At 48.5% G+C, this 143,876-nt stretch overlaps 2 protein-coding genes across 4 annotated transcripts; both read right to left on the bottom strand.

Annotated features, from left to right (window-relative positions):
• Positions 1 to 1,196: 1,196 nt before the first annotated feature.
• Positions 1,197 to 67,158, bottom strand: C2CD2 (C2 calcium dependent domain containing 2). The gene is made up of 14 exons (XM_019962952.2): positions 66,487 to 67,158; positions 54,163 to 54,261; positions 40,640 to 40,759; positions 36,118 to 36,222; positions 34,359 to 34,481; positions 31,431 to 31,551; positions 29,487 to 29,595; positions 25,731 to 25,795; positions 23,019 to 23,143; positions 21,451 to 21,625; positions 20,165 to 20,278; positions 17,211 to 17,338; positions 14,527 to 14,842; positions 1,197 to 5,469 (listed from the first exon to the last, which is right to left on the bottom strand). The coding sequence occupies exons 1-14, from the start codon at positions 66,757 to 66,759 to the stop codon at positions 5,249 to 5,251; spliced, it is 2,094 nt and encodes a 697-aa protein (XP_019818511.2). The 5' UTR covers positions 66,760 to 67,158; the 3' UTR covers positions 1,197 to 5,248.
• Positions 67,159 to 95,650: 28,492 nt separating this feature from the next.
• Positions 95,651 to 115,891, bottom strand: ZBTB21 (zinc finger and BTB domain containing 21). 3 transcript variants are annotated; one of them, XM_019962967.2, is made up of 3 exons: positions 115,761 to 115,891; positions 101,276 to 102,860; positions 95,651 to 100,675 (listed from the first exon to the last, which is right to left on the bottom strand). In XM_019962967.2, the coding sequence occupies exons 1-3, from the start codon at positions 115,869 to 115,871 to the stop codon at positions 99,705 to 99,707; spliced, it is 2,667 nt and encodes an 888-aa protein (XP_019818526.2). In that variant the 5' UTR covers positions 115,872 to 115,891; the 3' UTR covers positions 95,651 to 99,704. The 3 variants fall into 3 exon arrangements, with proteins under 3 accessions (XP_019818526.2, XP_070651378.1, XP_070651381.1); XM_070795277.1 differs by having other exon boundaries at positions 95,651 to 102,860; XM_070795280.1 differs by lacking the exon at positions 115,761 to 115,891 and adding an exon at positions 113,547 to 114,116 and having other exon boundaries at positions 95,651 to 102,860.
• Between the last annotated feature and the right edge of the window lie 27,985 nt (positions 115,892 to 143,876).

Raw genomic sequence — 143,876 nt, forward strand, 5'->3', positions numbered from 1 at the left:
GGACAGGGTGAGAAGGGGCCGAGTGGCAGGGCTGAAGGATGCTGACAGAATTGCTCTGGGGCAGGCACTTCACATAGAATGCAGGACTTGTTTGGTTAGACGGTAAGAACGGGAGAGGTGTGTCCTGCAGCTGACAGGTGCGCACGCCACGATGAATGTGCTGAAGTGGCTGAACTGGATCCATCTATGCTGTGTAGACGGGATCGGCAAGAACACAGTGTGCACCTGCAAGTGACCGCCAGGAGGTCAGGTTAGGACAGCTGGTCGTCCAGCACCTCCATCAGACTCCTCCCGAGTGTCAGAGCAGAACAGACTGCTGGCCACACAGGAAGCAGCTGTTCAACAGAGGGCCTGAGACACCTTGATCCCAAGCCAGACTTGGCGCCATCGCCACCTGCCATGTCCAGAGCAGAGAACCCAGAGCCGAGCCTGCAATGCTGGGGCTTTATGTAGGCGGACTCCTCCTCTGAAATGCAGGGCTGTGAGTCAGTCTTGGCCCTCGAGTGACCACTCCATACCTAGAGGACGTTCAGGGTTAGGACAGCTGAGAGGAAGGATGGGGGATGGGGATGGGGGTTGGACTGGGGACCAGTTTTCTTAGGGCTTGGGCAGAGCAGGGGGACAGGAAACTGACACACAGGAGGCTGATAAGCAGCAAAGATGCGAGGCCTGGAGGGCTGGCACAGGATACTCTGTCTGCGCGCCCCTCCCGGCCCCTGCCCCACCCCTACCCCCTGAACCTGCAGCCTGGATCCCAGCCATCCTGGGGCCCCACCTGGCATCTACCCCTCCAGCTCTCAGGCAGCTGGGGCAGGGTGATGATGGCGGCATGGTGGATAGATAGCGGTTTCACCCCAAGGGAACAGTGCTCCTCAAAAAGTCCCTGGGGATCACACGGGGTCACATAACCACTGGGGGACCCAGGCCAAGAGACCCCGAGTGGCAGGCAGCACCTACAATTCACCGGGGCCCTAAAGTTCACTGGAGACACTGTCATTCCAATAAATGATTTTAGCCCCAGGCTTAAAGCAGGTGCTTAGTGACATATGAATCATTTATGAAGAATGTTAGGACAGTTCCTCTTCCAACCACCTGACCAGGGTCACACCTGATGAGAGAAAAACCAGGATTCCCAGACCCTCGGAGAAGTTGAGGGACACGGGGGCAGCGCAGGACTCAGCAAAGACAACTCAGTGTTTAGTGTTCTGTGGGCCCGTTTATTTCCTTCCAAGACCATTTGCGTTCCAGCCACATCTTCCCGGAATGAACCCAACCACACAAGGTCAGTACGAGACCGCAGTCTGTTTTTAAAGTGCTACCCAGGAATACAATCACGGTCGGGTTAAATTCATCACCACGCTTGATCATCAAGCCAAACCTCTCCGCATACCTGGAAACCCTTTTGTTTTCTTCTTAAAAAAAAAAAAAAAAAAAAAAATTGTAGCTTTGATATAACACTGGGGAGGGGGGAACTATAAGCCTAAATCATAAATGGCACATTACTGGTCGTTTGGAAGCTGGGGGAATGGGGCTGTGCTGTGCTCAGTCATGTTCAACCCCTCGCAACCCCATGGACTGTAGCCTGCCAGGCTCCTCTGTCCATGGGATTTCCCAGGTGAGAACACTGGAGTGGGTTGCCATTTCCTCCTCCAGGGTGAATGCGGCAGTTTGTTGCATTTTGACTGCTTCCTCATCTGGAAGGAAGGAATGCCAAAAAAAAAAGGAGGAAGCAGAGAGGTGTAACCTGAGTTCGCTTTGTAGGACTAGCAGTGCTGATGTCCCTGGGCTGCCTGCTTTGGTCATCACGCCTTCACAGGCTTGGGGTGGTGGTGGCAGGACCTGGCAACAAGGTCTAGGCTGGTGCTGAGACCTGTTTTTCATCTGATGGAGTTAAATGTTCTGGCTTCCAACAGCCACCAATTTATATTTCAAGTTTCAAGACTGAGGGCCATGAGAACATTACTCAGAAAACATTTGAATTGAGTGGCAGCAGTGTAAATTAACCTTTCCCTTTCTGTTCAAGAAGAAAAGGTATAGCATTCTTCTATACATGTGACCAGTAAGACCAATCAAACATCTGGACAGGCACCCAGCTTGTCATTGGCTGGCAGCGGCAGGCCAGGTAGTTATCTCTAGAAATCCAGGGATGCTTGTGGACTTAAACTTGAGACCTGGCTGAAATAAAGTGCTTGGTCTAAACCTTCTTCCTCACAGCAGGTTTTCAGCCAGAATGATGAGGTGGGTACTTCTGTTGATGCTACATGAAAACAGACACACACCTGAAGGTCCATTTCATTCCTCAGGAAATAACACAGGCTCATCCTTAAACAAATCCAATAGAAGTACTGGCAACTTATTAAAACCGACATGAGCAGCTGGTTCCAGACATACAGATACACATTACCATTAGTGTTCATGAGAAATTGCTTTCAAAGCACCACTCTGCAAGAAATTTCATCAAAACAATATCAAAAGCCCCCAAACCACTCTCACGTGTGGAAAAGGTAAAGGGAATGAAGTGATTTACAATAAGTAGGTTTTGCATTTGGTGTATAATCTTAATTGATGTTTGGTGTCAATGACATTTAACATAAATATCCTACACTATTAAAAAATACACCTGGATAAACAGCTTGGAAATGAAACATTCACAGTATCAATACAGCCCACGTTCTCACGGCACTACCCTGACCCTACCTTTCATTTTTCCTGTCTTATTCCTATGTCAGTGTCCTCTGTCACTTCAGAAAAATGCATTTGCGGGAGACTAATGTATGTGCATCTGGAAGGTAGGCTCCTGGAGTGACTTAAATGTTCAGGGTTCTTGAAGTGCATCTAGCAGACACCAGCAGACATGCATCTCGCCAGCACACACTCCCTCTTGTGTTAATCCATGTGCTTCTCCCTCACAGGTTGGACGGAAAGCCCCTGACACTTCCCCAGGACCCTGAAAAGGAGTCAGGTCTTGAGAAAGTTGAGAAGCAGAGCCCTGGATGAAGGTATGGAGCAGTGAGCAGGATGCTTGTGGGGTTGTTCAGGAATGGGAATGGCTATGACTTCTTTTAGAGTGAGAAAGTTGAAAGTAAGACTGTGACACCTTCACACTCAAGTAAGTCGAGTTCAAATCAAATAAAAAATTGCACTGACAACTTCTGATCAGTGTCTGACATTCTGACACACACAATACCCTCTTAGAATTAATTCTGAAATGTCACAGGTTCTGCCGAGCACATGAGAAAGGACAAGAATCCCTCAAGTGAAACAGAACATTAATGAGACCATTGGTTCCAAAAGACTAGTAGTGATTTCTAGTCTGTGGTGACTAACTTGGTATGAACATACTAGATTTTGGAATGTCAGGTGCTAATTTACAGTGATAACAATTGGAGTATAATCTTTAAAAGCAATGTATGCTAAAAAAGTCATTTTACAGTCAGTTGATAATTATTGGGACACCTAAGGATTTTGAATAGTGCGTTTTAAAACAAAATTCCTGGTTTTTAAGTTTTTTTGATGTGGACCATTTTTAAAGCCTTTATTGAACCCGTTTCAATATTGGTTCTGTTGTTTATACTCTAGATTTTGGCCACGAGGCATGTGGGATCTTAGCTCTCTGGCCAGGGATTGAACCCATACCCCCTATACTGGGAGGTGAAGCCTTAACCACTGGACCACGAGGGAAGTCCCTATAATAAAATTCTTAATGTTATTTTCTAACCTCATCCTCAAAATGAAAAAGAGTAGGAAAGGAAAGAAGTCTATAAACTTGATTTTTATAAAGGTTTCTGCTCATCCCTGGCTCTCTTCCATGAAGTATATGTTGAAGGAGTCACAAAGGCACCTCTAGAAAGGGGCTCACCCAATTTCCTATCTGTGACAGAAGCTGAGTTTTCATAATTGCCTTTGAGTCTTACGAAGAAAAATGGATCTTATGCAAAACCTGTCATCAGGATGACAGGTGCTCCTTAATAAGCATTTCTCCTAAAAGTGCCTCATCCAGAGGAGTGAAAACCTGTGACTGGACCCCAGGGGAAGGGCTCACGGATGAGGAACATGGTTTCCCCCTGGGAAAAGGCGAATTGATGAGGAAGGTGGTTTGGAAGATCCATAGGATACTAACATCGTGTGCCAAGCTCACTGTTTTTCCCACTGGAAATTAAAACAAGGGCCTCCCAAGAGTGGCTGAGCAGCGTTCACAGTAGCATTCTGAAGAGCTCATAAAAGAAATCTGATGTGTGTTTGGCTCATTTGTTATTAAACTTCCATTCCTAAGACTCACACCTGAGACATAAAATGATTTCCTCCTTTGCCCTGATAGTACTTTGTTTCAGCTGTTGGCAATATTTGGCAAAACCTTGAACTAAAGAAAAACCACGTATGTATGGTGAACACAGCCTTGTGTTTGTGGCTTATTGCTCCTGACTTCATCTGACGGGCTGGCTGCTCTCCTGCGAGCCCGGACGGCAGACGGCAGGGAAAACATTCCGTGTGTTGACTGCTCTGTTGGTATTATTATAGCTTCTGACGCTATTCAGAAAAATGTAAAACCACCTAAGGCTTTACATATCTCCTACTTGCAAATAGGCTCAAAGTAAACTTAGAAAAGTGTTCAGCATAATATGCATAGGATATATTTAGTATTTGCATAATTTTTCAAATTATATGGCTAATATCAAAGGCAAGTGTCTTCCTATATTTGTCAGTGTTTCCATTACTGCAGTGATTGCTCTGTTTGCCCGCGTCCCTCCTCTCACTCCGCAGGGGCAGCCGCACTTTTTATTCTGAGTAGCCAATCAGGAGAGGTGACCCATCCATTCCATTCACAGTGACAGCACGGAGGAGCCGTCCCCTTTGCTATGTGGTCCAGGCACCAACCAAGGTTAGAGCATGGAGGACCGAGCTCGTTTCCCCAGCTGCCCGTCCACAGCCCCTTACAGTGAGTTCCACAGCTCGCACGGGAAGTATCCTCCCATCTAACTTCAGTCCTCAGCTGTGAGCACAGACAAACGGTGGAGTCTTCGGGTCCCCTGGCTTCTGGTGGCAAATTGGGCTTTGCAGATTCTCTTCAGGGAAGCCTCCTGGATGGAGACTTTTTTTTTTTCCCTTTAAAAGACAAAATGGTTGGAAAAACCCCAGCTAGACGGTGGACAGGGCAGCCGTCCAGCAGCTCGCTGGCCCTCTGGCTGTATCCCGGCGGGTGGCGATGGTGGGTCCGCACCTGCAGCTTCCCTGGGGAGGGGGCACCGGCCTACGGGCAGGGGTCCGAGGGGGCGCCATTCAGGGTGCTCTGGCCCCGGTGCCTGGAGAGCAGCTTCTTGTTCAGGATCCGGGAGAGCGTCACCCCCTTCCTCCGTGCCCCATCAGGCTGCTGCAGGAACACGAGGTCGTTGTGTGACTGGCTCAGGCCGGGGTCTTTCTGCTGGTGCCGCCGGCGGAAGAAGAGCTTGGCACCCTTCCTTAAAATTCCTCCTGAAAGAACAAGGCACGGGGTCAGAGGGCTGCGGTGAGAGGCTGGGACGTGTCCGGGAGGGAAGGAGAGAAGGCAGCTCCAGTGACTAACACAGGCAGCCTGTGACTGCAAGCGCAGAAAGGCAGCTGGGTCAGGCCTGTGCGCAACACAAGAGCTCCCAAGGCGTAGTGAGCACAGCAGCTTAAAAAAGGAGAGTAGGGGCAGTGGGCTGGACTGTCCCTTGGAATCCATTCCCAGGGAAGGCACTCAGATCCCTGACTTTTAGGGGTCCCCTAGCCCTACCCACTCCTTGTCATGAGGAACAGTATAAGTAGCAGAGCAGGGCTCTAATGACCCAGAAAGGATGCTCCGATATCAAAACCAAATTAAGGACTCTGACAGAAACGATTTTCACCTTCTTAGGAAAGTTGTTGTTTAGTTCGAGTCGTGTCCGACTCTTTGTGACCCTGTCGACTGTAGCCCGACAGGCTCCTCTGTCCATGGGATTTCCCAGGCAAGAATACTGGAGTGGGTTGCCATTTCCTTCTCCAGGGGAGCTTCCCGACCCAGGGATCAAACCCACAACTCCTGCACTGGCAGGTGGATTCTTTACCACTGAGCCACCTGGGAAGCCCCTTAGGAAAGTTAAATGACACTTATTCTTTTGGGGAGGAAGAGCTTTTATAACTCCAGATCCAGCATGTGTCTATTAAGCTAAGTCACATGACATGTCTGTTACTTGATCACTTTTGATCTACAAAACCTCAATTTTGCTTGTTCGGATCTATGCAAATTCGATGTAAAATGATGGAACATGAACTAGAAAAATATAGCAGCAGCAATGATTTCAACGGCGATGGTTCCTTAAAGGTTAAAGGCCAGTTACCATAGCAACGGGACAGAGCCCACTAACCTGCTTTCACTTCCACAAACTAGTTTAACATCCTGTGAATAAGGCCCCACCAGGGTCCTTTCCAGTCAGGCTGTGAAACCCATGACCATTTTGCATGCAGGAGTTAAGGACTTTGAAAGAAGAATGGCTTGACCTTCCCAATAAGGAGCTTTATAGCTAATCTGGCAATTCATTCTTTTCATGACAGATCCAGCAAGTACTTCAAAAGCTGTGACATATGCAAAACCATCCGGCTTAATCCAAACAGGAGGCCTGAGGGCAACACTTTGCTCTTCTAGCTGAGACAGATAATTGTGGAATCTGACCGAGCCCTGTCCACAGACCTTTGCAGGATCAGCACTGACTGTGGGGAAGGCAGCAATCCCGTGAATTTCAGAGGCCACACCCTAGACCTGAACTTAAGGATGCCCGTCCTACTTGCTCTGCCCAGAATGGATGGGTCTCCTCTCCTGATTGGCTGCTCAAATAAAACCCCTGAGGACTGAGAGGTGGGACAGAGAAACAGAGAAACCACCGCGGGAACGAAAACACCATGACAAGTGTAGGAAGACCTCTGCCTTTGATATTAGCCATATGCCTTGAAAACTCAGAAGCTTCTGTGCGGAAGCGCAAGAGAAACGGGCTGAGTTTCATTGGGTCAAAGCTGCCCCCAAAGAATTGTTTTGGTTCTCTCTTTGGATACAATCACCTTTCAAGAAGGCTGAATAGGATATACATATATACATCAGTCAGTTCAGTTCAGTCGCTCACTTGTATCTCTTTGCGACCCCATGGATTGTAGCACGCCAGGCCTCCCTGTCCATCACCAACTCCTGGAGTTCACTCAAACTCATGTCCATTGAGTTGGTGATGCCATCCAACCATCTCATCTTCTGTGTGTGTGCATATATATATATATATTTACAATTATATATATTTATAGTTATATATATGTATATGTCGGAGAAGGCACTGGCAACCCACTCCAGTACTCTTCTTGCCTGGAGAATCCCATGGCTGGAGAGGCCTGGTAGGCTGCAGTCCATGGGGTCGCTACGAGTTGGACACGACTGAGCGACTTCATTTTCACTTTTCACTTTCATGCATTGGAGAAGGAAATGGCAACCCACTCTAGTGTTCTTGCCTGGAGAATCCCAGGGATGGGGGAGCCTGGTGGGCTGCCATCTATGGGGTCGCACAGAGTCGGACACGACTGACGCGACTTAGCAGCAGCAGCAGCAGCAGCATATGTATATGTACATGTATTATATGTATATATTTACAATTATTAAAATATATATAATTGCAAATATATAAAAATATCTATATAATTGTAAATATATATATATATACACAGAGGATGAGATGGTTGGATGGCATCACCGACTCAATGGACATGAGTTTGAGAAATGGCAATGCATTCCAGTATTCTTGCCTGGAAAATCCCATGGACAGAGGAGCCTGGCGGGCTACAGTCCATGGGTCACAAGAGTCAGACACGACTTAGTGACTAAACCACCACCACCACCAGAGTTGGGAGGTGGTGTGCGGGGGCTTGAGGAAGGCTGGAAGAGGGACAAAGCAGAAAGGTGAATGTAAGTCTCCGTGGCTTTACTTCAAGTCAACGGGCCTGAATGGCTGCTCCCTGGACCTCAGAGGTCCATTCCTGGATCCATTCTAATCCCGGGAAGATGCAGCGTATCTCAAAAAAAAACAGCAGGCAGGGTGCATGATGGCAGGGGTCACCACAACCCATGGGGCCTGACTCTGGAGTCTGGCCAATGGGGTGGATACAGTGATGCCTGATGGTTAATGACCTAGGGACTCAAATGTCCCAGAGGCTCCCAACCTGGCCAGGTTCCCTTAGGTTCGGGTAGGCGGGGGATGGGAAGTGCTTAGGAGGTGTTTCTGGTCTACAGGTAGCTGCTCTGGGTTAAGCTCACAGTCACTCAGTCATGTCTGACTCTTTGCGACCCCATGGACCTCAGCACACAGGCTTCAGCCCCTCAAATAGCATGTAAATGTGGGGCTGTCACATCAGAACAGAGGAGAGGGAGGGAGGTCCGAGGGACCCATCTGGTTAATCTAGACTCTAATCCCACTTCCCATTCCCATCTCCCTGGGGTGGGGGACAGGGAATGGAAGTGTGGGGAGGGGAGCAGACCAGTCTGTCCCCCAGGCCAGCTGCAGACCTAGGGATGTGTAAGCCAGCAGTAAGAGAACCTCCCCTTGAACACTCCATCCACAAAGCCCATTTCACACGTGTCCCTGTGCTGAAATCCCATCCGGGGTTTGGAGCCAAGATCTAAGGTGTGAGTGGGGGCGGTGTCACAGTTTGAATCTTGTCCATCCAGAATTCTTATGTTGGGGTCCTAACCCCAGGTCCTCAGAATGTGACCTTACTTAGAGATATGGTCATGACATTGGCGATTCAGTTATAGCAAGGTCATTAGGACAGGTGCTAATCAAGTATGACTGGGGTCCTTATAAAAAGGGGAAGTTTGAACAGAGGCGCACTGGGAAACGCCATGTGAAGATGAAGGCAGAGCTCAAGGTGATGCACCTACAAGCCAAGAGGCAACGTGCTATGTTGTTAGCAATCCCCCCCAAACCCCAAAGCTGGGGGAACGGCTGGGACTGACCCTCCCTCCCAGCCTCAGGAGCAGCCAGCCCTGCCCACACCTTGATCTTGGACTTCCAGCCTCTGGAACTCAGAGACGAGATCTCTGTTGTTTAAAGCACCTCACCTATGGAGCTCTGTTTCAGCCACCCCCAGGGTCTAACACAGACGAGACAGGGAAGGGGAAGATCTGACTTAGGATGAGGATCCTGGAACGGCAGCCGTGTCCTTTTGTATCCCTGAACCCTGGATACCGTGTGGAAGATTGCGCTGCCCTCCCTGCCAGGCACACGCGTGGTTTCTGTCCTTCGTCCTCCACCCTCTGGAGCAGGGGTGCTGTGTTGTTAACTGCCTGCTCAGCATCAGTCCAGAACCAGATGCTGCCACATGTGCTCTGGTTCAGATTGACCCCTAACTTGCCACAACTTGCCACACTCTGGGGACGTCGGCTTTTTGGACAGAGGATGGTCACGTGAGGGGCGAGACTGAGGTTTGCACCTCTACAAGCTGCAGCCCAGGTTACGTTTCCCAGCCACCTCCAAGGGTGCTCTCATCTCTTGCTTACAAATAAGGAAGTAGAGACTCAGAGAGGGACATGCTTTGTCCTTCAAAGCTTGGCTCCTCTGTGCTGCTGAGGATGCATCTGAACTGGAGGTAGCTGGCGGGCATCTGGAGGGCCGGTCTGCCAAGTTGCTGCTGGGGAGTTCTCCAGAGGGTGGGACTGAGCAGTTCTCAGAGGGAGCTCAGAGCAGAGCCCTGCTGTTTGGCAGGGACTGGGATAGGCTTCCGGGCATGATGAAAGGCATGCCGGTGGCCTGGGGAGGACAGAATATTCCAGCGCTGTGAGCCCTTCTCCAGGCTCTGCAGTTTAACTCATCACACATGAAGAAGGACCAGTACAAGCCGAGGTTATTCCATTTTCATCACTGAATAAAAATGTGATCGTCTGTTTAAACTTGGTCACTCAAGCACAGTGACCTTCGGGGTAAATGACTGGGGATGGACACAGCACAGCTGCGCTTGGTGGACACCGATACAGCCGCAGCACGGCAGGTCGTAGCTCAGACGGGCAAGTGCACTCATCTTTGCAGGGAGGCAGGGCCATTCAGAGCCACATGACCAGGACGCCGCACCCAGTGTTCTGTGCCAGCTTGCCCAGCGTGCCCAGCGACTCCATCCGGCACTGAGCTGAGTGTTGCTGGGAAGCCCCTGTCCATGTGGTCCAGGTCTCCCACCTGTGCCTGAGCCCTAGGAGATACCCCAGGTGACGTGCATGGCCTTCATCCAATCAACTGAGAACAAAAAGGAAGGATCCCCGGGCAGAGATTCTGCCTCAAGACTGTGGCATCAGCTCCTGTCTGCCCTGTAGGTTTCAGACTCACCCACACAACCCAGATCCTTGAAATCTAGAACCAATCAATTCTGTTTCCCTGGAGAACCCTGATGACACAAGAACTCTAGTTTGGAAGGTCACACTTTCCCCAGGCCCCAGAATCTGTCACTCCTTGCTGACAGGGGAACTCACAACCATGGGGCAATGGAGAGAGGCTGTTCAGATTTAACAAGCCCACCTCATTCACCTGCCGGGCAAGAAGCAAGGCTCAGACCTCACTCCTGATCTTAAAGATGCCTGAAGGTCAAATGTGAAAAGGGGTTACGTGAAACTTAAGGCAAATAACCAAAATCTTACACGGTACCAGGAAGAGAAAAAAAAATCTTTCTCTGGTTCCAGCAAGGTTGCTGCTGCTAAGTCGCTTCAGTCGTGTCCGACTCTGTGCGACCCCACAGACGGCAGCCCACCAGGCTCCCCCGTCCCTGGGATTCTCCAGGCAAGAACACTGGAGCGGGTTGCCATTTCCTTCTCCAATGCATGAAAGTGAAAAGTGCAAGTGAGGTCGCTCAGTCGTGTCTGACTCTTAGCGACCCCACGGACTGCAGCCCACCAGGCTCCTCCATCCATGGGATTTTCCAGGCAGGAGTACTGGAGTGGGGTGCCATTGCCTTCTCCGCCAGCAAGGTTAATAAAATATATATGTGTGTGTGTATATATATATAAGGCTCAAGTATAAACACGTTGTTTAGTTGCTCAGTTGTGTCCAACTCTTTTGCGACCCTATGGACTGTAGCCTGCCAGGCTCCTCTGTGCATGGGATTTCCCATGCAAGAATACTGGAGTGGGTTGCCATTCCCTTCTCCAAGGGATCTTCCCAACCCAGGGATTGAACCTGTGTCTCCTACATTGGCAGGTGTATTGACAGGTGTATTCTTGACCACTGCACCGCCCCCGAGAAACCCCATAAACTCATATACGAAGGAATTAAAAATAATTATTCTATTTGACGTTGCAGATACTCCCCACTTTATTCCTGCTTGTTTCCACAGTTTAACAGACATAAATCGCTCAAGGAAAAATGTGTGCCAACATCTTACAGACAGGAGAACGGTGACCAAAAGCAAACTTGTAAGTTGCAGTTTGCTACCCAAAGGACAGCTTTAGACTTCAAGGGGAACCATGGACAGCCCATTTATAGAAATGACTACCTTTTAGAACCAAGGACAGTTATGGAGGCCGGTCTGTCTGTATTTCTTGGCGAGGTGGTGGTGTCACGTGGGCTAACCCCGTCCTGTCTTTCCCTGAGATGCCGGTCTCCTACCACCTGACCAGGGCACTTTGCAGGAGGGAGGTGGGGAAACTAGCATCCTGGCAAGGTCCAACTGGGAAGGGACGGGAGGGATGGGGACGTGGGGAGCTTATCTAGCTTCCAGCTCAGTTAGGATATCTGCTTTCCTCATAGCAAGACTATTCTTAATTTAAAAAAATATATAAAACAAAAATAACTTACTGTGTAGGCAATTAACTCTGGTTGGCATAGCGATCCTCTTAAGTTAAAGGGGATGAGCAGGAGATGGAGAAAAGGAAGAAGTGAAAAGAAAAGTTTGCAACAGCAAAATCAGAATGTGAGACGGTAAGAGTTTGAAGCATTTACATCACACAACGTAGGATGCTACTGTGCAGGACATTGGTTTGTTTCTCTTTGTCTTACTTTTGAGTGTTTTTCAAAGTCTCCACCGATGCTTTTGTTCTGACTTGTGGTAAAACAGACATAAAATGTACCATCTTAGCCACTTCTACGTTTGGTTTGTCTTAAGCGCATTTGCAGTGTGGTATAAGCATACCAGGGCTTTGTTAAGCTAAAAATAAAACTAGTTTGAGAAATGCATTTCCTGTCTTGGCTGCATCATCACAGTAAGTAGATTTCCAATCAGCAGAATTCCAGGGGAATTCTAACAGGCAGGCAGGTCTCAGAAAGCTAACTTCCTCCTGTGACAGGAGACACAGGTGGTTCTTAATCTGAAAACTGTTTTTAGTTTACAAAGGAGAGCTGCCTCCTTATCACCAGTTTCAGTGGGAAACAGCAACTATCTGCACAACGCAGAACCATCTAAGGTTCTGACAACAAATCTCTCAGATAACACTGAGAGATTAACACTGAGAATATAAAGCACTTTTTTTAAGTGCTACCAAATGCGTCCCTTTAAAAAATCCTGCGTCTGTGAAGCCCTAGGAGTGAGGTGCGTCCTGGGAGCCCAGCGCCATCCTCCGGGGCTCAGGGTGGAGGACCAGCACATCTGTGGGCACCAGGTCCCCAAGAGTGAGGGTGTCACCCATCCCACCGGCCACGGGAGAGAAGCAGGGTGGCCAGGACACAGCAAGGACACACACCGCAGGGAAAGAGCTCCCTGGGAGGAACGGCAGAGGGAGCGAGGGAGGAGGGAACAGCGGTCTCCGAATGCACCTGGGTTGGCGAGGCTCAGCCTTTCAGAATGGGCTGAGGGCGGGAGGCAGGGCCAGCTTCTGTGAGAAGAGGAGACGGACGGCTGCTGGTCTGTTGGGCACAGAAGGGGCACATCCACCTGTTCCCCGTGTGTCCACCCTGCCCAGTGCCCACCTGCCTGCCTTAGGCCCAGGTGAGCCCCCTTGGGCAGCTCTGGCCCCAAGACACCGGGGGCGGAGGTCGGGGGCTGGTGCATGCCAGGCTGTGGACCAACAGCCAGGCCACCTTTTCCACAGCAGAAGCCAGGAAGCCACCACAGAGCCAGTGCTCAGGTCACCACTCCCCACGCCACTCCTGGTCACCTGATGGGGCCCTGGGGATAAGGTCTCAACACTGGGCAGGGGGCAGATGGAGTCTCTTCATCTCAGGGTCTGGAACCACACCTAGGAATCCTCTCCTCTCTCTCTCCTCCTCTTCTAACTTCTGCCTCCTCCCCGATCTGTCCCCGATCTGCAGGGGTGGGTCAAGGGGGAGAGACAGGAATCGAATGCGGAGGGCTCTCCAGCTCCATCCCAAGGATACCAGGGCTGTCCTGTGCCCCGAGGTGTGATGAGCGGCAACCCTGGCCTCGACCTGGCTGAAGCCAGCAGCACCCCCTACTCCCAGCTATGACAATTGAAATTCTCCAGCCACGTCCGGCGTCCCCTGGGGAGGGGACATGATTGCCCCAAGCAGGAACCACTGCACTGGTCCGCGGCACCAAGAACAAAGGAGCAGAAGGCAGAGCCGCTGACCACGGTTCCCGACTAGTGAGATTCCTAATGTCTACCCTCGCCGAGGAACCAGGACAGAGCTGTACCCAGGACTCCTGGATTGGCCCCAGCCCCTGCCTCGGCTCTCCTATCCCATGCTCTGCACTGGGACCTCCTATAACCGCTCGGCCGGTGGGGTTCTCGGGGAGGCGGGCACCCGCAGTAGGTATATCCCCGAACATGGAGGAGGGAGCTGAGACTCAGTGAGTCTTGAAGCCTCACATCTAGAGCTGGCCAAACCTCTGGGCTAAATTCTCTTGGCAAGTATCTTCAGGTCACCATCGTGCCAAAGCACTGTCTGGATTAAACTGCACACTGAAGAAATGTACAGATTTAAAGCCCTGTTTTAGTGCTAATGCAAAACAGTCGCTTATTCTAATTCAATGATTACCTCACCTCCACACATGTGTTAAGTTAATTGGCTAATTTTCTAGGGAGCTCTCTCTCTGTGGGTCCTGTTAGGGCTGAGTGGGGAGGTCTGGTTTGGTTTCAGTTGGAGGGAAGAGTCTGAGAGGCATGCAAGTGCAGGGGAGCCCATCTGTGCAGCTGAGGGAACCCCAGTCTCTGCCCAGCTGGTCTCCTTGGCTCCATTGTGGTATGTGGCTCCTGGTGGCCCCTCTCCATGCTCTGGATGGTTCTACTCCCAGGAGGAGGGTGCACAGACAGAGAACAGGGTGCCTCTAGCCATGAACACCAAGTGGCCCCGAGAACACAGAGAGATGACCCGGCCACTCACACGCAGAAGGGTTCTGAACGTGTCCCCAGCCCTGCCCATGGGCTCGAAATGGGCTCAAACATTGAGTGCAGGTGTTTTTGTAGGCGTGGGGGTGCAAGGGTAGGGTGCCCTTGTAGAGGAGAAGGGAAAGAGAGCAGAGGCTGAGAACTGAATTTCAGTCTGGAAACTAGCAGGAGACCAAAGCCACAGACTGGCAGAGGGGAGCAATGGGGAGCAGGGCCGGGCGGGGAGGGGCTGGTACCTTTATGCTTCTTGGCAGCGGCTGGCTCCAACTCCGACACACTCAGGGAGCTCTCAGACAACTCGTCCCCCTCGGGGTCCTGCAGGGCCTGGCCACCCCACGCCCCAGCGGGTGGCTCTTTCTCCAAGTCCCAGGAGTCCAGCTCTATCTCCTGGGGCTCCAGGGCTGGTAGGGTCCCCACTGGGGCCTCCTCCGGTGGGGCAGAGGTCACAGCTGCCTCCGGCTGGTCCTGGGGGGCATCCTCTTGGTGGGCACCATCCATGGAGGCTGCGTAGTCCAGCATCAGGGCCGCATCGCTGTCCTGAGATAGCGAGGTCTGTCCAGGGGCGAGAGACAAAGTCAGGGTGAGGAAGGTGCCAGGATACTCGGGAGGAGCAGTGAGCTGGAGAAGCCTTGGCAGCCCCCCACACACAGCCGTGGGGGTGGTTTCGGCGTCCGAAGGTGCCCGGCCCTCCAAGGAGACAGCTAAGGAAGCTGAGAATCAGTGGACGCAGGTCTCCCAAGGCAGAAGGTCGGCCTGAGGAGCCAGGCTGGGGGAATCTGGGAAAAAGCACCCTCTCTGGGTGTGGAGGTGGCACATAGTCTGCTTAGTGACCACTGACAACCGCCTTTTCTGACCCAAGTCAGAAATGCCCACTGATTCAATCTGGGACAATTTGACCTTCAGTAAAAATGAGGCTTTCTTGGCGGCTCAGCAGTAAAGATTTCCCCTGCCAGTGCTGGAGATGTGAGTTCAGTCCCTGAGTTGCAAACATCATCTAGAGGAAGAAACGGCAATCCACTCCAGTATTCTTGCCTGGAGAATCCCATGGACAGAGGAGCCTGGTGGGCTACAGTCCAGGGTTCGCAAAGAGTTGGACATGACTTAGCGACTAAACAACCACAACAAAAATGGTAAGTCAGCTGGACTAAATGATCTAGAATAAAACCTTAGAGAAAGAGGAGATGGAGACAGTCACAAGTCTTGTCCTTATTTGTTCTTTTTTTTTTTAAGCCTCTGGTGCCTCAGACAGTAAAGAATCTGCCTGCAAATGCAGGAGACCTGCGTTCTCTCCGTGGGTCGGGAAGATCCCCTAGAGAAGGGAATGGCTACCCACTCCAGTGTTCTTGCCTGGAGAATCCATGCATAGAGGACCCTGGCGGGCTACAGTCCATGGGGTCACAGAGGGTCAGACACGACTGAGTGACTAACAGTTCTACTCTCATTCTTATTTTTGGTTTTTAGTTTGGTATAGTTTTGTTTTTGGTCACACTGCTTGGCATGTGGGATCTTAGTTCCCTGACCAGGGGATGGAACCCCCTACCCCCTGCAGTAGAAACTTGGAGTCCTAACCACTGGGCAACCAGGGAAGCACATTCACTCATTTATTAATCCTAAAGAAAACCCAACTACTGAACTGAGCCGGGTGCTTCCAGAGATGCTATCGCCCCCTCCTGGCTGCTTCTGGAAGTGCATGCAGGAAACCCAGAGGCATCACCTGGCTCTTGGAAGATGGTTTCCAAGGCCACCCACACCCTGGGTACAATTGCAACATTGGTGACTCGCCCCTAGCACTTCCCACGATCTATTATGGCCCCTTTCCCAAGAGCCAGGGGCTCAGTTCTCAGCATGCCCTCCTATCCACCCTCTTATGCCCTCAAGAAATCAAGCTACCCGCCGTGTCCAAAAATTCATCTTTCTCCTTGTCCCTTCCCAACTACTAAATTTCCCACCTGCCCCTCCATCACTCACATTTTCTTTGCTCATTCTGAAAGGTTAAAAAGAGTTAGGGACTGTCACCTAGGCCCTTTCCCTGAAGGGCTAGCCTCTCCAGTAGCCTGGCCTGCCCATTGTCCACACGGGATGCCTCGAGCCTGCCATCTGCCCTGGACTAAGGTCACAGAGCAGCACAAGGAAGGCACAGGGACAGGGATGTGTTTTAAAACAAGTTTCATTTCTCTGACTGCAGGAGGCATAAAGTTTCACTGCAAAAGGAAGGGTTTGGAAATGAGTCATGTGTAAAGTGAAAGTTCCCCAAGACGGCTTGGTGATGGGGGTGGAGGTCCTGTCCTGAAGGGGAGCTGACCTCATCTTGGTCTTTCTCTTTCAGTAATTTTTCTTCAAATGATTCACCAACCTCTCAACACTCAAAGCATCCCAGGTCAGAAACCATCAAGTTCCTTCCTCAACAGGATAAGCTGCGTAAACAAAAATGCCACAAGTAATCCCTTGTTGCTGTTGCTGCTGCTGCTAAGTCACTTCGGTCGTGTCCGACTCTGTACAACCCCATAGAGGGCAGCCCACCAGGCTCCTCCGTCCATGGGATTTTCAGGGCAAGAGTACTGGAGTGGGGTGCCAAGGGATTCTCTGAATCCCTTGTTGGGGGAACACAATCTGACATTCCCCAGGTGGCGCTAGTGGTAAAGAACCTGCCTGCAATGCAGGAGACCTGAGAGATGCAGGTTTGATCCCTGGGTCAGGAAGATTGCCTGGAGGAGGACATGCAACCCACTCCAGTATTCTTCCCTGGAGAATCCCAAGGAGAGAGGAGCCTGGTGGGCTACAGTTCATGGGGTTGCAAGGAGTTGGACACGACTGAAGCCACCTAGCAAGCACGCAGGCAACCTGACATTCCAGGGGTGGAACTTTTCGGAGTTAAGTTGAGAGCCAGGGCAGGGCAGGCGTGGGAGGAGGAGAGGCTCACCTTGGAGACCCCGGATATGATGATTGTGCTCTTCTTCCTCGGGGACTTGAGCTTCAGCTTCGAGGACTCGCTGAGCTGTCGGATGGCGACTTCAGCCACCGGGTCGGCCCCGTTCAGCACCAGCAGCTCTGCCGGGGGAAGAGCAGGGTCGGACACATTAGCAAAACCTGGAACTTCGACAGGAACTTCAAAGACTGGGCAACAGATCTGGTCGTTAAGGAGGGGCTGGCAAACATTTTCTGTAAAGGGCCAGAGAGTGACTAGCTTGGGCTTTGTGGGCAGCTGGCCTGTCACAAGTACTCCACGCTGTCTCAGAAGTGGGTAAGCAGAGACCAGATGTAAGAGTGCACACCGGGGACTTCTCCCCTGGATGTGGTCCAGTGGATAAGAAGCTGCCTGTCAATGCAGGGGATATCAGTTTGATCCTTGGTCCGGGAAGATTCCACATGCCTCGGGCCAACTGAGCTTGTGTGGCACAACTATTGAGCCCAGATTCTAGAGCCCATGCTCTGCAACAAGAGAAGTCACAGCAATAAGAAGCCTGTGCAGTGCAAATACAGAACGCCCGTGCGTGGCAACGAAGACCCAGTGCAGTCAATAAAATAGAAGTAAATAATACAATAATTTAAAAAATTATACTTTTTTTTTTACAGTGGGCATGGCAGGTTCTGGGGAAACTTCATGAGCAGGACAGGCAATGTTACTGGTCTACAGCTGATGCTCTGTGCTTACACACACTCACCAAGGTGTACGCTTCACATCATGCACTTAAAAAATAGTAATAATTTTGTTTATTTATTTTTGGCTCTGCTACTGCTCGGGCTTCTCTCCAGGTGCGGCAAGTGGGGACTAGTCTCCAGCACAGGCTCTAGAGCACAGCTCAGTAGCTGCAGTGCACAGGCTTAGTTGCTCTGCAGCATGTGGGATCTTCCCAGATCAGGGATCGAATCAGCATCTTCTGATTGGCAGGGGGATTCTTCACCACTGAGCCACCAGGGAGGCCCTCACATCGGGCATTTTAATGTATGGAAGTGATGCCTCAGTGGAGGTGATAACTAAGGCATGTAAGGAAACAGAAACCTCTGAGCTTTGGGGAGACGTGAATTCTGAAGGGCAGTGCAGCTACCCCCTGGCCCTCCCAAGTTCGCACACACAAGCTATTGTTCAGGGTGTCAAGCGACCGTTCATGGAAGCTGCTCCTCCCCAGGATTAGCCCACACCCCGGCCAACATCCAGGGAATGCTTAACTCGGACCCAAGCCCTGCAAAGAACTCAGTGCGTGTTATTTCAGGTAAATACTCCCAAGGTCTCCGGGGCGGGGGATTTTTTCAGTCTCCATTTGAGGAATGGGGAAGACAGGAGGCAGCCAGGTGGGCGGCAGGGCTGGGACCTCCCCCACTCCCCCCCCCCGCCCCCCATCAACCCGGCCAGGTCTCTCCCACTCAGAGATGCTGCTGGATCTCACAGGTAATCGCTGCTGTAGGGCAATTAAAAGGACATGGGTGAAGGAGCAGGATGTCAACAGGAACTTTTTCTCACTTTGGCCTTAGTCTGTGGACCACAGATGCTCCACTTCCACAGCAGTCGTGAAGGACCAAGTGGTGGAGACCTATGTGGTCAATGACCACCCCCCACCCCCGACCCCAGGGGAAGAGCAGAGCATGGTGAGGGCTCCCGGGAGATGGCAGCGCTGCCAGTCCCAGGTCTCAGGACAGGGATGGCGGCACCGAGCCCAGAGCTTCCGTCCATCCTCAGAGATCCCAGCCGGGTGTCAGCTATGCTTGAGAAAGCTTCCAGGGTCCTTGGCTGCACAGAGCGGGCTGGGGATCCACAGCAGGGACACCCTGCTCAGGGTGAAGGTGCCCCCATGGTACAAGGCAGAGCTGAGCAAGGACTCTCGGGAGCAGCCAAAGGAGGGGTATTGCTTCCGCCGAGGATTCTGCAGTTGTTGTCGGTGGAGGGGCGGGTACCCTGCAGCTCCCATAGAACCAGGGAAACTCCCATGGGGAAGAGGCAATTTTCCACTCCTGCCAGGCTCTGAGAACACCCAGCCATCCCAAGACAGCACCCATCAAAGGAGCGCTGCCTGCCCCGTGCCCACCTCTCCCATCCCATCCGTAACCTTAACAAGGAAAGAAAAACAGGACTCGGTGGACGGGGGCTGGTGGGCGAGCTGGAGAGAAGCTGCCTGCTCCATCCTTCTCAAAGTGCAGGTCACATGTGATGATCAAAGGGAGGAAATTTAACCCCAAATTTAGATTGTGTTTTGACTCCAATGGCAGTGACACAAGTGACCAGGAAGTGAGAACCTGCATCCAGAGCTCTGGGAACACTAACCCAGTTACAGGGGCTTCCCAGGTGGCGTTAGTGATAAAGAACCCACCTGCCAACGCAGGAGATGTAAGAGACCCAGGTTCCATCCCTGGCCGGGAAGATCCCCTGGAGGAGGGCATGGCAACCCACTCCAGTATTCTTGCCTGGAGAATCCCCATGGACAGAGGAGCATGGTGGGCTACAGTCCAAGAGGTTGCAAAGAGTTGGACACGACTGAGTGACTTAGCATGCCACCTTATTACAGAGGTTTCCGGAGACAAAAAATAGAGAAGTCTTTACAATTATATCCCTGAATCCTGCTTATTTTATGATATCCAGGTAATTGGCACACCGAACAAAAGGAAAAATCACAGCCATAAATTTTTCGCAGTGAGGCATGAGCTGGGTTTTCTGCTTCTTTTGTCCAAGTTCCCTGGAACTTAGGGCAGGGATGCCAAGGCCACTCTCAGTCCTCCACTGACTTCCACTTCCCTCGTGTTCTTTTAGGTCCTCACTTATCCTTGAAAAAAACAACTCTTCCCCAAACTCTAACAAGGAAATGCGTCTTCTCACCAGATGAGAGCTCGCAAGCAGAGCCGGAAGGAGCCGACTGGGGACCATCTCGAGTGGCCTCACGTTACCTGTGTCTGAGGAAGAGAATGTTTTGCTGACGGGGGCACCGTGGCAGGAGATGGCCTCGACCGAGATGTCCTTCTCGATGACCTTCACCTTGACAGGTGTCCTCAGGGGAGACTCTGCCGGGAGAAATCCTGGTTATAGCGGCCCTTCGAAAGCTGTCCGACTCTGCAGTCACCGGAAAGTGAAATCATGTCTCATTTCAGCTCTACTTCAAGCAGCCTGGGGGGCTTCCCTGGTGGTCCAGCGGCTAAGGCTCTACACTCCCAAAGCAGGAGGCCCGGGATCAAGCCTTGGTTAGGGAACTAGATGCCACATACCGCAACAAAAGAGTCCCTGTGCCACAGCTAAGACCCAAGGCAGCCAAATACGTAAATATAACTAACTGTAACAACCTAGAGGGGTGGGATGGGGAGGCAGGGTCAAGAGCAAGGGGACATGTGTATATCTATGGCTGATTCGTGTTGATGCTTGGCAGAAACCAACACAATCCTGTAAAGCAATTACCCTTCAATTAAAAAATAAATAAACTTTAAAAATGTATTCCTAATTAAATATTCATGCAGCTGGAAAAGGTAAGAGGAAAACCTTAAGATATCTTTAACACACTCTTTTATTCTTTTTCGGGGGGAGGAGAGGAATGCCCCCAAAGGGGCATTGGAAACCTAGGTTTAAATAAAATTTCAGAAACCTTTGAATGAAGCCAGAATTTCACTTTCTGATTTTCATTCAAGAACTGAGCCAAGTGATTTTTTCTGGCATGATAATACTTCTTTATAGGCAGGAACACAGTACAGATTAAAAAGTAATAATAAATCATACACTTCTACAGAAGTTGTCTCCAAGGCAGTGGGTGTGGGGACAGGTACAGAATTTGACAGATCTAAAACCACTATGCATCCAGCCTCCGAATGAACGATTTTTAACGTGAGAAAATATACTGGCTGCTCACATCTAATGTTTTAAGATAAAGTGCTGCCCCATGTAAATGTCATGGCGTACTTAATTTAATGAGATATTTCATCTAGTATCTTGACTTTGGTATCAGAATACACTGCAGGGTTGAACCTTGCTTTGTCTTGTCCTGCGTCTGACAAGATAGAAAGATAATTGTCTTGGGAAAAAAAAAAAAAAAAAAAGCTATGCAAAAGCCTTGCCAATTACCATTCTTCCTGTGCCAGGAGATTTTTCTTAGGAATAATCATGCAGCCTACAGTGCTCTGCAGTTTATAGATGCAAGACATTTCCCAGGGAAGCGTGATTTCAGATTTTCTACGGGGAGGAGCCTCACCAGAGCCCATCGGGGACGCCCTCCCTGCGTCGAAGCGAGGCTTGGTTCTCACGGCAGTGACAGCAGTGACCACGGTCCCGCATGGCATCACAGTGCGGTCTTTTTCTATCTTTGCAGCAGGAACAGGCGGAGGCATTTGCCAGGGTTTTACCTCACCGGGTTCTATGTAAGAAAACTGTAGAGAAGGCTGGTTACCTGCTTTGTGGTCCATGCCGACGGACACCTCGCCATGGCACACTGCCTGCCTTTGCAATAACCTCTGATATCTTTAACTGTCACTTAGTATCATAATTAATGGGTAAGAATTCTGATTTTCCCAGAATTGACATAGAAGGATGAGACTCAGGCTCAGACCCAGCCACTCAGCTTGTAAAGATAGGAACACAGGCTGGAGAACCAAACAAAATAAGATAGCCCTGTCTGAGTTAGGCCTGAGTGAAAGGACGTCACGGGCGGTTATGTTGGGCAGACGATGCTGCGTAACCCCGGGCAGGAAGCGTCCCACTCATGTCTAGAAACGTGTGGGAGGAACAGCAGCTCTTCTTGGATAAGCGTCTTGCTTCAAGGTGAATGAGAGCAGGAGTCTGACAGACGTAAATTGTGGTGCCCTATAGCAAGGTCACAGTTGTGGAGCCCTATACCCAGGTCACAGGTGTGGCGTCCTACACCAAGCTCACAGGTGTGGAGCCCCACACCTTGGTCACAGGCGTGGAGCCCTACACCGAGGTCACAGGTATGGAGCCCTACACTGAGGTCACAGGTTTGTGCCGTACACCGAGGTTACAGGCATGGAGCCCTACACTTTGTTCACAGGTGTGTGCCCTACACCGAGGTCACAGGCACGGAGCCTTACACCGAGGTCACAGGTGTGTGCCCTACACCGAGGTCACAGGCACGGAGCCCTACACCGAGGTCACAGGTGCAGGGCCCTACACCGAGGTCACAGGCGTGTGCCCTACACCGAGGTCACAGGCGTGGAGCCCTACATTATGGTCACAGTTGTGGTATCCTACACCAAGGTCACAGGTGTGTGCCCTACACCGAGGTCACAGGTGTGTGCCCTACACCGAGGTCACAGGTGCAGGGCCCTGCACTGAGGTCACAGGTGTGTGCCCTACACCGAGGTCACAGGTGTGGAGCCCTACATTGTGGTCATATTTGTGGCATCCTACATCGAGGCCACAGGATAAAAATTTCCGGAATTAACCAAGCCCCACAGCAACTGTTTACCGTGAACTTCTGGATCTAAACCTGCCAGCTCCCTGACATATTATGTAAAATACCCACCCTTCTACCCACTCTATAGCATCCTAACCAATCACTTAATACCACCATTCTAGCATGAATTTCCTTTGTCTTGAGGCCAATAGTTCTTGGAAGGGGTTGGCTCTCCCTTGAGCCTGTCCGCTGTTCTAAGAGTGTCTCCCACTCTAATAAATTCTATTCTCTCATTCTGCCTCATGTCTGGAAATTCTTTTTCACCTTGTGCTCAGACCATGACATCAACAAAGACGTCCCTTTGCTCAAGTGGGTGGGGCAGGACGTTGGCCTCATAGAGGACCTCATACCTCTGCCGTTACTGAACCCAACGCCGAGCTGCCCAAGGAGGCCCCGCTGGTTAGCGTAAAGCTCTGAGGCCCGGAAGGCTGCTTCTTGAACAAATCCAAGGGGACAGTCGTCATCGCCAACAAAGCTAAAGAGATAGGGGATGAGTGGGGAGAACCATGGGTGTCTGCACGGGAGCAGGATGGCCCAGAGCAGCTGCGCCAAGAAGCAACCCTGGACGCGCCCCCCACCTCTCACCCCTCCCCACCCTCCTGCCTTGCTCACTGGGAAACGCTCCCATTTCAGACCATTTTAGAAAAGTTAGTGTTGTGAAAGATACAAGAGGGCTGTGGAAACGCCACAAACCAAGGGGGCTACAGAGTTATGAAGATCAGAGGTGGTATGTGATCCTATCCTGGACTAGGATCACTATACTAAGATCAAATACTGCTAGGAAGGACCTTAGGGTATCGGCTGATGGGAACTGAAAAATCTGGTGGGTAGATTAACAAAGTGAATCAGTGTAACTCAGGAAGCTGATAACGACACTGTGGACAAATAAGAGAATGCCCCTATTCTTAGGAAGCACATACTAAAGAATTTAGGAGCAAAGGGCTAGGATGCCCCATACTTAAATGCACATGGTTTACCCTGAGTGTGTGTGTGTGTGTGTGTGTGTGTGTGTGCGTGTGGCGAGAGAGAAAGACCAACTGACAGCAACCGCCATGCATGAGCACAAACAATGAAGGAAATGGGCAAAATGTTAAAAATATCTGAGTTTGAGTAAAGGTTATATGGTTGTTCTTTGTCCTGGTTTTTGTTTTTTCTTAAGTTAGAAATTTCACAAATCCCATCAGGCTGGACTGGAATGAAATTCCCACAAGGCCAGCAGGGGTGGTGCCCTGGGCCTGGATTAGCAAACAGCAGTTCCACCCTGTGTTCAGACCACACACCCTCTCTTGGAATGTCAGTTCTTATCTCAGGAGCATCCCAGTTATCTCCAGACTACAGAGCTCAGGAAACTGCCTCAAAATTATGGCTAATTAACTAGGGAGCTTGAATTGCTTTTTTCCTATGTCTTAGTAACTTTAGGAGATAAACAGATGGCTTAGTTTCACAGCTTAATTGGCCAGGCAAGGGTCACCTCTCCATTTTGTTCATAAAGATTTTAAGAAACCTAATAAATACTGAAACTATGGATTTACACACATACATACACAGGTTCACACTCAGTCTAGAGAGTTTTACCTCTGATTATTGTTTTCTTTTATCTAAAGCACGTGCCCAATTTTGGAGAAGAGAATGGCAATCCACTCCAATATTCTTGCCTGGAGAATTCAATGGACAGAGGAGTCTGGAGGGTTACAGTCCATGGGGTCACAAAGACTCAGACACGACTGAGCCAACTAACACTTTACTTCAAAGCATGTGCTCAGTTTAAGCTGCTGGGGCTTCTTTTACAAGGAAAAGCCAGTTGTAATTCATGGAGACAGAAAGCAGAAGGGTGTGTGCCAGAGGCTATGGGAGAGGCATGGGGAGTGAGTGTAAGTTTTGTAAAATGAAGGATTGACATTGAAGCTGAGGCTCCAATACTTTGGCCATCTGATGCAAAGAGTGGACTCACTGGAAAAGACCCTGATGCTGGGAAAGATTGAGGGCAGGAGGAGAAGGGGGCAGCAGAGGATGAAATGATTGGATGGTATCACTGACTCAACGGACATGAGTTTGAGCAAACTCTGGGAGATGGTGAAGGACAGGGAAGCCTGGTGTGCTGCAGTCCATGGGGTCGCAAACAGCTGGACAAGACTGAGTGAATGAACCACAACAAAGATGAATTTTGGAGATGGATGGTGGTGATGGCTGTACAACCATGTGAATGCACTTAATGCTACTGAATTTTACACTCAAAGATGGTTAAGATGGTAACATTTATATATGTTTTACCACAATTAAAAACTGAGATAAAATCTAAAAAAAGAAGGTTTATTAAGCCCAAGAAGGCTGAAAACTGCTTCTCAAGCCAAAAATTGTTGCATAAAAGATTTTGGATATTTGTTTTAAAAAATGAAAAGAACCAGTTGAATATACTCTTTCTCAGAATGTTTGACCTTGCTAATAACTAGAGTTACTGCTGACAAAGGTCCATATAGTTAAAGCTATGGTTTTCCCAGTAGTCATGTATGGATATGAGAGTCGGATCATAAGGAAGGCTAAGCACCGAAAAGTTCATGCTTTCGAACTGTGGTGCTGGAGAAGACTCTTAAGAGTCCCTTGGACTGCAAGGAGATCAAACCAATCAACCCTAAAGGAACTCTTTAGGATTTCCATCAGGCCACCTGATGGAAAGAGTTGACTCACTGGAAAAGACCCTGATGCTGGGAAAGATTGATCAGGAGGATAAAGGGGCGACAGAGGATGAGATGGTGGGATGTCATCATTGACTCGAGGGACATGAGTTTGAGCAAACTCCAGGGGATAGTGGAGGACAGAGGAGCCTGGTGTGCTGTGGTCCATGGGGTCACAAAGAGTGGAACAGGACTTAGTGACTTAACAACAACAACAATAATTGGAATGGACTTTTGACTAAACATTCCATTGGGAAAACCTGGAGTGGCTTAGTGGGCAGGGCCAATTCTTCTGCTGAATCTCCCACCCTCCCTGCTCCAAGGCCCTGGCCAGGGCTGCTGTATGACCCTCCCAGAGAGCAGACCTCCTTCTGTCTGCTGAACACCCACCTTCTGAGGACTGCCCATCATCTGAAATCTGCAGGTGCAACTCCCTCGACTTGGCATTCAACTCACTGTGGAAAGAAGGGCTGTGAGTCCTTAAAAATGCTTTAATATTTTCTTGAAATAGTATTTTGTTTTCTGATTTGACAGAAAGGAATGCAAATCACCATCAATATTTAAGAAACTACAGAGACATATAAGCCAAGAAAATACAAAGATTATCAGCAACTTCACTATCCAGAAATAGTTAATATTTGGTGACTAGTCTTCTAGGATTAGGATTCCCAGGTGACTCAGTGGTAAAGAATTCACTTGCCAATGCAAGAGATGCAGGTTCAGCCCCTGGATAGGGCATATTCCCTGGAGTAGGAAATGGCAACCCACTCCAGTAGTCTTGCCTGGAAAATCCCATGCACAGAGGAGCCTGGTGGGCTACAGTCCATGGGGTTGCAGAATCAGACATGACTTAGCGACTGAGCCCACATGCACATTCCTAGGATTATCCAATGGAACTTAATGAATGATGATGGAAAGGTTCTGTAGAACTGCCATCCAGTTTGGTGGCCACCAGCTACATTTGGCTATTGAGAAATTTATTTTCTTTTTGGCTGCACTGGGTCTTCATTGTTGCGCATGAACTTTCTCTAGTTGCAAAGAGTGGAGGCTACTCTTTGTTGTGGTGAGCAGGCTTCCCATGGCAGTGGCTTCTCTTGTTGCAGAGCATGGGTTCTAGGCATGTGGGCTCAGGCACACAGGCTCAGTGGTTGTGGCTCATGGCTAAGCAGCTCTATGGGAGGTAGAATTTTCCTGGACCAGGGATTGAACCTGTGTTCCCTTGCATTGCAAGGCAAATTCTTAACCACTGGACCACCAGGGACTCCCAGCTATTGAGAACTTTAAATGTGGCCAGTGTAAACTGAGGAACTGGGTTTCATTTTGTTAATTTTAATTAATTGAAATTTAAAGAGCTACATGTGGTTAGTAGTTCCTGTATTAAAAGGTAGAGCTGTATAACTACTTGAAAACAAATATAGAACATAATATACCTCCCCACTCCTATATAATCTGTTGTTTTCACTTAAGATTTCATGGACATCTTCCCATGTTAATAGCTGTAGAGCAACATCCTTTTTCATAGGCATCTAGTACTCCACTATCTGGGCCTCTGAGATTTTATTCAGCCAACTCCTTAATAACCAAGCCTTAATAATGTTTTGCCTCCAATATTTCCTAATTATAAACAAGCTGGGATCAACATCCTCATATGTATATCTTTGCACACATGTGTGATTATTTCCTTAGAAAAAGAGCAATTGCCAATCAAAAGGTATATGCATATAAAAGATTTTGTTTTTTTATATATATTGATGACTTTCAGAATAATTATTCCAATATATATATATATCCACTGGCAACTTTCAGTTTTTCTCTACCCACTTGTAAGGGGAAAAATAATCTTTGCTTAAGTTTGCATTACTTAAGCTATTTCTGAGACTGAATATCTTTTCAGATGTTTCTAGCTATCTATAATTCTTACTTTTTTATTTCTAGTTGAGATATTTTGCCCAATTTTCTATGAGAATCTCATCTTTGTATTAATAATTTATAAAAAGCCCTTTATATTATACATGGGACACCTTCTTCCATTACTTTCGTAAATTATTTACTATTTAACACCAGAAAGTGATTTCTATATTTTTGTAGTCAGCTGCTTTACCAACATATAATTTATATTAATTTTTGTATTATTGTTTCTATCCTATATCCATTATTTCTAATAGTTTCAATTGATTTTCTTGAGAAGTCTGTGTGTGCTGGTTGCTCAGTTGTGTCCAATTCTTTGCGACCCCATGGACTGTAGCCTTCCAGGCTCCTCTGTCCATGGGATTTCCCAGGCAAGAATACTGAAGTGGGTTGCCATTTCCTTCTCCAGGGGATCTTCCTGACTCAGGGATCAAACCCTGGCCTCCTGCATTGCAGGCAGATTCTTTACTGCCTGAGCCACCAGAGAAACCCTGAGTAGACTAAATATGCAATAATAGCATCTCCAAGTAATGATTGGTTTTGCCTCTTCCTCTCTGCTGCTGCTACTGCTAAGTCGCTTCAGTTGTGTCCAACTCTGTGCGACCCCATAGATGGCAGCCCACCAGGCTCCCCTGTCCCTGGGATTCTCCAGGCAAGAACACTGGAATGGGGTGCCATTTCCTTCTCCTTGCATACTATTTCTTTTTCTTATCTAATTGCATTAACCAGTACTTCTAGAACAAAACAATGGGGCTCCTTCTCTTGACTTTAGTGGGACTGCTTCTAATACTTATCACTAATGTGATTTTTTTTTTAAATCTTTTGAAAAAGAAGTGAACATAAATCTTGTTCTAATTAAGTGTTAAAAATTAGAAATGGGTATTAAATGTCACTGACTGTCTTTTGGACCTATATAGAGATAATTACTTTGTGTTCTCCTTTGATCTCGTGACGCAACAGAGTTCATTCATAGATCTCACATTAAACCATATTTGCACTTTTGGTATGAACTCAGCCTCACTGGAGTCTTCTTTTTTTTTTTAATTCAGTAGTTGCAGTACGAGGCTCTGTAGTTGTGGCCCACAGGCTTAGCTGCTCCATGGCATGTGGAACCTTCCCAGACCAGGGATGAACCCATGTCCCTGTATTTGCAGGAGGACTTCCACCCACTGCACCACCAGGAAAGTCCTTGGTATATTATTCTTAATGTGCTACTGGATTCTATTTGATAATATATTAGTTCCTACATCATAATTATGATGTAATTCCTACATCATAATTTATAAGTGGTCTACACTTTTCCCTTTTTCCATTCTCTTTGTCAGATTTTGGTATTGAAAGAGTTAATTCTTGGGTGGGTTGATAAGGAGTCCAGGGTCCTCAAGGAGGAAGTGGTCTGGAGCCCTCAAGGAGGAGAAAAGGACATTTTTTTTTCCCTACATTGCTTTGTCTTAGTCAAGTAAGAGGTTATTTTCTTTAAGCCAGTGATGAGGCAACAAAACTCATCTTGCTCAAGGATATGTTTTTCCTTAAGTTCTGTACTAATGATTATATATCATCAATGTATCTTGCTCGAGGACATGTTTCTTCTCCTTAACAAGAACATTCTGACTAATCTTGTTATCTTAAGATGTATGTTGTAAGAGTGGGTCTGGTAAGACCTCTCAATTGTTAGTTCTAATCTTGTTAATTTAAGATTTATGTTGTGGGAGTGGGTCTGGTAAAAGTATATAAGGCCTTGATAAGACCAGCAAGTGTGGTATTCTTTTCCCTTTTCTGATGTCTATGTCAGAAGCTTTCTCTTGTCCCTTTTCTTATTTTAATAAAACTCTGCTACACAAAAGCTCTTGAGCTTTTTGACCAAGCTTTTGATCAAGCCTGGTCTCTGGTCCTGAAGCTAAATCTTCTTCGGAGATCACGAATCCAACATTGTTCACTGTAAGCGATCAGTATCAACCAGAAGTTTCCTTCCATTCTGATCTGGGTGGTGTGTGTTTCTAAAGCAAGTGGAAGGTCCAACACGTCTCTCTTGTCAGAGCGGGGCAGGGGAGTAGGTGAGGTGTGACCCGATACTAAGCGCTGCCTTCAAAAGGAAATCCGTGTCTGACTTAAAGCCACCCTTGCTCTTTTCCTTTCCTTCCTTCCTTCCTTTTGTGCTACGGGATGGTTTCAGAATTTGGCAGCATCGAGTAGGTGAGGCCATGGAAACCCAAGTCCATGACAGCCAGCTGTACTCACAAGGTGAATTCTTCTTCCCAAGTGAGGGCAGTAGTGTTTCTTGAGAGGGTGCTGGAGAACTTCTGCACAGGATCATTCAGCCGAACTATACACACTGGGTTAACATTGCCTGTAATCAGACAGAAGGCCACCGTATTAGCCTTTATTTCTCTCTTCTAGTTGGATCAAGACGTTTTGCATATAAGAGAAAGGCTGAATTCAATGTTTGTGGTCTTGGCTCTCCTACTTCTGAGTGTCCATCTACAACCTCTCAAAGCACATACTCTGGGGTGACAGATTCTATACTTGCTGGATGTCCACAGCTCTAGACTGCCTCCAAGTCACACTCCTCCCCCCTCAGCTCTGACTGCAGGCACTGCGCCCCAGGGCGGTGCCCTCCCTGGGGTGACATTACAGCAGAGATGTGGGCCGCACTTTGGAAAAGACTAACTGCTTGGAAAAGTCAGGGCATCTGGGGTAACTGCTAAATTTGGGGGTACCTCACATAGAACCTGCTTCCCTTTTACAAAAATGTATGTTTTTACAGTTGACTCAGCTTAGCCAAAAATTTTTGAGGTATTTGATGCAGGTAACAGGACATTTCACTAATGAAGACTTGTGTCTGCTTCAAGGCTGTGCTTGCCCTATGGCATAAAGCTGTGACTGTATCGTGTGATCAGTCATCAGTGGTAGAGCTTCCTTGGTGGCTCACTGGTAAAGAATCTGCTTGTCAACGCAGGGGACGCAGGTTTGATCCCTGGTCTGGGAAGAGTCCACGTGCCACAGAGCCACAAAGCTCACGCGCCAAGAACTAGTGAGCCCTGCTCTACAGCCCGCAGGTTGTCGCTGCTGAGCCTGGACACCCCAGAGCCCGCGCTCCACAACAAGAGAAGCCAGTGCACACCACGGCTGGAGGGCAGCCCCCGGTGCCCGCAACCAGAGAAAAGCCTGCACAGCAACAGCCCAGCACAGCCAAAATCAAACCGAGTCATCCGTGCATATAAACAATCCATGGTGAAGGGACGGACCACGCTGACCCTTTACCGGGTGGTGCTGTGTTCCATGCACATCACCTTACTAATTACCACAATTACCTCCAAGAGGAGACTCACACCCAGCTGGGGACCTACTGGCGGAGGTGAGAAACGGGGCCCCCAGTCCTGGCCAAATGGGTCCCGGGCAGCCCCTCCCACCTGCTAAGTGGTGTGGCCTCCAGAGGCGACCTTTGAATTACCAAAACAGCCACCTATGCCCAGCTTCACAGAGCCTTGGCTTTCAAATGTGCTCTGCCCATACTTCTGGAACTGGATGAATCTCCTCACAAATAAACACAAGTAACCCCTGACGTTCTCAGACAATAAAAAAGGACTCATTGCTATTCTTGGCAAAAACCACATCGCAGTGGAAAGACGTGTCCAGTCCCAGGCTCCTTGGCATCTGGAGTCTCGGCAGTGATTCAGAGTCACCCGCTCTGCAGTGTTTCTGTCCTCCTTCATGGCAGCCTCTCCTGGCAACACAGGGGCCCCCAGGGGCCTGACACCTTCGTGACACCCATAATCCCGTGTGGCGCCTCCTCTCCCAGGAAGAAAGGAGTGCGCTGGTCAGGGATGCTTAACATGTATTTATAGCGTCACTAGGAAAAGATAAAAATAGAAAGGTGGCTTCCAGGCTAGAGAAAAGGACAAAGCAAAAAAGTATCCTCCTTCTTCCTTCAGCCTCATGTGTGCAAAATCAGGACTGTGTTTTCACCATCTTGCATCATTACCACAGTGTTCAGGAGCTGCTCTCTGCTGAAAGGCAGAGATCACACTGTACACCCAATTGCCGGGAGCCACAGAAGGAAGCAAAGACCACAGACAACCCATGAGGCACCCCGGCCCCTCTGCTCATACTGCAGACAGTCACATCCACAGCCAGCCGGCACCCTGCCCTCACCAGGGTGCTTTCTGCAGCCCCATCACCCACCTGAAGCACCAGGATGGCTCAGGAGCGAGACTCGGATGTTCTTCACCAACAGTTTGAGGTCATGAGCCCTTGGAGGTTTGGGAGGGCAGGATTCCTGAGTGGATGAAGTGCGCTGCAGATGCTACAGAAAGGAGAACGGAGAGCAGTGACTCCTGGGGAAGAGGCAGTGGCCATTGGGCACCTGTTCCAGGGAAGGGATCTTCAAGAAGACCTGTAGAGGGAGCCTGGCCCTCACGCCAGCTCTGGAACAATGTTCCCTTCTCAGGAGGGTGGAGGGTACCAGTCACTCACAGCCGCTTCCCATAGAAAGCAAGTGGAGGAGCAAAGTGTTCACCCAGAGACGGTGCCCCAGAGGCCCACTGTGGGTGAAAATGGGGTCAAGCCCGAGCCAGCCAGGAGCTAAACACAGAATGGGACATGCTCCGTGGGCTGCAGGCGCCCACTGCCCACCAGCAGCGAGCGGGACACCAACCAGGACACGAAAGGCTGCTTCCCACCTCGGGGCAGACCCGCCATCCACGTGGGGAGGAGCTAAGTGTCGTCCGGGTGTCACGCTGGGGACAAAGCAGAGGCAGGTGCCCCTGGGGCAGCTTTGTCACCTCATCCTCAAATCAGCATTGAGGTATTTTCAATGGAGAGCCTCCAGAGCCTGGGGGACCCCACCTTCAGACCAGCCTTTCCAAGCTAACTTCCGCCTCCCACTTACAGCTCTGAGTGTTCTTTAAGAGGGGCTCTAGACACAAATGTTTGGGAGTCCTGAGAGGCTTCTCAGAGACATCATGGGCCTCTGCACAGTGAGGTCTTCCAGGAAGGATCCTTAAAGCTGACTTGACCTCACAGTGCTTTCCGGGGGGAAACTTACTAACATCTCAAGGACTGTAGTCTCCTTTAGGTCACTACCTAGAAAACACTATTGCCGACTGTGAGCTGAAGGGGCGGGGTGGCCAAGAAGTCATCACAGAATCCTTAAGATCCAGGTCCCTGAGTTCTGGGGACAGAGTAACCCACATGTCTGGGGTGGAGATGCAATGTTTTCTCAATTCTGTGTGTGTGATGGCTAATTTTATGTGTCAACCTGACTGGACCGTGGGGTGCCCAGGCGTGTAGCCCATGACTAAGCAAATAAGCATGCATACACATTATGCAATTATATGTATATGATTGGCTCACACAATTACAGAGACTCTCACGTACGTAAATATATGCACACACACATCCCTTAGTTCTGGTTCTCTACAGAACCCTAATATAGTATGTATGCTATTTTGATACATAAACTCTGCAAATGTATTTAAAAGCATTATAGAATGCATTACAGAAGCAGGCAAGAATACTAGAGGGGGTTGCCTTTCCCTTCTCCAGAGGATCTTCCTGATCCAGGGATCAAACCTGGGTCTCCCGCATTGCAGGCCAATTCTTTACCCTCTGAGCCACCAGGGAAGCATTGTATAGTCATATTCCAAACAGGCAGCTTTGATGAACTGGGAACCCTGCACAAACACCCACAAAACCCTCACTCTGCCTGTCTGCTTACTCAGCGGCTCCGTCTGCTTCGTCAGGAGGGTGAAGCCTACTTCTTATATTCTGATAACCCTCAGTGCCCAGAGGGAATTACACAACACGGTGACCCACTGGTACGTGTCCAGGGAATCAGAGAGATTTTGTCTCCAGACTCTACACACTCACAGCTGGTGATGCCCTAAGAGGAACCAGAGTCCAAGAGCCTGCATCAAAGTCAAATTAAGGTTATACTATCACACTGCCTTTTTTTTTTTTAATACAGTTCATGGGGTTCTCACAGCAAGAATACTGCAGTGGCTTGCCATTCCCTCATCCTTCAGCATTCCCTCCTGCTGCTGAAGCTGAAGCTGAAGCTCCAATACTTTGGCCACCTGATGTGAAGAGCTGACTCACTGGAAAAGACCCTGATGCTGGGAAAGATTGAAGGTAGGAGGAGAAGGGAATGACAGAGGATGTTTGGATCACTGATTCAATGGAGATGAACTGGGAAAACTCCAGGAGATGGTGAGGGACAGGGAGGCCTGGCGTGCTGCTGTCCACAGAGTCGAAAAGAGTCGGACATGACTAGGACCGAATAACTTCGTCACACCATATAATAATGGTGGCTATTCTACCATGCCACATAAAAATACTGGAAACACGAATGAAAAATCACTTTAGGGACTGTATGTGCCTATTTTGCATAACCATCGTAAGAAGATCTGCTCATAAATGGAAGAATTAATTCATCCCAAGCAAAGGTTTTTAGATGTGCTGCCAATAAAGATGTGAGAGGCCAAGCCCAGGGGCTGGCCTGGATAAATGTCGTGAATGTAAATTTAGCCAAAGAGTTATTAGCACCTAATCAGGCAGTGGTGAGGGTCCCAGACCGGGGAGGGAGGGCAGGCAGCATGGGGAGGGACCCACAGAGAGCAGACAGCCTCGTGTGTCTGCACTACCCAAGGGGGGCAGACCTCCGAGAGGTGGTGCTGCTGGAGGCAGGGCCTGGCCCCCAGGCTGTCCCTGGCCTGGTCGAAAAGTCTGTGGCTACAGTGTGCTGCTCTGTCTCTCAGGGCAAGTTCCCAGGTACCTCAATCCTGGAAGGATAAGGTCTCAGACAACGGGCTCTGGGTGGACAGTGAAAAGTCACGTACTGGTCCCTGAAAATGATGGTTTCTGGGCTACTTAGACGTGGACTATGCTGAGTGGTCCAGACACCTCCTCCTTCCCTCCCACGGGGCCTTGGACCCCCGTGCCCTGAACTCAAAGCTTCGCCCCAGACTGCAGTCATCACCCACCAGCAGTCGTGCAATCTTGCTCTACCTGGGGCGGGGCAGAGGGATAGGAGGTGCCACTGATTGTCCAAGAGAGGATGACCACAGTCCGTCACGGGGCTGCAAAGCACCCGCACGCTGAGAGCCCGTTTACCTGAACTTCTCTCAGGTCCGCAGGCGTGGTGCTCAGCACCACCGATGGGGAGGCAGAGCTAATCAGGTGCTTCAGAATGTCCTTGAGGCTCTCAGAGACTGCCTCTGTCCCAGCTACCGGGTCCTGTCGAAAGAGGAGGTTGTCACCAGATCATCTCCGAACCGGGCAGAGGGCAGAGGGCAGAGGGCACAGGGCAGGCCAACACACGGCTTTCCTGATGCCCTCGACACGAAACAGAAGGTTCAGGCCAGAAAAGACTCACTCGTTCTCATCTTTACTGACCTCAGAAGTCACTCATGCTCCTTATTCTTTAAAGTGGTTAAGAATAATACAGACGCAACATACAAATATGTCAGCATTTCTGTGTATGTTCTTTCAGTCTCTTTCCTCAAATACATAGATGTGTGTTTTTTTCTTTCTTGACTGACATCTGATTTTTTTTTTTTAATTAAAAAGTATTCAAGGGACTTCCCTGGAAGTCCAGCAGTTATGACTCTGTGCTTCCACTGCAGAGGATATAGGTTTCATCCCCGGTTGGGGAACTAGGATCCCACACGCTACATGTGGCCAGAAAAAAAAAAAAAAAAAAAAGGATGGAAATCACGTGTTCACAATATTGGAACAAAAAAGATTAGGGTCTTGGATCCCAGATGATACAGAGGAACCACTGTACAAGCCCTGATCTCTCTGCTTCTGAGAAATTAACTTTTGTATTAAAAAAATAATTTAAAAAATCCAAAAAGTTGAAAAGCCCAAGAATGAAGAGAAGTTTGCAGAAGAACAGAAAGCAGGATGATGTGCACCACCAGATGTCAAGCTCTATAAGATTACAATAATTAATACCCAAAAGAAATGTGTCTATATGTTCTAGAATGTTCACACAAACTTAAAATGGAACTACCAGAGACCAAACCCATGCTCCCTGCATTGGAAGTTCGGAGTCTTAACCACTGGACCGCTGGGGAAGTCCCTGGAAGAATTTTTAAATACACATATTTCAGCTGTGCTGATAGTTTTGTAACAGAATAAGAGTCTGAAATAGAGTGAAATTTCAAGAAAATATCATAAAAGCCACTGCAAAGGAGTAACGTGACGACCTCAGCCTTCGGTGTATGTGATTTTGCATGATCTTTCCAGCAATTAAAAGTGACGGCACCCACATGACTTAGCAGCCTGCCCCACTCCCAGTCCCGCTTCCAAAGTCACTTCCTCACACACCCAAGGCCATGGGAGCAGGGAGATGACCTTCAGATTGGAGACGCAGCTTTGAAAGAGCTGGGAGAGAAGGGAGGTGGTGGCCTTGGGAGTCAGGTCTTGGACCCAGCCCGAGACGGAGGTGAGTGATGTGCCTTCACAGGGAAGGAGGGCAACTGAGGGGTGGGTGTCACAGAAGGTCGAGGAAAACCTAGATGCTACCACTGCAGTGGCTCTCAGCCTCCACTGCACAGGAGGGCTTTAAAAGCTTTCCGGTCCAATCAAACCTGCCTGGGGAGGCGGGGCAGTCTTTGGGAATTTTTAAAAACTGCTAGGTGATTACAGGTGCAGCCCAGGTGAGAGCCTGGCATTAAATCCACGGAAGCTACCCCCCCACCCACCATGCTGCCCTGCCGCTGCCCTGCCTCTTCCCTGCCTGCCATCCCCCAGGATCACACACCAGGGACCCCACTGATCAGAGGCTCCATCCCCCAGAGCTGGTAGTCACAACGTGCCCACGTTCACATATTCGTGATGGGGGAATCGCAGAACCTCACAAACTGACCTCCCCTGGGACTTTGGGCTGGACTGTGATGGCCATCTCTGGGGCGCTGATGAAGGACCACTTGATCTGAATGTCTTCCCTCTTCTCCTTCATGTGGAGCTCCAGCTGTTTAAAAAAAGAAAAAGAAAAAAAGACTATTGGAGGGCTGCTTTCTCCACCGGAGCCTCGATATATGTCTGTGTGTTCATTTCTTTTCTTAGACAGTGGTTTATCCCCTGCCTTGGCATCCTGTGTGCTTTCAAAATTGCAAGGAGGGTCCCCAGTCCCTGACTGCCCCTCCCCTGTCGTGTAGCCTACCCCATCCCCATCAGCACCTTCCTCTGCCTCAACCAACCACTCAGAGAGGAACATCAGGGTCGGGGCTGAACACCAGATCTCATGAAAACCTGCAACCTCTGCTGTGCAGCTCTCTTCTGAGAGCATCACCAAGACATACTGGAGCCGGAGGCAAAGAGAAGGGAGCCGGGATGCCTCGTCCACTCCCACACACTCACACGGCCCCCTCCCCTCACCCCACCCTGATTGTATGCAGGGGCGCATCAGCACTCTTAGCCTCTCTTGCCTGGGCCACTGCACAACCTCCACACGGACTCCAATCTCTCCCAGGGCCCCATTCAGCCCTGCCTGTAAGTCATGGCAGAATGACGCACCCCACCCCAACCCCCCCCCCCCCCCCCCCCCCCCCGCCCGGCAAAGACAAGCACGCTCCTTGGAACCTGTGAATAGATTTCCTCAAATGGCAAAAGGGACTCTGCACGTGTGATTAGGGTAAGGACACTGAGGTGCAGAAACAATCCTACATGATTCCAGTGAGCCCACAGAGGTATAGGAGCCCTGAAAGATGGAAGAGGAAGACAGAAGAGCATGCAGGGAGAGGTGACTTGAAGACAGAGGAGGATGCCAGAAGCCCGGGGGTAAGGTTGCCTCTAGAAGCTGGGACCTGCCCTCAGCTGCCAGCCAGCCAGAGATTGGACCCTCAGTCCAACAACTCCAATAAGGAGCTGAATTCTGCCAACAATGGGTGAGCAAGGAAACAGATTCCCTCCAGAGCTCCCAGAAAGGAAGGCAGCCACCAGCACCAGGATTTTAGCCCGTGTTGGACATCACACCTCCAGAATGGTGATTGATAAATGTGTGCCATTTTCAGCTAAGATGTGGTGATTTGCTTCAGCAGCCACAGCAAGCTAAGCTACCATCCCTCCTTCTTCAGCAGGAGGCTCCTTCTACAGCCAAAGTTTTGACCCTTCCCATCTCCATGCTTCCTGCCACCACCCAGGGAAAGGGAAGGAAAGCGTGGCTGTAGAATTGTTTTCTCAATACTGGGTACGCCCCCTCATGCTAGCAACCAGGTAAAACAAAGGATGCTCCTGTTGCCCTGTAATTCTGGGCGACTCTAGCAAAATCGCACTTTTATTTCATTGCCACAGTCCCTGAGTTGTTCCACCACGTTGGGGAGAGGGCGTAGCTGCTGGTCTCTATGCAGTTTTTATCTGAAGAACAGAGGAGGGAATGCCTCCTGCCAAGAACATTAATAATTCACCAACCTCTAGCAGCTGCTTCTGCTTTGAGAGGTAACCCACAGGCTGCCTTTAAACTGTGTTAAGAGATCAAAGACACAATTGAATTACCTGTGTCTGAGCTGTGTAAAATGGCACATCAACAGCATCTCAGGAAACATGTTTCCTTGGTGAATGTTTGTGGTCCTTGCTGAACTCACCCCATCCTGAACAGATCCCAGACTTTAAAATTATCTTCTAACCACATTGTCCAAAAAACTAGGGGAAGCAGGAGGGCTTTAACATCTGACAAGTCCATGAGGTCAACTTAACTTCCCTGGCTCTTGAAAATGGATAGGGGTATAGGGGATGGGTTTCATAAAAAAAGCCGTTTAGGTAGCCGGAAATTTTTGCTTGTCCTGGTTGTTTAAACCCATGTCTTTTAAGGAAACCAAATGGAATACAATCTCTTCTTGTGGTTGAGAATCTTGAAAGATTTGGGGTCACCCTCCAAATTAGCAGCCAAGCACAAGTTGGATTGGCAGTGACCCCTAAAACAGACCCAGAAATTCACAATTTCTACATGTCAGCTAAATAAGAACATAAGTGAACTTCTGCTCCATGTGTGACATTCACAGTTATCTGATGGGTTAGTCAACCAGAAGCTTCACTAAGTCTATTATAATTATTATCTCTATTTATAATTGTTCAATGTATAAAAATATATCAGTTATAAAAGTTATATACTATGTGTCTATTACAATTATTATAATAATGTTGACTATTCAAAAATAATGGTGATACTCATTTTCTAACATAAAAATAATGAGCCTTTTAAGTTGATTTTTTCAAACACTGAAAGGAAGAATGCTAAGTCCAGACTTTGAGCTGTGTTTCCAAGATGGAGGGGACTTTTGAGGTGCAGCATCTGATTCTAAATTATTAACAGAACCACCTTCCTCATCTCAGATGCCATCATCCTCAATCCAACAGTCAACAACATCTTGGACATGTGCTTTGAAAAATACCATATGTCCCATATTTGATAGATGGAAACTCTGAACTCATTATATATGTGTATACATCAGATGAGATCAGATCAGTCGCTCAGTCGTGTCCGACTCTTTGCGACCCCATGAATCGCAGCACGCCAGGCCTCCCTGTCCATCACCAACTCCCGGAGTTCACTCAGACTCGTGTCCATCGAGTCGGTGATGCCATCCAGCCATCTCATCCTCTGTCATCCCCTTCTCCTCCTACCCCCAATCCCTCCCAGCATCAGAGTCTTTTCCAATGAGTCAACTCTTCGCATGAGGTGGCCAAAGTACTGGAGTTTCAGCTTTAGCATCATTCCTTCCAAAGAAATCCCAGGGCTGATCTCCTTCAGAATGGACTGGTTGGATCTCCTTGCAGTCCAAGAGACTCTCAAGAGTCTTCTCCAACACCACAGTTCAAAAGCATCAATTCTTCGGCGCTCAGCCTTCTTCACAGTCCAACTCTCACAATCATACATGACCACAGGAAAAACCATAGCCTTGACTAGATGGACCTTTGTTGGCAAAGTAATGTCTCTGCTTTTGAATATGCTATCCAGGTTGGTCATAACTTTCCTTCCAAGGAGTAAGCGTCTTCTAATTTCATGGCTGCAGTCACCATCTGCAGTGATTTTGGAGCCCAGAAAAATAAAGTCTGACACTGTTTCCACTGTTTCCCCATCTATTTCCCATGAAGTGACGGGACGGGATGCCATGATCTTCGTTTTCTGAATGTTGAGCTTTAAGCCAACTTTTTCACTCTCCACTTTCACTTTCATCAAGAGGCTTTTGAGTTCCTCTTCACTTTCTGCCATAAGGGTGGTGTCATCTGCATATCTGAGGTTATTGATATTTCTCCCGGCAATCTTGATTCCAGCTTGTGTTTCTTCCAGTCCAGCGTTTCTCGTGATGTACTCTGCATATAAGTTAAATAAACAGGGTGACAATATACAGCCTTGATGAACTCCTTTTCCTATTTGGAACCAGTCTGTTGTTCCATGTCCAGTTCGAATTGTTGCTTCCTGACCTGCATACAGATTTCTCAAGAGGCAGATCAGGTGTTCTGGTATTCTCATCTCTTTCAGAATTTTCCACAGTTTATTGTGATCCACACAGTCAAAGGCTTTGGCATAGTCAATAAAGCAGAAATAGATGTTTTTCTGGAACTCTCCTGCTTTTTCCATGATCCAGCAGAGGTTGGCAATTTGATCTCTGGTTTTTCTGCCTTTTCTAAAACCAGCTTGAGCATCAGGAAGTTCACGGTTCACATATTGCTGAAGCCTGGCTTGGAGGATTTTGAGCGTTACTTATGTGTGTACATATGGTGGCTTTGGTGGTTTAGTCACTAAGTCATGTCCGAGTCTTGCAACCCCATGGACTGTAGTCCGCCAGGCTCCTCTGTCCATGGCGATTCTCCAGGCGAAAATAGTGAAGTGGATTGCCATTTCCTTCTCTAGGTATGTATATATGTGTGTGTGCATACACCTGTGTGTGTGTCCATGTGTATATATGTGTGTACATACACCTGTGTGTGTATATACAGTGTGTATTTATTTATTTATTTGGAGTGGATAGCCTTTCTGTTCTCCAGGGGAACTTCCCCACCCAGGGATCAAACCCAGGTCTCCCACATTGCAGGTGGATTCTCTACCAGGTGAGCCACAAGGGAAGCCCAAGAACACTGGAGTGGGTAGCCTATCCCTTCTCCAGTGGATCTTCCCGACCCAGGAATCGAACCAGGGTCTCCTGCATTGCAGGCAGATTCTTTACCAACTGAGCTATCAGAGAAGCCTGTGTGTATTTATACATAAACCCATTACATGCACACTTTTGTATTTCCCACAAAGACAATATAATATGAAGGTAACAGTCTGAAACCAATGAACAGTAATTAATGAAAACAGGAGCATGCGCGTCTGTGACAGCGCCCCACGCACCCTACAGATTTACGAAAACTGTTTTCCTAGGACAGACTCAGTCTCCCAATCTTACCTGTAGATGGAGCGGAGAGAGCCGCACGCCATACAGCGAGCGCCCTGCGTCCTCAGGTGAGGGTGGCCCCGCGCTGACCAGGAACTGGATGGTCTCGCCCACCACGTGGCAGAATACCACCTGCAGGGGGGACCAGAGAACACTCGAGTGTTACACCGGAGAGAGGACAGCGTCCGCCTTACCCATCTGCATCTCACGGAACAAAATAGCCTGGACTCCACAGATGAGCAAGAATGAGAACTCCGTTTCAAATGTGGGTGCATATCTAGATGCATATCTTTTCTATTACACCAGAGCTTAAAAACTAGAAACAATATTTCCAATCTTTTATCCCTGATGTATTCTCAGTTCAGTTCAGTCGTTCAGTCGCTCAGTCGTGTCCGACTCTTTGGGACCCCATGAATTGCAGCACGCCAGGCCTCCCTGTCCATCACCAACTCCCAGAGTTCACCCAGACTCACATCCATCGAGTCAGTGATGCCAGCCATCTCATCCTCTGTCGTCCCCTTCTCCTTCTGCCCCCAATACCTCCCAGCATCAGAGTCTTTTCCAGGACTTGCCCAAATCTAGTCAGAATCTTTCCACACAATTTTTTTTTCCTTTAAATATTTCTTTTTTCTATTTCTTCATGCAGCTGATTTTTAAATTTCCTGGGCAATTTATTCATATGGAGTGAAAGCCATTAGCCATCATCTCTCACTAAAAAAATGAGCCTTAAAAAGAAAATTAGTTATGGATGTTTACAGGTAAAAATTTTTAAAAAGTACCCAGAACATAAGAAATTGTTTCTATTTAAATATATTGTAACCTATTGGGGTTTAAAAAGATGTGGGGATAATTCAAAGAACTGTGAAATATTGAACGGTTACAAAATGATACAGTCTTAACAAAAATAGAGTTGTTAAAATGAGCTCATTTAAAAACCTATGAGACAAAGCAATTACATCAGGAACAAACCAGACCATATTCCTGACATAAATCACAAAGCACTTTAGAGAGAGGACTGTGAATGCTGTTACTGCAAAGGGAAGCATTCAGTCTCTGCCAGCGAATCCCCTACAGGAGCAGACCTTCCAGAAGGAGGGACTGGCCACCCTCCTGGCAGGATGCCAAGCGAGCCCAGCACAGGCTGACTATGAGGCCAGGTACCAGGTGTGCCTGGTAGAGGGATGCTGGGGAGGACGAGGGGTGCCTGGCAGGGGGCCAGCATGTCTGGCCAAAGCCAAGGCATCAGAGGCTGAGAGGAAGGCAAGATGGACCCCTACACTCCCAAGGGAACAGCTGACCCCCACATTGGATGGTGTCACTTGGGAAGGAAGGAAAAATTCTTTAATTCTCTGGTGGATTTAGAACCTAAAATACCAAGTAGAAAGATTAACAAAATAATTACTTTGTCAGGGCAACTGCTATTTCACAAAGTTCAGGCTGAAAACATGTCTCCCTCCCCTCTCCTGATCCCTGGCTTACTGGCCCCCTCACAGGCATAGCTCCACTCAGAGCCCACCTGCCCATCCAAAAATGACCTGACCTGTACTACACAGGGAGCCCCAGCAAGGGGTCCATTTCCAGGGTCCACTATAAAAGCTTTTGGCAGCACAGGGCTAGAAAAAGAAAACCCTGCCTTTTCTAAATACTGGCAGAAAAGTGCACAACCCTCGTTTCATCCATTGTTGTAAAGGCCCTCTCTGAGGACTGACTTATGAGGAGTAGTTACATCTTTATCATGTTATTGCATCTCCAGAGTTCATCAAAGGTTGGAACAAAAAAATGTTTGTATAAGAAATGTCGCCTATTCACTTTAAAAATAAATGCTCTGTAAACAGTCCTTGTAGGAGGAATGTATTTTGATGCCGGATGAGGTACACACACACAAGTGACATGATAGAAAATTCTGTCCTTTGTCTCAAGAGCGGAGGTCATTTTACTTCTTAACGTAAAAAAACAAAACAAAACAGTGATTGGTTGACTTCTATTATTTCTATGGAACTTTCTATATGAAGCTAATTAGAATGTCACTGAGAACCTTGACAGATTCATTAGCGCCCTAACTCAAGGAAGAGTTTGGTTTCTGTTTGTCTTCAGTTCTACAAAAAGCTGGACCCCTCTGCTGATCCAGTGGTTAAGAATCCCCGGGGGCAGCCTAGATGGGGGTGAGTTTGGGGGAGAATGTGTGTGAGGTACACACACACATATGGCAGAGTTCCTTCACTGTTCACCTGAAACTATAACAATATTGTTTGTTAATTGACGGAAAACTCAGCAGTGGCCACAGGACTGGAAAAGGTCAATTTTCATTCCAATCCCAAAGAAAGGCAATGCCAAAGAATGCTCAAACTACCGCACAATTGCACTCATCTCACATGCTAGTAAAGTAATGCTCAAAATTCTCCAAGCCAGGCTTCAGCAATACGCGAACCGTGAACTTCCCGATGTTCAAGCTGGTTTTAGAAAAGGCAGAGGAACCAGAGATCAAATTGCCAATCTCTGCTGGATCATGGAAAAAGCAAGATAGCTCCAGAAAAACATCTATTTCTGCTTTATTGACTATGCCAAAGCCTTTGACTGTGTGGATCACAATAAACTGTGGAAAATTCTGAAAGAGATGGGAATACCAGAACACCTGATCTGCCTCTTGAGAAACCTGTATGCAGGTCAGGAAGCAACAGTTAGAACTGGACATGGAACAACAGACTGGTTCCAAATAGGAAAAGGAGTTCGTCAAGGCTGTATATTGTCACCCTGTTTATTTAACTTATATGCAGAGTACATCACGAGAAACGCTGGACTGGAAGAAACACAAGCTGGAATCAAGATTGCCGGGAGAAATATCAATAACCTCAGATATGCAGATGACACCACCCTTATGGCAGAAAGTGAAGAGGAACTCAAAAGCCTCTTGATGAAAGTGAAAGTGGAGAGTGAAAAAGTTGGCTTAAAGCTCAACATTCAGAAAACGAAGATCATGGCATCCCGTCCCGTCACTTCATGGGAAATAGATGGGGAAACAGTGGAAACAGTGTCAGACTTTATTTTTCTGGGCTCCAAAATCACTGCAGATGGTGACTGCAGCCATGAAATTAGAAGACGCTTACTCCTTGGAAGGAAAGTTATGACCAACCTGGATAGCATATTCAAAAGCAGAGACATTACTTTGCCAACAAAGGTCCATCTAGTCAAGGCTATGGTTTTTCCTGTGGTCATGTATGGATGTGAGAGTTGGACTGTGAAGAAGGCTGAGCGCCGAAGAATTGATGCTTTTGAACTGTGGTGTTGGAGAAGACTCTTGAGAGTCTCTTGGACTGCAAGGAGATCCAACCAGTCCATTCTGAAGGAGATCAGCCCTGGGATTTCTTTGGAAGGAATGATGCTAAAGCTGAAACTCCAGTACTTTGGCCACCTCATGCGAAGAGTTGACTCATTGGAAAAGACTCTGATGCTGGGAGGGATTGGGGGCAGAAGGAGAAGGGGATGACAGAGGATGAGATGGCTGGATGGCATCACCGACTCGATGGACACGAGTCTGAGTGAACTCCGGGAGTTGGTGATGGACAGGGAGGCCTGGCGTGCTGCGATTCATGGGGTCGCAAAGAGTCGGACACGACTGAGCGACTGATCTGATCTGATCTGATCTGATACACCAATACAAAGTTAAAAGTAACTATAAGAAAAGAAAAGAATCTGCCTGTCAATGCAGGGGACACGGGTTCCACCCCTGGTCAGGGAAGATTCCAGATGCCTCAGGGCAACTAAGCTCGGGTGCACCACAGCTGCTGAGCCCATGCTCTGCAACAAGAGGAGCCACTGCTAAGAGAAACTGCAAACCACAAGCAGAGAAAGCCTGCATGCTGCAGTGCAATCAAAAATAAATCCATTAATTAATTTTAAAAAAGAATGAAAAAAAATTTTTAAAAAGCTACCCCACTGCTTTGTTTCTGATACATGGATAGCTGAAGCACCTGGCTAAAAGCAATTAAACCAATAATCCAGCATAGATTTTAAGACTTTAAAACTTCTAGAATGCAAACCTCAAAGGTCACAATTACCATTCATGTCACATCTGGAAACTAGATGCAATCATTGACAATGGGACACCTTTTGCAGAGATCCCTGGAAGGTCTTCCCGGCCATACGCCAATGCTCTCAGTAACACCTGTTATATGGACCAACCATTTCTTGGCCTCTCTTCAGTGTTCAGCTGAAAAACCTAATTAAAACAACTATCTGATCAGTTTCAAGATAGGCAAACAAAATGCCCCCACCATTCCTACGGGTCCAGTTGGGAGGGATAATGACCAGGGCCAGCCTCTACTCCTCCACCCTGAGAGTAAAAGTCCCATTTGTCAAATGGACCAGAACAAAATGGAAAAGAGATTTTAGATATATAAGTAATCTTCTTTCAGGGCATTATGGTGTTTTATACACAATGGGGATTAAATGATCTCAACCCAGGCAAATATTGGCTGGGCCGTCCCTGTAACCAAGGGGTCCCCTCTTGGAATGGCAGAAGGCAGGATCACCCAATGCAAGGTCAAGCAGACCCTTCCAACCAGGGCCAGAGTGACCAGGGTTGATGTCTATTAAATACAGACAAACAGGTAGAGACCCCGATCTTGACCCTAGAATCTTCCTACCCCAAACACAGACCTGTTCATAAGGCTCCCTTCTGAAGTTTATACATTGGGTCCTCAGAGCATCCCAATTATACCGAGCTGTTTGATATGGCTCGGGCTTCCAGGCGCATGTGTGCCAAGTTACTTTACTCACGTCTGATTCTCTGTTGTTGTTTAGTCACTAAGTCGTGTCTGACTCTTTTGCGACCCTATGGACTATAGCCCGCCAGGCTCCTCTGTCCATGAGATTCTCCAGGCAAGAATACTGGAGTGGGTTGCCATGCCGTCCTCCAGGAGATCTTCCCAACCCAGGGATTGAACCCGTGGTAAAGAATCTGCCTGCCAATGCAGGAGATGCAGGAAACATGGGTTTGATCTGTGGGGCCATAAAGAAGGGTGAAAGATGAAGAACTGATGCTAAGTTGTGGTACTGGAGAAGACTCTTGAGAGTCCCTTGGACTGCAAGGAGATCAAACCAGTCAATCCTAAAGGAAATCAAGCCTGAAGACTCATTGGAAGGACTGATGCTAAAGCTGAAGCTCCAATACTTTGGCCTGATGTGAAGAGCCAACTCATTGGAAAAGACCTTGATGCTGGGAAATACTGAAGGCAAAAGGAGAAGAGGGCAGTAGAGGATGAGATGGTTAGACAGCATCATTGACTCAATGGATATGAGTCTCCCAGCAAACTTCGGGAGATGGTGAAGGACAGGGAAGCCTGACATGCTGCAGTCCATGGGGTCTCAAAGAGTCAAACACGACTGAGTGACTGAACAACAACACTACCAGGAGGTACTGTTACTACATAATGCAGCTTAATGTGGGCTTTCCTTGGCTTAAAAATCTGAGAATGCATTATCCTCCATGGTCTCTATGCATTAAAAGACACATATAAGACACTGCCTTTAAAATGAGGGCAGGGGAGAGCTGGGTCTTTTCCAGGCTGGCTGTTAGTGTTCTACTCAGTCATATCTTCACCATTAGCCACTGCCTTGTGTTCCAACTCACAAGCAAACCCCCAGCTTGCCTTTCAGCAGTCTACACCAGGCAAAGTACCTGAGGGCTGATTCAGCCCAGATTCCATCTGCCTGCCTCCAAACAAATAGGTGGCCCTCCCAGAAGCTCTGCCCCTATTCAGGCCTCAAAGGGTGGGGCCCCCAGGGAGGAATCTCTCACCTGCCTTTAGAAAGACCCTGCTTCAAAACAGTTTCACAAGTTGTTAGAACTTTAGCATAAATACCAGGCTAATAGGGTACCTGGAATTTCAAGTCATGCAAAACCAAAAAAAAAAAAAAAAGTCAATTAGTTCCATGGTGGCTCAGTGGTAAAGAATCTGCCTGTCAATGCAGGGGACACCAGTCCCATTCCTGGGTGGAGAAGATCCTACGTGCTGCAGGGCAACTAAGCCTGTGCACCGACCTACTGAGCCTGTGCTTTAGAGCCCAGGAGCTGCAACTACGGAAGCCCATGTGCCTACAGCCCATGCTCTGCAACAAGAGAAGCCGCTGTGAGAAGAAGCTGTTGCATCACGACTAGAGAGTAGTCCCCGCTACAACTAGATAAAAGTCCCTGCACAGCAATGAAGACCCAGCACAACCGGAAGTAAATAAATAAATATTCACTTATCCAGAAAAAAAAAGTCAACCAAATTTCCTATTTGCAACTACAACTTTGTGTTCCACTACCCTGGCAAAGGAGAAGGGGATGGCAGAGGATAAGATGGTTGGATGGACATGAACTTGGGCAAACTCTGGGAGATGGTGAGGAACAGGGAGGACTGGTGTGCTGCAGTCCATGGGGTTGCAAAGTCAGACATGACTCAGTGACTGAACAACAACACACTTGCAAAGCAAGGGGTTCACCAAGGTTTGGAGAGAGCAGAGGAGACCCAGGAATCTCTCAGAGTGTATTTTAGTGTATAAATGTATAACAGACAGCCTTTAGATCGAAAAAGTCCATGTGCTCAGAATACACAATTCATACCCAGGGAGGGTTGCGGGGTTCCCCGACATATCAAGTGGAATAAGATTCTGGGGGAAATTCCAAGCAAATGCCTCAATCTGTTTGTTGCTATGGTTTCATGGAAGCAAAGGTTGGTTAGTGCCTTTCAGTTCCCCTTTTTCCATCTTCCCTCTTTCCTGGGGAGGGTGGGAGCTTAAGTGAAATGATAAACGTAAAATGATAATAATAAAAAAGGAAAGATAATAGTAACAGCACCATTTACAGTGTATCACAGTCAGAGCCTGTTTCTGGAGGCTGATTCGGGTTCAATTAAGCCTCTGCTTATTCAGTGGTTCCTGGTTCCCTCACCAGCCTCTCTATACCTTGGCTTCCCCCTCTATACAAAGGTCACGATGCTTCCTTGGGTGGAGGAGAGCTGTGGGTGCTAAGGAGAACAGACAGAGCCTGTATAGCCCAACGACATCAGGAGCAGGTCCCTGCAGGAACTGCACAGGCCGGGGCCAGGCAGGGGTTCACCTTTACAGACACAGCCCGTGGCTCAGAGGGAGAAGAAATACCCGACAAGCTCGGTGCCAGCCTGGATCTCTCTGACTTCTAGATCTTACTCCAGTCTGCGTGGATTTCTGTTTATTTAAAACTTTAACCTGAAGCTGATCGCTGCACCATTAGAAGCTTCTATTTATTTACAAATGACACAGACAACAAAGCTAATTCATACTTCAGGGGTAGGGCCACCCACCAAGGTAAACATCACTGCAGTCCCTCAGCACCAATGACTGTCGCTTTCCCTGGTGAGCCTTCAACATACGAATCCTGTTTACAGGGACACTCACCACGCTTGCTAAGGAAACGTGTGGCCTTTGCAGCAGGTGCCCGTCCTGCACAATCTGCCTGACCCTGGTTCATGTTCAGGAAGCTCAAATGCTGCCCGTGTAGACCTCATGCCTCCACAGGTGCATCAGGAGGGGCCACTGCTGCCACCTGAGGACAAAGAGCTGCTCTCGGGCCACTTGCAACACAGAAATTAAGTCTCCATCTTCTGGGTCAAACATTCTGGAGCAAAGCTCTTCCAGGACATGAGCAAAGAGAATGCAGCTGAAACTTGTTGCTCTTGTGTAAGAGTGTAATTACAGTCTGGGAGAGAGAAATGTGCTTGGGGCGTGTTGGGACTGGAAGGGACGACACAGAGAGCCCTGCAGAGAAGTTGAAGGGTGATGCCTTGCTCCATGAGTGCTGTAGACAGGGGTGCTTCCAGTCACCACCTGAAAAGATGCCCTTCCAGAGGAACGCAGGTGCCCTGTCCCAGGAGCACTCCCTTAGAGAAATGCCCCAGCCGCTGGTAGGCTTGTCTCTTGGGATAAATATTTGGTGCTGTCCTCAGATCATGGCACACAGCTTCTAAAACCCTTGGAATCTCCGGAGTGATAAGAATGTCTTTTGGATGCTAAGGAGATGACTGGTGGCTGGGGACCTAGATAACAACAGGAGGCAGGCAGGAGGTCAGCACAATCAAGGCGTGATGAGAGGGGAGAAGCTTTGCCACCTGGAGCTCAGGGGAATGGATAGGGACTAGAGATGGGATCACAGACCCATAGCCTGTGGTTTAATCAGACGTCCTCTGTAATGGAACCTCCATAAAACCCTTTATCAATGGGGTTCAGAGAGCATCTGGTCCTGGAAGGGTGGCACATATAGAGGGCATGGAAGTTCCCGTCCCTTCTCCCTTCCCTGCTCCAGACACCTTTGCCATTTGGCTGTCCCTGAGCTGTGTTCTTTATAAGACACTGGTAATGGCTCAGAGGGTAAAGCGTCTGCCTACAACGTGGGAGACCCGGGTTCAATCCCTGGGTCAGGAAGATCCCCTGGAGAAGGAAATGGCAACCCCCTCCAGTACTCTTCCCTAGAAAATCCCATGGACTGAGAAGCCTGGTAGGCTACAGTCCATGAGGTCACAAAGAGTCGGACACGACTTCAATTTCACTTTCAATAGTAAGGAAGGGCTTTCCAGGTGGCTCAGTGGTAAAGAATCCTTCTGAAGTCTAGGAGACCCAGGTTTGATCCTTTTGCAGGGAGGATCCCTTGGATGGCTACACACTCCAGTATTCTTGCCTGGGAAATCCCATGGACAGGGGAGCCTGTGGGCTACGGTCCATGAGGTCACAACAAGTCAGACACGACTGAGCAAGTAAACAACAATAGTAAGGAAACTGCTTTCCCAAGTTCTGTGAGCTGTTCTAGCATAAGGAGGGGCTGTGGGAACCTTCAACCTTATAGCCAGTTGGTGGGTACAGGAAGGTCAGACCTAGGGTTGGCCCTTGACCTGAGGGGTCTGCACTGTACTTAGTGCCAGAATTGAATTGAATTGTAGGACACCCAGTTGGTGTTCAGAGGATTGGAGGACTGCTTGTTGGGTGAAAGAAAAAATGCACACATTTGGTGTCAAGAGTCACAAGTAAACCACTGAGAGGTCCCCATTCAGCCCTGGCTGCAGGGTGCGGAATGTGAAGCTCCCATGGGTCCTGGCTGCAGGGTGCAGAATGTGTAGCTCCCATCCTGCAAGATGACTCTGATGCTCTGACCTATGCAAGACCCCACTCTCTGTGCAGGACCGGGGCAGGGGGCTTGCTGATGAACAGATATTTGCAACGGTGGTTACTTTGGCGCACAGGGGTCTTCAGGGGCTGCAGGAGAAAGTCAGAGCACAGAGCACTTGGAGGGCGGGGGAGGCCCAGTTCTGTTCTGGGGGGGTCCTGCAGGGAGACTCGTTCAAACCCAAGTTGAAAAGATACCCACAAAGGGAGACCAGCACCCCATTCTCATCTGACCCAAGCCCCATTCAAGTCTTGATCCAAGACGTGACTATATACCAGCCTCCTTGTCCAGGCAGATTCCTCCTCTTCGTTACCTCAAACACCATCCACACGTCCCTTGTCAGGGCTGAGACAGGAGGATGAGAAACACAGACCCTGATGCTCTGAGGGGAGCAGAGAAAGGGCAGGGCGGGGGGGTGGTGGTGGTGTTGGATGTCCTAGAATCTCCTGTCTGTATTCCTTGGACACGTTCTGTTTGTATCGTGAGGTTCTGCTGTGGATTTTCCCTTCTCAGGAATTACACTGCACCGAGAGAACATGTGACGGTGCTGGTACAGGATTCAGTCTAAGTTTGGAGACCCTGGGGGTGGCTCAGACCCTGAAAGGAGGAAGGCACTGTCATCAGCTCCTGGGACGATGTCTGTCCTTCATTTAACTTGTGGATATTTGGGAACCTCCCATGGGGACACGTTACAAGAGAAATTGACTAGTCAGGCTCGACTGCTTTGCAAGCGGGTACCCTGAAATGGGCTGTGATGAGCCAAGATGCATGTCCAAGAGAGGAAGAGGTTGCATACAGGATCCAAGCACCTGGGGGTATCCTGCTCCCCACTTCCCAGGGGCCAGGTGGATCCCCACAGGGTGCCTGAGCTGGTTCCCTGGGACCACGACCCTCAACCCACTTTCCTGCATTGCTCAGGGGGCTGAGTTCCTGCCCAAGAGGAGGGCCCTGATGCCAGCACAAAGGCACTGGCAGGCGCCCAGGTCCTCTCTGGCCAAGAAAACATAGGAGTCAAGAACTATGAAGAAACTTGTAAAAGAAAACAAAATCGTGTTCACTTTCCAGTAGTTTACTGGGTGAAAAGCTTCCTAGAACAGTGTGGACAGCTGCCCGTGGTCCCATCTGCAGGGAGCAAAGGAAGGAGGGCTGAGAGCAAGGAGGAAGCGGGCAGACTTAAAAAACTTGATGCTGGGCTTCCCTGGTGGTCCCATGGTTAAGAATCCACCTTGCAATACAAGGAACACCTGTTTGATCCCTGGTTTGGGAAGATCCCCCGTGCTGGGGAGCAACTAAGCCCATCCACCACAACTACTGAGCCCATGGGCCGCAACTAGAGAAGCCTGTGCACCTAGAGCCCGTGATCTGCAACAGGAGAAGCCCACCACAGTGAGAAGCCCACACACCGCAACAAAGTGTAGCCTCCCACTTGCCCCAGCTAGAGAAAGCCCGAGGGCAGCAACAAAGACCCAATACAACCAAAATAAAAAATTAATTAATTAAATGTTTAAAAAAGAGTTAATGACAGGCTTAAAAAAAAAAAAAAAGCCTGTGCAACTTCTATACATTGTTTTCAACTTTTTGATGGGTGTGCAATATTTCTGCCATGGTATTAAAACAAACACAGTTTAACCATTCACTTTCCAAACGTTGCGTTTCTGGTACTATCTGTATATCAAGACCTTTAAAAATGGTCTATGGCCATTTCTCATCCCTGCTCCCTCCCCAGCACCTCCAAGCCAGTCTCTGAGCTCTGTTCTCTTAATACTGACAGTGTCAGAAATCAGGGAACAGAAACCGTCCATCACAAAGGGACTTGAGGCTTATTTGTCAATAATAGGGCACTCAATCTGGAGAAGGCAATGGCACCCCACTCCACTACTCTTACCTGGAAAATCCCCTGGACAGAGGAGCCTGGTAGGCTGCAGTCCATGGGGTCGCGAAGAGTCGGACACGACTGAGCGACTTCACTTTCACTTTTCACTTTCATGCATCGGAGAAGGAAATGGCAACCCACTCCAGTGTTCTTGCCTGGAGAATCCCAGGGACGGGGGAGCCTGGTGGGCTGCCATCTGTGGGGTCGCGCAGAGTCAGACACGACTGAAGTGATTTAGCAGCAGCAGCAGCAGGGCACTCAATCAATGCACAGGGGCACATCCCAAGCAGGGGACTCAGGTAGGCCAGGCCTACAGCAAGCTGCCCCCAGACCCCTAGCTTTTGAAACCTGGGCACTGCACCATCTGCTCACAGGGCCCCTTCCAGCTCTCACGGGCTGTGCTGGTGCCAGCATCCTGCCTTGTTGCCACCAGTTTTCTCCCAACATCTCCCAGGGATTTCCCATGCTTCCTGCAGGGGTTATGGAGCTCTGAGACTCCAGGATCCACCAGGGCATGGGGGGAGAGAGCCCTTTTGCATTGCCAGGGCAAAGGACGCTGGGTCAGTGCCTGGGTGACCAATTCTGGAGTCCATGGTGGAGCTGATTGTGTGTACCTACAACCCAGGAACCCCACACCGGCCCCAGAGATACTCCCAGGCTTGAGTCTGAGGACTCAGGAGACAGTTCAGGGCAGCCTTGCTGCACTTGTGAAAAAGAGAAAACCATCTCATTGTCCATCTGCGGAAGGTGGACAAAGCTGCCACCCAGAGTCGTGAACTGCAGTTCCAGCTAAATGAACTAGAGCCCCAAAAACCAACCTGGGTGAACATTCAAACTGCCATGTTCTTATAAAGAGAAAGCTTGTTGGGAAAACGTACACACAAAACAATAAACATTTGAAATGCACAAATGATGTTCAGCTGACCCAGGGTGGGGGTGGGCAGGGATACACAAGGATGGGGTTCCAGGGGCTGGGTGGGAGCTCCTTCTGGGCCCAGGGGCCAGCCAGGTATCTCCTCCTCACAGTCTGCTAAACGATATGCATTTAACTTGACAATAAAACATCAAGATCCAAGAGGAAGCTTACACTTGAGAGTCTCTCAGCACTTCACAGAGACTTTTTATTACAAAAAATTCTTCCCATTTTTTACGGTAGTTGACCAGTGTAATAAATAATTTCAGCCTGTGAACTGTTAGCAACTATAAAATAAACTCTGTGTAATAGCTAAATGGCTAAAATCTATATACCATGCTACAGAATTATTCACATATTATTTATAACTGTACCTATATAAATCTAGAGCTTCCCTAGTGGCACAGTGGTAAGGAACCCGCCTGCCAATACAGGAAACATGAGTTCCATCCCCGGGTCAGGAAGATCCGCTGGAGAAGGAAATGGCAACCCACTCTAGTATTCTTGCCTGGGAAATTCCTTGGACAGGGGAGCCTGGCAGGTTCCAGTCCTTGGGGTCACAAAGAGTCGGAAATGACTTAGTGACTAAACAACATTTTATAAATTATAAAATGTATGTTTATAATTTAATAAAATTTATAGATCAGTCCTGGGTGTTCATTGGAAGGACTGATGTTGAAGCTGAAACTCCAGTACTTTGGCCACCTCATGCGAAGAGTTGACTCATTGGAAAAAACTCTGATGCTGGGAGGGATTAAGGGCGAGAGGAGAAGGGGACGACAGAGGATGAGATGGTTGGATAGCATCACCGACTCAATGGACATGGGTTTGGGTGGACTCTGGGAGTTGGTGATGGATAGGGAGGCCTGGCGTGCTGCAGTTCATGGGGTCGCAAAGAGTCAGACATGACTGAGCGACTGAACTGAGCTGATATGTATATAAATTTACATATAATCCAATCATTTAAACTATACAATCAAATGGCTTTTAAATATACTAAATATTTGTTAAATATATTTCACATTGGTATGAGCATCACCAGCACCACCTTTAGAACGTTTCATCACCCCTTAAAATCCCATCCCCATTAGCAGTCACTGTTCACAGCCCACTCCCAGGCCCTGGACACTACTTGTCTACTTTCTGTCTCTATTGATTTATCTATTCTGAATATTTCATATGAATGGAATCTCGTAATATGTGTCATGTCTGGCTTCTTCCGCTTAGTGGAATGTCTTCAAGGCTCATCCACGTGGGAGCATGTGTCAGAATCGCATTCCTTCATGAGGCCAAATAATACTCCATCATGTGGGAATGCCATATTTCATTTATCCATTCATCAGTGATGGGCCATATTTTATTTATTTTTTTGGTGTAAGATGTCTGGCATTTTCAATAATTCTAAGAATAAATTCCCCCACCCCAGTTAAAAAAAAAAGAAAATCGAAATATAGTTGATTACAATGTTGTGTCAATCTCTGGTGTATAGTAAAGTGACCCAGTTATACATCCCAGTTTTAAATTGGCTTCCTGGGTGAGGAAAGGCCTCCAGCAGGTGACGGCGCCTGGCTCACCTTCTCCTGGGCCGACCGGGCCACGCTGGAGACTTGCTGCACAGTCAGCTCCAGGGGTGGCTGCAGCAGGTCCTCCTGGAAGCAGAGGAGCAGCGGGCCCTGGAACAGAAGAGCAGAGTGAGGAGACGGTGCCCTGGGAGGGTGGGGGGGCGGGGGGAGCTACTTTCTAAAGGAGATGACGTACTTGCTGCAAAGCTCTGCAGCTCTGCAGCTCTAAGAAGATGTGATATGACTTCATTTAGTTCAATGTGTGCTTCTGAAGAGCAGCCATGGACAAATATCAGTAAGAAACTCAGAGACAAAATAAAAAATGTGGCAATGAAGACGGCAGAGGGGGTTTTGAGAGCTCAGGTTCACAGTGAGAGTGGAGAAGCCCAGGCTCCCAGGAGGGTGGGTGCGCGGCTGGCCTGCAGGTGGGGCACAGCAGGTACATGGGCTGTGTTCTCCCCTTTCTCTAGGAAACCTCTCTCTAGTTTCAGAGAATCACCTCTCCCTGCCCCAAGGGGGTGCAGGCACTCTCCTTAGGTTACCCTCTTCTCCCGATGCCCAAGTGGCAGGTGGGCAGGAACCCGTGGGGAGCAGACAGGTGTTTCTCCATGGAATTTAGGATTCCTAGCCTGGAAATGAGCCAGCCGGTGGTATTGCTCAAGGATCAGATTCCTGAGTCCCTGCTTTGAGGATCCCCAGAGCTGCTAGTCTCCTGCCCTCCATGGTCTCCTGGTTTAACTCCACCTTCAGCTCTCCACATCCTCTCATACCCTCCCAGAAATGTCCTCCACAGCTTGTCACTCTGGCAGGTGACAAGTTCTTGCAATTAAAATCTTGCGTTAAAATTCTGCATTAAGTTTTGGTTCTTACAATTAAAATCTTCAATGTAAGACATGCAAATCAATTAATATGACCACAAGGCAACAAGACTAATGCTTTATGAAAGAATAAATCAGGACTTGGATTACCAACCAGGTCTTGGTTTTTTAAAAAATAAGTTCTCTTGTAAGGCTGAACACATATGCCAACAATACGACCCTGGAACGAAACTCTCCTTCAACTCTCTTCCTGATATGCTCCAGAAAGCCCATCATCATCAAATGAGTTCTGATCACGTATTTAAAAAACAGACTCAGCCCCACAGCTCCCCACCACATCTCATCTATTTCTGAGACTCCTGGCTGTGATGAGCTGGTTCCAACTGCAAGGCAAGATCAAGGGTGGGGGATAGAAATGGTACAAATGGCAGGAAAGCTCTCCTGGCAAGTGCAGTGGGGATGAGCAAGAATGAAGTCAGCCCAGGGCTGTTTCTTAAGAATCCCCAGTGATGCAACATACACCTACAGGCACAGAACACTGTCACTGAAGTTCTTCTAACCTCATCTTGTCTTAGCGACATCATTCTCACCTCTACAAACCATCAGGGGAGAATTAAATCTACTTCGTGAGAGTGATGAGGTCATGGTTCGGGGGCTGCTCTGCGGATGTTCTCCATGGCTAGAGCTTGCTTTGGTGCGACCTGCTGGCCAGTGGCTTGGGGATGACATCGCCCTGTGTGCCAGGCCTCCTGGTTGAAAGAGCAGCCCCAGCACAGAATGCAGTGCTAAGCAGGAGACTGACCCCTCACAGGAGTCATTACAGCTGCTAGACCACCACCAACTCTTTGTGACCCCATGGACTATAGCCCACCAGACTCCTCTGTCCATGGGATTCTCCAGGCAAGAATACTGGAGTGGGTTGCATTTCCTCCTCCAGGGGATCTTCCCCACCCAGGGCTAGAACACATGCCTCTTGTGTTTCCTGCATTGCAGGAGGATTCTTTATCACTGCACCATCTGGGAAGCCCCACAGCTGCTGGGACTGCATGTGAAACAATGTACCTTCTACACCAGCCTGAAGAGACCACGTAGACTTAAGCTGCCTGGATGTCACCTCCTGCCCCCTGCCCATCAGGAGGTGCCATCTACACCCTCTTACCCATGGCACCTTCTGAATGAAAACCCTGTAGATATTCTGCTAGGAAAGTTAATGTCAAGAGGCAGGCTCACAAAGAAAATACATGATTCAGTTAAAATGAGGACCCAAAAGTTCCCCTTCCCTTTCTGATTGATCCTGGAGTTTCAGAGAGCCCAGCCTGTGTGCAGCAAAATCCCTGTATCTCTGCACTCTGTCCATGGGCAGGCAGCCTCGTTCCAGACTCAATCCCACTCAGACCAAAGAAAGACTTTACATCTACAAGGAAAAGCAACAGGCAGGAATTGCCAGGAGAACAAGTGAAAAAGAAACACAAGACACCAGCTCTCTGGGACATTAAGACACACTACAGAACCTCTGTGGGCTTCGCAGGTGGCACAGTGATAAAGAATCTGCCTGCAGTGCAGGAGATGGAAGAGATGTGGGATTGATCCCTGGGTCGGGAAGATCCCCTGGAGTAGGAAATGGAAACCCACTCCAGTATTCTTGCCTGGATAATGCCATGGACAGAGGAGCCTGGTGGGTTACAGTCCATAGGGTCACACAGAGTCAGACACAACTGAAGTGACTTAGCATGCATGCATGTACAGAACCTCAAGGATTCCAGGCGTGTGGTACCAGCCCATGAACACACAGATGACCAGTGGGGCCAACACCGGGCATTCAGAATAGACCCCAACGTGTATGGAAACAGTCAGTGACAAGAGTGGCATCCCAAATCACTGGCTAAAGACGGAGCTGTGAAAAATCGGGATGTGGGAGGAGCCCCAGATAGAACACAAACGTAACCGTACAAGGAAAGAACACAACCGCCAGAAGCGGCAGGAGACAGAGTGAACCTGAGAAACCGGAAAACAGGGTCCTGGCTGCACACAAACGCGAGAATCTAGTCAGGAAATGTGCTTCTCACGGGGGTACAGGTCAGCAATCCAGAAAGGACGTTATATGTACGCTGGAGTTGACCAAATAAGTACGTTACAGACACTGAGTCCCAGATGCCTCGCTCTTGGAGGAGGAAGTTAGAGATAAGGAAAGGGGAAGATGAAAATGAACTCTGTGCCATTGACCTGGAATCTTGGTGATCAGTATTTGTTGCTCAGTGGCTCAGTCATGTCCGACTTCTTGTGACCCCATGGCCTGTGGCACGCCAGGCTTCCCTGTCCTTCATCATTTCCCAGAGTTTGCTCACACTCATGTCCATTAAGTCGGTGATGCCATCCAACCATCTCATCCTCTCTTGCCCCTTTCTCCTCCTGCCTTCAATCCTTCCCAGGATCAAGGTCTTTTCCAACGAGGTGGCTCTTGGCATCAGGTGGCCAACGTATTGGAGCTTCAGCTTCAGCATCAGTCCTTCCAATGAATATTCAGGGTTGATTTCCTTTAGGATTGACTGGTTTGATCCCCTTGCCATCCAAGGACTTTGAAGGGTCTTTTCCAGCACCACAATTTGAAAGCATCAATTCTTTGGTGCTCAGCCTTCTTTATGGTCCAACTCTCATATACATACATGACTACTGGAAAATCCATAGCTTTGACTATATGGGCCTTTGTCAGCAAGGTGATATCTCTGCTTTTTTAACACATTGTCTAGTTCTGTCATAGCTTTCCTTCCAAGGAGCAAATGTCTTTTAATTTCATGGCTGCAGTCATCATCTGCAGTGATTTTGTAGTCCAAGATAATAAAATCTGTCCGTTTCCATTTTTCCCTCATCTATTTGCCATGAAGTGATGGGACAAGGTGCCATGATCTTAGTTTTTTGAATGTTGAGTTTTAAGCCAGGATACTTGGAATGGTTTGCCATTCCTTTCTCCAACAGTATGAAAAGGGGTGTCAGCATAGTCATGATTTTGAAGATAGAGGCAGAGAGACGCGTTACATGAATATGTGCCATCCATATGTATCTTTCCTAGGTCTGTTCACTAAGAGGGTCTAGAAGCAATGAGACCCCAGCAGTAATAAGCACCCCTGATGCCCAAATCTTGTATTCTAAATAATTCTTTAGTAAAAGGAATCAGAGCTGCTTGGAGAAGTGGTCAAATCCAGGGCCAGAGAAGAAGAAAATACAAGATGAGTCTACAACAAACATCTTGCAGAACCATCAAGGAAATGCTAATATATATATATTAGCATATATATATATAAATATATACATATAAATGCTATATATATATATATATATATATGTGGAAGAACACAAAAGAGCTTCTAGTGGCCAAAACAACAACAGTTTAAACAACAGAACAAATAGTGATGGTACTGGATTATAGGGGCTTTCCAAGGGGCACAGTGGGCAAGAATCCGCCTGCCAATGCAGGAGAGGCAACAGACTCAAGAGACGAAGTTTCGATCCCTGGGTTGGCAAGATTCCCTGGAGTAGGAATCGGCATTCCACACCAGTATTCTTGCCTGGAAAATTCTATGGACTAGGAGCCTGGCAGGCTATAGCCTCTGGGGCTACAAAGAGTTGGACATGACTGAGCACATGCATGCTGGGTTGTAACCCACGGAATAAAGCAAATATCCATGAATACACACTTATGTAAATACTCAAAAAAATGTATAGATGGAAGAGAAGTGTCAGCTCTCTCTTGCAACAGAATTCCAATGAATAAATGCAGAAGGAAAGACAGAAAAAGAGAAAATCATCATTAGGCAAACTCCACAGAAGTGTTGCAGACTAGATACGTGGATGCCAAAATCAGTGTGCGAAAGTGTGAGGAGTAACAGGATTTGTGCAGTCTCAAAGTATCTCCCCAAGATATTTGTTAACTATAGGGAGAGAGGATAAGGGAGACGTAAGATACAAGAAGAGAAATGGGTGGAAATCACCTTAACACAGGGATCAAGGCCACAGTCCCCATTGGTAAGCCACGCTGACGTCATAAACCCATGAAACAGTACACTCAAAGGGGCACATCCCTTCTGTGGTTTGTGGAACTGCAGCCCAATTGTGCAAAATGCCGAACTGAGGGATATTTGGCAAAACAGCAATCAATACTCTTCAGAGTTGTCAAGGTCATGAAAAAACAAGGGAAGACTGGGAAACTCTTACAGACTGCTGGAGACAAGCACAAAGCAACAACTCAACAAATGTAGGACCTGAACGGGACCCTGGAACAAGAAAGGGACACTGGTGGAAAACAAGGGAAACCAAGCAGAGTCTGCAGTTTATTAAAATGTTTTGTTAATTTCTTATATTGTTACAATGCTAGTATCATTGTACCATGAAATATAGTAACACTGTGCCAACGTTAATTTCTTATATTAGAATAACATTAATATCATTGTGCAGGTCAGGAAGCAACAATTAGAACTGGACATGGAACAACGGACTGATTCCAAATAGGAAAGGGAGTACGTCAAGGCTGTACATTGTCACCCTGCTTATTTAACTTATATGCAGAGTACATTGTGAGAAATGCTGGACTGGAAGAAGCACAAGCTGGAATCAAGAATGCCGGGAGAAATATCAATAACCTCAGATATGCAGATGACACCACCCTTATGGCAGAAAGTGAAGAGGAACTAAAAAGCCTCTTGATGAAAGTGAAAGAGGACAGTGAAAAAGTTGGCTTAAAGTTCAACATTCAGAAAACGAAGATCATGGCATCTGGTCCCATCACTTCACGGGAAATAGATGGGGAGACAGTGGAAACAGTGTCAGACTTTATTTTTTGGATCTCCAAAATCACTGCAGATGGTGACTGCAGCCACGAAATTAAAAGACGCTTACTCCTTGGAAGGAAAGTTATGACCAACCTAGATAGCATATTCAAAAGCAGAGACATTACTTTGCCAACAAAGGTCCATCTAGTCAAGGCTATGGTTTTTCCAGTAGTCATCTATGGATGTGAGAGTTGGACTGTGAAGAAAGCTGAGTGCCGAAGAATTGATGCTTTTGAACTGTGGTGTTGGAAAAGACTCTTGAGAGTCCCTGGGACTGCAAGGAGATCTAACCAGTCCATTCTAAAGGCGATCAGTCCTGGGTGTTCTTTGAAAGAAATGATGCTAAAGCTGAAACTCCAATACTTTGGCCACCTCATGAGAAGAGTTGACTCATTGGAAAACACTCTGATGCTGGGAGGGATTGGGGGCAGGAGGAGAAAGGGACAACAGAGGATGAGATGGCTGGATGGCATCACCGACTCGATGGACGTGAGTTTGAGCGAACTCCAGGAGCTGGTGATGGACAGGGAGGCCTGGTGTGCTATGATTCATAGGATCTCAAAGAGTCGGACACGACTGAAAAACTGAACTGAATATCATTGTACTATGAATTGGCGCTGTGGTAAAGAATCCACCTAACCAATGCAGCAGACACAGGTTTGATCCCTAATCCGGGAAGATTCCACATGCCTCGAAGCAACTAAGCCCGTGTGCCACAACTACTGAGGCTGTTCTCCAGAGCTCGGAAACCTCAACTACTGAGCCCACTCACTGCAACTACTGAAGCCCGTGCGCCCTGGAGCCCATGCTCTGCAACTAGAGGGTAGCCCCAGCTCTCTTCAACTAGAGAAAAGCCCAGCCCAGCGCAGCCAAAAATAAAAATAAATTTAAAAAGTTTTATAGTAACACTGTACCAATGTTAATTTTTTATACTGTTACAATGTTAATATCATTATGTTATGAATTATACTAATATTGTACCAATGTTAATTTCTTATACTGTTACAATTTTAATGTTGTACTATGAACTATAGTAACACTGTATCAATGTTAATTTTTATACTGTTACAATGTTAATATCATTGTACTATGAATTATAGTAACATTGTACCAATGTAATTTCTTGTTTCTGATTATTGCAGCCCTGTATGGTTATGTAGGCTGGATAAGGAAAGGATAGAGACTCTGAATTGTTTTCACAACTTTTCTCTAAATCTAAAAGCAGTAAAAAATTTTAAAGTTTTTTTTAAGGGGATGTTACAAGAAAGCAGCCCATCTTGACCCTATTGGCTAACGGCTTCACACAGATGTCATCTCATCTGGACTAGCTGCCGTTTCCCAGACTGAACCCCAAGTTATCCTCTTCCAGAGATGAAGCACAGAGAGGTCAGGGCTTGCCCAAGGTCACACAGCCCCAGAGCTGCCTGCCAACCTAAGCAGAGAAGACACAGCTCTTCCAAGCAGCTCAAGAGGTCCCCTCCCTACTCAACAAGCCGGGGGGCTGGCGGGAGTGGAAGTTAGCTTTGGCTGCATTTTAGTTGACATTAACACTACGCCCACTCTTCCTTCCCCTGAATCCCCATCTTGCTGAGAGAATGGGTGAGCGCAAAGAACAACCTGAACTGGCATCTCTTCCTCGTTTCTACTGACAATCTGCAGAGTCATCAGTGAGCCTCCTTTAGGTTGATGCTTTACAAGTGAAAAACAAAGCACATTAAACAGCTTGCTTGGCCCAGGCTTGGCCAGCTCCCAAGCAGGGGAGGCCTGAGTCCAGACAGGCTGAGGTACATCACCACCGTTTCTCCCCTTCAGTGACAAGTTTCTAACAGGGGCTGTTATTCATGCCCTGAGACAGCTGAGCACTCGGCACCGGGTGGGCTGCGCCTGGATGGACAGAGCTCTGGCCTCCCTCACAATCCTGGGAGCTGATGAGGACACCAGTGACCCCACAGTGCTGCTGGGGTGGGAGTGGGGCAGCATTCACCAAAAAATGGGGAGGAGGGATTTTTGTTCTGAGACCTGAAATACTGCTGTTGTTTTTCAGTCGCTCATTCACATCCGAATCTTTGCAACCCCATGGACTGCAGCATGCCAGGCTCCCCTGTCCTTCAACGTCTCCCAGAGTCTGCTCAAATCCAAGTACATGGAGTCAGCAATGCTATCTAACTATCTCATTCTCTGCCACCCCCTTCTCCTATTGTCTTCAGTCTTTCCCAGCATCAGGGTCTTTTCCAGTGAGTCGGTTCTTTGCATCACATGGCCAAAGTATTGGAGCTTCAGCTTCAGCATCAGTCCTTTCAATGAATATTCAGGGTTGATTTCCTTTAGGATTGACTGGTCTGATCTCCTTGCAGCCCAAGGAACTCTCAAGAGTCTTCTCCAGCACCACAGTTCGAAAGCATCAAGACAAAGGCTGAATAAGTGTTGGGGATAGAAGGAATGCCCTGTGGGAAGACCCCACACAGGAAAGAACCCAATGTTTGAGCAACAGAAAGGAGAGTAATTCGACAGTCAAGTGAAGGGTGACTTGACTCAAGGTCACCTTCCCATTTTTACCACCTGACCGCTTATACTGTGGCCACCATCGGTGCTCAAGGACCTTGAATTTTTGTGAGCAGCACTTGAAGGAAGCTCATTACAGAACAAGAAACCTCCAAGTCAGGTCACTTTGTTTACTCCTCAAATTGCTGCAGCTCATATACAAGGCAGAGCTATTAATACCATGTTTTAAGTTCACACGGCATTTTCCTTTTGTTTTTTTTCTTTTTTTTTTATGAAGACCACAAATTGTCCTACAGTCTTGGTCATCTACATTTAGAACATTCCTCTGAAAAGAATCCTGGGGCAAAGGACTAAAGAAACAAACAGCTTCATGACTCTCCCCACCAGGGCCTGGGCCTACTCAAGCAACCCATTCCCAGACAAGTCCAGAACATGGTGCTTGCTCTCAGACCACTGCTCCCCGCATGTAGTCCCAACAGCATCAGCCTTGGGAGGGAGGCTCTGTCCAGCCTGTGGGTAGGGGTTCTCAGGACCATGGGCTCTGGCTTTCAGAGCTGGTGACCTGCTGTGGAAAGAGCAGCCCCAGTGTCAGCGGTGGGTGTCAAGGGTGTGGACTGCTGCTGGGGTGATGTCACCCCAAACCACTTTGTAAATATTCACGGAAATGCAAAGTGAAAACCTCTACTGTTGCCCTCAGATAACAGGCAGGGCATTAGTTCCCAGGTTGGTGACTGAACCAATCCTGGGATCTTCCTGTTCTCATGGACCGAGCCGCGATCAGAGCAGCTGATGTCAGGTGTTTGCAATGCCAGTGTGGAGAGGTGTTGCTGGATGGGGGGACTTTGACTGACTGAATGCTGGCTGGCGTATGGACACTGTGTGTGTCCAGCAGCTTGTCTCTAGTGAAGAGCTAGCCTCGGGAACTTGTGAAACATATAGTAGCCTCCCTGTACCCTGCTGACTCCCTGGGTCTGAAGTGGGGGAGGTGGCAGGCATGCATATTCTTTCAAAGGTCTCTAGGCAATTTGCCAGTGTTCCCCAAATACCAGGCATGTGCTGCCAGAGCAGCCACGCTCTCTTCATCTGTCTCTCCAACTCAGCATCCTGTCTAATCATAAGGAGTAAGGGTCAAAACCCTGCAGGACCCCCTGATACAAGGAGCCTGCCCTGCCTCAGTCACTGGTCATCCAGGGTCAAAGGAGACTCCACAAGTTACTAACCATCTTTAACTCCCTGGAGACACGAGCCCCATTGTTGGGGATGATGTGTTAAACAATCGTACCCTTTGATCCTTTCTTGCTGGACTGAAGGAAATATTTGAGTCTCAAAGTCAAATTTGCTGCCCATGGGGGACCATGGACCCTTGCAGATGTAGATGAACCATGAAGACCCCTGGCCCTTTGTTCTAGCTCAACACTGGCAAGTCTCTCCAGTTCATAGTCCTCTGTCTCCCCTTTTGGAGAAGGAAGAGGTGCTGCTAGAAGGGTTTAGGGTTCCTTGCAGTCCTAAGATACGAGCTGGGGTAAAACAGGATGAGAGGAGTTGCTCCACTCCGGAGAGAACTCCACCTTGCACAGAAGATGCTAGAGACGACTGAGTTACTGCCAGTCCCCCAGCGACAGGAGTGCTCTCCTCTTGGGCCAGGACAAACAGACAGCAGCATGGCGTGGGGGCAGGAGGGGCCTCTAAGCTGGCTCGCTGAGCCGAACGCGGACTTGGAGTTGTCAACCCTAATCGGGGATTAGTGGGAATCGAGCTGAAGGGAGGACAGAGGGAGAGTCCCGCAGGGCTGGCTGCCAGGTCAGGACACCCACTAAAAACAGCAGGGCCTGCTCACCCACACTGCCACTAGTGCTGCGATCGGATGGCCCAGGACAGGGGAGGGGGCGTGCCAAGGCCATGGTAGCAGTTACCCAGATCCTATCTGATGGGCTGCCGTCTATGGGGTCGTACAGAGACGGACACGACTGAAGTGACTTAGCAGCAGCAGCAGCAGATCCTATCAGCCTGCAGAACCTTCCATTTGAATTCAAATCAAGCAACACGTCCAGGTACCAGAGAGAGCAGAGTCACACACACACACACACACACACACACACACACACACCACACACAGCCCACCCCCCACACACACACACACTGAGCCACCTGATATCACACTCAGACCCAACTGCTGTCAGAGAAGACTTAGAGCTGCCTTGAGCTTATACTCAGTGTATCATTGTCCCTTCCAGGCAGGAGTTCTGGAAAAACTAGTGTCTAAGATTCTGCAGTGCATGGTGAATAGCAGAGGACAGGCAAATAAGCCAAACCTCCCCCAACTCAAGCCCCCAGCCGAGGCCTCCGCCCACACAGATGCAAGCGAGCAGGAAGAAAGGTCTTCATTCGAAAACTTCAGGTATTTTCTCCAGTTACTCGAAGGGCTGCCCGCAAATTCCAGGGAAGAGATTTCCTCCTTTCTCAGCCCTCCAGGCACACAGGTAATCTGGAAGCTTCCAATCAAGGCAATTGCAGGTTCTGAGCCAATCAGGAAATGTCAGGGAGCCAGGCAGAATGGTTTAAGCAGGACTGTCCCAGACTTACAGGAGGGAGGGTTGTGCCTCTGCCTGACTCTCTCAAGGGCCCCAGCGTGACAACAGGGCCCTACAGATCAGCTCCAAAAAGGCTGAGAAGCAGAATCAGTGGCCCACATCATGCCCCCGTCTCTTCCAGCTGAGACAAGACTTTCACCCGCTCACAACTCCAGCCTGCAGTGTACTCAGCCCTAGTGCCCAAGCCCAGGATACCCGGTCAAGCAGGGGTCAATGACAGCAGCTTTGAGGGGAAACAAATTTGTGTTTGCTTGTCCAGGTGAGGTCACGGGGCTTCAGGGCTCCCACAAGAAATGGGGTGGTTCCTCTGAAGAGCTGTCCGGTTCTGGCAGCAGGGGTCACAGACTCCAGGCACCAGGGCAATCGGAAGTCAAATGACCTTGAAGGCTTTTTGCACCCAAAAGGCATGGTAATTTTTTCCCAGAGTTCAGAACACGGTGTTTTGTTGGATTTACACTCATTCGCACTCAAAGCTTTTCTGTTTTTTAAGTCCATGGCTACATGAGTCAAGGCCATGGCACAAGGACCAGACAGAGGGGCTCGCCATGGCGTATTCTGAAAGCTGATAGTTCAGACACACAGCATTTGCTGTTTCCAAAGCAAAAGGCCATGGGCTTCTCCACTAAGTTCCCAAGCAGGTGGAGGGGCGTGTACATCTGAGAGCAAGGAGGACTGGCAAAGACTTAGTGCCCCAGACCCACCAGGCCTTCATTCCTCCTATGGAATATTTAGAAACAGCAGACAAGAGGAGCGCATCATTAAACCAAGATGCCTTAAGAGTAACAATAAGCCACCCAGTCATTAACTAGACCAGGAACACAACCACAGGTGCCCAAGGCAACAGAGTTCAGACTAAGCCCCTGAGTTTTCATTTCAAGCTTCATTTCAAGGCAATCACAGGTTCTGAGCCAATCAGGAAATGTCAGGGAGCCAGGCAGAATGGTTTAAGGAGGACTATCCCAACCAGCAGGTAGCTGGGTTCAAATCCTAGCTCTGCCACCCACGGGCTGTGTGACCCTAGGCAGGCTACTTAACCTCTCCAGGCCTCAGTTTCCCCCACCTCTAAAATGTTGAGGACGCCTTTGCTCCAGGAACTGTGAGGATTCAGAGACGATTCCATGTACCTGAAGCCCCAGCACACGTCTGGCCAGTAGCTGCCCTCGATGGTCACTAATTATAAGTGCTAACCTTTGGGTAATATATTCTGGGTAAAATTCAGCTCCATAGACGGAAGCATATTTGGTTCAGAGTGATTCATAAATCAGGTGCAAAAGCGGTCCAGTGTCCAGGCGAATACGGGAAACCACCTGGGATGCCGGCCAGGAAGGGCAGGTAAGAGCCAGAGGGGAAGTGGCCCCTGGACAAATCCCTCCAACAGCCAGGCTCTCCCTCTGGCACGCTTCACGTCAGGGTAATAAAACCTAATCACTCCGCCTTCCCCATCGACGGTCCTCCGTCTCCACGGTCTTTCTAACTTTCAAGGATGCTTTGCCCCTTGAGGCAGTCAAGGGCTGTGGAGAGGCTCCAGGGAAGAAGAGCCTGAAGACACCCCGCGATCACCGCGCCCGACCCCGCAGCACGGCCGTTCTCACAGAAACTTACCCCCTTCCGTTTGGCCTCATCGTTCAGGGCGGTCACCCAGGCGGCCTGCCACTGGCTCCTCCAGCTGTTCAGAGTCAGGATCCAGGCGAGCAGCGCATCCGACTCTGGGCGCTGGCAGTCGCCAGGCTCCGCCGCCCGCCTTCGGGAGCGGGGTCGCGCCCTGGCCAGCGCCCACTGCGCCAGGTACAGGCCCACCGTGCCCAGGGCCACGACGAAGAGAGCCACCAAGACCAGCCATAGGACCTCATCGAGCCACGAGCCCAGGCGGGACATGGTGATGGCGCATACCCGGCACGCCTCGCCCCAACTTCCCAGGAAGCCCCCGGCCGGGCGCACAGCCCGCGGGCGGCAAGCTCAGGACATCAGCTCGCCGCCGGCAGGGACTCGCGGGGGGCGGGAAGGGGGCGCGGCGGGCGGATCAGGGCAGCTGGCGGTGCGGGCCCCGGGCGCTGAGAGGCCGGGCGGACGGGGTGAGCGGGAGGAAAAGCCGGCCGGCGCGCGACGGCCACGGCCCAGGACTGCGCCTCCAACCCCGCGCACCTGGCAGATAGAGACGCGGCCGGCGTTCCCGACTCGGGCGTCTGGGCTGTTCCCGGGCCGCGGCCGGCCGCGCTTCCTCCTGCGCGCGCCGCCCCAGGCGTCCCGCCCGCGGCCCAGTGGCGGCCGGAGAAGGCTTGGGCCGCGGGGCGGGGGAGGGGGCGCGGCCTGTGGGGCGGGGCCGGGCCGGGGTCGGGGCGGGGCCTGTGCCTCCCTTGTGCCTGGGTCGTCGCGTCGGTCCCCGCCCACGCCGCCCGCCCGCACGCCCTCTTAAAGGCCCGGCGTCCGGCTCCGCTGTCGGCCCCGCCCCCGCCGCGGCCTCAGGCCGGCCACGTGCGCGCGCCGCCCGCCCGCTTCAGGGCCTTCCCAGGGCGGCGGCGGCGCGGCGTCTTCCGAACCTGACCTGTCCACAGCGTGGCGACGCGAAAGCGCGGGACTTTCCAATTAGCCCGACGCCGAGGCTGCAGTGGGGCAGTCTGGCTGGATTTCCATGAGCATCTGTGCACACGTGTGTGCACGTGTGTGTGTGTGCATATTTGTGTGCGTGCGTATGGAAGGGTGATTTCTAGGGTTGCCGTCTGCCCGCCAGCAGAATACTGAATCTGGTTTTCACATCCTTGGAAAGTCCCTGGAAACCCACCATTCGCACTCTGAAGTCTGGACCCTCCCTTGCAGAGCTGCCGTGGTATCTCCCAGGAGCGTCAGAAAGAAGGCTCATTAAGAAGTTTGTGCCCATGGAAGCGTGTGACACCTCCTGGCGCCCCTCACCTTGCAGAGTGAGCCCCCATCATTAGGAAATGCCTCAAGGCACTAGCCTGAGATTCTGACAAACCTGAACCCTAAGTTAGTGATTTGCTTGTCCTTCTGCAGCTGTATGAAGGGGATTTGACCTTGAATTGGGTTGACTGAACCTGGGCACAGAGGTGTCTCTCTGGCTGGGTCTGATGGTGCCAACCAGGGTCTGCCTGTCTGATACCATCAGTATGGGTCCTGGCCCCACCACTGCAGCAGAGGGTCCTCAATGATTCCTCCCCAACCCTTCCTTTCCAACCTGGCTCAGGGAGAGACTGATAAGACGGACTAGTGTCTGGCCAATGGACATTAGGATCTAGATCTGGCTGGGAGGTTGGTGGCATTTATTGACAACTATTATGCACAAATCCTGGAAACAGTAGAGCAAAGAGAACCACAGAAAGATGCTATGACAGATCTGCCCTGGATGCCAAATATTAGAGACAAGGCTGAGGTGCAGGCTGGAAAGGGCGAGCTTGGTGTAAGGGTATTTGAAGAAGTGTGTGTGTGCAAAGGCCCTGAGGCCTGCATGTGGCTCAGTACCCCAAGGCATAGAATGTGAGTGGGATGTTGTGAGGGTTGCAGTGGGGTAGGAGGTGGGGCAGAGGCTGTACCTGGAGCACCTGAGTTATGGATAATAGATTGTGCCACAGAAAAGGAGAAGCAACAACCTGTCTTAAGCAGAGTGGAAAAATTGAATTTTACAAAGATCACACCTAGCAACACGTGGGACTAGATTGGAAGAAAGTGGGAGAGGGCAGAGAGACCAACTAGAAGGGGATCTCAAGGGTCCACAAGAAGGGTTTAACACAGGCCTGGTGCATGGCATGGGGCAGAATGGGCCGCCACAGAAGAGGACATTTCTGGCTTAGAGACTGAAGGCAAGGAGATGAGGGTGGATGAGGTTTTTTTGTTTTTTGTTTTAATTTTACTGAAGTATGGACTTCCTAGGTGGCTCAGTGGTAAAGAACCCACCTACCAATGCAGGAGACACAGGAGACCTAAGTTTGATCCCTGGGTAGGGAAGATCCCCTGGAGGAGGAAATGGCAACCCACTCTAATAATTCGTTCCTGGAGAATCCCGTAGTCAGATCCTGTAGCCTGGTCGGCTACAGTCCATGGGATTACAAAGAGTCTGACGTGACTTAGCAACTCAACAACAACAACAAAATTGAAGTATAGTTGATCTACAATGTTGTGTTAATGTCTGCTGTACAACAAAGTGACTCAGATCTATATATACATTCTTTTTCATATCCTTTTCCATTGCAGTATTTCAGGATCATGAATATAGATCCCTGTGCTATAGAGTAGAACCTTGTTGTTTATAGAGTAAGTTTGATATGGTGAGAGCAGCCAAGGAGTTTACACTCAAGGGCCTGATTTTCTTTGAGAGTGAAGTCACTCAGTCGAGTCCAACTCTTTGTGACCCCATGGACTATAGCCTGCCAGGCTCCTGCATCTGTGGGTTTTCCAGGCAAGAATACTGGAGTGGGTTGCCATTTCCTTCTCCAGATCTTCCCCACCCAGGGATCAAACCCGGGTCTCCCACACTGCAGGCAGACTCTTTACCATCTGAGCCATCAGGGAAGCCCCTTTATCTGAGAAGGAGGTAGGAATTGGGAGGTAGGTGGACTGAGAGCCCTAGTGGGAGACAGGACTGGAAGCTGGCAGGTAGGAGAATTCATCAAATGGCCCAGGTGAGCGGGAGCCAAGGAGAACCAGCCCTTCCCCGGTAGGTCTGATATCAGGTCTGACCTTCTAAAAGCGGAAGTGCTGTGATCCTATCAGTTTCCAGCAAGTTACCAATCCCTTAAACCGTAGCTCACCCCTCAGCACCCACACCGGAAAGGGTTGAGAATTGCTTTTCTTTTCTCAGAAATCTCTTCTTCTAATTACTTTCTGATCTGTAGCCAGACCTATGCAGTTCAATAATCCAAGTCAGGCTGGCCTCCTTGCCAGAATAACTGGGACAACTGGGTACCCCAGGCTCTCCGTCTCCCTGTTCCATGATGAGTACAGGTGTGCACTTGTGCACTGGCTGGGTGGCAGGTGGGAGACGGCCGTCCGCACCCCGTGTGACTGGTGGAACCAGTCTCATTCCTCTGCTGCCGTATCTCTGGGGCACGCTACCCGCACTGGCTCATTTAGAGGCTTGTCACACACTGTAAACTAACAACCACCCCAGTCTGGAATTCGTCACGTGCTCTAAGTTTTTTCAAAGGGAAGATAAACATATAAGTATTGAATTGTTTCTGTGTAGAAGCAAAGTGAAGGAAAAGGAGGGATGTCACGGGCTCACAGGAACACACAGCTGGCCAAAATGTGCAATAGGAACTAAAACTCTTCTTGTAAACCGAGGAAAAAGAGCAGACTGCCTTCACTTCTGCTCTGTCACCTGGTCCCGTCCGTCCGGTGTGTGGAGGATACTGGACGGCTCAGTCTCTAGGGAGAGCAGCATTCCCCTGACGTGTGATGACAGTCCTTAACCCTGTAGCCCTTCAACCCAAGGGACCAGGCCATGATTCTACCCAGGAAGGAACTTTGCTGTCACCCCCTAAAACCTCCCGGTGGGTCAGGGACCATAACACTCTGCAGCAGTGGCTTGCTGCTGTTAACCCCACCTCAAAGGAAACCACTGTGCTTTGAATCCTCCGAGCCCCGGAACTGAGCTTCTGTGAGCAGGCGGGGTGGGGGTCTAGGGGTCTGGGTGCAGGGGAGGGGCTCATAGGTACTTGCTGGCCATTGTCCCCAAGCCGGTAGGCCCAAGGAAAACCATCTACACCTCAACCTACTGGGCCGCCAGAGGCAGCCACCTGCCTGGAATTCTCCAGGAAGGCCTGACTCTGAACCTTGGACCATGTGGGTCCCAGAGCAGCAGAGAGGAAACAGCAGACACTGTGTTTCGAAGGCCTCCTCAGACAATGCTCTGCAGCAACTGGCTGTGAGCGCACAAGAAGCAGGGGAGAGGCATCTTGTCCCATTTGGTGGCTCATCTGTTTCCATGCTGCTGTTCTATTGTCTCCCTCTACCAAGCCCAGGAGGCTCTGTGAGGATGATGTTACTTTTTAAAATAGTATGTCTAGGGTCATATATGTTTCATAACTACATACAAAGTTATTAACACTAGAAAGTACTCATTACCATTGAACCAGATATTCTTATGGTCTTTTAAAAACACTTAACAAAAAAGTGGGATTAAGTACTTACGAAAAATGTCACTAAATTTCCACCGAATTATCTTAAGTTTCCAGAAGAGGAAAGGGACAAATTTAGTAAGCCTCTAGTTTGTCTCTGACTTGGTGGGGACTCTTCTTCACACTGTAGCAGTTTGCTTGAGGGTGACGAGGACGACAGCTTAAAGTATAAACTTGTGCCCGCGTTGCCCGATGGACAGACGTACTGACGGATGGGCAGCCTGGGCCCCAGCGGGGCTGTGATGGGCCACTTGGAAATGCAAACGCGCAGCTTCTTCCTCTGTGTTTGACAGAAGACATTCCGAGAATTCCTTCTTAGCGAAATGCCTTTTAAGACTTGGCTCTATGCCCTTAGCTGTGGGGGTCCGCGGGGACATTTGACCCCATCTCTTCGGCTGCATCGGCAGGACTTAGTCACTTCCACAGTCGGAGGCTGGGGGCTGGAGGCCGTTTCCTGTCGTGCCTACTGCAGGGGGTGGGGGTGGGCAGGGATGCAGGGAGCCTGCGGCCGGTGGTATTAGAGGCCTCGGATCCTCCTGCTGGTAATGTTCGTGGTTTTATGATGCCATCCCTGGGAGAAAGGCTGCATCTCTGTATAACTGCCTAAATCCCAAGTACCAGTGTCAGGACGGCCGTGAGAAAATGTCTGAAGCTGAAGATCAGACCACACGCAGGTCGTCCCTGGCTGCGTGAGATGGAGATCCCGTCTGTCCTGCATGCCCCGTCCTGGAGGCCACCCCTGCACCTGGGGTTGGGCCCCCACAAAGGCACCTGGCATGGGTGGGTGACTGCAGGTGCTCACAGCGGGCACAGCTGGGTGCTGGCAACATTGAGGTGCCCCTGCCCTTGAGGGACTCACTTAATTTTCATGGCACTGTGACAGATTTCACCATCCAGTGTTAAAGGTGCGGAAGCTGAGTTCACTGGCCCAAGGCCACACAGTGAGAAAATGGCTGAGCCGGAGTCGGCCCCCAGGTGGTGTCAACCCCCAAGCCCCTGTTCCTTCCGTCAACTATCATAAAGTAAACACATTCTGCTAAAATTAGAAACCTGTTCAAAGCTGGAAATGAAGGGGTCCCGTTCCTCCTGTGCTCCCCTGAAGATCTGTCGACAGAAGATGAATTGCCTTTTGTGTTCTCAAGTCCAGGAGAGGCGGATTCCTTCAGACCCAGAGGGGAAGGAAGTTCATTCAGGGGTCATTCATACAAGAGGGGCTTGTGTGGCGCTTCTGCTGGGACCCAAGCCCATTCCTGGGAGGACTGCGGGGCAGTCAGACAGCCCTGGGGCAGGCGCACAGCGAGGAGCACCGAGCCCCACCCCCCGCACCCCTGCAGGGTTCCCAGGCTGTCCACCTCTCACCCAGAGCCAGCAGTCACCAGGATGTGCCCTCATTCCCCGGCAATGGCCGCTGAGGAGCCTGAGTCACTGGTGTTGCAGGGCCAGAGCCAGGGCCTGGCAGCCTGCTGCAGGCCAGCCAGCCAGCCTAGAGCCCGCCTGGGCCACCCCGATGACACAGTTCCTGTGCACAGCGCCCACAGTGGGTGGTGAGGGACAGAGGGGAGGCAGAGGAATGGAATCCAGCCCGGCCAGGTGACTCGTTTCAGCCTCCCGTGTGTGACTGCCCAACAGCAGGGGGGCTGGGCAAGCTCACTGGCACCCAAGGCTAGGATCTACCATATGAATAAATATTTGAGCTCATATGTTTTCATACTGCTAAACTGTCCTGAGGAGGCAGTTGCCTACACCCTATGCTCTCAGAAGAATGCGGCCCCGCACCTGTCTACTGGTGTCTGAAGTCACGCTGTCGGAGAGTCAGATGTGTCCGCCAGGTAGAGGTCACGTTGGTAGGGTGGCCGTGGCAGCCTGGCGGAAGTGCACGCTGAGGAAGAGAGAGACGAAGGTGCTGAAGACAGCTGTCGTCCCTCCCTCACCTTGTTGGGACTTTGCTTGGCTACACCAGAGGCTCCAAGGGGGGCCGCTGTGTGGCCACCGCGGGACCTTCTTGCCGGATGCAGACTCCTGGGCACGGAGGGGCACAGCCCCTTCTTTCTCAGAATCCTTGAGATCTGCCTCTGGCTTCCCCCTGACCTGACCATTCCTGGTGCTGACTTCAGAATAACACAGGTTTGATGCATGGGATGATGCAGCCGCACAAGGTACAAACTGGAGGGAGGGCCATGCTTAGCCCACCTGTGGCCTCGGAAAGCTTCTCCCATCCCCCATCAAGGTACAGGCCATATAATTAATATTTTGCTTTTATTCTGGCCCCAAATTTTCCTTTGTGCTATGTGTTTTTCTGAAAAAGCCTTGCTGGGCACAAGGTTAGAATCAACTAAATATCTGGAGGAATATTTAGTCTCTTTGAGAGTTAAAATAAAGTACTATTAAACGGTTTTAAAAACAATCCAAATACATCTTAAAAAACAAAACAAAACAAAGACACCTGTTTACCTACAGAGAATGAATGTAGTAATTACAAATGGTTATTATCTATTGCTTCCCTGGTGGCTCAGTGGTAAAGAACATGCCTGCAAAGGCAGGAGATGCAGGAGACTCAGGTTTGATTCCTGGGTTGGGAAGATACCCTGGAGGAGGAAAGGGCAACCCACTCCCAGTGTTCTTGCCTGGAAGATTCCATGGACAGAGGAGCCTGGTGGTCTACAGTCCATGAGGTTGCCAAGAGTTGGACACAACTGAGGGACTGGACACAATTATCTTGCAGTGGCAAGTGGAGCAGTCCAGTAAGACAAGTGAACAATTTTGCTGATCTGGAAAAGTCTGGAGTCTGGAAACAACTGATCTAGTGCTTAAAAGAGGGAAACATGAATGCCTGCTGTTTGCCTGGCACTCTGCAGTGATTCCCATAACAGGTAGCTCAGCAGGGACCACGTGGCTTGAGTGGATCTAGACCCGGAATCCGGGTGCTCTCTGTGGGACCCTTCTTGCTGCGCCTGTGGACCATCCCTTTGCAACTGATGAGCGATTCTTCACAATGACTTACCACAGAGTCTCATTTTTCACTGACTGTGATGGAGTTGTCATCTCCCCATGCCACTCAAGTGGGAAGTTTGACTCTACCTGTGAACACCTGAGGTCGTAACACCTGAGGTTGTCACACCTGAGGTCATCACGTGCATCTTCTGGTGCATCATTTCTGGCAGAATCACCTTCTAGAAAGTCTGCCAGCTCCCTCTCAGGGGCCCCGCTGAGCCCAGGGACCAGGGAGGCAGCAGACCATGGGAGAGGGACACCCCTGTGCCTCCAACTTCCCTCCCTGCCCAAACAGGCCTGGCTCTCCTTGAGTTAAGGGGGGGTTAACAAGGATGATGCAGAAACTCCAGCGAGGGAAGCAACTGAGCCCTCACTCTCCAGGCTCTTCCCCAGGTGACAGGAAGAAGGCAGCTGATGATCCCAGTAGGAGAAAAAGGTCCCTCCTTGGTCTCACCCTTTCTGTTTGTGCAAATATAATAATCCTGCCTGGGGTCTGTTAGCAGTACAGCAATTCCCAATTATTCAATAGAATATTATTCAATACATATTCTGTTTTTTTTAAATATTTCTTTAAATTTTTTAAAATTTTATATTGGAGTATAGGGGCTTCCCAGGTGGTACAGTGGTAAAGAATCTACCTGCCTATGCTGGAGATGCAGGTGTGATCCCTGGGTCAGGAATATATGGCAGCCAGCTCCAGTATTCTTGCCTGGAAAATTCCATGGACAGAGGATCTTGGTGGGCTACAGTCCATGGGGTTGAAAAGAGTCGGACACAACAGTGCCACCACCCATAGCTGATGAACAATGTTGTGATAGCTTCAGGTGGACAGCAAAGGGACTCAGCCATACATACGCATGCATCCATTCTCCCGCAAACACCCCTCCCATCCAGGCTGCCACGCAACGTCGAGCAGAGTTCCCTGTGCTGTACAGTAGGACCTTGTTTGTCATCCACTTGATTTTTTTGAATGTTACTCAGCCAGGAAAAGAATGAAATAGTGCCGTTTGCAGCAGTGTGATTGATTGCTCCAAGTAGATCTAGGGATTACCATACTAAGTGAAGTAAGCCAGAAAGAGAAAGACAAATATAACATGCCATCGTTTATATGTGGAATCTAAAATAGGACACAAATGAGCCTGTCTACAAAACAGAAACCGGCTCACAGACATAGAGAACAGGCTTGCGGTTGCTATGGAGGAGAGGAGGATGGGGAGGGGTGCACTGGAAATTTGGGATTAGCAGATGCAAACTAGCATATGTATAGGATGGATAAACAACGAGGTCCTCCTGTGTAGTACAGGGCACTGTATTCAATGTCCATATTCCATTATGGAAAAGAATATGACAAAGAATATATATATATACACACGCACACACACATATAACTGAATCACTTTGCTGTACAGCAGAAATTAATATAACACTATAAATCAACTATATTCAGGAAAATGTTTAAAAATTCAAAAATTAAAACCAGGCTAAAAAGTCATTCATTTTAAATATAACAGTGAGCACATGTCCATCCAAACTCCTTAACTATCCCTTCCCCCGTCTTTACCCCCTGGAAACATTATTTCATTCTCTGTGAGTCTGTTTCTTTTTATAAATAAGTTCATTTTGTTGTTGTTTGCTTGTTTTAACTTTAAAGTTTCTATTTTGTATTGGGCTATAGCCAGTTAACAATGCTGTGACAGTTTCAGGTGAACAGCGAAGAGACTCAGGCATGATATACATGCATCCATTCTCCCCCAGACCCCCTCCCATTCAGGAGGCCACATAACATTGAGCAGAGTTCCATGTGCTGTACAATGGGTCTTTGTTGGTTATCCATTTTAAATATAGCAGTGTGTACATGACCTTCCCAAAGTCCCTAACTATCCCTTCCCCCTGGCAACCGTAAGTTCATTTTCTAAGTCTGTGAGTCTTTTTCTGTTTTGTAAGTTCATTTGTATCATTTCTTTTTAGATTCCACATATATGGGATGTCATATGATATCTCTCTTTCTCTGTCTGACTTACTTTACTCAGTATGACAATCTCTAGGTCCATCCATTTGATGGAAATGATATTATTCCATTCTTTTTAGGCTGAGTAGTACTCCATTGTGTATACATACCACATTTTCTTTACCCATTCCTCTGCTGATGGACATTTAGGTTGCTTCCATGTTTTGTACTGTAAATAGTGCTGCTGTGACTATAGGGGTGCACTTTTTTTTAATTAGAGTTCTCAACTTTTCCATATGTATGCCCAAGAGAGGGATTGTTGGATCATAAGGTTACTCTATTTCTAGTTCTTTAAGGAATCTCCACACTGTTCTCCATAGTGGTTGCACCGGTTTGTGTTCCCATCAACAGTGTAGGAGGGTTCCCTTTTCTACACACCCTCTCCAAAACAGCATTTACTGTTCGTAGCCTTTTTAATGATGGCCATTCTGACTGGTGTGAAGTGATACTTCATTGTCCTTTTGATTTGCATTTCTCTAATAATTAGCGATATTGAACATCTTTTGATATATCTGTTGGCCATCTTCATATATAACCTGGGTTTTAGCTCCATGCTTCTGTGTCCAGCAAGATGAGGGGAGGGGCAAGACACCTTGAGAATCATCCTGCCCCCACACAAGGAGGAATCCTTTGGGGAGTGACACCAGCAGCCTTTCACATGCATTATTGAGTTTGACTGGAAAACAGCCTGGACTTCAAGGCCTCCCCGGAGGAAAAGAAAGAAGCCAGGGCAGTTTCCCATGCAACAGGACAGAGCAGGCAGGGAAAGCTCAATGGTCTTCGTCACTAAGGAGCTGGGGGTTTAAGAACACTAGGAAGCAGATGAATAAGAGCAGGTGGAAGTGAGACCCCCCCCTCTCAAGTTGAACAGACCCCTTGGAAGGAAAAACAATTTTCTGGGAGAAAAGAATGATGTCAAGGAAGATAGTTTACATTTATATTAATTGAGCAATCTGAGAAATACATGCAAATATTTATAGAAAAGGGAACGCCCAGGGTCCCTGCAGAAGTCCCTCTGGAGAGTAATGTCTTTCATCGTGACTCTGAAGACCCTCGGCTTAACTGCTTCATGCAACATAGATGCCAAGTTACAAAATCTTTGGGGAAAGTTGGCAGCTGAAACCACCTAGAATCTTAGCCAATACGATCGAGCATAGACTAACCCAGAGTAAAAATGATCAGAGACTCTTTAAAGGGAGTTGAAAACATGAACGAGGAATAAGACATGGTTTGATTTTATCACAGTGCTCTGATGTGGACATCCCTGTTTTGTGGCAGGAGCCTGCAGTCGAGAGAGTCTGCATTTACTACCGACACAGCTGAGGGGTCATGGGTGTGTCCAGGGCACTGCTGCTCCCATGCCCTCCCGCTGATCACTGAGAACAGCCTTGGGGAAGAGAAGGGACCAGGGGCCGCGAACCTTACTCCCAACACATCGCCCTCCACCCTGGATGAGCCCTTGGGACCTCTCGGTCTTTAGCTCAAGCCATTACAAAGGGCCGGTTGGCATTATTTGCTCCAGTAATAAGGCCCTGAATATCCTTTAAGGAAATATCATCAAAGCTGCCCTCACGTGAGAAAGTGCACAGGTGTCAGTGGGCAGGCTGCCGATGATGGAATTGTGCATCACTGTTCAAATGCAGTAACCCACCTTGACTGTGGATTGTTTTTTTTTTTTTTTTAAGTTTCTCTGAGAAGTTATGCAAAATTGAAAGAATAGAAAAAAAAATTGTGGTCTATGCCAAGTTCTGTCACTGCCAGAGGTGTGTTTAGTGTGGAACCGTGCCCCTCTGAGGGGCAGACTATGAGGGGCTATCAGGCTCTGTGGTCCAGAAATGATGGGCGAGAGCCACCCAGATACATGTCAGCAAACATGCTGACCAAAGTTTCGCCTCCCTCCCAGGATGAGGTAGGGAATAAATGATGGAAACTGCTTCCTGATGGTGGTTGTGTAGGATGTAAAGATTCTGGCACGAGCTGGAACCTCTCTGTTGGGGAGAGCCGGACTGGCCATGAGTAGATGTGGTTAGTGAGAGTCCTGGACCAGGGGGGATGTTCAAGAAGGCCATTAGAGGAATTGTCCTCACGCACGAGGCCAAGGGGCAGAGCTGGTCCATCCATCGTATTGAAGAGCTCTGTCCTGAGAAGACCAAGGGAAGAGGGAGCCAGCGGGGAGAGATGGTGCCAGATGAGCCCGAGGCAGCCTATCCTCATTCTGTGGCTCTGGAATCAGCCTCAGGGAAGCCAGGGCTTGAGTCAGCAGAAATGAGCATGGAGACTCAGATGTCCATTGACAGATGAGTGATCCACCGAGCGCACCACTTGGCTTCGTTCACAAGGACAATTCCTCTAATGGCCTTCTTGGATGTCCCCCTGGTCCAGGGCTCTCACTAACTGCATTCACTCATGGCCAGTCCAGCTGTCCTCAACAAAAAAGGATGTTCCTTGTGTCACCACTTCTCACAAGTCTGCCCCTCAGAGGGGCTCAGTTCCACACTAAACACACCTCTGGCAACGGTAGAGCTTCACGTGGACCACGTCTGCTTTCTCCTCTTTTCCTGTTTCTTTTCATTCCATACTGTGGAATAGTTGAGCCATGAAAAGGAACACAGTAGTGACCCAGGCTACAGCGTGGATGAACGTCGACCCATGATGCCAAGCGAAAGAAGCCAGAAATGAAAGGCCATGTAGAGTGTGACCAAATTTATATCAACTGTCCAGACAGGTGAAAGGATTGCAGAGAGAAAGCGGATTTCCATGCATGCCAGGGACTGGGGGTGGGGAGGGATGGAGACTGGCTCCCAGTTGTTATGAGTTTCCTTTTGCAACCATCACGACATCCTGAAATTAGTTAGGGTGATGGTTGCACAAAATTGTGCTGCTGCTGCCGCTGCTAAGTCCCTTCAGTCGTGTCTGACTCTGTGCAACCCCATAGATGGCAGCCCACCAGGCTCCACAATGTTGTAAATAATGCTAAATGGCACCAAATTGTTCATTGTAAAATGGTGACTTTGGCGTCATGGAATGTTACCTTTATTAAAGTAAGATTATAGTGAATGAATCAAAAGAGGACATTATCTCTCACCCAAGGTGGTGATGCTCTCCCTTAAACACAATCAAATAAAGTGCAAAGGGAAGAGCTGCTCATTCATTCATGCAACTCATGCTTACTCAGCGCTTCATTGGAGCGGCAACAGACAAACACAGTTTAAATGTTTTTGCAACAACAGAAATATTCCTGCCTCCCCACTTCTCTCTCTGTGTCCCAGTGGAATCATTTTCTTTCACAAACACACCCAAATCATCTTTACCTGCCTCGTGTCTCCAACTCTGGTCCCATCCCCTCTGATGTATCGGAACCCCAATCCTGTCCTTCTCAGTCTAAGTGCAGTTTCTTGCTTCCTTCCTCCCAGGTCCTGTCTGCAGGGCTCTCCCCTCAGTCCTCGCGTGACTGGGTTGCTTTCTCCTCCAGGCCACCTGCTCCCAACTTCGGACCACTGGGGTGGGTGGCTCCTCCCCCTCAGTCCTGTACCTTTCAGGCGGAGTGACCCTGATACTCACCTGACTTTCCTCAAGCTCACCTCCTCTCACAAAACGGGCACAAGAACGCTGAGCTCACCTGGCCACTGGGCGGCCTGGCGACTGCGGCAGCTGTCGAGCTCTTGCACAGTACACAGTGCTCTTGCACTGTTGAGCTCTTGCACAGCGCCAGGTGCAAGTTGAGAGGGTCTGGTGTCGCCCATGGCTCCCCAGTGCTCCCAGGATTACTTCCTGGCACCGAGGCTCCCCCCAACCTCAGTTGCCTCCATGCACACGCTCAGCCACCCTCCACTGCCCATTCCCCTGACCGGTGCTCCCCCAGGTTACAGCACTAGGCCTGTGGTCCCTACCATGGCTTCTCTGCAGGCCCCCTCACCGCCCCCTCCCCACAACCTGAGCCTGCACGCCCTCCGCTGTCATATCTCCTCCACTGTGCGGACGTCAGGGGGATCTTCACAGGTATTTCTGTGTGTGTGTGTGTGCACGCACGCACACATGTGCACATGCCTGTGACCTCACTGGACTCTGGGTTCCTTCAGGACTGAGATTTTAGTCCTTTGGATTCTCTGCAAGAATTTTCAGGCTTTCAGGAACTGTCTGTTGGTCTGGAGTAGAGGTCTATAGCTCGAGTCCCAGAGGCCAGTCTGGTGTAGGGCTGCAGTCTGCACCTCAGCCCAGGTGTGCACAGGTGCTGCTCTGGCCGTGCCCTCTGGGGCTGGGCTGGGTCTGCTCTGGGGGACCAGAGGCCCTGCACCCACCTCAGGCTTGGTCCCTCCCACCGTGGCCAGGGGTGTCTTTCTGTGATGCAGACAGGAGTACGGAGCTGCTCCCCCTCAGCCTGGAAGCAATCGGTGTCAAACTGTCCCTTTCTCACTATCCCTCTGGGCCTCTCCCTCCCCCTTCCTCCCCTCCCCTTCCTCACTCCCCTCCCCCTCCCTCTCCTTCCACTTTCCTCCCTTCCTCCCTTACCCCTCCCTCCCCCTCCAGCTGCAAACGGCTCTCCTACCTCCAGGATCAGGTCAAAGTCGCCCCCTAACAGGAACTGTCACGTGGGAGTTATGACCTCAGGCTCCAGGTCAGACCCCCTGGGTTCAAATTTGGGCCCTTGTGACTTAAGGCAAGTCCTCTCATTGCTGCAAGCCTCAGTTTCCTCATCTGTAAAATGAGGTTATTTTTCTCATCTCCAAGAGGACTGGACAGGCTAATGCATACGTGTAAGAGCACAGTGCTGGCAGCGGCCCAGTTCCCAGGCCCTCTTAACACCTCTCCGGTGATGTGCAGATGTGGCAATCCCATTTTCTGTGTCTCTTTCCCTCAAAAGGCCGGGAATTCCTGTTCTCTGCTGTGCTCTAAGCTGCATGCCCACATGGAACAGGAGACAGGTCAGAGGGCATGGACTCGACGGGTGGTTGCTGGTGGTTGCACTCTGACTGTGTCGACTGAAAGAAAATGCACAGCCTGAAAGCTGAGAGTTGTTTTATCTGGTGGACAAAACTGAGGACATGAGCCTGGGACACAGCATCTCTGAGGTCAGCGGGGAGCCAGGATATATAGGAGTTTTTGCAACAAAGATCAGGTAGTTGGAACATTAACTGTTAATTAAAGAAACCCAGACACGGCAGGTTAAGGAATTTGGCACCCCTGTGCCCACCGCATAAATAGCTTGACTATGTATCTTCTGGCCAGGCCCTTCTCCCCAGCCCCCAAGAATCACTTCCAAAAGTGAACCACCAGGGGGCAGGCTCTTACCCCTGGGGAAGCCTGGTGATGGCCTGCACAAGGGGTTCCGGGTCTACAGCGATGGAGAAAGCCACCCCTGAAACCATTAGTTACAGAACAGTGTGCCTGGGGGACACAGGAGAAGCATACCCAGGCTGCTAGGGGCGGCCGTGGATGTGAGAACGCCTGAGCTGGGTCTTTTATGCCAGCAGAAATCAACAAGCCGGGGGAGGAAGTGGTGGTGGGAGGGCCAGGCACAGAGAGGAGGGGCAGAGCAGGTTCAAAGGCCAGGAAGTGAGAGTAGTGCTGGGGTGAGGCTGGGGGTGAAGGCAGGGCCTGGCCACACGTGGCCGTGCGGAGAGTCGGGCCGTGGGCCTAAAGGGATGGGGGACCAGCCAAGGCCTGAGCAGGGAAGACTGTGTGCAGGAGGCCCCCAGAACCTCACCGTGCAGAGCGTGGCCTGGGCCCCCCGCTGCAGCAGTGTCACCTGGGAGCCTGTAGGTAACCAGACTCTCAGGCCCCGCCCCTGTAAGAAGAGCCCGGGAGTTTCACTTTAAATTTGAGAAGTCCCATCCCAGGAGGCTCTTGGTGGGGCGGGTAGGGTCGGCACCCCGTCCTGTGGGGAGGTGGGGGGATAGACGGTCAGGGGCACCTACTGAGGAAACTGGGGGGTGAGGCAGAGGCAGCGACTCTCGTCCACGGGTGGGCTGAAATCCTCCGTGAAGCTGCGGGGCTGAGAGCAGGTTGAGAGAAGAGGGAGGTAGCTGGTGGGCCCCGTGTAGGGGATGTTACCTGTTAGGCGTCTGTGGCTGCGGGTCCAGAACTTAGAAACCAGAGACATGCACTGGGAGCGGTGGTAGCAACCCGGCTGGTTTTGAGTGCCTCCTGTCTGCTCAATGATCCATCTGACATGCTGTCAGGGATCACTGCCAACACGGACAGACTGAAATTTCTGGGAGCCGCCTTGAAAAAACCAGGACATTTCCACTTCCCCTTCATTGCACCTTATAGTAGAATCTCTGAATGCGGTCCCTCCAAAGTTAGCAGCTCGCTTCCTCACTGAGGTTCTAAATAAGCTAGACCAGTTAACAAGGAGGGAGACTGGCATCATTGGTGCTGGTGAGCCCAATGGGCACTTGACTGGGTGTCTTAGCTGAGCCCCCGTATCAGCTAGATGCAGGTGCCCGGGCACTGGGAGGGCTGGGTGCACCTGTGCCCTGCAGGCAGCTTGGGTAGTGTGTCCAAGAACTGCAGGAGGCAGGGGGGTCACATGAAGGGGATTCCTGGGAGGTTGGGGTGCCCCCCCAGTACACTTGTCTCTGCTCACCCAGTTCCAAGGACAGGGATCCTACAGTCACATCTGCAACTGGGTGTCCTTGTGTTGACCTGCCTGGGCCTGAGGACCGACCCGAACAGTCTCCTTCTCTGGCTGCAACACCCACCCAGACCAGCTGATGGTGTTCAGATTGGGGACGGCTGTGGTGGGTGAGGGGTCAGAGGAAATCAGAACAGACTGAGGGCCCCTGTGGTGGAGGGGTAGGGGGTTCCCGAGCTGCCAGCCTCGCCTCACTCAGGGTCACTCAGGAGGACTCAACTTTTGCCTCCAGCTGGTGGCCAGGGCGCTGTCATAGTGGGCACTCTGTGAAGCCTCCCTCGAGATGAAGGGGCATCTCTGGGGCCCTTGTTTTCCTTCCCCACCTGCACAGTGCCCTCCCTGAGCCTCCTCTCAGCCCGGAATGTGCCTCCTGCCTTTGGCCAGTTAAAATCATTGTTGAAAGTAGCTTCCGAAATCCCTTAAGCCAACTTTCTCATTTGGAGAAAAACAGATAATTCTAAGGAAATTCTCCCCATCCAGTGAAGCAATTGGGAACTTGATGGGTGTTTCCCAAACCTGCCTAAGAACCACGGTGCTTGTTTAAAATGCAGGGCCTTGGGCGCCCCAGGCCCAGACACACAGTGCACTTGTGCTCCTGGGTGGTGCTGGGTCGGGCAGCCTTGACCCCACTGGGGTTGTTCTAACACGAGCAGGAATGCAGAGTCCTGGGCTGCCTGGACCTGGGTGAGCAGGAGCTGCAGTTAATGAGGTGCCAGGCCCGTTGACGCCTGGGAGGCCCTGCACTCGGTGCCTACATTAGAGTCCATCGGGGCTGTTGGAGGGTGGGTATGCCTGCCTCAGGCCTGGGGCTCCCCTGCCTCCCCGGCCCTCTGGTTGGCCTGCGGTGGGCCTGGCACCGTGCCCCTTCCAGTTACGTTGTGAGCGTTTACTGCAGTGTATCGTATCTCAAGAAGCGCACGCGCCTGCTAGCTCTGCGAGTTGTCACTGATGGGCTGTCCCCACGTAACGCAGGGGAGGAATCTAAATGGGACCAGCACCTGGGGCCCTGCGCACAGACAGATGGATTCCCTCCCGGTCACGCCCCCTCACCACCTCCAGAGATAACCTGGTGATTGTGCTGCCAGCCCAGGGTCATGGCTGTGGTTCTTCCAGAAGCTGCCATGGGAAGCTGAGCTGCTTCATTGTTAGCCTGCACACAAGCCCATCATGAAGACTCGATGCTCCATCCACGCTACCCTCGCCTTGGGGGGCACCGGTCACCTGCTGTTTGGACTGCTGTGGATGAGGCACCCGTTTCTCTTCACAGTTACCGTGCTGACTTCAGTGCAGAACCAGGGCAGAGCCACGGGCCCACACAATGCTTTGTTCCCTCTGGCACCTCTGCCAGGACAAGGCCCACCCAGCCCCCAGCCCCTCCATCTTCAGTGCCCACTGAATGGCACTGGCAGAGGCCCTCTCTATCTTCCGTCCAGCTGCCCTAGGATAACAAATGGCCATTTCCAAGAGCCTCTGTGTTCCTCCAGGACAGCGGGAGCTGTGATAAATTTTCAAGTCCAACCTTACTTTCTTCAAGTCAGGAGCTCTGATGAACAACAATGTGACCTATACCCACAACCACAAGTCTTCAAGTGTCCAGCCAGGGAGAAGGCGGAAGCTCCATCTCTGCCCGCTCTCTTTGCTTCTGGTGGGTAGATGGCTCGAGGTGCCAGGGCAAGTGGAAGGTGAGGAAGGCACTTGTCTGGGTGCAAAATTTAAGGAGACTCAACCCCTCAGAAATCAAGATAATCACCATTTTTATGCAATATTTAAAAAAAATCAAGATGAATGCATAAAATCCATGATGAACAAATTACCAACATTTTAAACAAAGGCCAGTGCTGAGCTGAACCATACTGGATCACCAGCAAAACAATGTACACCCTACATACACGGTCTTCCCCTTCATGGATCACAGCCTTGTCATGGTGAAGGGGCTTGTGTAACTCAATGAAGCTATGGGCCATGCTGCGCAGGGTCATCCAAGATGGACGGGTCATAGTAAAGAGTTCTGACAAAATGTGGTCCACTGGAGAAAGGAATGGCAAGCCACTCCAGTATTCTTTCTATGAAAACCCCATGAACAGTATGAAAAAGCAAAAAAATAACGACACTGGATAAGAGCCCCCAGGTCAGAAGATGAAATATGCTACTGGGGAAGAGTAGAGAACAATTACTAATAGCTCCAGAAAGAATGAGGCAGCTGGGCCAAAGCAGAAACAACCCTCAGTTGTGGCTGTTTCTGATGGTTAAAGTCCAATGATTTACAAAAGAATAATATTGCATAGGAACCTGGAGTGTTAGGTCTATGAATCAAGGTAAATTGGAGCGGTCAAGAGGAGATGGTAAGAGTGAATATCGACATCTTAGGAATCCATGAACCAAACTGGACTTGAATTGGCCAATTTAATTCAGACAACCATTATATCTCTAGCTTGGTTGGGTCTGTGGGACCTGGAGAAGGACATGCGCTTACCTTCTCCTGTGAGAATGCCAAAACTGCAACTATCCGTGGAACAACCATCAACAGGAGAATGCTGGATCTCACCAAAAAAATATACCCTATGCCCAAGGGCAAAGGAGAAGTCCAAACAAGATGGAGGCGGGTGGTGCAAAATCACATTTAAATCAAACACCATGCCCACCAGAGAGGCTCGGAGGGCACAAATAAAACCTTGTGTGCACCAAGACCCAGGGATCCCACAAGAGACTGAGCCAGACCTGCCTTTAAGTGTTTGGGTGTCTCCTGCGGAGGCACAGGTCAGCAGTGGCCTCCCGCAGAGACAGGGGCTCCGGCTATAGCAGACCTGGGAGCCAAGGCATGTGAGCCCCACCACAGAGCCACCCAGCAGACAACCCACAGAATGGAGAACAATTATACCAAAGAAGTTCTTGCACTGCTGCAAAAGTTCTAGGGCCCACAACAGATTTCCCAAGCTGGGGATCTGGCAAGGGACTGAGAACCCCCAGGGAATTTGACTGTGAAGGCCAGTGGGATTTGATTACAGAACTTCCAAGGACTGGGGAAACAGACTCCTGGAGGGCACAAGCAAAACCTTGTACATAGGACCCAGGAGAAAGGAGCAGTGACCCCACAAGAGACGGAGCCAGACTTGCCTATGAGTGTCCAGGAGTCTCTGGCAGAGGCATGGGTCGACAGTGGCCTGCTGTGGGATCAGGGGCACTGAATACAACAGTCCTGGCATAAGTCCTTTTGAAGGAGGTCTCCATTACCGCCATTACCCCTACCATAGTTTGGCCTCAGGTCAAACTACAGGGAGAGAACACAGCCCCACCCATCAACAGAAAACTGGGTTTACTGAGCATGGCCCTTTTCGTACTGTTCATGGGGTTCTCAAGGCAGGAATACTGAAGTGGTTTGTCATTCCCTTCTCTGGATTTAGAAAAGGCAGAGGAGCCAGAGATCAAATTGCCAACATTCATTGGATCATAGAAAAAGCAAAAGAATTCCAGAAAAACATCTACGTCTGCTTTATTGATTATGCCAAAGCCTTTGACTGTGTGGATCACAACAAACTGTGGAAAATTCTGAAAGAGATAGGGATACCAGACCATCTTAGTTGCCTCCTGACAAATCTGTATGCAGGTCAAGAAGCAACAGTTAGAACTCAACATAGAACAAAGGACTGGTTCCAAATTGGGAAAGGACTACGCCAAGGCTATATATTGTCACCCTACTTATTTAACTTCTATGCAGAGTACACCATGTGAAATGCTGGACTGGAAGAAGCACAAGCTGGAATCAAGACTGCTGGGAGAAATATCAATCACCTCAGATATGCAGATGACACTACCCTTACAGCAGAGAGCAAAGAAGAACTAAAGAGTCTCTTGATGAAAGTGAAAGAGGAGAGTCAAAAAGCTGCCTTAAAACTCAACATTCAAAAAACTAAGATCATGGCATCTAGTCCCATCACTTCATGGCAAATAGATGGGTAAAAAATGGAAACAGTGACAGAGTTTATTTTCGTAGGCTCCAAAATCACTGCAGACATCGACGGCAACCATGAAATTAAGACTTGCTCCCTCAAAGGAAAGCTATGACAAACCTAGACAGTGTATTAAAAAGCAGAGACATCACTTTGCTGATGAAGGTCTGTATAGTCAAAGCTATGGTTTTTCCATTAGTCATGTACAGATGTGAAAGCTGGACCATAAAGAAGGTTGAGCACCGAAGAATTGATGCTTTTAAATTGTGGTGCTGGAAACGACACTTGAAACTCCCTTGGAAGCTAGAAGGTCAAACCAGTCAATCCTAAAGGAAATCAACCCTGAATATTCATTGGAAGGAATGATGCTGAAGCTGAAGCTCCAATACTCTGGCCACCCAACGCGAAGAGTTAACTCCCTGGAAAAGACCCTGATGCTGGGAAAGATTAAGGGCAGGAGGAGAAGGGGGCAACAGAGGATGAGATGGTTGGAAGGCACCATCGACACAATGGACATGAGTTTGTGCAAACTCTGTGAAACAGTGAAGGACAGGGAGGCCTGGTGTGCTGTAGTCCATGGGGTCACAGACCCGGACTTGACTTAGCGACTGAACAAGTTGGGTATTAGATGTTACAAACTCAAAAAAATAACCTCACATGTTACAAACTATTCAATAACCCATCTGCTGTCTTTGATTTTGTGAACAGAAAGGGGTTCTTGATAAGCTCTTTGAGTTCAACTTGGAGACCCAAGTTTAATGCCTGTGAGCACCTACTTTTCTTCACTGAGATCATTAGAACTAAGTCCCTGCTTCTACCAAACTTCCATTTTGAAAGGAACAAATTAAGGTTTCATCCTGATGTGTTTGTGCTTCCCTGGTGGTGCAGCGGTAAAGAATCTACCTGCCAATGTGGGAGACATAGAAGATGCAGTCCGCCCCTGGGTCAGGAAGATCCCCTGGAGGAGGAAATGGCAATGCACTCCAGTATTCTTGCCTGGAGAATCCCACGGACAGAGGAGTCTGGTGGACTACAGCCCATGGGATCTCAAAAAGTCAGACATGGTTTAGTGACTAAACAACAGCAAACAAGAACAACCTGATGCGTTTATCAAATGAGGGAGAAAAATAGGTTTGGCGAGCCTGCCATTGTCATCTCTGCCATCGAAACACCAAGTATCAAAGGTGACAGCTCTTCACGCAGTAGCAAGTCACAGGGCCCCTAGCTACCTTCTGGAGGACACCCTTGCCACCCAGTTATCCACATACCCGGGCAGAATAAATTGTCTAACTGTGTGGGCTGTGACCCATTACCAGATCAGGAAATTCATGTAATGGGTTATGATTGAGGTATTGTTTGTTTGTTTTAATAGTAAATGAATAAAACAAAGGCAGATCTACTGTGCAGCTAATGAAGCTAGGCGCCAGGATCCCTCACCTGTGCAGGCCACTTCATAAATTATCCAACTGTGGCGACTTGTATCACAGAGTGACCAGGCACATACTGAACATGAGAGAGAGGTCTGTCTGTTTCCATACTGCATCCCCCCTGCCATCACTTCCTTCATGATGGTTGGTGTGGAGGTGAACATAGGCTTTGTGAGGTCTGCCTAAGGATAAGCTGGGGAGGGGACAAGTCTAGTTTGGGTTTAGTGAGATGTGATTTTCTGCTCAAGTCAGGGAAAATCCTTATTGAATTCTTTCATTTATGAGTTGCTTGGAATTTGCAGGAATCCTCCATAGGCAGGTTTTTGGTGTAGCATCTACAGATGCACAGTGTTAGATGTGTTAGGACATGTTTGCTGACCTACTGATAATAAAATAACTAGTCTCAGTTCCCCTTTTGACCAAGATGCAGTAGTAGGGACTACATTCACCATCCTTCTTGAGACAACTGAATCCCAGACAACACATATGAAAGGATGATGTTTAAAACAATGAACACCCAGGCAATGAGGAACAGTGACCACTGAGGGGTGAGAAAGAAATGAAGTAGAGCAGCATCTCCATGACTGAGGACTAGAGCTGGGAGTCCAGGGAAGACACGGTGGCTGGGATTCTGAGGGGACCAGAGAGGAGAATGCTGCACAGAGAGGACTTGACTCTTCAGCCCCATCCTAATCAACACGTGCAAGTGAGGAAGCCTCTGAGGCCAAGAAAAGAACCGCCAGAGTGAGTCAGAAGGAAAACCCTGGAACTCACACTGCTTTACATAACTCACGGGACACTGGATAGGGGTGTATTTGCCTCAGCAGTGGAGCAAAATTAGTCCAGATAAAATGCTTCTGGAATCTCACTTAACATGGCTTGAAAACAAAACCTAAAAGGCTAGAGCTGTTTCCAAGTAAGTTAATTATGTCCCCCAAACAAAGCTCTAGAATATTTATAGAAATACAAAAATACCCAGCACCCAACAACATAAAATCCACAATGTCTACCATCCAACAAAAAATTACCAGATATGCCAAGAGGCAGATGTTACCCAGGATGAGAAGAGAAAGAAGCAAATTGAAACCAACCTAGAAATGGAACAGATGATAGAATTAGTATACAGGGACATTACAAAGTAATTATAACTGTATTCCATATGTTCAAGAAGCTAGAGGAAAGATCAAACATGTTAAGTAGAGACACACAAGATAAATATAAGATCCAAATCAAATTTCTAGAGATGAAAACTATACCAGATGGTTAATGGCAGATTATACACTGCAGGAAAAAAAAAAAAGAAGAAGAAGATTAGTAAACTGGAAGCACAGCAAAAGAAACCATCCAGAATGAAACAGAAAGAAAAAAAGGGAAAATTTTAATAAAGCAACAGTGATCTCTGGGACAATTTCAAGTGGCCTGATAAATGTGTGATTAGAATGTTGAAGGAGAGAGGAGAGAGGGCAGAAAAGCAAAAAATATCTGAAGAAATATGGGTACAAACCTTCCAAATCTGGTAAGAACTATAAACTCAAATATTTAAGAAAGTAAATGAGCCCAAGTGTACATGGGCACACGCGCACATACATACACCCCCCCATAAGAGTATATCATAGTATGTTGTAATCAGATTGCATAATATTTGTGATAAAGAGAAACATTTAAAGGAAAATTGGTATATTATGTATAGGGGGACAAAGATAAGGAGAGCAGATTTCTCATTGGAAATAATTCAAGATAGAAAAAGTAAAGCAATATCTTTAAAGTACTGAAAACAAAACAAAACAAAACTATTCATTCAAGAATTCTATACCCAGCAAAACTGTCATTCAAAATTGGCAAAATAAAACCCATAATGGAAAAGAATAACAAAACAATATAGACATATACACATATATGTATAATATATATGTATATAATTATATAACAGAATCACTTTGCTGTACACCTGAAACTAACACAACATTGTAAACCAAATATATTTCAATAAAAAGTAAACAAAATTGGCAAAAAAAAAAAAAAGACTTTTCTGAACATACACAGCTGAAATAATTCAGCACTAGTAGGCCTTCTCTGTAAGAAATGTTAAAAAAAAAAAAAAAAGAAAGAAATGTTAATGTGCTTCAGGCAGAAGGATAATGACATCATATGAAAACCTGGATCTGCAGGTGAAATGAAGGGATCCAGAAATGGAAATTTCTATGGGTAAATATAAAGACTTTATTTTTTATTAATTAAATTCCCTTTAAAATTTAATTATTTAAAGCAAAAATAAAATCCTTCTTTCCTTTGTTAAAAGCCAATAGATAGATCCTCACGTGGACAGCAGTCAGCCTGAGTGTGGAAGAGAGACCCAAGGGGGCTGAAGATGCAGGGAGCTAAGTTCCTTACCACTGGAGAGGAGAGATTCAAACCTGGAGAGAGGCAGTCAGAGAATAAATCGTGTGGTGTTGGACTATAGTTGAAGCTGTGTGTGTGAACTCATAGATTTCTGAGTATGTCAATAGGTATAGAAGATTCAGAAGTAAATTCAAGTGTGTGTGTCTGCTTCCCCTTTAAGCCTGTCCACAGAAGGGTCTGGGAGCACCTACACTTTGGTCACAATCGGTAAGCATGCTTAACACCCAGATCCTGGTCTCCAAACACCACTCTCCACTAAAAGGAACCAGATTCTTCAGGGAAATGGCTTATTTCAGGGCTATAGCAGAGAAGAAATAAGACGGGTCTGGAACATCTTGCTGTGTCAGCAAGCAAGAAAATACTCAAGGAATAAAGGGGCCATGCCAAAGGTCAGAGAAGACAGGGTGATGGCCCCACTGGCCAAATCTAGGGTAATCTGAGCATGAAAACAAACAAACAAAAAATGATGGCAACTGATTGTAATCCATTGAATAGAACATGAATCCACGAATCTGCAACACATAAATAAGTAAATGAACAAATTAATGGGAGAAACAGAACACTTTTTCCTTGCAGTAGAAAGCCCACAGATTAACGAAGGAAGAATGAAGGTTTGAGAAAATCTCCACTTGGCAACAACTATACAAATAATTCGGGCAAGACACAGAAATATCAACAGTTGCTACAATTAGTGAGTAAAACTGAGATGAAGAAGGTAATTTTATGTAGTCTCAGAATGTCTCCCTGCTAAGTATTTACTGACACCAAAGGGGGAGAAACCTAATGAGGAAACACGGCAGAAAAGATCTCAGTCAAATGATTAAAATTAATACCCTCAGTAATAGGACACACAGGCATCGTGTGCCACCCATTGGCTGAAATGAACACAGACTCTGTGACATCCTGGTACAAAAAATGCATGACATGGCCTCATCATGGGAAAACACTGGAGAAACTCCAGCTGAGGGAATCTGCTAGATGGCTGGCCCGCAGTCTTCATAATCATCAAGGCCATAAAAGTCAAAGACAGACTGAGGAATGTTCCAGATTGAAGGAGAACAGAGAGCACTGGGCTATCTGAGAAGGGGCTGGGGGTGCGAGGGTCAGGAAGGGAAAGTCAAAAGTAATATGTGAGGAAAACAAGCCCTGCTGTTGCTGTTTTACAAACTCTCAGACACGCATGCGTCTTGCTTCACACACGGTGAGCACAACATTGTTAGGGGAAGCACGCTGACTGAAACCACCCACCCTGACCAGGCACCATAGTAACCATTTGGGTGAGCTATTTTATGACTACTTACTGGGTCTGGAAAGGAACATGGAGCAAGCCACCACCAACTGGAAGACTTTGAGAAAGGTCAAAAGGAGATATCACGTGTCCTACCACCTCCAAGAATCCTTCTCACTGGCATCCTGTCTGAGCAATGCGTGCGCCACCAGGAAGGACCCTGAGTCAGAATGATTGGCTAGAGACAACCCATTGGCTAGAAACTAATCCCATCACCATAAAACCTGAGACTGCCAGACACGTGGCAGAGCAGTTCTCCAGGGTTTCCTTACACTACTGCTCTCTGCCCGGGCACCCCTTCCCAATAAAGTCTCTTGCTTTGTCAGCACACGTGTCTCCTTAGACAATTCTTTTCTGAGTGTTAGACAGGAGCCCATTATCAGGCCCTGTAAGGGGTCCCCCTTTCTGTAACAACGCTAGGAACCGCTATCAACTAGCTAGTGCTACTCTTGGGTTTAATGATGAGTTTATCTGGGCAATTGGCCACACTGGTATTGACCAATTGGGCCCTTTGGCAGTGCCAGGACGCATACAGAATTGTTAGCAGTGCAAGAGTGATGCATGTATACAGTTGAAGGGGCTCATCAACCTAAGACTTGTTACTTGAGCATTTCCATTCCTCCTTAGGCTAACTGAGAACAACAGGAAAATGAAAATACATTCTGGGTCTCTCGGGCTTCCCAGCTGGCACTAGTGGTAAAGAACCAGCCTGCCAATGCAGTAGACGTAAGAGAATCGGGTTCAACTCCTGGATCAGGAAGATCCCCTGGAGGAGGGCAAGACAACCCACTCTAGTATTCTTGCCTGGAGAATCCCATGGACAGAGGAGCCTGGTGGGATACAGTCCCTATGGTTGCACAGAGTTGGACACAACAGAAGTGACTCAGCACACATACATGCATGCTGGGTCTCTTATTGAGTAGTTGAATCAAAATTGGGGAAATATATGCAGAGGTACGGAGAAGGCAATGGCACCCACTCCAGTACTCTTGCCTGGAAAATCCCATGGACGGAGAAGCCTGGTGGGCTGCAGTCCATGGGGTCGCTAAGAGTCGGACACAACTGAGCGACTTCACTTTCACTTTTCACTTTCCTGCATTGGAGAAGGAAATGGCAACCCACTCCAGTGTTCTTGCCTGGAAAATCCCAGGGACAGCGGAACCTGGTGGGCTGCCGTCTCTGGGGTTGCAGAGTCGGACACAACTGAAGCAACTTAGCAGCAGCAGCAGCAGCATGCAGAGGTATTCAGGAAGTTTCCTTCCAATATTAGCTGAAAACCAATGGTCTGGTTGTCTCTCATCTTGGGCAAGATTTTTTGCTGTATTTATCAAATAGTTAACCCTTCCCTTGCCTGGCTCCGGAAACAGAGATGGGTAATAACAGCCCCCACCCTTGGGCCTTTCCTGAGGAACCATACCTGGTGAGACAGAGGTGTTAGAGGGATGGCAGGGTCATGTCAGAGTTTTATGAGAATACGTTGGAGGACAGCCGCTTTGGGTTGGAGTGGGAGGAGTGGCTGGACAGAGGAAGGGAAGTACTTCCTGGAGGAAATGTTGCCAACCACAATAAGTAGGATCTGAAACATTCAGCTGGGTGAAAAGCAAGTTTACATTGCTGAAACCATTTACCTCAGATTGGGACTTGAACCCACGTGCTGGGGCTTGAACCCAGCCAAAACTCAGTTTGGGACTCAAACCCACATGGCCAGGACTCCAATCTGGCCAAAACCCTTCTTGGGACTTGAACTCACATGACTGGGACTCAATCCCAGCCAAAACCCATGGTCTCCCAACTGAGATCACAAATCTGGTTTCAGGACCTAATGAAGCTCAGGTTCTTGATGTCTCATCACAGGAAGAATTCAGTGAGAGACAAAGTGATAGGTAAAAAGTGGATTTATTCAGAGAGAAACACACTCCACAGATAGATTGTGGCTCACCACAGTGAGTGCAGTGGTTTGAAATGTGGCATGGTTAGTTTTTATGGGCTGGGTAATTTCATAGGATTATTCCAAGTATTTTGGGGAGTTCAGTTGCTCAGTCATTTCTGACTCCATGGACTGCAGCATGCCAGGCTTCCCTGTCCATCACCAACTTCCAGAGCTTGCTCAAACTCTTGTCCATCAAGTCAGTGATGCCATCCAACCATCTCAGCCTCTGTTGCCCCTTCTCCTCCTGCCTTCAATCTTCCCAGCATCAAGGTCTTTTCCAACTAGTCAGTTCTTCCCACCCTGTGGTCAAAGTATTGGAGCTTCAGCTTCAGCATCAGTCCTTCCAGTGATTATTCAGGATTGATTTCCTTTAGGATTGACTGGTTTGATCTCCTTGCAGTCCAAGGGACTCTCAAGTCTTCTCCAACACCACAGTTCAAAAGCATCAATTCTTTGGCACTCAGCTTTCCTTATGGTCTTTATTTTGGGGAAGGTGTGGAGATTTCCAAGAGTTGGGCCACTGCCCACTTTTTGGTCTTTACCTTGGGACTGTCATGGTGCCTCTGGGTGTGTCATTTAGCTTGCAGATGGAGGATCAAGGTCTAGTGGAAGTTGACTTGTCTGCCATCTTGGGCCCATTTGATTCTAATGGGTTTATGTTGTGTCCTTGGGGTATGTCATTCTTTTGAAAGTTGTGCCCTCCCCCCTTCCCTCCTGTTTCATTACATCAACAAAGGGGCCCAGGGACTCTACCCTAAGGTGGAGGGCTGATGGTGGCTTGTGATAGCCAAGTTCATGCTACAGCAGGCTTTCTATTTAAAGTGCTTCTGTGACAACACGGGGAATCATTTTCTCCAGACAAGTGCCTTGTAGGAGGTATACCTGCCACTCCACTTCCATGGTTCACAGAGACAAGATTTGGGCCTCTAGCCAGGAAAGTGTTACATGTTGGAGACATGTAATGTCATGGTTTTGCCACAAGCGTCTATTGAGTGTGTGCCCAAGATAAAGGATGCAACAGGAGTGTCACTGTGTCAACCTCAGGAAGCCTGTGATTACTAAGAACAAAGGGCAAACCTAAGCTTTTTTTTTTTTTTTTTAGGAAACAATATTCGGAGGCAAATTGAACAGCAGGGCTAAAGTGGATTAAAATAAAGATTAAACCACTTACACCTGGTGCAGTGTGTTCATAACTTTTAGGCAGAGGATCCCTAGAAAAGCTAGGCTAGGGTATCAGGCAGGGAAAACGAAACCTTGAGAAGAGGTGAGGGCAAGCCCAGGTGAAGGGAACTGGCCTTGATCATCCCAGCTCTTCACTTCGGCTAACATCTCAGAGTGAGCACACCTTGGGTGTTCTGGAAGAGCCTGATTAGAATGACAAAAGATGCTATGTGGAATCCCTTAAAATGTGAAACAAAACTAGGGTGCTAAACATGTCCTTTTTTATGCATTTATCCCCACAATCACATTAAAAACTACCCATCTGGACAGCAAAGAAAAAGGTGGACAGGCAAAGACTTCTGCTTATGGGGTTTTATTATGCATCTGTGGCGCCTGAATAACTTAAGCTTTACAAGTCACCTGGAGCAGTGGGGAGACGAAATTTCTCTCACAGCTCTTATGTGGGTGGCTACTCACACTCCCCTGGAGAAGGCCATGGCACCCCACTCCAGTACTCTTGCCTGGAAAATCCCATGGATGGAGGAGCCTGGTGGGCTGCAGTCCATGGGGTTGCGAAGAGTCGGACAGGACTGAGCAACTTCACTTTCACTTTTCACTTTCATGCATTGGAGAAGGAAATGCCAACCCACTCCAGTGTTCTTGCCGAATCCCACGGACAGGGAAGCCTGATGGGCTGCCGTCTATGGGGTCGCACAGAGTCGGACACGACTGAAGTGACTTAGCAGCAGCAGCAGCAGCACTCACACTCCCCAAGCAGAAGGAAAGGCTTTATCTCAGCTTCCATAAACTATTGTATCATTCAAGTCCAAAACATACCAATGAGACCACAACTCAAAACAAAATACAGTACAAATTTATTGACTCCACTCAATCTTAGTTGAGATTTAAGCAAAGTAAACAGACAACTGGATACAAAGAAGCGATGGCTTAACATTAGGTAGAATCCTATTTTACTATGAATTTTCAGTCCAAAAAAGCTTATTCCTAAATAAAATTGAACAATGATTTCTCTGCAGAGGCATATGAAACAAAATACACACAGTTATAAAACCACATTTGTTGTTCTTTTAGCAATAAGCATTTATTCAATGAAAATTTTGAAACAGTCTTGGATTAATGTCAAGAAGAAATTATCACTTTCGTAAATTAACCAAGTATAACTTTGTGGAAAATCTGGACAGCACGAATAAATGACTAAAGAGCACTGAATTCAATGATTTTAAAGATATACAGTAAAATACTTTGGTTCCCAAATGACTGCCTCTAAACGGAATTTTTTAAAAACCTGACATTGACTCATTTTTTCTCCTCCAGAATCTAAAGACAGACCATGAATTTTCTCCAGTCACGTGGCAACGTGACGCCCTGGTGCATACCTGGGAAGCACACCAAAAACTATGCAAACGCCAAACTCCTTAAAGTGCTAAAGCCACAAGAGAAAAAACTATGTGTAAAACTTAAAAAAAGCCAGTGTTAAAGAACTTATTAAAGAATATGTGCTAGCATTATTGAAATCAATAATGCTTTTCACAATTATTGCAAAAAACATCAAAGAGACTTCAGAAATTGATAAACTGACTTGTAACATTCCAATATTAATTAGTGCAATTTATAAAGAAACCTGTTACAAATGACATGTAATTATTTTTGCAGTAAGAAATGAAAACAATTTTACTTTCTGAAGTTCCAGATTATGGTTGTACACACACACACACACACACACACACAGAGTTTGAGGGAACAAAGGCCGACTTGGACCAGTGCATTCCTGTCACTCCCTCATCCGACCACAGGGTTGGCCTGAACACACCTCTTTTCTCCACCAAAGGGCACATTTAATTCCGGTCTCAGTTACTACTCTTAGCACCCATGGGCGCTGTGTGTGGACCAGATGATCACCGATTAAGTGCTGGGGTTATATTTTTAAGAGAAGGCTGGGATGATCTGTTCCCAAACAGAAAACCAGGAACCACATCCATCTCACTACAGATGCAGACAACATCACTGTCAAACCGTTGGTTGTATATTTTGACAAAGTTATAAACGCATATTAACCATAACCAGTTCTAAAAGTGAATAGTCTCTTATTCTTTAAATATTTTTACTATAAAAAATGTACAAGATTTGTTACCTCCATTACTTATTTTGATAAAAATCTCCTTTTTGTGGTGTTCCTCCCTCCCCCCAAATGAAGAAAATGATCAGATAACAAGTTTTCAGATTAACAAAGAATATATTAAAAACATCTGACATTCTTTCCACAATTGCATAAAAAAGGCAGGCATCCTGAATACGTACAAAGGAGTAAGGACCTTTCTACACTTCCCAAAATTAATTACAATCAGAAAAAAAAAGATTTTCAAGAATATCTTTCCTAGCTAACGCATTTCAGTATGAAAAGACCAACTTGCCTTATACCAAGTATTTGCCCACTGGCTGAGTTAAACATTCTTAAAAAAACACTTTACTGCATAAAGCAATTTATCTGTCTTTCATTATTTTACATCTTAACATTTAAAATAGTCAAATGAGAGGAAGCCTATTTTTCTGACCACCAAAATAAACTCTTCCAAGCCTAATGCTTTTAAGGTACAGTATAAAAAGTAATAGAAAAACCAGAACTGCATTATAAATGTTTTTGGTTCAAAATTTTATTTGAAAACTTATGTTCCTTGCCTAGACAAAAATGTGGACAAGACAAAACACTGGCAATTTTTAAAATCTAACAGATATGCAGAGCCTATATTAGATCAAAAATATTTTTTTTTTTACTAATTAATGTTATTAAAAAATCTTCAAAAATGTAGCATAAAGATTCAAGTCCTGGGATACTGAGTTTACAATGCCAAGATCCCATGTATCAGGGAATTATCCACCCAGCCTCCAGCAGCCATAAATAAGCATTACTCTGAAGGGAACTGTCTTCTTTTGAAGTGATAGCTACCAGGGTGTTCTGAGTAAGAAATACCACATTACGCAGGGAATGAATTCAACAAACAATAAACCTATCCTAATGTTTCACAGAAAACCACATGCTCTTGCTGTCTTTAAAACGCATAGGTTTGTTCAAGGAAATCTAAAGATGGCGATAATCAATAATGGCAACTTAATTTTATTTTCTCCATCAAATTTAAGAACAAAAATAGGAAGTAACCATATTTGGGGACTTTTGATAGTTTCCAAATGAAAAAATAAAAGGCAAAATTTCACATGTAGTTTCTACAGTGTACAAAGTCAATTAGAACTTTATAAAAATGCTTGTGTTTCCATAAAAAAGAAAGAATCTCTTTCCTACTATTGGTATGGAATGCAGGTTATGAGACTATGAACAGACTTCTGCCAGAGGACCAGTTTAAGTATTCGGTAGAGTATTTCTCAGTCACAGTAGTTGATTTTCTTATCTGAAAGAAGAGCTTGCAAAAAAATTAATAAACTTGGAGGCTTTACCATCAAGGTCCATCATTACTTTGAAAGAATTTAGGGGTTTCGACAATATTTCTACTTCTGTGTATCTCACTTCCCCACCCCTGCCAATGAAATAAAAATTCTTTTCCTTTTTAAACATCCCAATGAACTCTGGATTATACCAACTCAAAGGCTTTAAATTACAACTTACACAAAATAGGAAAACAAAAAAAGAAGCCCAAGTGCTATGGGCCAAAATAAGTAGCAGAAACTAACTGTGGACCCTTGAGAGTACTTTCATACACATTTATGAAATATTCAGCAGTGCCTTAAAGAAGGATGGTTTCATTATGGACATTTTACCACTGTAAACTCCAAAAAATCTTAACAGAAATCACAATACAAAGAGGCAGGAAAACTGATGACTGTACAGGTTGTTCTTGAAAAGGGTGTGGAGACTGCGGTGTGGCTCCTCCCTTTGCTTCAAGTCTCTGAAAGTGAACAGTAATTCGGGATTTAGAGCAGCTGCACTCACTCTGGGGGGTGCTGTATAAGTACATGTCCTGACCTTACATGTTATACTAACGTTAAATTCAAAATTTGTGCTGTATGCTAACTGTCCCCATTAAACACAGTTTCAATCTGTGATGGCACAAACCAGGGGAAGCAAACCTGCACAGCCCCTCGATGCTGGTCTGAATTCAGGGCCCTGGTGGGTGCTCTGACCACCACGCCCACCACCACCAAAGCTTTGGAAACCAAGGTGGAGGGCTTCCAGAAATCCCCATGCTTTCCTTTCCTGAGTCTTCCATCACTAATTACATGAAATGACCTAAGAGCAAGTTTTTTGTTATTTTATATAAACCTAAGTATTACTATTGCTGATTTAAATCTCACGATTTTCATACAAAAAAGGTTCTAAATAACCACAAAATACCAAATATTTATTTTTATCAAGTGTCAGGATATCTTATTAAAGTTGAGGTTTATCTTTTTTTTTTTTAATTTTATTGCTGAAGTACTCTAGGATCTTAATACTGCAAACTACTCCACTTTGTTCTGATATGTTTGGACTTGAGAACATGGCTAAGATGTACGAACTTAGGTTTCTTCATAGAATCTAAAGAAGAAATACTTTCATAGTGTTTCAATAACTGAAAATCAGTAAGAAAAAACCAAACCACCTCAAGTAGATTATACTGACACCATGGGATGAGGAACCATGCAAACAACCAAGAACAAACTTCCACATTAATAAAGGCATTACTGAAGGTCCAGAAGCACAGGGCTTTTGGGAGTTTTCCTAGGTTGAGTAAGGACATTTCTCATTAATATCAGTTCACCTCAAACTTATATTCAAGCATAATGATTTGCAACCTTTATTATTCTTTTTTTTTAAATATTTTGTTTCTTATGACACAGTTCACGATTCGGGCTGAACTCTGGAGACCGGAGCTTGTCTCCAGGGCTGAGAAGTCTTTTAGTTGTGGGTCTGCTCGTGGCTCCAGAGGCTGAAGGCCGTTTTGAATGTCCTGTGGCAGAGCTTACACATGAACTGTCTTTTAAAAGTGATGGCGGAGAGGGGGGGCGCGTGGTAGAACAGCGTGTCTGACTCTCGGGGCGCGAACAGCTTGTCGGCCGTGGGAGTGGGGGTTTCGGGCAGGCCTGTGGGGCTGTCGGGCTCCAGGGGCTGGATCTTGGGCAGCGGTGGGGGCAGCGGGGGCGGCGACGGGGAGCCGGCGGGGCCCGGGCCAGCCTCAGGTTCCCGGTGCGCAGGGTCCTCAGAGGCCTGGGCCATGTGGGACTGAAAGTGGCTCCAGAGCCGGAAGTTGGTGCGGAAAGCCTTGTTGCAGACGTGGCAGATGAAGGGCTTCACGGAGCACAGCAGCTCCTGGTGCCGCTCCAGCTGCTTAGGTGCCGGGAAGGTCTTGCCGCACTTCTCGCAGGGCCACAAGTCCTTGGGGGCCGCGCCGGCTTCGGGCGCCTCCTCCTCGGCCTCCTCCGGCGGCTCCTCTTTGACCTGGATCTTCAGCGGCTTGGAGAGGCTGAGGTCCTCGGGGAGGCAGGTGGAGTCTTCGGAGTCAAAGTTCACAGGCTCAGGGCCGCGGCCGCCCCCCGCGGGGTCGTCTTTGGCGGCAGTGGCCGCGGGGTCGGCTCGACCAGGCTCGGGCGGGACAAGGGGCCGGGCAGGGCCGGTGGCCTCGCCGTTGAGGTCAGGCCGGGGTGGGGAGGTGCCGGCGGCCGGGGCCATGCTGTTCTGATTGTGTACTTCCACCTGGTGCCGCCAGATGCTGAAGGCCGACTTGAAGGTGCGCATGCACTCCAGGCACGTGAGCTTGCGGAACTCGCACTTGCCCTCGTGCTCGCGCTTGAGCTCGGGCGAGAAGAACCTGAGGCTGCAGTAGGGGCACACCGTAGCAGTGCGGCACAGGCGCTCGTGGTTGCCTTGCTCTAGGAGAGAAGAGAGCTTGGCGTTACAGAGGCGGCACAGATAGAGCTCCGGGCCGCCCGCTGCGCCCCCGGGGGCCGCGCGCTCCCTGGGCCGCGCGGCCCTGGCAGCCCCAAGGGCCTTCTCCCCCGGGTGCATCTTCACGTGCTGCTTGAGCTGGGAGAGGAAGCGGTAGGCCTTCCCGCAGGCCGTGCACACATACGCGCCCTTGGCCCGGGAGCGCAGGCCCCGTTTGAGGACCTGCGCTGGGGAGCCGCCAGGGCCCTGGAAGCCCGGCCGGCCGCGCCGCAGCTTCAGGATCAGCGCTTTCTTGATCTCCCGCTCTCGCACAATATCAATGAGCTTCCTCTGGAACTTCTCGTCCAGGACAGCATGGGAGCTGGCGGCCGGAGCCGGATTTTTCACCACCCCGTGCTGCGTTTGGCAGTGCGTCCACACTTTGAAGTTGGTGTGAAAGCGCTTGTGGCAGATGTCGCAGGCGTACGGCTTCTCGGGGTTGTGGTACATGTTCACGTGCCGGTGCAGGCCCGCCGTGGATCTAAAGATTTTAAGGCAATGTTTGCATTTAAACTTTTTGTTTGGTCTCGTGCCCTCCAACTCACCGAATTCGTCTTTGTTTAAGTCAGAGCCTGGGAAGTCGGCCCGGAGGGCAGATGGGCTCGAGCCCTCCTCGCGGGGGTCTCCCGAGCCCGGGGAGCCTGGGCTCTCAGCCTTGGGCTGCTTGGCCGGCAGCCTCCTGTCGGTCTGGAACCGCCTCTTGGCCGGGAGTCTGCTGGGGTCTTTCCGGTCGTCTTCTGTCTGTAGCGCCAGGTCTCTCGTGGCGGCCGCGGCATCCCCCACGGTGACGCGAATGATGTCGCATGGCTCCGGGGGGCTGCGCGGCTCGGCCTTGACCCGCACCTCCGGCCCCTGGGGCGCCCCCGGCCGCTCAGCCGGCTGAGAAGCGCTGAAGGACCTGAGGCGGTGAGGCTGCGGGGCAGGGGTCCGGGTGTCGGGGGCCACCGTCTCGCCCCCGTCCTTGGAGGGCGGCCTCTGAGAAGAGAAGGCGCTGAGCACACTGCCGGCCACATCGCCCGAGCCCACGCCTGGGGGAGCCTGCAGCTCAGCAGTGGGCGTGTACACGGGGACTTGGCTGTCCATGGACAGCGACCGGCGCAAGAGGCTCTTGACAAGTGGGCCGCTGCGGTCCACACCCTGGGTCCCGGGCGCCGGCGCCCCGGCTGGGATGACCAGCCCCAGCCTAGAGTAATACAGCAGGTTCCGGTCCTCACCCGGCCCGCTGCCCCGGCCCGCCTCCTTCAGCAGGAAGGGCGTCTCGGGAGAGCCCCGCAGGGACAGGACAGGCGGCCGCGGGCTCCGCAACGCCAACTCCACGGCCACGCCTTTGGGGAGCAGGGCGCTGGCGCCTGGCCTTTCGTCCACGGCCGCCCGGTCCAGCGGGGGCTTCGAAGGTGGTGCCACGGCCCGCTTGGCCAAGCCGCCCCGGCTTGGCTCCTCTAAAGGCCCGGCGAGCTCGGGCGGCCTCGCCAGAACCGCGGGGCCATCTTTCTGCCAGCTTTTTTCAGCTGGCGCCACGTGGTGTGGGGGCTCTGTGGGTTTTGGGCCGGGGGGCTTACTGGCATTTGCCTTGACCGCGATGCTGGCAGAGGGCCGGGGAGGGTGGCTCAGCTCAGGGGTGTTCTGACTCCCGGCTTTCCCGGGGACTTCGTTCCTGCTCTGACAAACGATGACGCTTCTCTTTTGAGAACTGTTCTCCTCGTCCTCGGTGAAAGTCTTCTTTCTGTTGGGACACGTGGGAAAGGGGGCCTGGGGCGTCTTGGAGGCGATGTTGGTCAGGAAGGAGATGCCCAGGCTATAGCCGAGCTCCTGCACGGCAGCCAGGCTGCTCTTCTCCACAAACAGAGAGGAAGAATAGATGTAGTTCAGCACATTGTCAAAAGCATCTGGCTCACAGAAGTCCAGCTGGAATACAGTCTGTGCCTCGTTCTCCTTGTTGGTGAACAAGCTCTGGAAGTATTCACTGCTGGCAGCCAGGACGTTTTTATGAGCTCGGAACTTCTGGTCACCCACGATCAGGAGCGCGTCACACAGCTGCCCTTTGAGCCGCTCCTCGTTGAGGGCGCTGAGGAGAGAGATGGCGTGTGCTGGGTTGATGTAGTGCAGGAGCCCCTCCATGCTCAGCCTTATCTGAAAGACAGATAAAGTCACTGTGAACAAGGCCGTGCGACGCTCCCCCAGGTAAGGGCTCCTCAAGGGCAGGGAACAGCAGCTGTCTTCTCACCAGCAGACTGTGGCCTGACAAAAACTTTCTGGATGAACAATCTTATTTAAATAACACAGAAAATACAAAGAAACAAGTATCACAGCTTAAGTAGGTCATCCATCATTAAAACTGATGAACTTGAGAAACTAAGTCTCTGTAACAAGCATTTCACACCATCAAAAAGGCACCTAGAACTTGGCAGGTATGTAGAGAAGCAATATTTGAAAACAAGGTTTATTATTTAGGGCCCTTATGCATTTGATGCTTAATTCTATTCCTTATTAGATCAGAGTAAGTATGTAGTACCAAACCCTATAAAGTCCACAATTCTTAAAGGAAACAGTTTTATTACTGGATATGATTAAACACAATGTGAATTAACAATAGGCTGTAGAGGTTGCAAAAAACAGATAAGAATTTAGAAAGAGAGAAATCATTTAACTAATTACTATCGCATCAAAGTGTTTTTAAAAAGTTAGAAACATTATATAGAAAAGTTTCTTTACTTTCTTATGCTGAACACCATGTAATCCTAATACTAATTCTTACCAAATTACACTTTCAACAGTAACACAATGGAAAGTTTAGCCTGGAGCTAAACTTAATTATACTAATTCTAAACCTAAGGGGTCTGACTTGAGATTTCACCAAGACTCTTCAAGTCTGTAGGTGAGATCTCAGGGCCTAGTGGCTGGGTGCTGGCTCCGCCCTTGTGGTCAACTAGTACCTGGGATCATCAGGTTCCTCACATGAGGCGGTAACAATTGTGCCCTCCTTTAGGGCTGCTCTGAAAATTAAATGAGCCTGTATCTCATACCTGGTAAGGACTTGACAAACGTGCCATTAATTTTCACAAATTGCAGGGTTACTAGACATTTAATTCAGAATAAAAGTGTCTAGATTAACTCCTGATGAAGATGAAGCCATTTCACACAGAGACGATGCTTGACTCTCCAAATCTTTCTCTCACGCAGCTGCTGCCGTAACATCTCATCTCTTTGGGCTGGTTTTACAATGCCATCTCTTCTTTAAAATACTTAAGACATGTATTTTTAATATAAAATGGATTCAGAGTAACTAAGATTGTTCAGAGAGTCTTACCATTCTCTAGAGGACAAACTATCCATACACAGACATGGCACCCAGCACACCTGCAGGTTCTCCTCCAGCTTCAAAGGATCAGCTTTTGCTGGCTACCCAGCCTCTGGTCAACAGTTGGCCAACAGCCCCTTAGTATCCCTCTAGAGACACCAAGGGAACATTTCATGCAAAGATGGGCTCAATAAAGGACAGAAATGTATGGACCTAACAGAAGTTGAAGCTATTAAGAAGAGATGGCAAAAATACACAGAAGAACTACACAAAAAAGATCTTCATGACCCAGATAACTACAGTGGTGTGATCACTCACCTAGAGCCAGACATCCTAGAATGCGAAGTTAAGTGGGCCTTAGAAAGCATCATTAAGAATAAAGCTAGTGGAGGTGATGGAATTCCAGATGAGCTATTTCAGATCCTTAAACATGATGCTGTTAAAGCGCTGCACTCAATATGCCAGCAAATTTGGAAAACTCAGCAGTGGCTACAGGACTGGAAAAGGTTAGTTTTCATTCCCATCCCAAAGAAAGGCAATTGCCAAAGAATGCTCAAACTACCACACAATTGCACTCATCTCACATGGCTAGCAAAGTAATGCTCAAAATTCTCCAAGCCAGGCTTCAACAGTTCGTGAACAGAGGACTTCCAGATGTTCAAGCTGGATTTAGAAAAGGCAGAGGAACCAGATTATCAAATTGCCAACATCCATTGGATCATTGAAAAAGCAAGGGAGTTCCAAAAAAAAAATCTACTTCTGCTTTATTGACTACGCCAAAGCCTTTGACTGTGAGGATCACAACAGACTGTGGAAAATTCTGCAAGAAATGGGAATAACAGACCACCATACCTGCCTCTTGAGAAACCTATATGCAGGTCAGGAAGCAACAGTTAGAACTGGACATGGAACAACAGACTGGTTCCAAATAGGAAAAGGAGTACATCAAGGCTGTATATTGTCACCCTGCTTATTTGACTTATATGCAGAGTACATCATGAGAAACGCTGGGCTGGATGAAGCACAAGCTGGAATCAAGATTGCGGGCAGGAATATCAATAATCTCAGATATGCAGATGACACCACCCTTATGGCAGAAAGCAAAGAAGAACCAAAGAGCCTCTTGATGAAAGTGAAAGAGGAGAGTGAAAAGGTTGCTTAAAGCTCAACATTCAAAAAACTAAGATCATAACATCTGGTCCCATCACTTCATGGGAAATAGATGGGGAAACAATGGAAACAGTGACAAACTTTATTTTCTTGGGCTCCAAAATCACTGCAGGTGGTGACTGCAGTCATAAAATTAAAAGACATTTGCTCCTTGGAAGAAAAGCTATGACAAACCTAGACAGAGTATTAAAAAGCAGAGACATTACTTTGCCCACAAAGGTCCATCTAGTCAAAGCTATGGTTTTTCCAGTAGTCATGTACAGATATAAGAGTTGGACTATAAAGAAAGCTGAGCACTGAAGAACTGATGCTTTTGAACTGTGGTGTTGGAGATGACTCTTAAGAGTCCCTTGGACTGCAAGGAAATCAAACCAGTCAATCCTAAAGGAAATCAGTCCTGAATATTCATTGGAAGTACTGAAGCTGAAACTCCAATACTTTGGCCTCCTGATGTGCAGAAGTGACTCACTGGAAAAGACCCTGATGCTGGGAAAGATTGAAGGCAGGAGGAGGGGAAGGGGACGACAGAGGATGAGATTGTTGAATGGCATCACCGACTTGATGGACATGAGTTTGAGCAAGATCCAGGAGTTAGTGATGGGACAGGGAAGCCTGGTGTGCTGTTGTGCATGGGGGTCACAAAGTGTCGGACACAATTAAGTGACCAAATTGACAGCCTCTGTGGTCTTCGGCAGAAGCCACAGAGGCTGCCACCTGGAGTGACCAGTGTCTGGTGGCCCCAGGTCTCCCTCCCTGCTGCCCTGGCTCCCTGCTGGTGGTGCTGACTCGACCTGACTGACAGAGGCAAGGCTCTGCTTCCAGGGACGAAGCTCGGAGCCTGTAGCTTGTACACAGACAACTGCCTCGGTCAACCTGCACTGAGTTGCTGTTCAGTTTTGCCTGGCATCGTTTCATCTTGATGGTGAATGCCCGAGAGACACGTTTTTCCCTTCTTTTTTGTGACAGCCATTTTAATTTCTTCCTTAATCTTACTACACTGTACTCACGCATCTAATTATGTGCAAAGAAATCCGCCATCATTTACAGAGGTCAGCAGAGAAAAAAAAAAAAAAGCTTATAAATGCCACACTCATAACTCAGCTGCATTCTAAGCACTATTTTTAGTGCAAATAATTTTTGAGACAGCTAGTTCAGATCTTGCCCCAGGGACAGAGAGGCTCAGGAGATGCAAAATCAAAAGTCTGGACAAGTACTTTCCAAAAGGGTTCCTTAAAATCAATTTAAAATTGATGTAGTCGTCCCTCAGTATCCACAGAGGACTGGTTCCAGGCCCTACAGACACCAAAAACCCACAGACACTCAAGTTCCTATAAAAATGGTGCAGTATTTGCATATAACCTATGCACATCCCCCCACTTTAAATCATCTCTGGATGCTTACATCAATGATACGTAACATGATGTAAATGATACTTACATAGTTGCTGGTGAGCAGCAAACTCAAGTTTTGCTGGATTTTTTCCTTTTTGAATATTTTCCATCTGTAGTTGATAGAGTCCATGGATATGGAGGACTGACTGTACAATACACTCCTTCCTGTGGCTCAGAGTTAATACAGTTTAAATGTCAGTGCTCTAGATCCCCTAGAGGAGAGCATGGCAACTTACTCCAGTGTTCCTGCCTGGAGAATCTCCATGGACAGGGGAGCCTGGTGGCTACAGTCCATGAGGTTGCAAAGAGAGTTGGTCATGACTGAGCAACTAAGCACAGCACAGCTCTAGGCTAATGCTCTAGAGCTTTCTGAGCCTCAGTTTTCCCACCTAAAGTAACAATAGTATTAATAATGTTACTGTGAGAATTAAAGGAGAAAACCATAATTGCTACAATTTATTCAGGTCTTATAACACACTACAGACAGCACCAGGAACTTCACGTATCATTCACTTATTCACTCCCTCAACAAAACAGCATTTGAGGAGGCCTGGAAGACACACGGATGGGCCATGAGGATCACCAAGGGCCAAGCACACTGGCAGAGGGAAGACAAGGTGACAGCAGGGCTGGAGCAGAGCTGAGGGGGCTGTGGACGAGGATGCTGAAGGAGCATGGGGAGGCATCGTGCAGGGCTGGGTGGACCACTGGAAGGACTGCACTTTTTACTAGGGCAGCTGCTGGAAGATTCTGAGCAGAGGAATGACAACCATCTGAATTTTGTTTCAAAAAGATCCCACTGGTTATGCTGCAAAGTATGGAGCACAGGAGAGGCTGCAAGCTGGGAAGCCAGCTGGGAGTCCACTGCAGGGATATGTGCCAGACAGGATGGTGCCTGGACTGGGGTGGCAGGAGTGGACGTAAAGATACCATTAGAACTTCTGAAGGACTGACTGCAGGGGTAGGGAAGGGAGGAGATAAAGACGCCGCCAGAACTGGAAGGATGTCCTTACCTGAGATGAAGTTGGACAGAAAAATTGGTGCAGAATTTTTTTTGGAATTCATTTCGATATTCTAAACATGCACAGGAACCTGGTCGTTTAACGGACCCTTCTGGGCACCCTTTCCTGCTCCACTTTCCCTACAACCCTTCCTGTGCTTTCTGCGATCACTTCCCAGATAAACATCTACATCTGAGTCCATGTCTCAGGTTCTGCTTCTGGGGGAACCCAAACGAAGAAATCAAGGGACTGTGTGAAGACGAAACCAAGTGAAATGTTCTGCGTCCCTGGACAGGAAGCAGTGCTGACCCACACACCATCTGCTTCCTACTCCTACATTTTCTCACTTTTAATTGTTCAGAAAAGTTTCCTTCTTTCTCTCCCTTCCAATTATCATGACCTGTATTTCTGTTCTAAGTAACTGCTTCTAATCCCTAAACCACAGGCTTCCATACTCCTTGGATGAAACAGGGAATTAGGGAAAAGTAAGTCACTGAGAGCTGGGTTGTTAAGAGGAATAGTCACTGTCCAGGAAAATTATTTGGAATTGAAATCTATTCATTTAACTCTGCTGCTACTGCTGCTGCTAAGTCACTTCCTGTGTCCAACTCTGTGCGACCCCATAGACGGCAGCCCACCAGGCTCCCCCGTCCCTGGGATTCTCCAGGCATGAACACTGGAGTGGGTTGCCATTTCCTTCTCCAATGCATGAAAGTGAAAAGTGAAAGTGAAGTTGCTCAGTCGTGTCCGACTCTTCGCAACCCCATGGACTGCAGCCCACCAGGCTCCTCCGTCCATGGGATTTTCTAGGCAAAAGCAGCTAAATGTGTCCAAACCTGACAACTTCAGCAGAACTCCTCCAGGTGCTGGTTTTCCACTCCATTCCCTAGACACTGATCAGACATGAATGACAGCTGATATCTGAGGGTTTACTCTGCTGTAAATATACTACTATAAACATCTTTTGCGTTTACATTATTAAACTCATTATTTACACCAACCCGAGGAGGTTGTACTATTTGATCACCATTTTACAGCTGAGAAAACCAAGGCACACGAGGTTAGGTATCTTGCTCAAGTCTGCACAGACAGTGAGGAGCAGAGCAGAACTCTTACCAGATGACCTGGCTCCAGAGGCCATCTCCACCCACATACCACCCTACCTCTAGTTCCCTCTTAGTTCTCACATAAACATCTGAAATAGGCACTGCCATCATCCCTGTCTCACCAATCAGGGAACCCAGACACTAAGAGTCGGGGGCAGTGTGCCGAAGGTCACCCACTCAGCTGACAGTGGGGCTGGGAGCCTGGCCCCAGGGCCTGCACTCTTAGTCATCATGCTGCACGCTCCTCATGGCCGGCCGCCTGTCTAGTGTGTGCTAGAACTGGCCAGACAGGGAGGCTGCCAGTCTGACAAGCATGGTCCTGCCTTCCTCTCAGCCTTGCGTGGGAACAGGACAAGTCGATCCCTCACACACTCTGGTGTGTAGGCGCAGGTGGCAGGGTGCAGAGGTGCAGATGGGAGCAGAGGTGAGGCACTGGGTCCAGGTGAGAGGAAGGTCGGGGAGGCATTCCACAACAGAAGTTTCCTGGAGAAGCTGAAGTCAGAAAACGTGGGAGGCAGGAAGGATGGGTGGAGGACATGTCAAGGACAAGAGCAGTGTCCAATATACAAAGACAAGACCAAGTGCCTGAGGGAGCAAAAGACACATGTAGGGGAGTGCAGGTGATGAGGCTGCGGAGGGGGGGGAGGCATGAGGCCCTGGGAGCATCAGTAAGGCCCCTCCAGGGTCACTGGAGGACAGTGACCCCTCCCATCTTCTTCAGGAGACAGACCAAGGGTTCTGGGTCCTGGGGGTGAGAGGGGCACGCAGGCACAGCAGCGCAGACTCCTCACCGTCTTGCAGAAGCCCTTGCTGTCACCTTTCCATTCAATCATCAAAGCTTAACCATGGAGCCCCTTCCTGGTCTAGCGGCAAACAATGATCACTGTAGACTTTAGTGCTTTCATGACATGGTAGATATACTTATTGAGCCTAAGAACTTTATTAAAAATATAAAATGCTACACTAAGAATGCAGGCAGCAACAGGGATCATGACTACTGAGTGTCATGAGATAATCAAGATTAGGGTGATAATCACACCCTCAGTGGCTGGTGGATATGCAGGCTGAACTCTCAAAACCACCTGCCCTTTCAGCTCTTTGGCCTCAGATAAGGCTAGTTTTGGTGCCAGAGGTACTTCCTCCTTCATAACCCTGCTGACTCATCAAGCCCTAACCTCAGTATGTTTTAACTGTGGACACACAGGGCATCCTGGGTCTGATGGCTCTGATGTAGACACGCGCTGTGACTCGGCCCCTCCCTCCCACTGCTCGTCTCCGGAGTCCCCAGCGCAGAGCGCCCGCCACTGCTGCAGTCACAGTGGAAACCTTGGCACTCTTACAGGAAAAGTGGGTGAAACAGGGAAGAAAAGGTCCCTTCCCTATGGAAAAAGCTGGGAGGAAATCCCCCAGGAAAACCAGATTTTGAAGCAGGGCTGGCTTGCTTACCACTCGGATCCTTGAACAGAAATCTTCCCAAACTCTGCCTGAATTGTTTCTATTTCATGTTGTTTCCTGATATTTCAAAATGAGGGAATCTTTACAGTTAACACTCCATGGCAGTCACTACAGCTCCATGGGAAAGACTTTCATAGTCATCTACTTGTCTCAAATCCTGGCTTTGCCACCTATTAGGTATCTAACCTTGTAAAGATCACTCGACCTGAGTACAAGTTTCCTTAACTCGTTAAATGAGACTAACGGCTGCCCACCCTATGGGATTCTTATGAAGGTCAACAAACGCAGTATGTCTACAAGTTTCCGGTACATACAGTATTTCCTGTCTGCAAGCTGGCACTTGACTTCATCCTTCTCTTCCTTTCCTGAAAGTTTCCACAGTAGGAAAGACACATAAGGATACAAAAAGTGCCATGAGAAGAATGATTTCAGCAAGCAGTTGACTTGGCCCAGGGGTGGGAGGGTCCATGAGTGAATGCTGGGGATGTGAGTACAGATGGGGGCTCCGTGCTCACTGGATGGTTATGTTACCACAGACTCCGCTCTTCACTGATTGTAGACATTTCCCAGAAACATGCATCTAACAGTGCCAGGGCTTCAAAACCCCAGAAGCCCCTGGGCTGAAGTTCCAATTCCCTAGAAGAGCTTCAGTGCTCCTCACAACTGGATTCCAGAAAACTACTTCATACCATCACCTCAAAGTCCTCAGGGACCGTGTGCTAAGACAGAGAATCCATATCTTAATATAAGTTAATTCAACGCAAATAATTCCCTCTTTATACCAACTGCAGGAAGCTAAGATTTTTAAGGAGATGGAGAAAGGGCAGGCACTTTTGGACTATAGAACATTCTGGGGCTATAAACAAAAGAAAGCAAAGCAGAGCTAACACTCGGATATAAGGAAACTGGGAGGTGGATGAGGGCCGGGAGATGAGGAGGGGCCACATAACCTCACACCAACCAGCTTCCAAGTTCTGGAGACTAACACCCAGACTGGCATCAGAGCTAAAGGCACACTGCAAATCAAATTTGCTCCTAGACCAGCCCATAAAAGCCTTGCTACCAGTTCTGTAGGGAAATCTCTCTTTACATCCAAAACATTAATGTGAAACTGAACTCTGGGCACACGATGCTTTGGAATATTGGATATTTCTTATATAGTTCTCCAAAGCAAACAGAAAAACAAAGCACCTACATTTGACTCTGGAATATAAACACACACACTGTTCACCCCCACAGCCTTACCTCTGGGTTCAGCCCTGACTCTCCTTGATTTCACTGTGAGATGGTGACAGGAAGTCGGCTCTGAGGTGAGGTCTAATCATGGCTCACTAGGAGATAACGCAGACATCCAGACACCATCGACAGCTCCTCGGATTTCAAAGCGGGCCTGGCTGATCTGACCCTTGGAGAGCAATGATGTCACTGCCTTGGGTCCCATTTCCCACATGCTCAGTCTCCCTAGAGAGGGTCTGATCTGGTCTAAGGGTGTGTGCTTGGCCACGACTAGAAGGCACCTCGGCTTGGTGCTGGCCGCTGGGCAGCCAGTCCTCCTTGCACTGGAGCGCGCCATCCTGAGTGGTCTGTCGGGCCTCACTCAGGGCTGGCCAAGCCTGGTAGGAAACTCTCTTTTGGAAAATGGGCTCAGAACAACAAAAGCAGAACTGAGCGGAGCCGGTGCATCTCAGTCACAGCCTGAAAATGCAGCCCACAGTGCCCATGATCCAGACTCCTGCAGTTACCCTGGTTTTCATCCTTCCTGGCCCCATTCTTCGTTTTTTCCTTCACTCTCAAGAGCAACCCTCCACTTTTAAAGTCAATTTCTTTTTCTATTTAAGCTGATATGTCAGTTTCTGCTCTTGTTACAAAAGGACCCTAACATATTTTCAAGTGGTATTAGGTTCTTCCTATCATGCCCTCCAAATCCACCTTTTATTAATACTGCTGCCAGACTGGCTTCTTAAAACAAAGCTCTGATCATTCCCTGGATGTGCGCATTAAGCATTACTATCATTAATTCAGCTTATTTACTGAGCTCCTGTTATGTGCAAGGTGCAATAGACATTAGGAATAGGAGGTGCATAAGACAGACAAGGCCCCCACTTTCTTGTGGGATAAATCAGACAGTGAACAAGGAAACAAAGAAAGTAACTCTGACTTTGTTAAGAGCTACAAGGAAATAAACAGGGTGCTAGGACTTGGGGGAGAAACCAGGGTTCGCAGAAGATGGTCGGGAAATGCCCTGACGTCACGGCTTAGCTGACACCTAAGACCTCGGTAAAAAAATAAAATGATGAAAACAATGGCTCTCCATAGGTTAAAACGCAAAATTTTAAAAACATGGACTTCAGGGTTCTATCAATCTGGTTTCAAACTACTTTTTCAATTCTCTTTGCTTTAGTTATTGCCTTGTGATAACTTCCTGCTTCAGATACTTTGTCTCTGAGACAGACCTGCAGGTCTCACCTCTTCTGTTACCCAACTTGCAATGTCCCAGGCCTCCTCTAACCCCTCCCCCAACACTGCTCAGCTGAAGCTCACTCACTCTTCCAAGCTCAGCTCAAGGCCTCCATTAAGCCTTTAGTCATGGGCTGGACTGTCCCACAAGGTCTAACCCCAGCACCTCAAAATGTAAGTGGAAATAGGGACAGGGTCCCCTAAGACATCAGAAGTTACAACGAATCCTTAAGGGTGGGCCCTAAGGTCCCCCCAAATGAGGTGGTGTTTCTGTAAGAGGTGGGGATAAGGACACAGACAGAGAGAGACACTTTGTAAATACAGAGAAGACGACCATCCACAAGCTGAGCAGAAAGGCCTCAGGAGAAATCGACCCTGCCAAAGCCTTCATCTTGGACTTCGTGGCTCCAGAATGGTGTTCAACGCCCCTGGTCTGTGGTGCTCTGTTATGGCCGCCCTAGATCACTACACTATACACACCTTCCTGGACCACTGCCATCTGCATCGAGCAAACACCTTTCAACTCCAGTATTATTCCAGTGTTTCTTCAGTGCCGCACACTGTTAGCTGTCTGTTCCCCCAGCAGAACTGGAAACTATTTAACGGCTAAGACTCTATAATGTCTTTTGACACTCTTCACAATGCCCAACACGGTATCTTACACAACAATAAATATTTGTTGATTTTTCTGGACTCTGACACTCTAATTAGATGCAGGAGTGGAAACTGTGCCTTTTGTTTGTTTTCCTAAAGCAGAGCTAGTCCCATCAGTGCCCTTTAGAATACTGTATCGATTTTTCTATTGCTCCCTAGATAAAACCCAACCAAACTCTCCAAACTGGCACACAAGAGTCTTCATATTGTGATCACAGTTCACCTCCCCACCCCTACTGGACAGCATGCAGGTGAGCATTTACCCTACCCACCGTCTTTCTTACCTTTCCTTCACTGGTAGAACTTCTACAGAAAGATCCAAATGACATTGCCTCTGCAAAGCTCCACAGATGGCTCCTGGCTAGGAGCTCAGCCACCTAAGCCACCACAGCACCTCATCTCTTCTTCAGTAACATTGCTATTTTAAGTTACCTGCCTCTACATCTACCCTCTCATGAGAGTCCATGAAAGGAAGAACCCTTGTTTTTAGCTGTGTATTCCTAACACTTCATGCAGGTCCAACAAGTGCCTCCTGGACAAAGAGCGAAACCATCAGGAAGGCTTGAGACCTGGGCTGGGCCAAGACAGTTGCAGGTGGCAGCTATCTTTGCTTTTGGTATGAGTGGTTGTGGCCCTAAATCCCATTGGCCAATGACTCCCAATTCTGTACTCCTGCTTAGACTTCTCAGGACTCTTCCATTACAGGATATGCCCCTTGTCCAGTACCGTACCTATGATCCTGACTCTGACCCCCACATCTGCTGGTCTTCACATATTCCATTTAGTTTGGTATGCTGCCAACCAGTAGGTCTCTCAAACTAGAAACCTCTTCTCTTTCCTTTCTAGTCAGTGACCCAGCCTGTCAAGCCCTGGTCATAAACAGCTCGAGTCTGCTCTCCTCAACCCCACTGACATTGGGGCCAACTGAAATGGATCCTCAGTCATCTCCCGCTAACCCAGACACTCTCTCAATAACTTGGCCCCTCTTCTGTTAAACACCTAATATGCCCTGCAGTAAACTATCTTAAGTTCCTCAAAGGTGGGGGTCATAGTCTTTCCAACTTCTATTTCCACAGAATGAAGCACATTAAACGCGGGATGGTGTTAACAGGAAGAATGAATTAAACCTCAAGTTATTTTTAAGTAAACTAGTGCCCCAAATTTCTACTTTATTTTTTAACATCGATATTTAGCGATTCTCAAATTCAATGTAACGACTATTACTCCTTAAAGTGGATGAAGGATTTAACTCCAAGCATCAGAGGGTAAAAGGTCTCAAAAATAACCATCAAGGAGAAATCTAAAATGGATTAACCCACTTTCTTCCAAACAAGGAACCAGTACACAACGCAGGCTCCGTCTGGATGACTCAGGGTCAGCGTTATGAACACTCATGGACTCTGCTGAACATGCTGGTGCCCTCAGATGCTAGTCGTGAGCCGCTCTTGACCTTCGGCACCAAGACCCCTAGGCTGCTAGACCGTGCGGGGTCTGGTTAACGCTTCCCCCACCTCCCACTGCCAGGCCATCCCGCCGGAGAACCTGTCTCTAAAATCACCCTGCCCGCTAACGTGCTGCTCGAGGGGCTTCTTCCAGAAGCAGGGCAGTGCTGCGGGCTGAGTGCGCACCAACCGGAGTGAAGGGCCAGGACCGCGGAGCGTTCCTGCGGTCAAGGGAATGCTCTTCTGTAGTGGGTCAGTGAACTTGCTCCAAGTGAGGGGTCTGGGCGATGAGAGAAAATATGTCCGGGACACCGGCAGAGGAGATCTCTGGGGCGGGGTCTCCAGCGCGACAGTCGGGAGTCAACTCCCCCTTCCCCACCCCAACCCCGCAAGTTGCGGACCAGAGTTTTCTCGACTGGGGGCGAGGGGGATCCGCATTTCAGCAGGGACGCTCGCGACCAGCGGTGGAAAGTCGGGGAACCGTGTCCTCCCGGAGGGGTCGGTCGGGGGACGGGGCAGGGAGAGCAGTCTACTTGGGTCAGTGGTTGGATGTGCCGCTGGCCGCCAGGCGGGGCTCGAGGGGGCGGTGGCGCGGAGGTGCGGGCCGCGGCAGGTGCGGGGGACCGCACCCAAGCTTCCGCGTACGCTCGCGCACCCTGGCGAACACCGGCCGGCTTCCACGCCTGCCCGGCATGGAGCACGCGCCCTCGGCCGGAAGGTACCCCAACCGCCCGGCGGAGGGGAACCCGGCCCGGCGAGGGAAGCCCAGTGAGGGATGGAGCGTGCGCAGTGGCGAGGGCGAGGCCAAGTGCGGGCAAAGAGCATGCGCAGTGTGAAGGCACAATCGGCTACGTGGGAGCCTGGGGCATGCTCGGTGAGAGCCGGACCCGGCGCACGCGCAGAAGCGCTCAGAACCCGCAACCCGCTGGCGGAGAGAAAAAGGAGGAGAGAGATCACCTCAGAGTTACGTCAGGAAAGGCCGCGTTTTGCGGGGAGGCTATGGCCTCCCACGGGCCCCGCAGTTCCCCTGGGGCGAGGGGCGTGACAGTTACTCACCGGTCTTCGGCCCCGAGGCAGACGCCAGGCCCCTTTCCGCTCACACTCGGCTCGCGCGCGCCGCAGCCGCCGCTGCCGCTGTGATTCCATCCATCTTGAATTTGACGTCATCCCACACCAGAGATGAGGTCATCGCAGGCAGCGCTCGTCACGTGCGCGGCGCTATGATTGGCCACCGGGCCGCGGGGGGGGCGGGGCGAGGGAGGTGCGCAGCGCCGGGGGCTGGGCGAGGGCGGGCCTGACGGCAGCCGGGTCACCGCCACCGCTGCTGCCGCTGCCGCGTCCTCCCGCGCGCGCCTTCCGCTCGAGGTTCTTCCTCCTCCCGCGCCGCCCGCGCCCGCGTCCTCTCCCGACCCTAGGCGGGATGCGCGTGCCCCACGGGCGGCCCTGAGGGGAAGCGGCAGCGAAGGCTACAGGGGCGCGCATCGCGAGGGCTTACAAGAGGCGGTCCCGGTGGGCTTGGCTCCGCCGGGTCACGCGTCGGTGGGCTTGCCGGCTGGTGCCCCCGGCCCGGCGCGCTGCGCCGGCGCCTCCACTCGCCTCCTCGGAGGACGGTTCTCCGACGGCCGCGGCATGGTACCCCAGGTACCTCCAGGTCCAGGTGCCTCCGGTCTCGCAGATGCTTGTGGAGGCACGCGGGCTGCGACCTGCCGAGAAGAATCGACCTGGGCGGTCCGGTCGTGGGTACCACTCAGGGCTGACTTGGGGTGGACGGGCCTCCAGGTTCCTTCCACTTGAACAGATGGGGGTGGCTGCTCTCGCGGCATCCGCTTGTCAGCTGCGCGTTCCCAAACGCCTTCATTTTTATAGTCATTGATTTAAAGATCACTGGGCAGCTAATTTTTTCCCCCCTCTCTTATTCTCATTTGCTGTCTGGTAGACTGTCGTTTTCTTGTATGAATGTTACAAGCTCGTCAATTAGAAAACTCACTTCACTCATTCAAAACCGAAAAATTAGTGTGACAGAAATGCCAAACTGTAAACACTAAAGAAAGGTTCTGTTGGGCAAGATAAACATACATCTAGATGTGTTCCCCAAAGCCAGAACAGATCAGATTGGAAGGGCGAGGAGACTGCGTTATGTTTGTTTTGAGTAGGACATGCCAGATTTTAGTTCCCCTACCAGGGGTCCAGTCTGTTCCCCCTGTGGTGGAAAGTCAGAGTCCTAACCGCTGGACCCTCAGGGAGTTCTGGAGACTGCCTTTTAAAGCGATATTTTTTAGGACTGATGTTTTAATTCCTGGATTTTAAACCCATGTTGTTTAACCCTTTTCAAATGTCTTAATTTTCAGATAAAATATTTTTTAAAGTTGAATTTATGCACATGACCTAAGATAAAATAATTTATGAAATGTTTGAAGAATACGTGTAAGAAATAATCTTGTCTTAGGTTGACTAAAATGAAAAACGTGTCCCAAGTGAACAGCTCTGTTGTGAATTGTTTTCATTCCTCTCGTTTTAAGAGGACTCAGTCTCAAAGGAAGAATCTTGTGCTTCAAAGTCTTTGCTGCAACTATTTTAAAACTTTATAAAAGTTTTTTTGTATTTTGAACTGAATCGTGGTCGAGCAAAAAGTGGCTTTGAACGTAAAAGAACAGTGATTGTAAATCTTTCAAAGGGCCTTGAGTTTTACGGTTCTGTGTGGTTAGGCTGGGTGAGCGTGCTTTACAGGTAAGAAAACCTATACCAGCTGTGTAGCTAGAGCTAGAAGCTCAGTTGTCTGGTTTTTAGTGTACTGCACCAGATGCCAGAGCAGTTCTCTGCCTGCATCCCTTCCAGTTGCCTCAGGAGGATCCACCTTGGTGTCTCCTGTTTAAGAACATTTCAAGGAAAGGGGTCTGAGTGATAGGACTGGTGCTGTGGGTGAGAATCTGCCTGTCAGTTCAGGGGCACCTGGGTTTGATCCCTGGTTCTGGAAGATTCCACGTGCCCCTGAGCAGTTAAGCCAGTGCACCACAACTACTGAGCCTTCGTGCTGCAGCTGCTGAACCCTGTGCGCCTAAAGCTTGTGCTCTGCTACAAGAGACGCCATCGCAGTGAGAAGCATGTGCACCACGATGAAGGTAGCCCCCACTTGCTGCCACTAGAGAAAGCCCCAGCAAAGGGACAAAGACCCACCTCAGCCAAAAATAGAACATAAATAAATGGAAATAACAATTACCAATAAAAATCAGGCTTCTCTGATGGCTCAGACAATAAAGAATCTGCCTGCAGTGTGGGAGACCTGGGTTCACTCTCTAGGTTGGAAAGATCCCCTGGAGGAGGGAATGGCAACCCACTCCAGTATTCTGGCCTGGATAATTCCATGAACAGAGGAGCCTGGCAGGCTGCAGTCCATGGGTTTGCAAAGAGGCGGACACAACTGAGTGACTTTCAGACAGACCAATATAAACGGGGGCACTGACTGCTAAATCCAGCAGAATCTTTCAGTCTGTTCAGCTGGCCCCGCTGGTTTGTGGTTCTACCAATTTCATCTTGAAACCTACTTGTTTCAGTGAAGCCTCATTCCCCTGGATTTTCTTTTTCTTTTTTGGGCCGTGCCACATGACTTGCAGGATCTTAGCTCTCCAACCAAGGATTGAACCTGGGCCCTCAGCATTGGAAGTGTGGTGTCCTAACCACTGGAGGACCAGGGAATCCTCTGCTCTGGATTTTCTACCTACTTGTTTCAGTGGTGCCTCCTCCCCCTGAATTTCCTACCCGCTAATCTGACCTTTGGCTCTCAGCCTTCCCTGTCAGCTCCTCTGCTCACACTTTGGGTCTCCTGATGTTCTGACCTTGGCCCTCTTGTTCCGCTCACCCCATGCAGTCCTGTCCATCCCTGGGACACGAGCCCAACTGCCTGAGCCAGAGGCTCTCCCTCATTGCCAGTGTTCGGCCCATCACCAAGTCCACGCCAATCACCTCCTGACTGTTCCTCTGATAACGTAACCACGGCCAGTCCAGGAACTTTCTAACTGTCCCCCCAGCTGCCAAGATGTATCCTTTCAACCCACAGTCATTCTACAGTCCGCATGATCTTTTTTAAAAGCCAGAAGTATCACACTGCCCCCTCGCTCAAGTTGTTGATGACTGTCCACTGCTTTAAGGATAACTTTCAAATTTCACAGCGTGGCTGACCGGCCTAGTGACAGCCCACTTCTAATTAATCCTGTGTCCCTGGCACCCACATGGACGCACACTTTCTCTGAACAAGTCACGTTCTATCTCTTGCCTCTGAGTGTCCCCGTGTGTGTGTGCTTTTCCCTGAGAAGTTCCTCCCCCAGCCCTGTGCACATTCAGTCTCCCCTCCGTAATTTTATCTTCCTGGTTCACATTCCCCCTTCCTCCCCTGTCATCACTCAGCCTCATTCTGGGTTTGGTGCTCCTGCCTCGTGCTCCCATGGTTGCTAGAGAAGCTTGTTCTACACTCAACGCACCTGCTATTGGATTTGCCTGCCAGTAACCTCTCCCCCGCAGTAGGCTTCCTGTCCCCCTCTGCCTGCCTAGTGCCCAGCAGGGTGCTGATGCTGCAATTCTTTGGCCACCTGATGCAAAGAGCTGAATCATTGGAAAAGACCATGATGCTGAGAAAGACTGAAGGCAAAAGGAGAAGGGTGGCAGAGGATGAGATGGTTAGATAGCCTTACCGACTCAATGGACAAAAATCTGAGGAAACTCTGGGAGATAGTGAAGGACAGGGAAGCCTGGTGTGCTGCAGTCCATGGGGTGGTGAAGAACTGGACACAATGGATCGACTGAACAACAGGAACTACCAGGTCATAGTTGCAGCATGTAGGATCTTTACCTGTGGCACTCGAACTCTTAATTATAGCATGTGAGATCTAGTTCCCTGACCTGGGATTGAACTTAGCCCCCCTGCATTGGGAGCACAGAGTCTTAGGCACTGGGCCACCAGGAAAGTCCCCTAACATCTTTTTATTACATGTTATCCATACACAGATGCCTCCCAGTGGGATTTCTAGCTCCATATAATTATATATTTATTTAGACACAGTGCAGTTCAGTTCAATCACTCAGTCATGTCTGACTCTTTGTGACCACATGGACTGCAGCACTCCAGGCTTTCCTATCCATCACTAACTCCCGTAGCTTGCTCAAACTCATGTCCATTGAGTCGCTGATGCCATCCAACCATTTCATCCTCTGTCGTCCCCTTCTCCTCTTGCCTTCAATCTTTCCCACCATCAGGGTCTTTTTCAATGAGTCAGTTCTTCGCATCAGGTGGCCCAAGTATTGGAGCTTCAGCTTCAGCATCAGTCCTTCCAAGGAATATTCAGGACTGATTTCCTTAAAGAGTCTCCGGTTTGATCTCCTTGCAGTCCAAAGGACCCTCAAGAGTCTTCTCCAACACCACAGTTCAAAATCATTGATTATTTGGACACGGTTCAAAAGCATCAATTATTTAGACACAGTTAACATCATTTATCTGGCCAACTTCTTGTTAGACATCACCATTCAGATAACCTACAGCTCTGTGCTCAGCAGGCTCATAGTTTAGCTTCCTAGGTGCTTTCTCTCTTCCCTTAAACCTGTTCCTCCACCCCTAAGCCCGTCCTACTAAGTGGGGCTGCCCTGTAATCCTGGCCAGAAACCTGATGGTAATTTTAGACTCTCCTCTCTCAGTGTCTGCATTCAGCCATCACCCAGGCCTATTAGCATACCTCTGAACACCCGATCTGTCCTCAGCTGCCCTCCTGCTGTTGCTCCCTGCCTCCAGGGCCTCTGGCCAGTCATTGTAGCCACTCAACCAAGTTCCTGCTCTGGGTTTGCATCTTCCTTTCCCAGTCCAGTTCATTTTCAGTCTGATATGAGTGTAAATCTGATGTTGTCTGCACCCTCAGTGCTGGCGAGGCCTGCAAAGTGGAGTGGAGGTGTCCCCAATAGCTCCAGCATATGCAGCTGGGACAGACACTGCCCAGATCCCGTTTTCTTATTCAATCTGTTGGCAGACCCCATTTCTCCTCCAGTCATCAGCTCAGGCCTCCTGTCCCTGTGCTGTACTTGCTCTGCTGTGACACCTGTCCATCCATTACTGGCTGCTCACGGGCCAGCTACTCCACTAGCTTGTGGGCTCTTGGTGCAGACACTGTGCCCATTAACCTGTGTGCCCCCAGCTGCCGGCCTGTGGCTAGCATCCTGGGCCATCTGCCTTTGATGACCAGTTTTCCCTCAGAAACTGTCACTGTGATGTCGGAGTCTGAGTCAGTAATTTTATAAGTTGACTTGTTTGCGTTTCTTGTACTAAACACCTCTTTCATTAATTGGGGTTTAAATATATAAGCCTCTTCATTCTTGGAAGTGGGAAGTTTTTTTTTTTTTAATTTTTATTTATTTATTTTGCGCTGGGTCTTCGTTGCTGCACACAGGCTTTCTCTAGTTCAGGTGAGCAGGTGCTTGGGCTTCTCATGCGGGTGGCTTCTTTTGTTGTGGAGCACAAGCTCTAGGGCGCGAGGACTCAATGGTTTCAGTGCAAGGGCTTAGTTGCTCTGACACATGCAGAATCTTCCTGGACCAGGGGTTAACCCACGTCTGCTGCATTGGCAGATGAGTTCTTAACCACTGGACCAGCAGGAAAGTCCTGGAAGTGGGAAGGTTTAACCAGCTGTGATTTTCCATTTCATTTTGAACTTGCATCTAGATGTGCAAATTTTCCCAACCCGTAGGTTGAGGGGTTGTCCCTTTAAACACTAACGTTAGGGTAGAGGGTGGTGGTTTTATTTTCTGTGGCTTTTTTAAACAAATTACCACAGTCTGAGTGACTTAAAACAACAGAGAGGTATTCTTTCATGGTTCCAGAGGTCAGAAATCTGAAATGAGTGTCACTGGACTGAAATGAGGGTGCCGGCAGGATCATTCTCCTCGAGGATGTGGGGAGGATGCTGGGGGCCTATGAGCTTCTGTCTGCTGGCATTCCTTGGCTTTCGGTCTCTCTTATCAGGACCCTTGGGATAGCATTTAGGCATCACCTGAGTAATTGAGGATGATCATCTCGGCAGGAAGAGAAGGGGATGACAGAGGACTAGATGGTTGGATGACATCACCGACTCAACGGACATGAGTTTGAGCAAGCTCCGGGAGTGGTGGAGGACAGGGAAGCCTGGCGTGCTGCAGTCCATGGGGTTGCAAAGAGTCAGACGTGACTGAGCAACTGAACAACAGCAACAATCTCTCCATCTCAAGACCTTTAACTTAATCACATCATATATGGAAAAGACCTCTTTTCCATATACGATCACATCATAGTTCCAGAGATTCAGTTCAGTTCAGTTCAGTCTCTCAGTCATGTCCAATTCTTTGCCATCCCATGAATCGCAGCACGCCAGGCCTCCCTGTCCATCACCAACTCCCGGAGTTCACTCAGACTCACGTCCATCCAGTCAGTGATGCCATCCAGCCATCTCATCCTCTGTCGTCCCCTTCTCCTCCTACCCCCAATCCCTCCCAGCATCAGAGTCTTTTCCAATGAGTCAGCTCTTCGCATGAGGTGGCCAAAGTACTGGAGTTTCAGCTTTAGCATCATTCCTTCCAAAGAAATTCCAGGGCTGATCTCCTTCAGAATGGACTGGTTGGATCTCCTTGCAGTCCCAGGGACTCTCAAGAGTCTTCTCCAACACCACAGTTCAAAAGCATCAGTTCTTCAGCACTCAGCCTTCTTCACAGGCCAACTCTCACATCCATACATGACCACAGGAAAAACCATAGCCTTGACTAGATGGACCTTTGTTGGCAAAGTAATGTCTCTGCTTTTGAATATGCTATCTAGGTTGGTCATAACTTTTCTTCCAAGGAGTAAGCGTCTTTTAATTTCATGGCTGCAGTCACCATCTGCAGTGATTTTGGAGCCCCCAAAAATAAAATCTGACACTGTTTCCACTGTTTCTCCATCTATTTCCCATGAAATGATGGGACCAGATGCCATGATCTTTGTTTTCTGAATGTTGAGCTTTAAGCCAACTTTTTCACTGTCCTCTTTCACTTTCATCAAGAGGCTTTTTAGTTCCTCTTCACTTTCTGCCATAAGGGTGGTGTCATCTGCATATCTGAGGTTATTGATATTTCTCCTGGCAATCTTGATTCCAGCTTGTGCTTCTTCCAGCCCAGCGTTTCTCATGATGCACTCTGCATATAAGTTCCAGAGATTAGGACCTGATATCTTTTTTTAAACTTTTTTTTTTTATTGTGGTAAAAGTTACATAATATAAAGCATACTATTTTAACCATATATAACTGTAGAGTTCAGTAGCACTAAGTACATGGATATTGTTGTGCAGCTCTCACCATCATTCATCTCCCAAATTTTTCACCTTCATAAACTGCACTCTGTTTCCCCATTAAACACTAAGTCCCATCCCCCCTCCCCACCCGCCTCCTTCCTCCTTCCCCACAACCAGCCCTGGCCCCTGGCATCTATTAGTGCAATGTACTTTCTGACTGTATGAACTTGACTGTTCTTGGGACCTCATATAAGTGAAATAAATAGTATTTAGGACCTGATATGGGATTTCCCAGGTGGCACAGTGGTCAAAAACTATGGTGGTGGTAATGAAGATAATGGTGACCTCCCCCAAAAGACCCCAGGCATGTACTGCTACAGTCTGTGCCCCCAACCCTGCAGCAGGCCACCAGTGACCCACGCCTTCACTGGAGACTCCCGGACACCCACAGGCAAGTCTCCTGTGGGGTCGCTGTTCTTTCTCCTGGGTCCTGGTGCACACGGTTCTGTTGTGCTCTCTAAGAGTCTATTTCCCAGTCCTGTGTAAGTTCTGGCAGCTCTATAGTGGGGTTAATGGTGACCTCCTCCAAGAGGACTTATGCCATACCCAGAGCCCCTGTACCTGCAGCAGACCACTGCTGACCCGTACCTCCACAGGAGATGATGCTCAAACACAGTTCTGTCTCAGTCTCTGTGGGGTCCCTAGGTCCTGGTGCCCACAAGGTTTGTTTGAGTCCTCTGAGCGTCTCTGGCAGGAATAGGGTTTGATTCTAAACGCGAATTCGCCCCTCCTACCGTCTTGCTGGGGCTTCTCCTCACAGCCACTCCAGTGCCTACCACTGCTTCATTACTCCACCATAGTTTGGCCCCAGGTAAATAGCAGGGAGGGAACACAGCTCCACCCATCAACAGAACATTGGATTAAAGATTTACTGAGCATGGCCCCGCCCATCAGAACAAGACCCAGTATCCCTCTTAGTCAGTCTATCCCATCAGGAAGCTTTCAAAAGCCTCTTATCCTTCTCCATCAGAGGGCAGGCAGACTGAAAACCACACTCACAGAAAACTAACCAATCTAATCACATGGACCACAGCCTTGTCTAACTGAATGAAACTGTGAGCCATGCTATGTAGGGCCACCCAAGACAGATGGGTCATGGTGGAGAGTTCTGACAAAATGTGGCCCACTGGAGAAGGGAATGGCAAACCAGTATTCCTGCCTTGAGAACCCTATGAACAGTATGAAAAGGCAAAAAGATAGGACACTGAAAGATGAACCCCAATCAGTAGGTGCCCAGTATGCTACTGGAGATCAGTGAGAAATAACTCCAGAAAGAATGAAGAGATGGAGCCAAAGCAAAAACAACACCCAGTTATGAATATGGTGATGGAAGCAAGGTCTGATGCTGTAAAGAGCAATATTGCATAGGAACCTGGAATGTTAGACCCATGAATCAAGGCATATTGGAAGTGATCAAACAGAAGATGGTTAGGAGTGAATGTCAACAGTCTAGGAATCAGTGAACTAAAGTGGACTAGAATGGGTGAATTTAGCTCAGATGACCATTATATCTACTACTGTGGGCAAGAATTCTTTAGGAGACATGGAGTAGTCATCATAGTCAACAAAAGAGTCTGTAACACAGTACTTGGATGCAGTCTCAAAAATGACAGAATGGTCTCTGTTCGTTTCCAAGGCAAACCATTCAATATCACAGTAATCCAAGTCTATGCCCTGACCAGTAATGCTGAAGAAGCTGAAGTTGAACGGTTCTATGAAAACCTACAAGACCTTCTAGAATTAACATCCAAAAAAGATGTCCTTTTCATTATAGGGGACTGGAATGCAAAAGTAAGAAGTCAAGAAACACCTGGAGTAACAGGCAAATTTGGCCTTGGAGTACAGAATGAAGCAGGGCAAAGGCTAATAGAGCTTTGCCGAGAGAACGCACTGGTCATAGAAAACACCCTCTTCCAACAACACAAGAGAAGATTCTACACAAGGACATCACCAGATGGTCAACACTGAAATCAGATTGATTATATTCTTTGCAGCCAAAGATGGAGAAGCTCTATACAGTCAGCAAAAACAAGACTGGGAGCTGGCTGTGGCTCTGATCATGAACTCCTTATTGCCAAATTCAGACTTAAATTGAAGAAAGTAGGGAAAACCACTAGACCATTCAGGTATGACCTAAATCAAATCCCTTATGATTTTACAGTGGAAGTGAGAAATAGATTAAAGGGACTAGATCTGATAGATAGAGTGCCTGATGAACTATGAATGGAGGTTTGTAACATTGTACAGGAGACAGGGAACAAGATCATCCCCAAGAAAAAGAAATGCAAAAAAAGCAAAATGGCTGTCTGGGGAGGCCTTACAAATAGCTGTGAAAAGAAGAGAAGCGAAAAGCAAAGGAGAAAAGCAAAGATATACCCATTTGAATGCAGAGTTCCAAAGAATAGCAAGGAGAGATAAGAAAGCCTTCCCCAGTGATCAGTGCAAAGAAATAGAGGAAAACAATAGAATGGGAAAGACTAGAGATCTCTTCAAGAAAATTAGAGATACCAAGGGAATATTTCATGCAAAGATGGGCTCAATAAAGGACAGAAATGGGATGGACCTAACAGAAGCAGAAGATATTAAGAAGAGGTGGCAAGAATACAAGAAGAACTGTACAAAAAAGATGTTCACGACCCAGATAATCACGGTGGTGTGATCACTGACCTAGAGCCAGACATCCAGGAATGTGAAGTCAAGTGGGTTGTAGGAAGCGTCACTATGAACAAAGCGAGTGGAGGTGATGGAATTCCAGTTGAGCTATTTCAAATCCCAAAAGGTGATGCTGTGAAAGTGCTGCACTCAATATGCCAGCAAATTTGGAAAACTCAGCAGTGGCCACTGAAAAAGGTCAGTTTTCATTCCAATCCCAAAGAAAGGCAATGCCAAAGAATGCTCAAACTACTGCACATTTGCACTCATATCACGCACTAGTAAAGTAATGCTCAAAACTTTCCAAGCCAGGCTTTAACAATACATGAACCATGAAATTCCAGATGTTCAAGCTGGTTTTAGAAAAGTCAGAGGAACCAGAGATCAAATTGCCAACATCCACTGGATCATCGAAAAAGCAAGAGAGTTCCATAAAAGCATCTATTTCTGCTTTATTGACTATGCCAAAGCCTTTGACTGTGTGGATCACAATAAACTGTGAAGAATTCTGGAAGAGATGGGAACACCAGACCACCTGACCTACCTCTTGAGAAATCTGTATGCAGGTCCAGAAGCAACAGTTGGAACTGGACATGGAACAACAGACTGTTTCCAAATAGGAAAAGGAGTACGTCAAGGCTGTGTATTGTCACCGTGCTTATTTAACTTATATGCAGAGTACATCATGAGAAACGCTGGGCTGGAGGAAGCACAAGCTGGAATCAAGATTGCCGGGAGAAATATCAATAACCTCAGATATGCAGGTGACACCACCCTTATGGCAGAAAGTGAAGAGGAACTAAAGAGCCTCTTGATGAAAGTGAAAGTGGAGAGTGAAAAAGTTTGCTTGATGCTCAACATTCAGAAAACGAAGATCATGGCATTTGGTCCTATCACTTCATGCGAAATAGATGGGGAAACAGTGGAAACAGTGTCAGACTTTATTTTTGGGAACGTCAAAATCATTGTAGATGGTGACTGCAGCCATGAAATAAAAAGACGCTTACTCCTTGGAAGGAAAGTTATGACCAACCTAGACAGCATGTTAAAAAGCAGAGACATTACTTTGCCAACAACGATCCGTCTAATCAAGGCTATGGTTTTTCCATTAGTCATGTATGGTTGTGAGAGTTGGAATATAAAGAAAGCTGAGGGTTGAATAATTGATGCTCAGTGTATGTCATGTCAAATGCTCAGTGAGCCTCAGAACTGGGTGGGCCCCAGCTCTCTCTCTTTCTCAGGCTGAGTCAGTTCCACTGCATTCTCACTGCTGAGAAGGCAGGTCTTTATACATCATGGTAAGAAGAGGTTGGGGACCAAACTGAAGAACCTGCCCCAGCAGAAGCATCAGTCCTCTGTGCTCTTCCCCTTCTAGGCAGGACCTAATGTCCTGCCCCCTCCTCTCACCGCCCTGGTCCTTAAAGACATAGACACCTCAAGGTCCCCCAGTTCAGCCAAAGTTGCTCCCGAGCGACCAAATCACATCAACACCTCAACACCAGTTCCTACCAACCCTTCTGTCTTCAGCAAGATTGGGAGAGGACTCCTGTGTATGTGTGTGTGTGTAATAGCAGTTGTAGTTCTCAGTATTGATTATGAACTATGTAATAATCATGGATTTAGATGAGATTTATCATCTATATGTGTGCCATGTGTGCCGTTCTATAAGCTGCTCTCATGAAATATGGGGGCAGTGTAGTCCATGAAATTAAAAGACACTTGCTCCTTGGAAGAAAAGCTATAACAAACCTCGACATCGTATTAAAGTGCAGAGGCATCACTCTGCCGACAAAGGTCCATATAGTCAAAACTCTGTGGTTTTTCCAGTAGTCATGTATGGATGTGAGAGTTGGACCACAAAAAAGGCTGAGCACCAAAGAACTGATGCTTTTGAACTGTGGTGCTGGAGAGTCCCTTGGATAGCAAGGAGATCAAACCAATCGATCTTAAAGGAAATCAACCCTGAGTATTCATTGGAAGGACTGATGCTGAAGCTGAAGCTACAATCCTTTGGCCACTTCATGCTAAGAGTCGATTCATTAGAGAAGACCTTGATGCTGGGAAAGATTGAAGATGGGGGGAGAAGACGGTGGCAGAAGATGAGATGGTTGAATGGCATCACCGACTCAATTAACATGAGTTTGTGCAAACTCCGGGAGATAGTGAAGGATGGGGAAGACTGGTGTGCTGCAGTCCATGGGGTCGCAGAGTAGGACATGACTGAGAGACTGAACAACAACAATTCGATCCTTTTAAAAGCTGATTTCTTTGGTAAAGGAAGATGGGTCCAGGGCAGACACGAGAGCTGATGGTCCTTCTGAGCTTTGAGACCAAGACAGCAAATTGTAGGGGGAAAAGGAACTCACTGAAAGGCATTGGTCAGGTGGCAGTTTCCAAACAGCAGTGCATTATGGGTATCCACAGGTGGAATGGTGGTGTCTCTCACCTGGACACTCCCACGACTGAGCACTTTTGTCCCATTTGGAGCTCAAGCTTCATGTGTTTCCAAGTACATAGTAAACCGAGGGCTAAAAGTGCTGACTAGGCACTTCCCTGTTAAGAATCATGCTTCCACTGCAGGGAGTATAGGTTCGATTCTTGGTCAGGAAACTGGGATCATGAATGCCATGCAGTGCAGCCAGAAAATTAAAAGAAAATAAAATAAAAGTGCTGACTTAATTGATTTGATCCTGAAGCCATTTTTAAAAGATCAGAGATGTCACTATATTTTGTTGTCTCTTTTTTTCCCTTTAAAAAAATCTTGGAGACCCTAGAGCTTCATCCCTTTTCTTCTAGTAAGAGTCAGTTTTGTTGACCCTTGTCCAGAATGTGAGTCACTCTATTGAAACAAGGAATATGAACATGCATTGAAGTTTGATTTTAGAACTACTTACTGTACTTAATCATCTCCAAGGTTCCTTTTGCTATTTGGGCATGTCTTATGCTATACATTTGACACATTTAAACACCTTTAATAATTCCCCCCAATTAATATTAAAATAGCAACTATAGACCTAGACTCGACAGAACATTATAAAAATTGTAGTTTGCTTATGAAGCGCCCTCATAAAAACTTGGCCAGATGATTTAATCTGCTTTCTCCATTAGTACGTGTGTGCTCAGTCGCTCAGTCGTGTTCGACTCTTGTGATCACATGGACTGTAGCCGGTCAGGCTCCTCGGTCTGTGGGGTTTTCCAGGCAAGAATACTGGAGTGGGTTGTCCTTTTCTCCTCCAGGGGATCTTCTGGACCCAGGGATCGAACACGTGTCTCTTATGTCTCCTGCATTGGCAAGTGTGTTCTTTACCACTGGCACCACCTGGGAAGCCCTTTCTCCAATTAGTGAGCACCCCAACATGTGACCCGGTTGATCTGGTGCACTGTCTGGTTCCTTGATACCTGTAAAATTACTCCTCCTAAAATAGATGCCCTGTCCCTTCCTTCCACCCTTTCTTTTATTAAAATTTCTTTATTTGGCTCCTCTGGCTCTTCATTGCTGTGTGTGGACTTTCTCTGGTTTCGGGGAGCTGGCTTCTCATTGAGCTGGCTTCTTTTGTTGCACAGCACGGGCTCCAGGACACTTTTCCCTGACTGTCCTTCCCCTTCAACCTAGGGTGCTCACAGTAACGACGTGTCCTGCCCTCTGCCATTGCAGAGGACCGTATGAGCAGTTATGGCTGGCGAGTTGTGAGAAAAAGTGATGTTTGTCACCTACAGCTTTAGGCAGGTGTTCGATGAGTGCTTATTGAGCAGGTGCCAATGAGTAAGTGTGCTTTTGCTGCTGGTGGGGTGCAGAGATGTGCAAGGCTCAGACCCTGCCCAGAAGGAACTCAACTAGTCAGTGGCACACATGAAGTCGTCAACATAAAATCAGTGTGATAAAGTGTCTGTGTCCCTATTTCTGTTCACATGCCCCTCAGGTTCTCCTTACTTCACTCCAGTCTTTCTGAGTCTCCACCCCTTGCCAAGGTCACTGGTAGCTTCCCTGTGCCCAAACCAAGTGGTCACTTGTCTTCATTCATTCATTCTTCTGCACCTACTACATGCTGAGCACTGTTCCAGCCCTTGCTGCTACTGCTGCTAAGTCGCTTCAGTCGTGTCTGACTCTGTGCAACCCCATAGACGGCAGCCTACCAGGCTCCTCCATCCATGGGATTTTCCAGGCAAGAGTACTGGAGTGGGTTGCCATTGCCTTCTCCGGTTCCAGCCCTTAGGATGGATCAATAGGCAAAGCAAAGCTCCCACCCTCATGGAGTCTACACTGCACAAGTGTGGGCCCAGCTGGCACCCACGAGGATGAGGGCTGAGCCTGGACAGGTGGAGGATCTGTGAGCATGTGACCAGGCCTGGTCTTCCCTTGGGTGATCAGGACACGGTGAGGTTTTCCTGTCAGGAGACACACATCCAACTTGTGAGCCTTGGTCTGCAGAGGACTGGAGGAGAGCAAAGAGCCTGGTAGTGATGAGTCATCTGCAATGTTTACGACGAGGAATGGAAAGTGCCTGAAATAAGACAGCAGTCGTCGTCACTGATGCAAACACCCAGGAGGGAGATTCTAGGGTGCTGTGACTCAGTGGGTTTGCCTGTCGAAGAGGGAGGGAGGTGTACCCCAGGGCCCAGCCCATGACCACTGCTTCCCCTCTCACTTTCCTTCTCATGCCGTTGTGCATGCTGTCAACTCTGGACACACTGCCCCAGCCAACTGTCCCTGCCTGTTGAATCTTTGCTGGCGGTTGCATTAACCAATCCCGGATTAATTAATTAACACTGCCAAACATGCCAGAGTTCATCAAAATAAGTAGCTTTTATCTTGGATGGGAAGGACTTCAACCGCATTACACATATGCTAATAAGGAGAAAAGGAGAAAAGGAAAGAGAAACCCACTTAAATGCAGAGTTCCAAAGAATAGCAAGGAGAGATAAGAAAGCCTTCCTCAGTGACCAGTGCAAAGAAATAGAGGAAAACAATAGAATGGGAAAGACCAGAGATCTCTTCAAGAAAATTAGAGATACCAAGGGAACATTTCATGCAAGGATGGGCACAATAAAGGACAGAAATGGGATGGACCTAACAGAAGCAGAAGATATTAAGAAGAGGTGGCAAGAATACAAGAAGAACTGTGAAAAAAAGATCTTCAGGACCCAGATAATCGCAATGGTGTGATCACTCACCTAGAGCCAGACATACTGGAATGTGAAGTCAAGGAGGCCTTAGGAAGTGTCACTACGAACAAAGCTAGTGGAGGTGATGGAATTCCAATTGAGATATTTCAAATCCCAAAAGATGATGCTGTGAAAGTGCTGCACTCAGTACGCCAGCAAATTTGGAAAACTCAGCAGTGGCCACAGGACTGGAAAAGGTCAGTTTTCATTCCAATCCCAAAGAAAAGTTAAAGTGAAAGTGAAGTCATGTCCATCTCTTTGTGACCCCATGGACTGTAGCCCACCAGGCTCCTCTGTCCATGGGATTCTCCAGGCAAGAATAGTGGAGTGGGTTGCCATTTCCTTCTCCAGGGGATCTTCCCGACCCAGGGATCAAATCCAGGTCTCCTGCATTGCAGGCAGATGCTTTAACCTCTGAGCCACCAGGGAATCCCCAAAAAAGGTAATGCCAAAGAATGCTCAAACTACCACACAACTGCACTCATTTCACATGCCTAGTAAGTTCAGTTCAGTTCAGTCACTCAGTCGGGTGCGACTCTTTGTGACCCCATGAATCACAGCACACCAGGCCTCCCTGTCCATCACCAACTCCCAGAGTTCACTCAAACTCACATCCATCGAGTCGGTGATGCCATCCAGTCATCTCATCCTCTGTCGTCCCCTTCTCCTCCTGCCTCCAATCCCTCCCAGCATTAGGATCTTTTCCAATGAGTCAACTCTTCCCATGAGGTGGCCAAAGTATTGGAGTTTCAACTTTAGCATCAGTCCTTTCAATGACCATTCAGGACTGATCTCCTTCAGAATGGACTGGTTGGATCTTCTTGCAGTCCAAGGGACTCTTAAGTCTTCTCCAACACCACAGTTCAGAAGCATCAATTCTTTGGTGATCAGCTTTCTTTATGGTCCAACTCTCACATCCATACATGACCACAGGAAAAACCATAGCCTTGACTAGATGAACCTTTGTTGGCAAAGTAATGTCTCTGCTTTTGAATATGCTATCTAGGTTGGTCATAACTTTCCTTCCAAGGAGTAAGCGTCTTTTAATTTCATGGCTGCAGTCACCATCTGCAGTGATTTTGGAGCCCCAAAAAATAAAGTCTGACACTGTTTCCACTGTTTCCCCATCTATTTCCCATGAAATGATGGGATCAGATGCCATGATTTTCATTTTCTGAATGTTGAGCTTTAAGCCAACATTTTCTCTCTTCTCTTTCACTTTCATCAAGAGGCTTTTGAGTTCCTCTTCACTTTCTGCCATAAGGGTGGTGTCATCTGCATATCTGAGGTTATTGATATTTCTGCCCACAATCTTGATTCCAGCTTGTGCTTCTTCCAGCCCAGTGTTTCTCATGATGTACTCTGCATATAAGTTAAATAAGCAGGGTGACAATATGCAGCCTTGACGTACTCCTTTTCCTATTTGGAACCAGTCTGTTCCATGTCCAGTTCTAGCTGTTGCTTCCTGACTTGCATATAGGTGTCTCACAAGGCAGGTCAGGTGGTCTGGTATTCTCATCTCTTCCAGAATTTTCCACCTTTTATTGTGATCCACACAGTCAAAGACTTTGGCATAGTCAATAAAGCAGAAATAGATGTTTTTCTGGAACTCTCTTGCTTTTTCCATGATCCAGCGGATGTTGGCAATTTGATCTCTGGTTCCTCTGCCTTTTCTAAAACCAGCTTGAACATCAGGAAGCTCACGGTTCACATATTGCTGAAGCCTGGCTTGGAGAATTTTGAGCATTACTTTACTAGCATGTGAGATGAGTGCAATTGTGCAGTAGTTTGAGCATTCTTTGGCATTGCCTTTCTTTAGGATTGGAATGAAAACTGACCTTTTCCAGTCCTGTGGCCACTGCTGAGTTTTCCAAATTTGCTGGCATATAGAGTGCAGCACTTTCACAGCATCACCTTTTGGGATTTGAAATAGTTCAACTGGAATTCTATCACCTCCACTAGCTTTGTTCCTAGTGATGCTTTCTAAGGCCCACTTGAGTAACGCTCAAAATTCTCCAAGCCAGGCTTTAACAATACATGAACTGTGAACTTTCAGATGTTCAAGCTGGGTTTTAGAAAAGTCAGAGGAACCAGAGATCAAATTGCCAACATCCGCTGGATCATGGAAAAAGCAAGAGAGTTCCAGAAAAACATCTATTTCTGCTTTATTGACTATGCCAAAGCCTTTGACTGTGTGGATCACAATAAACTGTGGAGAATTCTGGAAGAGATGGGAATACCAGACCACCTGACCTACCTCTTGAGAAATCTGTATGCAGGTCCAGAAGCAACAGTTGGAACTGGACATGGAACAACAGACTGGTTCCAAATAGGAAAAGGAGTATGTCAAGGCTGTATATTGTCACCCTGCTTATTTAACTTATATGCAGAGTACATCATGAGAAATGCTGGGCTGGATGAAGCACAAGCTGGAATCAAGATTGCCGGGAGAAATATCAATAACCTGAGATAAGCAGATGACACCACCCTTTTGGCAGAAAGTGAAGGAGAACTAAAGAGCCTCTTGTTGAAAGTGAAAGTGGAGAGTGAAAAAGTTTGCTTGAGGGTCAACATTCAGAAAACTAAGATCATGGGATCCGGTCCTATCACTTCATGGCAAATGGAAAAACAGTGGAAACAGTGTCAGACCTTATTTTTGGGGGCTCCAAAATCACTGCAGATGGTGACTGCAGCCATGAAATTAAAAGACGCTTACTCCTTGAAAGGAAAGTTATGACCAACCTGCTTCTGCTAAGTCACTTCAGTCGTGTATGACTCTGTGCGACCCCGTAGATGGCAGCCCACCAGGCTCCCCCATCTCTGGGATTCTCCAGGCAAGAACACTGGAGTGGGTTGCCATTTCCTTCTCCAATGCATGAAAGTGAAAAGTGAAAGTGAAGTCGCTCAGTCGTATCCGACTTCGCGACCCCATGGACTGCAGCCGACCAGGCTCCTCTATCCATGGGATTTTCCAGGCAAGAGTACTGGAGTGGGGAGCCATTGTCTTCTCCATATGACCAACCTAGACAACATTAAAAAGCAGAGACGTTACATTGCCAACGAAGGTCTGTCTAGTCAAGGCTTTGGTTTTTCCAATAGTCATGTATGGATGTGAGAGTTGGACCATAAAAAAAGCTGATCACCAAAGAATTGATGCTTTTGAACTGTGGTGTTGGAAAAGACTCTTAAGAGTCCCTTGGACTGCAAGGAGATCCAATCAGTCCATCCTAAAGGAGATCAGTCCTGGGTGTTCATTGGAAGGACTGATGTTGAAGCTGAAACTCCAGTACTTTGGCCTCCTGAGATGAATAACTGATTCATTGGAAAAGACCCTGATTCTGGGAAAGACTGAAGGCAGGAGGAGAAGGGGACAACAGAGGATGAGATGGTTGGATGGCATCACTGACTCAGTGGACATGAGTCTGAGTAAACTCCAGGAGCTGGTGATGGACAGGGAGGCCTGGCGTGCTGCAGTCCATGGAGTCACAAAGAGTCAGACAGGACTGAGGGACTGAACTGAACTGAACTGAACAAGTGGTTAGTCAGCTGTTAATGGTGCTGTTTGAACCTGTTCTGTAGACACATCCCGTGGTCTGGGTGGGCAACTTCCCAGAGCCCGTGGAAGTCCAGGAGATGCACTTTGAAGGCACAGATAAGCCACTCACGGGAAATGTGACTTCTGAAATTGGAGGGTGACTGTGTGAAGTCCTGAGCATGCTGAGGTTCAGGGCTGTATCCTGACAGTGTCAGTGGGTGTAGTTAGGGCTGGGAAGGCCTTGGGTTTGAGTAAGGATTTAGTTTGAGGCTTCCTGGGTGGCTCAGTGATAAAGAATCCGCCTGCCAGTGCAGGGAGATACAGGAGATGCAGGTTCAATCCCTGGGTGGGGAAGATCCCCTGGAGGATGAAATGGCAACCCACTCCAGTATTCTTGCGTTGAGAATCCCATGGACAGAGGAGCCTGGAAGGCTACAGTCCATATGGTCACAAAAGAGTCAGACATGACTGAGCACACACAGGGAACAGGGAAATATGGAAGAACAGGTAGAGACCCTAATTGTGACCCTAGAATCTCCCTACCCCAGATACAGCCCTGTTCATGAGGCTCCCTTCTGAACTTGACAAGTTAGGTCCTTAGAGAATGCCGATTATATGGAGCTGTTTAAATATGGCTGTTAAATTTTGGACTTTCGGGTGGCTCAGTGGTAAAGAATCCACCTGCCAATGCAGGAGACACAGGAGATGTGAGTTTGATCCCTGAGTTGGAAGAATTCCTCTGGAGAAGGGAATGGCTACTCACTCCAGTATCCTTGCCTGGAGAATCCCATGGACAGAGGAGCCTGGCGGGCTACAGTCTGTGGGGTTGCACAGAGTTGGACATGACTGAGGACATGCACGCACAGAGTTGGAGGACCAGAGAACCAAGCCCAAGCCTGTAAAAGGGGTGAAATAGAACAGGCTGGCAACCAGGCAGATGGGACTTGAGGCCTTGGGGATAGGGAGGCAGGAGTCAGATTGGGGCAGGGGGCCAGAGAGGGGACAGAATGGAGTGAAGCCTCCACTGCAGCATCTTCCGTAGGGCAGATTATAACAACTAAGGGCAGTTGCTCTGCAGGAAGTCAGAGGAAAGCTGGTACTACCAGGTCTGTCTGGGCTGGGGAAGGGTGGGGTGTTGTTTCTATCAAGGGTCCCTGTGACATTCCTTCCCTGCCCCCAAGCTGGGTCCCATGCCTTGACACATGCCCAGCGCCGCGTGAGACTGCCACAGTGGGCCTCAGGTCTCCATCCAACTTGGCTTTGAACCCCAAAGGGTTTTTGGAGGCTGATTCCAACAGAGCAGCCCCACGCTATCTGGGAAGAGAGAATGAGGAACAAGAAGCCTATGGACAAATACAACCTAAAGTGGGAGGGGGTAGAACTTCAGCAGTAGCAGTTAGGGAAGTTCTACTATCTCTAGACTTTAGGGAGGCATGTGAGCCTGAGCTGATGTAGCTCGCTCCCATCTCTCTGGCCCTCTGAAGCCCACAGACATGCTGAATTGCCACCAGGTAGGGTTCACTTTCATGCATTGGAGAAGGAAATGGCAACCCACTCCAGTGTTCTTGCCTGGAGAATCCCAGGGACCGGGGAGCCTAGTGGGCTGCCGTCTATGGGGTCACACAGAGTCAGACACAACTGAAGCAACTTAGCAGCAGCAGCAGCAGCAGCAGCAGCAGTAGCAGCAGGGCTTCCCAGGTCTGCCTGCCAATGCAGGAGACACGAGTTTGATCTCTGGGTCAGGAAGATCCCCTGGAGAAGGAAATGGCAACCCACTCCAGTATTCTTGCCTGGGACAGAGGAGCCTACTGTCCACGGAGTTGCAGAAGAGTCGGACATAACATAGCAACTGAGCACACACGCATGCAGACGTGACTTTAATTCAGGTAGCTCACACAGCTTCTCTCTCCTCCCTCATCCTCTCTGGAATGTCCCTCTCACACCTAATTCTTAGCCAGCTCCTCCTCATCTTCCCAGACTCAACCTGGTGTCACCTCCTCTGGGGAGCCCTCCTTGACCTCCGCACAGAGCTAAGTAGTTATTCCTTGCTGTCCCATTGGGATTCAGGTGCAGTCCAGGTACAGTACTTGTCACTTGGATGCAATCGCAGATATCGTCTCACCTGTTCCCGCACCTTTTCTTCCTGCGTACAGTCCTGGGCTTTAACATTGTGTCTGACACAGGGAGGAGCTTCATGATCTTAGAGACTAGATGGGGGATGAAGATGAAGGAGGAGGATTCAGAGTTGAGGAACATGGGGCTGGGAGTGGGGAACACACACTTGGATGGGCTTGGGGGGCCACGGATGGAACTTGGGAGATGGCCATGAGCTCTGGTGCTGGTGGGCGGGGCCAGGTGGGACTGGGTCACGTGGTCAGAGATATAGAGGGGGTGTCTGGTCACAGGTACAAGGTGGCTGAGAGCAGGAAAGCAGGGATGGGATGGAGTAAGAACCTGGGGAGGGGGTGAGGGTTGAAGATGGGAGAGGCAGAGCCTCTGGAAGGCGGGATGGAGCAGGAGGCAGAGTGGAAGAGAAGGGTTGAATGTGTGTGGTCAGGTCCAACCCAGAATTTTTGTTGTTTCTGGTGGTGATTGGACATAGTAGTTGCTCATTGAATACTTGTCTGCTAAATGAATTCACGTTTCCCCTGACTCAGGCTACGTACTTTCAAGTCCTGGCTTTGTGCTGCCTGCAAAGTGTCTCATCGGAACTAGCCCTGGAGCCTTGCATGGAAACCGTGGTGCTTTGGAGAGGATGCTCACAGATCCAGAGGTCTGGTCGAAGGCATGGAAGAGCCCCGTCCAGGGCAGTAGAGGCAAGTATCCTGCCTCCTGAGGCCTGTGGGTGCCCAGATCTCTGTTCCCACAGCGTATGCATTCAGGTGGTTTTTCCCATCCCCCTGAGAGCAGGGCTCAGCCCTGGGGTAGCCCTGGGACACTGCCCTGCTTCCTGCCTCCTCCTCGCTGCCATCCCTGAGGACCCTGCATTCCCCGGGGCAGGCCTGAGCACACAGTGGGTGGAAATGCTTCCCCAAGTGTATTCACTTCCTAAGCCCCAAACTTGTGAAGGTGACCTTATTTGGAAATGGAGTGCTTGCAGATGTAATCTGGTTGAGATGAGGTCATCCTGGAGTGAGGTGGGCCCTAGATCAGAGACCCATGTCTTTAGGAGGAGAGAGCCGTGTCTTGGAGACACACAGATGCACCGGGAGCAGGCCGTGTAAAGATGCAGGCAGAGTCGAGTGAGGCAGTCACTCACTCGGAAAAGCCAAGGAAAGCCTGGGAAAGCCAAGGATTGCTGGTGGCTCCCAGAAGCTGGGAGTGGCACAGAGGGGCTCCTCCCTGGAGTCTTCGGAGAAAGCAGTCCTGACCACACCTGAGTCTTGCACTTCTGGCACTTGAACTGAGAGAAAATCTATTCTCATTGTTTTAAGCCACCAAGCTTGTGGCCCTTTGTTATGGCAGCCCTGGGACAAGAACACAGGCTGAACCACTTAGTGTTGAAGGAGGAGGCTGTGAGTCCAACCTGAGTCACATCCCCACCTTGCCAGGGTTGAGCTGTGTGACCTTGAATGAGTTACTTAACCTCTCTGTGCCTTGGTCTCCCCCTGAGTTGTGGACGGGCTGAGTTAGTGAGTCTCCAGTGTCAGACAGTGGACAGGTGCCCAGCACGATGTAAGCCCTAAGAGTGCTGGTTCCATGTTTCAGAATTTAAGCTTCCCGTTCACTTCAGCACTGGCATGGGCACCTTAGGACACACACTTGTTCTGTGCCATTTTATGGGGGCTCATTCTATGCACCACAGACCAGGCAGCTTAAACAACAGAGCTTTATGCTCTCAGAGTTCTGGGGACCAAAAGTCCAGAATCAAGGAGTCAGCAGGGCCGTGGTGTCTCTAAGGCGTCTAGGGGAGATAGAAGGTCCTCCCTGACCTTTTCCAGCTCCCATGGGGGCCTGGGCCAACTCGGTTTGCAGACGCATCATTCCACCCTCCACCCTTCTCGGTGTCTCCATCTCTCTTTCCTCATGACCCCAGCGGTCAGATCGGAAACCAGCTCCTCAGTGACCTCATGTTAACCTGATGACATCTACGAACACCCAGTTTCCCAAGGTGGCCACAGCTGTCGGTGTTGTGGTCAGGACTTCAGTGTGTCTTGCGGGGACACGATTTGCCCCACAGCACTGCTTCTTGTGAAAACTTCTAAAATTTGTGGGAGGTATTTTTTCACTTTAGGCACTTAATAGATTTTTTAAAAATGTATTTTATGCATGAGCATTGGACAACCAGTGGAACGTGTGTTAAAACAGGTGCTGAGTGTATATCGCTACTGTGTGAGGTTTCATGAATAGTTGGCTCGGACACTCAGTTGTGTCCGACTCTTTGTGGCTCCTTGGACTGTAGCCCATCAGGCTCCTCTGTCCATGGGATTCTCCAAGCAAGGATACTGGAGTGGGTTGCCATTTCCTTCTCCAGAGGATCAGAAATTGACCTATCTGCATGTGCCCTCTTCTTGCCTGGAGAATTCCATGAACAGAAGAGCCTGGCCAGCTACAGTCCATGGGGTTGCAGGGTCAGACATGACAGAGCAGCTAACACACACACACACACACACACACACACACGCACACACTTGTGCCAAGAAACTTCCTAGCTTTTGACTTTATGGGATTCACTCATTCATTTTTCATTCAGTTAATGTTTGTTGCATCCTTTGCATTCTAGCATCCATGGAAGATACAACGGAATATAAGGCCTTGGTCCTCTAACTCTGGTCCAGCTTTTTCTGGCTTGAACTTGTCCTGAGCATCTTTTTCCAATTTTTGAAAGTTCCGTTTTCTGTTCCAAATCAAGCTGGTTTCCCATACCCTTCTCTCCACACCCAGGTGGGAGACACACAAGCTTCTGTTTGTGTCTTGCTTGCGTCTGGATCTGGTGGAACCTTCATTCCTGAGGATCTCTGCTGTGGGTGGATGGAACAGCTACTTTACTCACCACTGTGATTTCACAAGCTACACATGTGCGTGGTGACCCAGGCATCAGTGGAATTCAAAATCTTTGTGAAGAACAAACTTTTGCACAGCAAAGGGAACCATAAATAAAACGAAAAGACAACCTACAGAATGGGAGAAAAAACAATGCAACTGACAAGGGCTTAATTTCCAAAATATACAAATAGCTCATACAACTCAATAACAAAAAAGCAAATGGCTCAATGAAAGAGTGGGTATTTCTCCAAAGAAGACATACAGATGGTGAATAGGCACATGAAAAAGCGCTGGACATCATTAATTATTAGAAAAATGCAAATCAAAACTACAAAGAGGTATCACCTCATACTAGCCAGAATGGCCATCGTTTAAAAAGTCTACAAACAATAAATGCTGGAGAGAGTGTGTAGAAAAGGGGCCCTTCTGTTGGTAAGAATGTAAGTTGGTGTAGCCACTATGGAGAACAGTATGACAGTTCCTTAAAAAGCTAAAAATAGAGTTGCCATATGATCCAGCAATCCCACTCCTGGGCATATATCCAGACGAAACTCTAATCCACAAAAATCCACGCTCCCCTAGGGTCACAGCATCACTATTCACAATGGCCAAGACATGGAGACAACCTACCTGTCACTGACAGACGAACGGATAAAGGAGAGGTGGTGCATATGCACAATGGAATGCTACTCGCCGTGAAAAGGAATGAAGCAATCCATTTGCAGCAACGTGGCTGCACCTAGAGATTATCATACCAAGTGCAGCGAGTCGGAGAAAGAAATCACTTATAGAACCTAAAGTGTGATACAAAGGAGCTTACTTACAAAACAGAAACAGACTCACAGACATAGATAACAAGCTTAAGGTTTTCAAGGGGAAGGGTGGAAAGACGGATAAATTAGGAGTCTGGAATGAGCAAATACAAACTTATAGATATAAAATAGATAAACAATAAGGACCTACTGTGTGGCACAGGGAACTATATTCAGTATTCTGAAAAAAAAATAAAGAAAAAAGCCAATGTCATACGACTAATGCAGTGTCGGCCACTTAAAATCTCAAATGAGTGCCATTTTACAGGAAAAATAATAAATATAGTATATTTGGGTTCTCCAGAGAAACGTAACAGATAAGCAACAGGGTAACAGGGTTTGTGTGTGTGTGTATCTATGTCTAGATCAAGAGAAATAAATATTAAATTTAAGGAATTATCTTACACATTTAAGGGGACTGGCCAATCCAAAATTTTCAGGGTGGGCTGACCGACTGGTGACTCAGAAGAGTTGCATTTTGAGCCCAAAGTCTGTTCTGGCAGAATTCCCTCTTCCTTGGGGGATGTCGTTCCTCTTTCTTTGTCTTCCACTGATTGGATGAGTGTGTTGTGTGTGCGCACTCAGTCGCTCAGTCTTGTCCAGCTCTTTGCAACTCCATGGACTGTAACCCATGAGGCTCCTCTATCCATGGGACTTTTCAGGCAAGAATACTGGTGTGGGTTGCCATGCCCTTCTCCAGGGGATCTTCCCAACCCAGGGATCAAACCCACATCTCCTGTGTCTCCTGCATTGGCAGTTGGGTTCTTTAATACCACCTGGGAAGCTGATTAGATGAGACCCCCTTCCCCCCATACAGACAGCAATTTGCTTTATAAAGTCTACTGATTAAATGCTAATCTCATCTAAAAAATACCTTCAAATAAACATCCAAAATCATATTTGACTAAAATCTGTATACCACAGCCTAGCCAAGTTGACATGTAAAACTATGACTAATCAGATTTTAAATTCAGCTTTATTTTTAAAAATGAGTTAAGTTTTTGTAAGCCTCCCAGTGGAAATGAACAATGCAAGAATGAGAATCAGGAAGGCTCATCACTGAAGATGATGACACGTGAGTTTCTCAGACCTTGGACGCGATATCTGTGCAGGACGGATGTGCAGCTGTAACTCTGCGTCATCAACAGACACTCCTGTCTTCAGTCCCACCCACATGCAAGTGATTGGGCAAGTACGTTACTCATGCCCTCTTCATTTTGCTGTTGTTGTTTTTCAGTCGCTAAGTCATGTCTGATTATTTGAGACCCCATGGACTGCAGCATGGAAAGCTTCCCCGTCCTTCACCATCTCCTGGAGCCTGCTCAAACTCATGTCCATTGAGTTGGTGATGCCATCCAACCACTCATCCTCTGTCGTCCCCTTCTCCTCCTGCCCCCAATCCCTCCCAGCATCAGGGTCTTTTCCAATGAGTTGGCTCTTCCCATTAGGTGGCCAAAGTATTGGAGCTTCCGCTTTAGCATCAGTCCTTCCCATGAATATTGATTTCCTTTAGGATTGACTGGTTTGATCTCCTTGGAGCCTAAGGGACTCTCAAGAGTCTTCTCCAATTTTTCTTATTGCTTTTTTCCCTTATGAGGATGAAAATACAATGGAATTAATGATAATTCATGAGAACGTGGCAATTCATAAGCATTGCCATGGCTAAAAGTACCACAGGTTGTCAATGATGGGCCAATGCACTGGACACATCTATCCCAGACTGGACGCCTGACAGATATGAATCAGGAAGTGCTAGGGGCTGTTGAATCATTGCTGGCTGTGGGAGCCATCCTGGGCATAGTAGGAGGTTGTACAGCATTGCTGGCCCCACACCTGTGAGATGTCAGTAGCAACCGTCTTAGTTTTGACAACCAAAAACATCTCCAGATGTTGCCCAGTGTCCTCTGGCTGGAGGGGGCCCCAGAGCATCAAGTGTGGGCAGCAGGATCCAGGGTGTGTAGGGGGTGGGAGGATCCCAGGGGTCACTGTAGGCTGAAGCTACGAGGCCGCACAGACTGTGCACAGGGAAGTCAATGACCTTGTGGAAGGTAGAGGTGGTTCAAATGTGGACAGGAGCCAGGCACTGCAGGGTTTGGAGCTCTCATGTTGGGAGCTGGTATGCGGATCCAGAGGTCAGCAGCAGTCGATTCTGGGTCCAGACCTTTCCTTCCCATCCAGAGCCTCAGGGTAGGCTTGCTGCAGGAAACCTGTGGCCTTCACCACCATAAGTACTTGATTAAGACCAGCTGAAATCCCACCATCCCTGGAGACCCAGCCCCAGGCAGGCTTCAGTCTCTGGGGATTCAGCATCAGCTGTGTGGTCCACAGTCTGTCTCCCTCTCAGGAGAGCATGTGAATGCACAACTGGAGAGCCACCTTACTGAACCATCCCTGGTTCGGTGCAGGGCCCATGAAGGACTTCTGGACTCACAAGTGATCCACATGCCCAGGTACTGGGACTTTCCCCTGAGGACTTTCCCCAGATGGCTGCGTGTGTCTTACAGAACCTCAAGGATGCTCAGGGCATCATGCGGGAAAATGAGCACCAACAGACTGAGGTGCCTCCCCACCCCACTACGCGTGAGCAGCCCGGATAAGAAAACGCAGAGCTTCCATTTTCAAAAATAGACTGAGCAGACTCCAGAAAAGAGATACAGACCCCAAATGAACACATGAAAGGATGCTCAACATCATCTGTCATCAGGGAAATGAACAGTAACATGATCATGAGATACCACTACGCTATCTATTGTTGTATCTCTAAGTTGTGTCCGACTCTTTTTCGATCCCATGGGCTGTAGCCCACCAGGCTCCTCTGTCCATGAGACTTCCCAGGCAAGAATACTGGATGGGTTGCCATTTCCTTCTACAGGGGATCTTCCCAGCTCAGGGATTGAACCCACATCTGCATTGCAGGCGGATTCTTTACCACTGAGCCACTTAGGAATCCCAACAGGTATCCATTCTCCCTTCAAACTCCCCTCCCATCCAAGCTGCCACATAATATTGAGCAAAGTTCCCTGTGCTATACAGTAGGTCCCGTTGGTTATCCATTTTAAATCTAACAGTGTGCATACATCCATCTCAAACTCCCTAACTATCCCCTCCTCCCATCTCCCCCCAACCTCGGGCAGACACAAGTTCGTTCTCTAAGTCTGTGAGTCTCTGTTTCATAAGTTCATCTGAATCATTTCGTTTTAGATTCCACATATACGGGATGTCATAGGACGTTTCTCCTTCTCTGTCTTTCTTCACACAGCATGACAATCTCTAGGTTCATCCATGTTGCTGCAAATGGCATTCTTTCATTTGTTTTAATGGCTGAGTAATATTCCATTGTATGTATGTACCACGTCTTCTATATGGGTCTATTTATATGGCATTCCGGGAAAAACAAAAATATCAGGACCTATACCAGGGGTGCTGAGGGTGTGGGGAGAGGTGACCGACAGCGAAGGGACAGGAGAGGGCTTTGAGGGGTGATGGCAATGCTCTGTACCTTGATGGAGATGAGCTGTACATCTGAAAATGATGAACTTTTTATTGAGATACAACTGACATGTAACATCATATTAGTTTCAGGTGTGCAACATAACTATTTCTGTATATATTGTGAAGTGAGTAAATTTTATCGGCTGTACATTTTATCTCAACAAATCCATCTTAGAGAGGAAAACATAAAGAATGCAAA

Source organism: Bos indicus, chromosome 1 (genome assembly GCF_029378745.1).
Source record: "Bos indicus isolate NIAB-ARS_2022 breed Sahiwal x Tharparkar chromosome 1, NIAB-ARS_B.indTharparkar_mat_pri_1.0, whole genome shotgun sequence".
Lineage (NCBI taxonomy): Eukaryota > Metazoa > Chordata > Mammalia > Artiodactyla > Bovidae > Bos > Bos indicus.

Excerpts from the sequence above, each read along its gene's own strand:
- ZBTB21 (XM_070795277.1), bottom strand. The coding sequence starts at position 115,871 with ATGACGTCAAATTCAAGATGGATGGAATCACAGCGGCAGCGGCGGCTG. Across the intron at positions 102,861-115,760 it reads TGCCTCGGGGCCGAAGACCG|ATAAGGCTGAGCATGGAGGG; the intron begins GTGAGTAACTGT and ends TCTGTCTTTCAG.
- C2CD2 (XM_019962952.2), bottom strand. The coding sequence starts at position 66,759 with ATGTCCCGCCTGGGCTCGTGGCTCGATGAGGTCCTATGGCTGGTCTTG. Across the intron at positions 25,796-29,486 it reads TGGGAAGAAGAATTCACCTT|TGAGTTGAATGCCAAGTCGA; the intron begins GTGAGTACAGCT and ends TTCTTTCCACAG. Across the intron at positions 17,339-20,164 it reads ATTCTCTTCCTCAGACACAG|AGCTGCTGGTGCTGAACGGG; the intron begins GTAACGTGAGGC and ends TTCCCCCGGCAG.